General features: G+C 36.8%; 1 protein-coding gene across 19 annotated transcripts; it reads left to right on the plus strand.

The window, feature by feature from the left end:
- Window positions 1–2,092: 2,092 nt before the first annotated feature.
- Window positions 2,093–85,601, plus strand: LOC139119678 (prominin-1-A-like). Of its 19 annotated transcripts, none has more exons than XM_070683501.1 (26): window positions 2,093–2,331; window positions 2,644–3,116; window positions 25,737–25,810; window positions 37,422–37,627; window positions 39,273–39,393; window positions 40,680–40,746; window positions 41,556–41,645; window positions 44,759–44,949; window positions 45,843–45,917; window positions 46,958–47,098; window positions 47,730–47,806; window positions 49,448–49,600; window positions 50,463–50,586; window positions 50,926–51,111; window positions 51,942–52,088; window positions 53,081–53,155; window positions 54,689–54,778; window positions 55,522–55,728; window positions 56,295–56,384; window positions 56,944–57,160; window positions 70,261–70,338; window positions 71,489–71,581; window positions 72,533–72,589; window positions 75,622–75,687; window positions 78,600–79,043; window positions 81,362–85,601. In XM_070683501.1, exons 2-26 carry the CDS (start codon window positions 2,870–2,872, stop codon window positions 81,493–81,495), a joined length of 3,450 nt encoding a protein of 1,149 aa, XP_070539602.1. In that variant the 5' UTR covers window positions 2,093–2,331; window positions 2,644–2,869; the 3' UTR covers window positions 81,496–85,601. The 19 variants fall into 19 exon arrangements, with proteins under 19 accessions (XP_070539602.1, XP_070539608.1, XP_070539618.1 ...); XM_070683500.1 differs by having other exon boundaries at window positions 2,167–2,331; window positions 2,614–3,116; XM_070683502.1 differs by lacking the exon at window positions 70,261–70,338 and adding an exon at window positions 70,666–70,716 and having other exon boundaries at window positions 2,167–2,331; window positions 2,614–3,116.
- Window positions 85,602–105,937: the final 20,336 nt, after the last annotated feature.

Genomic DNA, 105,937 nt, shown 5'->3' on the forward strand with positions numbered 1-105,937 from the left:
CTGCCAGCACACTGGATATTCTGGCAAGGTAATTTATTCTTTTACTAAAATATTTATACACAAAACGAATTCTGTAAAGTTATAAAATTAAATTAAATTCATTGACCAAAACAATTTGTTGTGTGTGCGGCAGTATCACAGAATTTCTTTCGACTATTCCAAACGTTACAAAAAGGCTATACTTATTTCCATGCTTTTTGTCACATATGTCTTGTGTTTGATAATTTCAGGTGAATGCGGCAACATCTCTGTACCATCAGGGATTCGATGAGCAGCTTATCAAAGAACAAACAGGTCACAGATCAGATGACGGTTTACGCGCCTCAAATGTATGTCTACTGCACAACAAAAGCATGTGTCGAATATATTACTACCACCTCCATCTAGTGTTAAATCAGAGGAATCTGTAAGTAAACCAGTTTCTCAAGTTACGACAAAACAATGTAACAAAATAGACAAGATTGGTCCAACCCAAGAAGACGCCGAATCTAAAAATGGACATTCTTCATCAACAAATTATGTTGCTTACATTGAGCATGGTCCAAAGAAAGTTAAAATTGAATTATAAAATGTGATGCTACAACATATCAGTTGAACAAATTGTCTTCATTTTGTTTTTGAATGTGTGTGAATGCTTTAGACATCTCGACTTGACATATTGTTCTCATGCAAATTAGTAATCAGTCATACTTTTTTCATATTTAAATAAGTAATCACTACACTTTTATTGATATGATAATGATTTTCATTCATTAAAGTGTGGTGATTACTTATTTACATATGAATAAAAGTATGACTGATTACTTATTTTGCATAAGAACAATAGGTGTCAGTCGTGTTTTCAGGGATAAATGGATGGCAAGAACAATAGGTCACATGACCTGGAGTGGTATAAATATGTAAATACCCTTATGCGTTCTGCAGGAGCCGTACGAGAATGAGAGAGAGCGGCCGCTTGTGCGACGCATGCTGCAGGACCCTTCTCCATCTGAATCTTTATAATACTCAACTCACACTAACAGAGGGTGTGGTATGCTACATTCCAAAATTGGACAAAGTACAAAACTGAATCAATACTGGTGATGTTGTCGGTGAAAAAATTAACCTTGACTTTTTATGTGATTTAAAATGTTCAGAAAATTTGATATTCCGTGAGCATCGACTTTCCCCAAAGAGTTAATGTGAATGAATTAAACAAGATGTCAATAATACTCCGAAGGGACACTCCCGGGATGATAAAGATCATATATATGGTAAACCATTGCGGAATTTATGCAACCTTACCAATCCCTTTGTCCATGGAGCTCTGCCTAAAAACTTTAACCTTCTGAACATACAATTTATAGGACAGACGACATAGGTACACGTGTACACTCGGCTTGAACTTTCAGTTTATATGTGTTATATATTGGCTAATTGTAATCTGTATGGGAAATGTTTAATTAGTGAATTTCATTTGACTTGTTTAGGCCATTTGCCATTTTCATAGGGCAGTCTAGAGGGTTACCAAATTGACAACATTAACAGGTGTGATGATTAGGCCTATGTGTTGTAAAGATGAATTCCCAATGTCCAAGAATCCCGGATCTTTCAGATAATCTAGTGTGTAGATCAAAGGTTAGCTTTTCAAACATTAGGTAACCCAAAGATGCCCTTCAAATGTGTTCACAATGACAGCAATAATCGTTTCACATTTTTGGCATTCGATTTTATTGTAACTTTTTTAGTGAAGAAAATATGTAAATTCTGTGAAGAAAATCCATAAATATATGATGTAGTTGTTCTAAGCTGACCTTTTCCGATATATTTTACAGTTTATTATGTTTACTTTTTACCGCAATACGGATGAGAAAACTGGTCCGTCCGTTTGGCCGATAAGATTTGGGACACAGTTTCGGACGGAAATGAAAGAGAGAAATACAGGAAAAAAACGGTTCCTTGAGAACCCGACATCTGAGTTTCGTCTAAATATCATAAATGAAACGACATATTTCAAAATGTTTTCTGATATGAGGTAAATGTTAAAAAACTTCCTTCTGACGTAACTCAACTGGTTTTACGTCATTTCGGTTTACCCTGCCGAACGCGACTCACTGCTATGCTATGGCTGTGATGACATGCAGCGCACTGGCGGTGAGCGCCGCGTCGGTCATTGCGCAGTATGAGCTGCGCATCGTCAATATGTAGAGGAGCCAGCACAGCTCAAACAACTCCCCACTATAACGTGCAGCTCGTCACCTCAACTTGACAATTAGGTAAATTTCAACCGCTTCTGTGAGAATTTTACAATCAAAGTCGTCACTTGTCTTCTTCATTTGGCTCATAACGCAGGTAAGTAACATAAGACGTCTTTTATCTGGAAAATTTTCGTTCAACTTGACATTACTGTGAACAAATAAATGACCGACACAAGGTGCTGTGCTGTGCTGTACCACAGTCCTTCCATCGTACCGAACACTGCAACTGCAAACTTAGTGCAACGACAAAGTTTCCTAGATTTTTCCTTGCTTTACATGTAATAGCCTATTCTTGTCTTGTACCTTGAACCGTGAAAACCACTGTGCCCCCGCACATTATCACGTATCTTAGGTGTTAGATATGTGTTTCTTTCAGGTTACGGGCAACATTCTGTTTGTGTTATAGTTCCAGTACAAAATGGTGTAGATCGAGTGTGACTCAGAGACAGCTACAGCTGCAGATACGGAGTCTGTTGACCAGACGTCATCAAGTCGGATTTGGGTGCAGAGAACCCGGAAGTATCCATGAAAAAACTATAAGATCGAAAGCTTAGCCTGCGCATGCTGTCAACTTCTAATCCTTAAAAGTCATCGTAAACAATATTCCCTATACATTTCCTGAATTTCTGAACATGAGCGTATCAGTGACAACGAACTGCCGTGTCATATTGCCATGGCTCACGGTAATACTGTTCACCATTTCGTGCTGCCCGATGTCATCGCGTGCACAAGACTGCAGTGAGGGTGATTGGCTCAGCCCTTTACCCTCGCTAGGAACGTTTTACAGCACTTCCAACTACTCCGATGGTGGACTTGGCATTCTCATAGACTGGGCAAATGGATTCATTGACGTCGTACAGCCGAACGAGTTGCCGTACCGTAAGTAGTCAAAGAGATCGATTTTCTGCTTTCTATATACACAGACAATGATGGGTGTGTGCTTATCATGCAGTCACGACACGGACCTTGAAGTATGATAACGATCACACTACTAGTACTTGTAATTATCTGCTATTGTACAGCTGCTGTGGCAAAAATACGCATGACAACGAAAATTAATCGCTAAATTCTATTATATGATTATAGTAGTAACATTTTACGTTGTTCAATCAAATATACCTTCAGAAATAACAATTTCAAAGGTACAATAATGGTAATAATTCTGTACGACCAGCCTCCATCTGTACTTAAAACTGTGGGGTTCTTCCTGGCCATACAAGCAAAAAATAATTGACCTTAGTCAAAGACCTCACAAATAAATAATTTGCAAATCTACCTGAATTTCAAGAAGCCATATTGTAAAAGACAAACACAACTTTAACCTGAAAACAAGTCTCCACAAATCACGCCTTACCCATAACATGCACCAGCCACAACACTGCCGGTTTCATTTTACTTTGTAACACCAGCTACCTGTAGTTATGGGGGCTTGAAAGGAATGAAAAGAGAATATTTTCCCCAACAAATCATTACTTTGAAAGGGCAAGGCATGCTGGAACTACTCACATGCCTACATTTTCTGATAATATCCGTCCTTGTGGTATCTTTGTCTGTGTAGAAGACAAACATATTTGATCGTCTTTGACCAGGACATGCAAGGATGGTTATTTTCAATTCAAGTAGCAAAAAATCTGACAACAGTCCTGCTCAAAGAGTCAAGGGACATGACATCTTTATAGCTATGGGGGAACCATTTTTGTGAGTCTCCAAACAATGAAGTTATGATTTATAACCATGTTTAAATGGATCAAACAAGCTAACACGTAATAATCCTGAGCTATACCCAAGTCGTCATTCCTAATCCTACTCACGTCCACCCAGACTATAATGTAAGCCTGATGTTGCATCCAAGGCAAAATAAGAATTAGACTGCCTTCTGCAAAGACATACACATACAAGTATTTTGATGAAAAGTTGGAAGAAAAACTAAAATAAGAAAGTCCAAAGTGTTGGGAACGGAAAAAGAAACAGGTGTTGTTTATAAGCTGCTCTGAGCTATTTAAGCCGGAAAATTGATTGGGAGTGCACCCACATTAAGGTGGGATATTTCCTAGAAAGATTTGGTAGAAATGACGACAATAAATCCATGAAGATTTTTTGCTCTGTTCCCTTTGCAATATTACCCGTTTACAGATTGTTCAGAGAATATTCCAAAACCTTGTCTGTAACTGCCTTTAGTGACGATAGTCAACTGTTAAAACATAAAGAGATTCAACTGATACTACAGAGATTTGCTCTTTACCTAGTATGGTAAAAATGGGTACTTGCTGTATCATATTACTTTTTTCAGTGTTTTTCAACTTCAGAACAATTCTCTAAAACATTTGTGTCACCTAAATTACTGAAAGGCAGGGTGTTTCATACAGCAGTTGACCGTATACAACGTGGCAGTGTGTCGGCCCAATGTGTAAATACCATTTCAGCCAACTTTACTCAGCTTGTTTTCTCTGTACATATTCATCGCTTGGTTTCTGGTTCTCTGGGTGTAAAAGGAGTGTTTCAGTGATGCATACAAAAATGAAAATAATTGGAATAATTCCCATCTGACAGCTGCTAATATGTGCCACAATGAAGATTCTATGTTATCTCAGGAGGATATGATATATGAAGCCACTGCATATGTGTAATTTCCTGACTGCTAATATGTTGACGTCATTGATACACAAATACAGTTATGTCATACCTGTACCTACATTAGGAATAGTGCTGTTGCGTTCATTGTGCAGTCTTGGGTATTTACTGTTGAATTAACTTGGGGAATTTAAAAATGAACCCATGGGTCGTCACGTCAGCCTTTTGTTCCCAGCTAAGTGCACATTTCACAGTCCTCAGTGCCAGGTTCTCGAATTACTTCTTGTATACATGGACTAGTTGTATGATATAGCTTTTTTGCTAGTTGTAAAATTTATAATCAAGCTAGAAGTTTTGTCATGAGATTAAATGTGATGAACAGAAGAGGCCGAAAAGGTGACAGTATGAAATGATTCCATATATTTCTATGATATGCAAACCAACAAAGTTAACAAGATTCACCGGAGTTACAAGCACAACTATATGTATTCAAAATCTGTATTAATTACAACAGATCCATCCATTTATCTGTACATTGAGATTCTCCACTTACGCCATCTCTCTGTTATAATGTAAATTTTGTCGATTGTTAAGGTCCAACTGACCAAAGTTATTGTCTGGAGAAGTCACTAGTCTGGTATTTTATCTATTTTATGACAGGAAGGTCATAATTTTTATTATTCATTCTACAAATAGTGTAAGTCATTCACGAATGGGTTTTTGTACATTTTGCATAACAAAACACACACATTTAGGTTTTATACACCTCAGAAAAATAAGACTGATTCTTGTTTGTTAACCATGCAAAAAATCTTGCCTTAATTTGTAAAGAAAAACCTTTACAAGAGATTTGTAGTCATTGGTGAGGAACAGCTGTTGATAAGGCCAAATATAAACATTAAACCAATATTCAATCATGATTTGCAATTACTTTAGCCTGATAAAGAATTCAAAATTATGTGTCATGTCACGTATCGGTAGTCCACATTAATTATCATATTTGCTGTCCAGAATACTGATTATTGTTCCTTTTATTAAGAAATTTCCTATGTGATAAAAGAAGTGGGACCGTGTTAATAATTGAACAAGCATAATTTATCCGCTTGCAGAGTATCCGGGTGGAACGTTTGGAATAGTATGTGTGCCATAGTTGAAAATTATACCTCATACCACCTAGTATTACCAGTAACTATTGACACTTGAATATCAGCGGATCTCTCCTCGACTGTCAGTGATAATATAACCTACTACTGTATGAACAGACTGTAAATCAGAATTACCATAATGCACACACAAAAATGATACAATGTTGTTCAAATTTGACATTCATCAGGAACATTCAGTCAGATGTGTCATGTATTGTAGTAAGAGGTCATAACTGTTTGCTGAAAAGCGTTTGTATAAATTCACAGATGTCACGCATTTTATGTTTTATTTGAGATAAATGGATTGATGTGTACATTGCTTTTTGTCATGACAATACAGAGCCTTGTAATGGCTAATTTCTGAGTCTGCATTTTGCCCAGTATTACCATTCATTATTGCAGTTCCTTGCTGTGGGCAGTAGTGCATTGATAAAATGACAGAATGGCAGCAGTTTTTCCGTTGCGCATTCAGAAATGGTTAATGTGGTATAATGACCATTGTTCCAAAGTGTAATACCTGGATTGTTAATGTTTACCCCGCATGGCTGCAAGCAATCTCCGCACTGTAAAAGGCCGCCTTGAAAATAGGCATAGTCCCACCCTAGTATTTATTGCAAAACCTGACTTACATGTACATGTATTTGTCTCTCCCTGGGTACAAATGGATGTGTACTTATCTATAAAGATAATTTATTTATTTCAAGAAAGACCAACAGGAACAAGTCCCATTTACAGGCTCTGTAAAATATCTATGAAAATATAAATGTAAAAAGTTGAATAAAACAATAAGCAACACACATGACTATTAACTATACATGTGTGAAGCAATTAAAATTATCTACAATGACCAGGCATCTGAAACTTCCATAACATGAAGTGATATCAATAGCGGTTTGAAATGCACTGTTCATAAAGTGGCCGTACAGTTTTGAAGAGCCAAGTACTTAAAACATTAAGTTTACTAGCTGACAACGTTACATGCATTTTATACATATGCAATTGCATGCATGCAACCACAGTGCTCATAGTAAGTGTCATCAACAGAAGTACTGCATTTTTCCTTCGAAAAGGTTCATCGATTATTTCAGGTTGAAATATAATTTCAATTTGCTATGTAAATACAAACATCCATACCTGATAACCACATAAAACTTGTAGTAGAATTACTTTCAAAGGATATCATTGTCAATTTAAAGTGAAGCCATTTGTAATCCCAGTACTCAATATGAAATAGTCAAAATTATAAAGAGGTGTCCTCATTATCATTAAATAGGTGTCTGAAAGGACAGGTTTCAATGTAGTCAAAAATATACACAGATTCTTGCGATAGCAGTGTTGGTGGTAAAGTGCCTCTAATATTAATAAAACCACTTGGAGGAATGGTTAGTGTTGTAAACAAAAACAAAACCCCTGTTATGATAATGCTTTAAAAGTATACCTAGTCATTTGTGGAGATAAATACAAGTTTTGCACACTGTCTTTTACGTGCATGCAGACATTTAGAATACAGGTGACATTAGGTTTTGAGTTGATCGCAGAACAGTTTGTTTGGAAAGTGGGTTCCTAAATGCTTGTAGAGTTGCATGATTAAAAATCATGTGTTTAACCTTTTCACCACCATAGTTTGAAGCAATCCCATTGTTTTCTATGGTAAACTGGGACTTCTGGAGGGGGAGGGTTAAAGGGTTAGTGGCAAGGCTATGTCATCGAAAGTAATGCTAAATACTTTTTTGGGCTGCATACTGTTCTCTTTGCCAAATATAATGTGAATTCCAAGGCTATGTCAGTTTTTTCTTCAAAGATCATGTTGCTAGTTTGGCAATGAGGAAAGATTTATTATGGTACTTTTGAGATCATGTTCAAAGGTCATTGAAACATCAACCAATGCTATCCATGATTAACATACAAACAATTGATAATTTTCACCATGATTTTGGAAACAGAGGTTTCAATTTGTACACAGTTTTTATCATTTTCATTCCCAAAGTTGAAATGTAACCTTATTTTGAAAAGATAACTTGCGATTAGCCCTGCGTACAGGTCTGTGTGTTCCTGGCGTTATACGGCCTCCACCACAGTCCTGCAACGGTCTATGGAGATAACTGGGGTCTCTGCAACGAGATTCGAAATGGCGATCTCCATGGGTAAACAACTTGTCGAGTACGTTATATTTCCGAAAACGAGCAGTTTTGGACGTTAGGAGAAGTTAATTGCGTCATTCTGGGATCGGTGAGGAGGTAAAGGTAGGCAAGGAAAGGATTTTGCCCCGATAGAGCAGAATTTTGGCCAAAAAGACCGTTTTTTAGGTTGCGGTCCGGATCCGGACCGCAGAGACCCCAATTATCTCCATATCTAGATGGTTGCAGAGCTGTGGTGGAGGCCGTATAACGCTGGGAACACACAGACCTGTACGCAGGGCTAACTTGCAGCCTGCCCCTTATCTTTTTTAGCCTGTGTTATTTTTATACACCTGTCATGCAGCACAAACATCTCAGGGTACTTTAAGTAAATAACAGAGTTTTATTTCAATATTTATCCAATTGTGTACAGTATGTATATATCAGTTGTAGGCCTCATTTTTGTGATAAATTGACCTATTTTACTCCTTCATCTACTATAATTGATACACAATTTTGGCTTTTTAAGTCATTTTATAAATTTTTTCCCCAGGATAATCATGAAAAAAGAGGTTTCATTTACAGGAAAGAACAAATTATCAACAAAAAAAATTATTTGATTTGAAGGGGACCCTACCCAGGCATTTCCCTTGGCAGTTTACTGTGGAAGGCAAATGAATGTGTCACTGAACACAGTCAAATGCAGGCTAGTCAATGAACTTTGATCAAATTATACTCGGGTGACAACTCGCAGGCATTCATCTTATCCACAAATTCCGGAAACTTGTATTTTAAGTCTTTCTTGCAAAGGTGAATCAAAGTATAACATGCGTGATTGGTACATTGTACTGCTGTGCTCCATTATTTGTCCAGATCATTGCTGGTGCACTACAGAAGAAGATATTACTCCCAACCTCAGTGAATTGACCAGTGCACAATTGTTAGGCCACTTTGATAAGGACTGGATCAGAGGTCTGTTGATTGATTTTGAGGTTATGCACAGTCTTTTTATGCCAGAAAATGTCTCAATATTTTCTCCAAAAAAATTGTTATTGTCATTCTCAGGTGACTTATGGAAATCAATAATACTTGGTATTCCCTTGCTGATTGGGTGTTTAAAAATGTAGCCACACCCACACTGATAGATATGCCATACCCAAAGATAAAGAGATAACATCATGCGATTGATTGTGACTGGCCATGTTGGGACTAAAACGAAAGGAAAAAAAAAACACAAAATAATGAGACTTTTCTCACCTAGTTTATGGGAAATTAAATATTTTAGTTTAAGTTATGACTTGGAAATCATATCAGCAAATGTGTTATTCTAAGACTTCTAACCCGACTTTCAAGTCTGTACAAATTGAAAATCTGTTTCCATTTTGTCTCTGTTATTTGCTTTTGTATACCAAAGAAATTGCAGTGTGATGCGTCTTTGTGTTACCATACAGCTTTAATACCATCATTAAAACAATTAGACCTTTGGTCACCTGTAAGGTACAGTGTTAACTTGACTAATCAAAGAATTGCCCAGTTACTTAGTTAAAGCAGCCAACATCCTGGTTCTTGTCCTGAAATATGACTCACCCGCCTTCATTGTGAGCAAGCAGAGGTGACTCAAACTAAAGTGGCCGGTTCTACATGTAAATGCCTTTGATCTTGACTCAGAACCAGACCGTTACTTTTGGAAAAGAGAACTAGGTGTATAAAATTGCCATAAGGGATGCATGAATACTTTCCTTTATATAGGAATATGATCATGGCCTTCGGCTAAGATAACAGCATACCATGATGTTGGTAAAATGTGACGCAAGGTCAAGTGTACAATGTGTCAAGACTATGGCAGCTACTGACCAGATCCAAAAAATATGTTTAATTGCAACGTGCATTTACAGAAAGTGAGAAAGAAATGTAGATTTGCATCTTAAAACATGGATATCAATTAAATTCCCCTCAAGATATGTGTTGTAATGTAATTATACTGTAACAAAACGATAATTACAAGTACATGTATCCATCAATCATGCCAAACAAGGAGTTGCCTATTCCATTTGAAATATGTAAATTTTCATCAGTGGAGAACTATGTACATTGTACCTTCATTGTTATCAACCCAGTGATCAATAAATATGACAAAGATATTGTTATACTAAAACTTAGCTGCCTAAAACAGTTCCTGATGTACCAACTTAGATATATATATTTTACTTGTTAAAATTTTCATAAAGAGCCAAATAATTTGACAAAATATTGGTGTGATAGTGAAAAGTTCATTGAGTAACAGTAAATACCATGTGCATCTCTGTTTCGGACAATAACATAGTTTAAAACCCCATTTAGAGCCGTCAAATTTTCAATATTCATGTTCCTAGTAATTTAGTCATAGAATGGTGACATAACATGTTTGTATATTAACTGTTACTTAATTTTGAAGGAAATCAGATCACAGTCTTGAGTATTCAAAGCCTAAAATAGACACAGATGTGTCAATTAAAAAGTTTATTTTTGGATATTGATTGAAGTTCTGTTCATAAAGGCGATGAAATGATTTCAACCTATGTCATGATTAATTTGAGACTTTGGTAGGCCCCCTACATAGCGAATCAATAACTTTACTTGCATACTATAACTTTATTGATGTAATACCAGTAGGATCACTATCATTTATAACAACATTGTAGCCATAGGAAAGAGAAGGGATGAAGTGAAGCTGTTATTGAAATGTAAGTGCTTGTGAAGAATGATATGTCATAACACTTCAGTTACAAATTTAAGTGTTAATAAAACAAACGTTTCAGTTTATATGGATATATTTGATTCTGTTTGAAAAAAATCAAGTCTGGATATTTTCCTGTCTTTCTTAACATAGATTGAGCTTCTTTTCTGTTTATGTGACAAATGGATTTTGAGCATACATTCTGGTATTTCACTGAGTGTCTTTTACTCGGTAAAAACAAAAATGCAAAATGGATGAGCAAGGCTGACTGTCCTTTCCATGTATGGGAATTAAGCTTTGAAAGATTAAGGTTTAGGAAATATCCTGTATTAGAGGGATACTTTTCTCTCTTTTGTTATTTTATGATCAATTTTGTATTATTGGAGAAATCAGGAAGATTGTTCATCGCTTTGAAACACGAAAGACATAACTGAAAATACTATAGGTCCTCAAGTCTCCCCGGAGATACAAAATTTAGAAAGTGTTCAACATTTGTAAATCTACAAAAATATTTGCAGACAAATCAATAGCTGTGTTACTAAACTGCAAACTCTATTATACTTTACTCTACAACATTTATTGATAGTTTTAGATCATACTGGTTTTACTAAGTTTCTCGCACAAGAACCATATCAAAAATGGAGAAAAAAAGATTTCTCCTCTTTAATGATGTTTTATTATTATTGGCAACAGCTGCCTACATTGTATGACAAGACAGGTGTGATTCATCTTGACATGTTCAGCAGAGTTTCTGTTCAGGACTTGTATGTGGATATGTGTATGGATGAATTACAATTTGAATAGAGTATACAGTTCATGATATCTGGACAGCATGATTGGCAAAATGACAAGGAAACTGATCTTCTTTCTATGATAAATGTCAAAAAAGTTGTTAACATGTATCTTTTTTCAACCAGCATGAGGTATCAGGTTTGGCCATGCCATGTTCTAGCCATAAGCAAACACACCCACTTGTCCAGCAGGGGTAAATCTCAAATATCACTCAGTTACCAAGGATGAGAGAGAAACAGGAAGAGAAGTCAGCTATTGTGAAACAATATTACTTGCTTTGATAGTGTGGTTTTGGTATAATCATAACTGAATCTTTAGAAGGAGAAATAATGTTTATTCAAAGTCTTGTAGGCTGGTGTCAGCACAGTACAGTGTAGGCTGGTGTCAAATAGCCTTTGTAGTACCACTGAATAGGAATGCCCATTTATAGACGGATTTCACAGAAAGACTATTGTAATCCATGCCATTGTGTGGGTATCTTATGGTATGAAAGCCACAGCAAAGCAGGTTCCTAAGTGCAACCATCAGAATTATCACCTTTGGTGAAATGGAAAGTTGCTTTTAGTGTTAGGGCATGAGATGCATGTGATTTTATGGAATGCGCTGCAAGCAATCAATACATGTTATCCAGTTTTCATAATGGAGTTGAACTAAATCAGACATGTTGGTGAATAAGAAATGTCATTTATTGATGTACAACTACCAAGTATTCATTCAGTGTAGTCTGCACTGATGATAAATAGTGATAATGGACCAGTTTACATTGTATTGATTGACAATCACAAATTTAATCACAATTGTTTCTCTTTGTGCAAAATGTACAAAAATGAAGAAAACAGTGTGAGACACAGTGCTTCGACATCACTTGTCATGATCACCGACTATTTTGTTTTTCAATAGCCATTTTTAAAAAAAACATTATTTGCTAGAGAGTGGAAATTCTTAAAATATTCAGTCAAAAATTACATGTGCCTATGTTTTATCTGCAATATGCTACTAGCTGGATCCTCAAGGCTGTGAGGAATGTGTTTTTGTTTTTTGTGATATTGGTGATAATAGTTTGTCAGATTTCTTCAAAACTGCCAAAGTAGCGCAGTGGTCAAATACATGTATGAGTATGCATTGACAATTTTACAGAAAATCTGTCACCATATCATCCAGCCATAATTAGCTACACCAATATGCCAATGGGCATTGCAAGCACAAGCTCTCATCAATTTTCAAGAATAGGAGGAATTATTCAAAAATGCATTTGATAAGGGGCAACATCAAAAGTTCATATAATAAATCTAACTTAATTGCTTAAGTTTGGCCTCAGAACCCCCCCCCCCCCCCCCACTCCCCCTTCTAACTTAACTGACCTAAAATTCAAAACATTGCGGACTCATACCCTGTACTCATTCTTTCAAACGACGTACCAATGTACCATTGAATTAAATAAAAATTGAAAACCATTATAAAGTAACAAAAATACAGGTGACTGGATCGGTTTTAGCGTACAAAAATCGGCCTTGAAATCGTAAAATTTGCCATAAAGACGTTAAATCGTTTTTGACTGCACAGAAATTAATTTGGCCAAAACCCCCCACCCCCAAACTTAAGCAATTAAGTTTTTTTTCAAACATCGATCTTTTGACGTCGCCCCTAACATGGTACATGTATGGGAATATTTAATAAGCAAAGCAAAGGGTATTGTGAAAAAAAATTGTTTTTGCATTCAGTGTTATATATATAGTGACTGTAAAACAGTTAACTAATGGAATGCAGCATATACAGACCTTATAAACATATTCATTCATTGTTGCATTGAATAAGAATCCTGTATAATCTTATAGTGCATGTCAAAAAACCATATTGTTCAGTTCCTTCAAATGGATGGATTGTCTCGTATATCTCACCCGAGGTAGTGTGCTGTAGACCATTTTAGAAACCCCACCCATTAGCCTCAGGAATAATTGCCAATTTGACACATGGCGTATAATGAAATGGATTCTGCTTACTCAGCCTAAAAAATTCAAACAATAACAGACTGTTTTTCATTAGGCAGCTTTTAGACTGATTAGAGCTCAGTGAATTTCAGCAAATTTTTATGCGTTCCTTTCTACTAACACTCCTTTGTAACTGGTTCTCTTTTGAGGTCAAAACTCTAGTCTATCTTCTTTGTTCAGTCTTACATGTAAGCTGAAAAATTGTGGATTAATTAAATAAGCCAGCGTATTTATTGAGTAATTCTTGCAGATACATCCTTTTGACAACAGCTTGAATTGAAATTATTCAGTCATCAGACATATCTGTATGTGCTTTATCTGAATAAGATAACTTAATCAAAATTCTCAGGTGTAATACTCATGGCACTTTCGTGTATGAATTCTTTGAATGACTGTATGAATAGGCTTTGATATTGCATAAATAAAATGTGAACTTTCATCTTTTATACTAACAATACAATATTCATCCATGGCATTTTATACTCATGCCATGTGAAAAACACAGCCAGAAATCACTTATTCCTCTGTCAGTAGTTGTTGATGATTGATGTAAAATGAAAAAAATAAATGGATGTATTTACATTTGGCTTTGTACATTTGAAAATAATTCTTTCATATTCAATGCTGTATTAATATCATTGAAAAGCAAAGAAGCCAAGCTGCTTATCAAGTCTGACATCTTTTGTTAGGATCCATATTAGATTTTCTGCCATGTAGGAAAAACACTGCATCCATACTGATTATTTTGAGTTGACCTAAGGAAAGATTTTCTTGGATTGTAAGTGGACCCAAGGTGTCCATACTGGTACATGTAGGCTATGTCGTGCTATTGTTTCACCTGTTTTTGTACAAAATATGCTGTATATACACAACTCGTCACAAATTGAACAATAGATATAGTGGTTGAAATGTTAGAGAGCAACCTCATTTTGAGTTGATGATATTTTCGCGTCCTGTGGTGATATCAACCTGTTGAACTCTCAGCATGATAGCAGAGATTTCACTCTACTTTGTCTCGTGAAATCTCTGCCATCATACCTCAAAAATGAATATTTGTTGGTACGGTCATGATATTACCTAACTACAAATTGTAATATTCAAACATCTCTTTATTCAATTTATTCAAATGTCTATTTATGGATATTGAAAATACAATGGTTGTAACCACACAAGATTTGGCATGGTTGGACATTTCAAATTCTTCTTGGAGTTGTGTGGTTGCTTTTGGTCACAGCTTGACCATCAAGATGTCACTTACACTATTCTGTTGTTCCTGGCTCGAACGTTTGTAATTACGAACACCTTGCAACGTAAACAGTAAAGGAGCAATGTGCAAGACTAACCATTTTATCAGTCTTCAATCTCTTCTCACAATATATCTTAATTGTAGACATTATTGACATATGAAAGTTTGCCTTTGTTCCAAATGAAATATTTCACACAAAGATTTGCTTTTAGGAAATTTTTGCTCTTAGGAAATGCAAGTATCTTTCACCTTTGAAATTGACAATATTCGCAACTAGTTTGATGATCATCAGCAATAAGCACAATCCTTCTGATGGATATTGGACATTTTTATCATTGGCCCTTCATAAAAGATATCATAAAGTCCATATACTTATGAAATATTATTTAAATAAAGGAGATACTTCCCCCCCACTGAACAATGATGTCCTGTTCGTTCCATAATCGACTGTTCATCCTTTTTCCCATTTGATGGGCACAGCGAAACGTACTTTTTATATACAAGCCGGACATAAATTCTCGCTGGATTACAGTATTTGCATTTTCACTTCCTTGCGATGTACTTCATGTACGGATGCAATTGTGTGAACAAGACCTCTGGGGGAATGTTCACCTAGTTGTTTCATTTTCCACAGTAAATCTATTTGCTCAGTAGATATTGCCATAGCCTGTTCATTTTATAAAGACGGACATTTACACTGATGACACTGGATAGAATTAATGCGAGAAGAAGATAAACCATTTCAGAAATTATTTTGGATAGGAGTCACCATCTGTATAATTGGAAGGAGTGAGAGTTGGATAAATTTCTAATTTGACAAATTTCTTTTCGTCTTTAAATCCCATTGTACTGTATTGCAGATTGATTGCTATGGCAACAGATATCATAATTAATATATTCTTATAAGATTTGAAGAACAGTTTTATAATAGTTGTCTTATGAGCTGTGCGTACTGTTTTTAACTTTAAAGAATTACTGTGAATTTGCCGAGAAAAACCCAATTGATTACTTTGCTGTAATACTATAATTAAATTGAATATATTTTTTCTCTGGTTCTTGCAAAAATGACAAAGATATCAAATGATAATTTTGAAAAATGTTGTGCAAATTTGTAGCTGATATAAGCCACTTATGATAATGAGGGTAATTTAGATTAATCACCCGGATTCTCTGATAATTTAACCAGGATGTAAACTTTATCGGTGACACAGCTTGTGCAAGAATACTTATGGTATCAATGTTATCAATTCAAGTCATTATTGGTAACCGGTCTGTTCTGATAATAATTTGCTGGTTTTATTCCAAAGAATGATCTATTCGTAGTGCCTAGCTTTTTCATGATCCTCAAATGTTTCTTCCTGTTCCTGAAAGTCAAAATTTACTTGATACAAACTTCCATGTCATTCCAAAGTATATCTGTAAATATACATTTAGTCCGTGTTCCGGCAGACTTAGTCGGAATGTTCATTGAAACAAGGTGTACAGAACTCTAGTATTACCAGTAGTTATTTTGAGCAGTGCTTTGCCGAGAATGCGTTCTTGCGTCTTTTGACGCAAAATTAGCAACAATGTCCCGCAAAAATACCGGACATGGGTCACAGGGACGCACTAAAATCAGGGCTAGAATTGTAAGTCCAGCGTCCACAGACAGACTACTTTTTTTAGCTACCAAAGTACACACTTGATAGCCCATACAGTTATTGCTTCTCTATTGAGACAATGAAACATTTAAAATTTAGTCTATGTTTTTCGTCACAATGTAAACACTATTGGAAAATCAGTTAGTCTGTTACAGTCTATGATTCATGGTAATATAAGCAAAGCGATGTGCGTCCACCGGGCCCTTCAGCCTTGGGGACAAAAATCAAATGCTTGGCCACATACAATCCCGATAACCAGACAATGATTTTGGAAGCGGAAGGCTTGTAAAAAGAACAACTAACTTTTCACAAAGCAAATTTTATTGACCACCAACTTGAAATGAAACGTTTACATGTAAATATATGCTAGTACAGTGAAGTCCGGAGAATCAAATTTTCAGTCTTTACACTAGCCCGGGCACATTGCATCAAACGGAATTGAGTGCATGTGTATTTGGTGTACTGGAAGCTCATGACTTCACTTAAAACTTTTATCAACCCCACAATTTTGTTGAAAAACTCAGACTGACTATATCCCATAAAAAGAAGAGAACTTCATAGCAGTAATGAAAAAAAACCAGGTTACAATGTGCATAAACTATTGTCTTCCTAGTTCTGGAGGCATAAGTGTAATGAAACATCTTCTTTATTTCTGTTATACACATGTAATGAAGTAACTGGCAAGAATCCCCATGAAAGAAAAATGCGCATGAAATTGATTTTATCATGATGATGTCTTTTTTTACAATTCAAACTGTAAATACAACCGGTAAAATGACTTTGTCACAAACCATTATAGGAGACGTCCAGCAATCTTAATTCTAAAATGAATATATATATTCATGATATCAAATTTTTGATGGAAAACAACAGCCCCACATGTTTACAATACCTTTCTGCCTTGGTGACTTGACTTTGCTCTGCGTTCTTCGCTCACACATTGACCCCTATTGTAACTCAGTGTCCCCTACTTTAACAATCATGGACACTGTGTCCCACCTTTACAATTCCTGGCAAAACACTTTTAAGCATATCTTTATGCTTATGAATTGCACTATGTTATGTTTCTAAGGTAACAGTGGTGTTTTGGATTTGTAAGGCTGATTAGATTATTTGTTTATTTAAAGCAACAGCCGGAGATATGGCCAATCAGCTGGAGCAGTATCAGATAGTTTCACAGATAAAAAAGAGTTGGAATTTGCAAACTTTGCACTAATCAATTTGAATAACTTCCTAAAACATGTTTGTTTATACCTACTGGTTGCAGATCGCTACTGTTCAGTTTCCAGGGATACAAATCAAGTACAGCACCTGTAAAGTTTGGCTTGAATTGGTTCTTTAAATTCAATTATGTCAGTATAAATTACATGTACCTTGTCTAGATAAGCAGTGTACGATTTTACAAACTCTATCACATACAATAATCCGTCTGACTCCTGCTGAAAAGGTAAACAATATTTGTCATTCCTGTTACAAGAGCTCAAAATCTGGATAGAATAGATGGTATGTAATATCCCTTTACTTGCCAGACAGTATCACTTCCCCATCTGCAAAGTCAGTAAAAAGCGGTATTGAGCCAAAACCATATGTATTTTCTTTCATCTACTTGGCTTGGTCTGTTTTAGCAGCTTTAGTCTGTAAAAATCACGTTTACAGTGTCTCTGTCTTCAGGGACCTTCAAATCTTCAAAGTCTTTGTTAAAATGTACCATATTGGACATTTTTTGCTTCATTAGTTTTAAACAACTGGACCTGATGGTGAAATATGAACTTGGCAGGTAAAGGGATATAGCTGTATACAATGACAATCAAGAAGGCATCATCAGTTTTCTAAGGAATTCTTGTTAAAGTGATGACCAGGACGCTTTCACTTTGAAGTTAAGTCAGGGTACACATGTAGGTCCTTTGCAAAGTATATAGAGAGGGAGACGTTTCCATCTTAATTATCTTGTATAACGGCCCTGTTCCTGTGGACAGGGTTTTAGAAGACATTTGAAATGTTATTGATTTTCATATTGTAGCAACGGAACTGAAGATTCAACCATCCTCAGAGTGTACAGGTATTTCTGTCATTGCAAACAAAAATGGTCAAAAACCTTACTTGATAGTTGCCAAATCACAACATGAACATGATTAAAAGTTTTTGCTTACAATTACAATATGTACAGATGTTAAGACATTGAAACAATGGTGAAACCCTTAGTTTGCATGTATATGCAGTACTTGTACAAAAAAGATGGAATTTGAATAAAGGATGTTTTACATGTTTGACAGATCACAATCTTGCATTTTCAAAAGTCTGCATTGAATGGGAGGTTAACAGTTTGACTTTGCCCTTCAATTTTGAAAGAAAACACCACGTCCTTGTAGACGTATCAATAGATATTGCAACCCTACTGAGCATTCTCTCATGTCTTCTTTGGATGAAGTGAAATCCAATTGTGAAATTTGGTGCTTGTTTTAGTGGGTAAATTTGCTGGCACTTTCTCTATCTGAACAGACCAGCAAATATCATTAAAACCAGGTGATGAAACTGAGGTCAGGGCTACTGTACCACAGGTGCTCGTGCTGTTGCTGGGTAAGGGGTGAAGGCCAGATAATGAAACATGTACAGGTCCATTACCATTCCTATGCTGTGCTGTGTGGCCTTCACTGTCCGTGCACAGCAGGCTGCAGCCACAGGTGTTATCCTGAATCCTAGCAACTAAACTGGTCAGCCTGATTGCTGGTATCACCATGATTCTAGCACTAATGATTCAGTCCCATTTGCTTCATGTATAATCTCAGTATATATCGCTTATCACATGTAATTACATCAGAACATATGTATGGGCAGATTATCCAATTGTTCTTGAACTTTGATCACAAGTAACCTGTCGGTCAATCAGACAGTTGTGTCATGGATGTCAGGTACATACCATTGTTGGCAATCAATGTAAAATGTTAAAACTCTGACTGGTGAAGTCTACAAATTTTATTTGTTTCATACTGCGTAATATAATGGAAGTGATCTTCTACAGGTATGGACGACTTTACGGGGGTATTACCTAGATACATTAATATGTCAGATTGTCAAAGTATTCATAATTCAGCTTTTGACCAAGGTCAAGTCAATGTTTCTTTAAAATGCAAAATACAGTGTATTATTATGCATGAAATTTTCAATTTCAAGTCTGATTGTCTGATCAAAAGCGGATGAGACAATTGAATGTTAATTTACATCTTTAACATGTGTCATTCTTAATATTGCACATTCAGAATTGTTTGGAAGTTGGATTGTTACAAAAGGAAAGAGAAAATTTATATCGTGGTCTTGAGTTTATAGGTGCAGAAGGTAAAAGAGAAATACCTCTGAGGTGCTGAGATCATGTTTGCATCTGGTGGTTTAGAAAGTAATTGATCAGTGCCCAAATGTAAATGTTTACTGGTATGTTAAGTTGTACACAAGTGGGCACACTAAGTTACCTGTATAAGCCAATTTGACATGCACCAGTATAGCATGTAGTTCCTTTCATTGTCAGTAAATGTAACTGTAGTCCATAATGTAATATTGTTCCACATGGCAATGAGATGATTGAATATACATGTCTGATCAGTCCCCTAACCCTCATGTTGTAGAGACCAGATGTCACATTTACAACCCCTACATTTCAACTCTCTAAAATAGGACAGTCATTAAAATATAGAAGGGATGGGTAGCAATTATCAAAATTATAATCCCATGTATTATTGAAAATATTCCTTGCAATGCATAACATGCTTCTTGTATAGCCTTAGAAGCTGATATCCTTGAGGTCTGTCCATGAATATATTATCCTGTGATGTACATAACTTACCAGTAGTGTGTGAAAAAATGGTACCTGAAAAGCTATAACAAACCAGCCGAAGAGTAAAACTTGTCTAAACTGAACCTGACTGGGACCTAGCAAATTGTTCGGTTTAATAAGGTGTTTGGTTTATAGAGGTCCTGTTAACTTAGTTTTATTGGTATGGGACTGGAAAAAGGGTTCAGTTTAGACAGGTTTCCAGTTTAGACAGGGTTCAGTTTAGACAGGTTTCACTGTACAAGGTTTTTGTATTGAAAGGCCAGCGCATGTGGGTGGGGTATACAACTTCAATGCTTGGCACTTCCCCAGGCCTTTCATTTCCACTGGAGGAATTTCTATTTGATGGATCAGTTGCATTTTGAAATAATTTAATCAGAAACCTCTTCCTGGACATCTGCTTGTAAATATCAATCATTCAAATTGCATACACGTACACAGTCAAATATCTTTGAAAAGGAACTCTTCTTCATGCCTTCCAATAAACCTGTTGTAGCACTTTCCTGCCCTGTGATAGCCAAAGGTGCATCATACATAGGTACATGTACATAGAGTATTAGCCACTCATCTGACGGTAAAACTGCACTGGACTCATACATTGTACTCAACAATTTTACAAATCATCATAATCATAGGGTAAACTCTTGCTTCACAAGACTTTTTGAGGGTTCCAAATGAAAACATCTTTACAAAGAAGGTTTGGCTGCTAATCATAATATTCAAATGTAGAATGCATTCAGCTTTTGGTACACACCAGGACGTACAAAATGTATGCAACTATGCTGTTACATTTATTTATTTTTACCTACGTTTCAAATTAATACTGTAATAAAAATACATGTGTAAAGTATTTGCTGTAAATAAGTGTACAGACACCTGTTAACATTCCAGTCAGTTGCTCAGAGAGTCCGAGTTTGAGAAATTCTACCAAGGTTGGGTACATGTATGTGCATCATCAATCATTGCAATGATATTAAAATATAGTTCTTCACATGTTATAATAGATATTACATCAATTTGTTGGAGTTAATAAATTTCCTCTGGTTTCACAGTATTTCACTGCATGTAAAAACATGCAGATGTTGCACTTCAAATGAAAGTGTCTTTTAACATTGAATTCCAAATTTCAAATGGATTCATTGGTCCAAAAATCTTGTCTGTAAATTCAAGTGTTCAGTTCACGGATGGTTTCAGGACAAGAGAAATTTAATCTTTCCAGCAACTGTTTATCAGATTTGAAACCTATAAAACAAAAATGATAAAATTTTGATGTACAATGTGTAATGTCTTTTTATATTCCTGTAACCATAATCCAATTTATCAGCTAGAATGTTGGCACAAATTTTTTAATGGAGATTTTTAATGTCAAGCATAGCTATAACAGGAAAAGGGAAGAAAATTGCCAAATAAAGAAATATCATTCATATCTGTCAATTGAACATATTTCTTGACAACTGGTATGTTTATAACTGTATTAGTATGCATAGCTTGTCTACTTCAATATGTTTCGACAATATATCCCCATTCATCATGCAAAATTGAGTTGTTGACTTCTTCTTTCACTGACAAGTAAAAAAGGTGGATTTTTTGTGATTTTATTGGTCCCTAACAACTAGCTCATTAAAGTAATGTACAGTTGCAAACATTTACCATAAAATTCATCTTTATGATCAAGATTTAGAATCTAGACAATTATAGTCTGCAAATTCTCTCAACAGAACATGTAGTGATATGCTGTTTTCAACTCATATTGAACATTAGTCAATATTTCTGAATTTTTTATTGAAATTTTTGTTTCCGGCATTCCTATTTCTAGTATTTGAAAATAAAATATCCGCTGAGCTGGCCTTCCATTTAAATCTTCCTCATGTACATGTAATCTGAGAGTGTGAATGTGGCCTAATAGTTGTGTGTTTTTGTTGCCATTATTCAAATAAATGTACTGTGAATGACACCATTAGCAGAAAATGTGCAGAAAACATGACTCTCTTGTTTTAAGCGTACCACAGGTCAGTTTATATGCAGTCAGATGTGGTGTAAGTGGGTGTAATCAATAGACCTTAATTTCCTTTCATCAATTCAATAGCATATTTGTATGAAAATGCAAGATAATTTTAAACATGAAGTCACTGTCAATTATGCTCTTGTGATCATAAATCCATCTTGTCAAAAGCTGTGAAAAACAACTAACAGAAATACAGCAAGGATAAATTAAATCTAATAGTTCAATTCTTTAATATACATGTAGTATGTAGTTGTATGATTTGTGCCATTGTCATCAAATTGTAGTTTTCCACTCAAGAGGTGTTCTTGGATAAATTCAATGCAAGTTTTATGAAACAAAAACAGAGAAACATAATCTGCATTGAGAAGAAAGATACTGTAAGCCAAATATGAATCAGTAGTGTCACAAAATTGCGGGAAATGGTTGATAGTATTATATGTTACCTTGGTTGCCATGTTGACACTTATTTGTGTTCAGCAGAAGAAATCTTACATGTACATGTTTTTTCCATTGAAAAGCGATCATCTAAGTTTTCTCAGCATGATGCCATCAAATAGTATTGTTACCATATGCCAAGGATGTTATTTTGATATTCATTGTTACATGTACTATGCAAGGTCTAATGTTTTCATGGCAAAAAAACACAATCAAACTCTATCACTGAATAAGACTTGACTTGTCTGTGGCCTTACAAATATCAAAACATGAGTAATTCAAAGGAAAATATTTCAGTGCACTGTTGTGTTGGTGATTGCAAAATTGAGGCAATATACTTGGCAGACTTGTGTAGATGGTGGGGTGAATGTGAAAGCAAATATGAACTACTGCTTATGCTGGAGTAAAGCTAAATGACCAGTGAGCTGGCCAGTAACTATGAGATATGTACATGTATGCTGGGTTTTTTTTGGGGGGGGGACATGCTATGACATACATGTACAATGTACATGTATGCCCAAGAAAAGTCAAGCGACTAGTGGGCTAGTCAATTACTGAATCTATCATTATCCACTGAGTTCTATGAGCTATAGTTTAATAGATGATTACTTTATTGGCACGGCAGGCTATGTTGAGACTCGTCCATTGTAAACTTGCATCCTTATCTGAGAGATAAGTGCTAATACCAGGATGTAATTGACAAAATCAGCTTCACATAATCAGAAATGTACAAAGGTGTACGAAAAGACTTTTCTGAATTTTCTACCCTGGATTGATACATGTAATTCTGCTGGTGGATAGGCTTGTCACCAAAGTTATGGAAATTCCAGTTAGAGATATATTCATTGCTTTTATTAATTAAGATTGCATGCAATGTAGGATAGGAAGTATGTATATGCAAGTGCTTCATGAACTTGTCAACATGTGGAGAGGTTGCGTTCAGAAATATTGCAACAACTTACATGTAGCTTGGTTACTGAACCATGATTTTTGAGGTGGGGGTTTAGCCTAGCAGTTTTGACTGTTGGTGTCTGCACTGGGTGAATAGGCACCATATAAAGTTGTGAGTTCAAATCTGATTGAGAATTTACTGAGTTATACTGAGATGAAACAGTGCATCTGGAAAGGCTGGTGGTAACTCTCCAGGAATTATTCTGGTACAACTACAATCCATGTCTGTAAGACCATTATTTTCATCAGTGATAAAGAAACTGATACAAAGAAACCTCCTATGAAAGCAGCTGTGTGATGATGTCATTTCAAGAATATTATGGGATAGTAGAGTCCATTGTTCACAAAACATGATATTGGAGCATATTGGCCCCACTATTTAATGAAATACTTGTGTACATGTACAAAACAAATCCTTGAAGACACGGTACTTAATCCAAGTGAATACGTGCCCCATGTCACATCATAGAATATTGTCCTTAATATCTGTGTTGATTCGATGCCATCCAATCCAATGGATAATAAATACTTTGCAAAGCTGTACAAAGGGAAACAGGTGGCTGTCATCGTGGTGAGCCACATGAAAAAACTGAACAACAGAGCTGTGGAAACTTTATGAGGCATTTGTTAAAGTTACTCAGATAATTCAGTCTGGTCTTTGTGCAAAATAAAAAGTTATTGATTTCATATCATCATCATGGACTTTTCTTCACAACTACTTTGCAAGTTTTATACAAGTAGTCCTCTATTTTACCCAAGTATACCACCATTTGACCATGGCTAGGTTTAGATCTACTACAATCATACTGGTTTTGGTATGTTATCATGATTGACATCCAATATCATGTAATATTTGTGCATACATGTACCGTATTTCTGTATACATGTATTTCTTGGCATCACAATCAATATTATTTTCATCCATGACAAGTTGTTAACACCATTCTATTGATTGCCAGTCATAAATAACAGCTGTAATACCAATTGAAAACAAGAAGTGCTTTGTAAAATGATTGGTAATATCATGATGGTGGCATAACAATACGCTATTTATTTTAGATTCTATTACCACATATATACTTTGTTGTCGATTCGTAATTGTCAACTTTCACTTCCATAATTCTTCAGAAGGACTTTCAATTTACACAACATAAAGTGCAATTATATTTATAATTGTTTGTTTATGGTACAGAACAGCTGTTAATAACAAAATTCAAACAAGTGACAAGTGGTTATAATTTATCATTGCCCCTGTTTCATTCATCCATGTCCTGCTTCATTCGTCCATGTCCTGTTTTAGTCATCCATTTACAACCCTTTTCAGAATTAGAGCGCGAAGCCACTGCAGTGAACTGCAATAAAACTGCTCACACTAATTAGTTTCAGCTGTAGCCAGCTGGCAAAGTCGACAACATTGTATGTCCCATGCAGACAGTTTGTCTGGGAAGTTGAAATAAAAAAGATTTGTACATGGACCAGTGCATGGTAATGTTACATTGTATCTTAATCTTGAACATAGGGTGCCAATCGTATATTCTCTCATTTACAACTCGAGCCTCAGACAGAGCTAGTTTTGCCTTTGTACAAGCAGACTTTTTGGTCTTTATCAAGTAGCTTTGTTCAACACCAAAGTGGCCACAGATACAGCTGAAACTAATTAGTGTAAGCAGTTTTATTGCAGTTCACTGCAGTGGCTTCGCGCTCTAATTCTGAAAAGGGTTGTAAGTGCAATGCACATTGCATCTTACCTGTGAAATGGTCGATTATGTTGTTAAAACCAGGCACTTTGAGCCAGAGTTTTTTTCTAATAAAGGTCTAAGGCACATCACATGTCATAAAAACTAATCAAGACAATACAGTGTGGTGAGATGGAATACACGACCATACCTAAAAATGGCTTTCATGGCCCAAGTTCTTACCAGGCTGTCGTTTTGAGTGGTTGATATCAGTCTGTATACATTTGGAGGGAGGGAGGGAGAGGGGGAGATTTACTTCTCTTACATTAAATAGACAGTAGATTTATTTCTCTTACGTGAATTTAACCAGTTTTTGTAATGTGTTTGATTGCAGAACTCATCAGAGATGCCATAAACGGTACCTTAGAAGACAGATATGAAGAAGATAGTAAGGCTTTCATTCTTGAGGTAAGATTTATATTCGACATAAGTGTGTCACAGTCAAATGTTTAGTCAGAAAGTTTTATTTGTGTCTTTAACAAACTTTTATACACAATCTTTCCTCATGTCTTTGCCTGTCTGTATGTGCATTGTGCTCTGTCACCTAACAATACACAAACAAAACATTTGCAGGCCATGACCACAGGCTACCCAGACAGTATTAATAAGCTCATTATTGAGTTTTTCTCACTGTTTTCTCTATCAGTTCCTCTCCTTTTCTTCATCACAGTCCCCCTATGGATATAGGGACTGTGTCTTCATGCTCTGACTGATCGGAGTAAATAAAATAAACGGTTATATAATCTAACCTAGCCTCTTAACCCTTTATTCATTTTACATACATTACAAGGACGTTTATCTCTCATATACACATCTTGTAATTAATTAGTCAACACAACTAATTATGCTAATCCGTGGACTTATCAGGGATTTTACGGGTTGGTCAACATCGCGAAAGATAGGAATGGTTACTAAAACGGGAAGGTAAGAAGCTCTCCTGAAATGTTTTCAGAAATTACTAAATTGCTGCCATTCATGACCATTAATCCAAACTTTACTGCAGCCAATGTATTTCGATGGCTGAGGGGAGCCAGCTACTCTAATTTCAAACGTGTATATGGTCGCGAACAGTGCAAACCCTACCAGTGCCTTGCGTGCAGTTCATGGCATGAGGACGTCCGTAAAGCAGGAAGTCGGAAGTTGAAACCTTTGACCTTTACGTTGTTTATAAGTGGGCAAACTTGTAAACATATTTCCCAGGGACAAGTCTGATTTTGACTGGGGTCAAAGTTCGCGTGGTTAAGAGTTGTTCTCTCATTGGGTGGTGTTGCTAAGGTTTTGTCAGTCATTTAGTTTAGCTGTGCGTTCTCGATAATTTTGCTGTATTTTTTCTCGAAACATGGAAATTCGTTTAAGTTTTAAGAAACATTAATTTGTCTATGACAGGAATGTTCTAGCTTGTTGTATCCTCGAATTAAATCGGCCGATTTTCTTGGTACAGTTATTTATGTGGTTTGGAGAAATCTTTAGGGCGGCGTCAGATAACAAGTGGAATGAGACAACATTTCGTTAATGTAAAGAAATCATATAGCAAGTACTTCTTGCGCTGGTGCAAACTCTACGAAATATTATGATATCAAAGTGTTAGCAATGATACAAGGTTTCCTGTCTAAATTCGCTAAAATCATCAAGACTATCTAAAAATACTACACGTAATTATGACTACATTTTGTATGTGTAGAGGTGTTGTTTGCCGTTCACGAACGTCTATTCTACACGTACACGAAATCTGGTTATCACGTGACAAAGACACTTCCCGAACTGATGATGGAACGTAATTACGTGCAACTAAACTTCTCTATAACGATATGTTACCGGCAGACATGGAGGTAATAGCGAGTGAATAGAAATGACGGTGACTGGTTTAAAAATTCAAAGTGCTGGCAAAAATTCTCACTTGCTTCTTAACGTGGTGGCCGGCATCATCGATGATGTCAGTTTGTGTTCAGAAGTTGTGAGGTCATCGCTGACGTGACTTTAGTGACGGGCTGCCCTAAGCCTTGCCCATCGCTTGTACGCTAGAAAAAAGAACGGTCTGCAAGTAAACATGTCGGAAAAAAGCTGGAAAAACGGCGATAGTTTGGTAATTTTGAGCGGATTTCTGGTCGTGGCAGGCCCCTAATAACCAAGCTGTTGATGCGTGTTGGCAATTGCAATTTGGGTGGAAACGTTTCAAAATATCGACGAACAAAGTTGCGACAAGCGTGCTGTCGGGCAGAACATGGACGTTCCCATGGCTGTGGTGCAAAAACGTAAAAGTCAAAACAAGCCGTAAAAGGCAGAAATCCCGTCCGAAAATCGACAGCTAGCCTAACAGTACAAAAGAAGTTTTATAGCCCGTCCGCCGCTTTTTTCGGTAAGTGTACACGAACAGCATAAGGCGCCATTGAAAATCGATGAATCCCTTAGAGTAGTAGCGACCATAGAGCTGAGAACTAGCTCCATGTAGCGACCACCTCTTTTATTAGGCGAAAAAAGTAACCGGCGAGATTAACTCTTTGACGCCGTAGAGTCATTCTAGTCATGAGCTTGGTTGCTACCGTATATCAGAAAACAACCGACTTTGACGTCAAAGGCCTGTTGCTGGTACGTAGTTTGAGACAGAAAAAAACGATATGTTACCGGCAGACATGGATTTAATAGCGAGTGCAGAGAAATGACGGTGACTGGTTTAAAATTCACAGTGCTGGCAAAAATTCTCCAGTGCGTGCTGCTGCTAATGTGTCACCATTGTGCCTTGAATCACGACACGGTTTGTAAATTATACTTGGTATATACACTCCAAGAAAACGACGTTGACGACGTGAAACATACATCTATATAATTTTGTTGAAAAGCTCATAAAATGGCCACTCCGGCGATCTTTTTCTGCTTGGTCGGTCGATACTTTCTGGGTGGCATTTGTTACATGGAGCAGGGCCATGTCTGCTTGGCTATGTGTGAATTTGGCGCTTGGCAACGAAAAGCATGCGCGTTTTCAGCGTTCCTTTCGATCCAACTTCCCGTTTATTTTGAATAATGTACAGTGTTTGTTTGAGCATATCATGAATATATAAGCGTCCACTAGGTTTACGGACGTCCTCGGGACACGTTTCCCCAGTAAGGTGCGGAAATGTGTTTTATCGTTTTTAGAAAGTTTAGCTAGAAGTTTAGAAAGCTAAATTAGAATTGTCTAAATCTAAATCTAAACTTCAGCTAAATTAGAAAGTTTAGAACGCTTTTTAGATCGGGCTAAATATCATAATTATCAGATATATCGCTGGAAAAAAATTTGTACTCCTCAGAGCCGAGCTAAACTCCAGCTAAATTAGAAAGTTTAGAACGATATTTAGATCGGGCTAAATATCGTAATTATCGGATATATCGCTGGAAAAATGTTTGGACTCCTCAGAGCCGAGCTAAACTCCAGCTAAATTAGAAAGTTTAGAACGCTATTTAGATCGGGCTAAATATCGTAATTATCGGATATATCGCTGGAAAAATTGGACTCTTCAGAGCCGAGCTAAACTCCAGCTAAATTAGAAAGTTTAGAACGCTATTTAGATCGGGCTAAATATCGTAAATATCGGATATATCGCTGGAAAAAAATTTGACTCCTCAGAGCCGAGCTAAACTTCAGCTAAATTAGAAAGTTTAGAACGCTCTCTTAGATAGGCTCTAAGGAGTCCAATTTTTTTCCAGCGATATATCTGATAATTACAATATTTAGCCCGATCTAAATAGCGTTCTAAACTTTCTAATTTAGCTGGAGTTTAGCTCGGCCATGAAGAGTCCAAAATTTCTTCCAGCGATATATCCGATAATTACGATATTTAGCCCGATCTAAAAAGCGTTCTAAACTTTCTAATTTAGCTGGAGTTTAGCTCTGCTCTGAGGAGTCCAAAATTCATTCCATTGATATATCCGATAATTACGATAATTATCCGATCTAAATAGCGTTCTAAACTTTCTAATTTAGCTGGAGTTTAGCTCGGCTCTGAGAAGTACAAATTTTTTTCCAGCGATATATCCGATAATTACGATACTAGTATTTAGCTCGATCTAAACTTTGTAATTTTGCTGGAGTTTAGGAGTCCAATTTTTTTTCCAGCGATACATCCGATATTTAATGAAGATAGGAAAATGCATTTTGGTAAAATGAGGGTCTTTGATTTATTCCTCCATTTTGACTGACAGGTGTAATAACCTTCTTTGCCACAATCTTGGCTCACAGAGAAACAAAGTCTGTTGATAAGAACAATTAACACGTTTTAATCTGACGATTGTCAACTTATTAGATCACTTGGCACGGCCATACAAATATGCTCGACCACACTAAACCTGGAATTCCCTGGGATCAAGTTTGTTCTAGTCTGTAAGCGCACAATGGAATGTCATTGCCTTTTGTTTTTCATTGAAATTGTAATCTACTAATTAGATTTCCTTGCAAAACAATCTGACGCCAACCTAGGAGAAATGCATGAATTCAGTACTTGTTGACGTGACAAAGCAGTACATCACTGGGTAAACTTTAACATACTGGGTATTTTTATCTCGGTTCAACAAGTTCTTGGTATTGTAGCCGCTGCCCGTCACTTCCCTGAACCATAGACAGCCAGTCTATGCCTGAACGAACGCCAAAGAGGTGGGAACTGATCAGCGAATATGTCAGCGAGCGTGGTACAGGGGACAATTCATAGAGAGTTCAAATCGGAAACAAACCAACAACCGCTATTTTTACCGCATAACACATCAACTATCGAGCAGCGTACAAGTTAATTTGGTTGCCCTCCTAGTATTTTATATAATTTTCTGGGTTCCACAACATGTCGTCTTCGTACTTTATCATTCTCTGAAACGCACGTTACCAATATATCACATCTAAGAACAAATCGGAACAGAGAATTACCTGTGTTCTGGGGCTGTCTTCAGAAATTGGTCCCATTTTTAAATTTAAGTCAAGAATTTTTGTTTGTCCTCCTAGTATTTTATATAATTTTCTTGGTTCTACAATATGTCGTCTTCGAACCAATCCATCTTCAAGTTTGAAACATTCGTTACCAATATTTCACATCACAGAACAAGTTGGAAAAGAGAATAAGCGGTGTAATTATTCGGATACATTGCTGAAATTACTTTTTGATCCTCAGAGTCGATCTAAACTCCAGCTAAATTAGAAAGTTTAGAACACTTTCTATATCGGGATAAATATCGTAATTATCGGATATATCGCTGGAAAAAAATTGGACTCTTCAGGTCCGGGCTAAACTCCACCTAAATTTGAAAGTTTAGAACGCTTTCTACATCGGGCTTAATATCGTAATTATCGCCGGGATATATCGCTGGAAAAAAATTTGGACTCTTCAGGGCCGAGCTAAACTCCAGCTAAATTAGAAAGTTTAGAACGCTTTTTAGATCGGGCTAAATATCGTAATTATCGGATATATCGCTGGAAAAAAAATTTGGACTCTTCAGGGCCGAGCTAAACTCCAGCTAAATTAGAAAGTTTAGAACGCTTTTTAGATCGGGCTAAATATCGTAATTATCGGATATATCGCTGGAAAAAAATTTGGACTCTTCAGGGCCGAGCTAAACTCCAGCTAAATTAGAAAGTTTACAACGCTTTTTAGATCGGGCTAAATATCGTAATTATCGGATATATCGCTGGAAAAAAATTTGGACTCTTCAGGGCCGAGCTAAACTCCAGCTAAATTAGAAAGTTTAGAACGCTTTTTAGATCGGGCTAAATATCGTAATTATCGGATATATCGCTGGAAAAAAATTTGGACTCTTCAGGGCCGAGCTAAACTCCAGCTAAATTAGAAAGTTTAGAACGCATTTTAGATCGGGCTAAATATCGTAATTATCGGATATATCGCTGGAAAAAAAATTGGACTCTTCAGGGCCGAGCTAAACTCCAGCTAAATTGGAAAGTTTAGAACGCTTTGTAGATCGGGCTAAATATCGTAATTATCGGATATATCGCTGGAAAAAAAATTTGGACTCTTCAGGGCCGAGCTGACTCCAGCTAAATTAGAAAGTTAGAACGCTTTCTAGATCAGGCTAAATATCGTAATTATCGGATATATCGCTGGAAAAAAATTTGGACTCTTCAGGGCCGAGCTAAACTCCAGCTAAATTAGAAAGTTTAGAACGCATTTTAGATGGGCTAACTATCGTAATTATCGGATATATCGCTGGAAAACAAAATAGGACTCTTCAGGGCCGAGCTAAACTCCAGCTAAATTGGAAAGTTTAGAACGCTTTTGTAGATCGGGTAAAATATCGTAATTATCGGATATATCGCTGGAAAAAAAATTGGACTCTTCAGGGCCGAGCTAAACTCCAGCTAAATTAGAAAGTTTAGAACACTTTGTAGATCGGGCTAAATATCGTAATTATCGGATATATCGCTTGGGGAAAAAATTGGACTCTTCAGGGCCGAGCTAAACTCCAGCTAAATTAGAAAGTTTAGAACGCTTTTTAGATCGGGCTAAATATCGTAATTATCGGATATATCGCTGGAAAAAAATTGGACTCTCCAGGGCCGAGCTAAACTCCAGCTAAATTAGAAAGTTTAGAACTCTTTTTAGATCGGGCTAAATATCGTAATTATCGGATATATCGCTGGAAAAAAATTTGGACTCTTCAAGGCCGAGCTAAACTCCAGCTAAATTAGAAAGTTTAGAACGCTTTTTAGATCGGGCTAAATATCGTAATTATCGGATATATCACTGGAAAAAAAATTTGGACTCTTCAGGGCCGAGCTAAACTCCAGCTAAATTAGAAAGTTTAGAACGCTTTCTAGCTCGGGCTAAATATCGTAATTATCGGATATATCGCTGGAAAAAATTTGGACTCTTCAGGGCCGAGCTAAACTCCAGCTAAATTAGAAAGTTTAGAACGCTTTTTAGATCGGGCTAAATATCGTAATTATCGGATATATCGCTGGAAAAAAATTTGGACTCTTCAGGGCCGAGCTAAACTCCAGCTAAATTAGAAAGTTTAGAACGCTTTTTAGATCGGGCTAAATATCGTAATTATCGGATATATCGCTGGGAAAAAAATTGGACTCTTCAGGGCCGAGCTAAACTCCAGCTAAATTAGAAAGTTTAGAACGCTTTTTAGATCGGGCTAAATATCGTAATTATCGGATATATCGCTGGAAAAAAATTGGACTCTTCAGGGCCGAGCTAAACTCCAGCTAAATTAGAAAGTTTAGAACGCTTTCTAGATCGGGCTAAATATCGTAATTATCGGATATATCGCTGGAAAAAAAATTTGGACTCTTCAGGGCCGAGCTAAACTCCAGCTAAATTAGAAAGTTTAGAACGCTTTTTAGATCGGGTAAATATCGTAATTATCGGATATATCGCTGGAAAAAAATTGGACTCTTCAGGGCCGAGCTAAACTCCAGCTAAATTAGAAAGTTTAGAACGCTTTTTAGATCGGGCTAAATATCGTAATTATCGGATATATCGCTGGAAAAAAATTTGGACTCTTCAGGGCCGAGCTAAACTCCAGCTAAATTAGAAAGTTTAGAACGCTTTTTAGATCTGGCTAAATATCGTAATTATCGGATATATCGCTGGAAAAAAATTTGGACTCTTCAGGGCCGAGCTAAACTCCAGCTAAATTAGAAAGTTTAGAACGCTTTTTAGATCGGGCTAAATATCGTAATTATCGGATATATCGCTGGAAAAAAAATTTGGACTCTTCAGGGCCGAGCTAAACTCCAGCTAAATTAGAAAGTTTAGAACGCTTTTTAGATCGGGCTAAATATCGTAATTATCGGATATATCGCTGGAAAAAAATTTGGACTCTTCAGGGCCGAGCTAAACTCCAGCTAAATTAGAAAGTTTAGAACGCTTTTTAGATCGGGCTAAATATCGTAATTATCGGATATATCGCTGGAAAAAAAATTTGGACTCTTCAGGGCCGAGCTAAACTCCAGCTAAATTAGAAAGTTTAGAACGCTCTTTAGATCGGGCTAAATATCGTAATTATCGGATATATCGCTGGAAAAAAAATTGGACTCTTCAGGGCCGAGCTAAACTCCAGCTAAATTAGAAAGTTTAGAACGCTTTTTAGATTGGGCTAAATATCGTAATTATCGGATATATCGCTGGAAAAAAATTTGGACTCTTCAGGGCCGAGCTAAACTCCAGCTAAATTAGAAAGTTTAGAACGCTTTCTAGATCGGGCTAAATATCGTAATTATCGGATATATCGCTGGAAAAAAAAATTTGGACTCTTCAGGGCCGAGCTAAACTCCAGCTAAATTAGAAATTTAGAACGCTTTTTAGATCGGGCTAAATATCGTAATTATCGGATATATCGCTGGGAAAAAATTTGGACTCTTCAGGGCCGAGCTAAACTCCAGCTAAATTAGAAAGTTTAGAACGCTTTTTAGATCGGGCTAAATATCGTAATTATTGGATATATCGCTGGAAAAAAATTTGGACTCTTCAGGGCCGAGCTAAACTCCAGCTAAATTAGAAAGTTTAGAACGCTTTTTAGATCGGGCTAAATATCGTAATTATCGGATATATCGCTGGAAAAAAAATTTGGACTCTTCAGGGCGAGCTAAACTCCAGCTAAATTAGAAAGTTTAGAACGCTTTCTAGATCGGGCTAAATATCGTAATTATCGGATATATCGCTGGAAAAAAATTGGACTCTTCAGGGCCGAGCTAAACTCCAGCTAAATTAGAAAGTTTAGAACGCTTTTTAGATCGGGCTAAATATCGTAATTATCGGATATATCGCTGGAAAAAAATTTGGACTCTTCAGGGCCGAGCTAAACTCCAGCTAAATTAGAAAGTTTAGAACGCTTTTTAGATCGGGCTAAATATCATAATTATCGGATATATCTCTGGAAAAAAAAATTTGGACTCTTCAGGGCCGAGCTAAACTCCAGCTAAATTTGAAAGTTTAGAACGCTTTCTAGATCGGGCTAAATATCGTAATTATCGGATATATCGCTGGAAAAAAATTTGGACTCTTCAGGGCCGAGCTAAACTCCAGCTAAATTAGAAAGTTTAGAACCTTTTTAGATCGGGCTAAATATCGTAATTATCGGATATATCACTGGAAAAAAAATTTGGACTCTTCAGAGCCGAGCTAAACTCCAGCTAAATTAGAAAGTTTAGAACGCTTTTTAGATCGGGCTAAATATCGTAATTATCGGATATATCACTGGAAAAAAAATTTGGACTCTTCAGGGCCGAGCTAAACTCCAGCTAAATTAGAAAGTTTAGAACGCTTTTTAGATCGGGCTAAATATCGTAATTATCGGATATATCGCTGGAAAAAAATTGGACTCTTCAGGGCCGAGCTAAACTCCAGCTAAATTAGAAAGTTTGGAACGCTTTTTAGATCGGGCTAAATATCGTAATTATCGGATATATCGCTAGAAAAAAATTTGGACTCTTCAGGGCCGAGCTAAACTCCAGCTAAATTAGAAAGTTTAGAACGCTTTTTAGATCGGGCTAAATATCGTAATTATCGGATATATCGCTGGAAAAAAAGTTGGACTCTTCAGGGCCGAGCTAAACTCCAGCTAAATTAGAAAGTTTAGAACGCTTTTTAGATCGGGCTAAATATCGTAATTATCGGATATATCGCTGGAAAAAAATTTGGACTCTTCAGGGCCGAGCTAAACTCCAGCTAAATTAGAAAGTTTAGAACGCTTTTTAGATCGGGCTAAATATCGTAATTATCGGATATATCGCTGGAAAAAAAATTGGACTCTTCAGGGCCGAGCTAAACTCCAGCTAAATTAGAAAGTTTAGAACGCTCTTTAGATCGGGCTAAATATCGTAATTATCGGATATATCGCTGGAAAAAAAATTGGACTCTTCAGGGCCGAGCTAAACTCCAGCTAAATTAGAAAGTTTAGAACGCTTTTTAGATCGGGCTAAATATCGTAATTATCGGATATATCGCTGGAAAAATAATTTGGACTCTTCAGGGCCGAGCTAAACTCCAGCTAAATTAGAAAGTTTAGAACGCTTTGTAGATCGGGCTAAATATCGTAATTATTGGATATATCGCTGGAAAAAATTTTGGACTCTTCAGGGCCGAGCTAAACTCCAGCTAAATTAGAAAGTTTAGAACGCTTTTTAGATTGGGCTAAATATCGTAATTATCGGATATATCGCTGGGAAAAAAAATTGGACTCTTCAGGGCCGAGCTAAACTCCAGCTAAATTAGAAAGTTTAGAACTCTTTTTAGATCGGGCTAAATATCGTAATTATCGGATATATCGCTGGAAAAAAATTTGGACTCTTCAAGGCCGAGCTAAACTCCAGCTAAATTAGAAAGTTTAGAACGCTTTTTAGATCGGGCTAAATATCGTAATTATCGGATATATCGCTGGAAAAAAATTTGGACTCTTCAGGGCCGAGCTAAACTCCAGCTAAATTAGAAAGTTTAGAACGCTTTGTAGATCGGGCTAAATATCGTAATTATCGGATATATCGCTGGAAAAAAATTGGACTCTTCAGGGCCGAGCTAAACTCCAGCTAAATTAGAAAGTTTAGAACGCTTTTTAGATCGGGCTAAATATCGTAATTTAGCTGTGTTTAGCTGTGTTTTATCGTGTTTAGCTTATTTAGCTCCCATTGACAATACACAGGGTTTAGAACAGGAACACGGCGAGAGACACAATTCCGCACCTAACTCCGTTTCCCAAGATCTTCATACCTTCTCCTTTTTCATTTACATCTCTATCTTTGCAATGTTGACCAACTCTTGATAAGTCCACGGATTAGCATAATTAGTTGTGTTGACTAATTAATTACAAGATGTGTATATGAGAGATAAACGTCCTTGTAATTGGTGTAAAATGAATAAAGGGTTTATAAGAGGCTAGGTTAGATTATATAACCGTTTATTTTATTTACTCCGATCATTCAGAGCATGAAGACACAGTCCCTATATCCATAGAGGGACTGTGATGAAGAAAAGGAGAGGAACTGATAGAGAAAACAGGGAGAAAAACTCAATGACAAGCTTATTTTATTCTGTCTGCGTAGCCTGTGCCATGATTTACAGTAGAATGTAATGTAAACAGATTTTGCGACTTTTAAGTTTTTGAAATTCATTTCTTCTTGTCTGTTGCTTGTGTTGAGTTATTCTGAAGCCTGTAGAAGGAATTAAGTCTTCAATCTTTTGTGAAATCCAACGATTTGATATTAGAAGTATGAAACATGTTCATAGCCTCAGAAGTTCACTGTCAACAAAGATTTGCCTGGATGTGTAATTGTATACTTCTTTAACTGATACTCATATCAGATCCACACAGACGCCTTGTGAGATAATATTTTTTGGCATTTTTTTTACAAGCGATATAGCCACAAAGTGATGACGTCAAATCGGCGTACACAAAACACAGACGCCTTGTAATTACATGTATGGTACTGTGTATTGTGTACGCCGATTTGACGTCATCAGTTTGTGCCTTTACCACTTGTAAAATGATGCCTATTTTTTCAATGAAGTGCTTTCTTTAATCAGCCCCTGGCAGACATAAACAGTGTATTTTCTGAAAGTCTTAAAATTTGGCTGCAGTACATGTATGTACCAGGTTCATTGCTCCCATATTGATTATTTTGTCATTAATTTTGGAGAGCCCTTTGAAATAGGAATCAATATTGTTAATTTTGCGTAAATATTTCTAATTACAAAGCTTCGCTTTGTACCAAGAAAACAAGTGTGCTTCATTGTGAAGGTGGTGCATTTTCTAAATGACATGTATCATTACATTAATGAGTTGCCCTTAATCATTCCTTTCTGGAATATTAGCCCAAACTGCAGATATTATAGAACAAAGTGGCTACAGCCAAAGTTGTGATATGGAGAGAGTTGAAGACAATGGATGGTGACTTGAAAAAATATGAAATGTGCTGTTTGTCTCTGAGTCCCTAAATGCATTCTATAGTTACCATTGCAGACACTTCCTGGTTCCTGAAATTCAAATACCACACTTATCCAGCAATCATTTTACTAATCCTTTCTCTCGTTCATATTTTTTCCAGGGGTTGAATTACATGGCTGGATTTGTTGCCTGCCTTCTCATTGGGATTCTGTACATACTCATTTTGCCCATAGTATGCCTTTGTTTTTGTTGTTGCCGTTGCTGTGGCAACTGTGGTGGTAAACGAGTCCAGAAGGTGACCAAGTACAGCACATGTAAAAGGGTGTACTTTTCAATATCACTGCTAATCATCACAATCATCATGGGGTGAGTATTATTACATGCCTCGTATATCAAACATCGTGCGCTCCATATGATTCAATGGTAACTCGTCGATGACGTCGCAGGCTACATAGTCATCATTGGACTGAAAGTGAACCAGAACTATTTTCAACTTGACAACTTCAGCATTAAAAAATGATCAAATTACACCTTTTACTTAGGAAATACTTTTTTACAAAATTATGCAAAAAAAGTTTGAAAAACTAGATAACAGTGATTTAAATATATCAATGGGCCGTTCGATGATGAAAATGGTTCTATTTTTTCAACCAGTTTTTGTCTAAAATGGAAATAAAGCATATAATTATCATTTGTATGTAAACCAAAAAATTTGGAGAGAAAATTTATGTCAGGGAGTCATGTAATAAAAAAATTATAGCCTAGGAGCAGGAGACCATTTGCCCTCCTTACGTTGAGCAAATGGTCACATACCCTCGGGCACATAGTCCCATGTTCAGGCTATAATATATATATATATTGATGTAAAAAGGCCCAGGTTGTTTGTCAGTTTTGAAATCATCGCCAGGCATTGATAACAATTCAATGGGATATACAAGTATGTACAGTGTGGTACATTTAAAACACACTGGTTCTCGTAGATATCAGTGCTTGGCTGAGGGTGCCTGTAACAGTGAATAAATACAATTATTACCTGGCTCATATATCAAATGCAGTACTCGGCAGCAGTAAAACTTGTTAATGATGTAGGGCCCCCAATTGTCACATTTGACTGAATATGGCCTGGAATATTTTCAACTTGACAACTTCAGGATTTAAAAATGATCAAATTACACTTTTTAAATAAGAAACTGGTTTCTACCAAATTATGCATAAAAAATTTACAAACCACACACAGTAATCCAAATATATATTCATACACTGTTCAATGACGAAACTCAACTTATTTTAATGAAGTTCAGCTATCATAGAAATCAAGCATATGATCGTGATTTACATATCAAAGAAAAGAATATGGAAATTATTTAGGAGAGGCATGTAATAAGAAACATTAAAGCTCCAAAAAGGGACTATATATTTTCGAGGGAGGAAACCATTTACCTTCCTGACTTTGGGCAACTGCCCTGGGTAAATAATCCCTTGCTTGGACTAAAATACAAAGCATACTCACAAAGATAATGTTGAGTCATACTACAGCTTAGCATGTACCCAGCTTTGCATACAATGTGTGTAGGCAGTGTACTTAGTATCTCAGTTTTGACATTGGGAGATTAAAGCAAGGTCGCCAAAGTTCCTGTGGGTTGAAAAAATGTCAAATTAAATGGAGGAAAATCGTAACTGAACATGATAAAGCATAACCTTGGTAAGGAATGTAAACTATGTACAATACAGCAGTCAAAAGTAATGAAATTAAAACCCCATGTGTTAGCCTGAGATAAGACTATGAAAACGTTGCACAGGCCGGAAATAACAAATTAGTACCATTATTTATAATTTCATTGCATACAGGTTGACGTCCATTGATATTTACATGTATAAAGAGTATGTGTCTTTTGTTATTTTACAAATAATGGAAACTCTCACAATAAGGAAGGTGTGTTCCCAGCTGATATCATTGAGAAAAATGTAATTACTTTTATTGGTGAATATGAGCTTTCTTTTTATGTTCCAGATTTGGTGTTGCGTGTACAAGCTTATCAAATGACTGGGTATCAGAGAGTAGTGGTGAAATTTACGATTCTTACACCTATATTCTGGATGATGTTGTCACATTCCTAGATGGATCTGTCAACGTGAGTCACTGATCATATTCAACCAGAGACATTCACAAGACATTGTTCTAATCAAGATTGTAACTTGGTGCAGTATTGTACATAACACATGTGAACTTGTAGGTGTATGGATGTTTCAGAGAGGTTTTGTAACAAAAGTAATAAGACATTATAAGCAGGCACTGGCAGTACATCAACAGATTCCCATAAAAGACTCCATTTGAATTTGTTAACATTGTCCAAGTTGATGTCACTTTGTAATATAGGGTTATTCACAAAATACAGCCCTGTATGGACGAGGCCTCAGTGAGTGACGTATTGGACTCGCCGAAGGCGAGTCCAATACGTCACTCACTGAGCCCGAGTCCATACAGGGCCGTATTTTGTGTATAACCCTATTATTATACACCTCCCTCCATTAATCGTCCGTATAAACTAATTCTATGGTAAATTTTGAGGGGTGCGGCACGCGCGATATGAGTGGAACGCGCGCGATTAGTAGTACAAATCCCTTGCGTTGGCACGAAGCCAATTAATTTTCAGTGCAGTACAAGCAAACTTCGCTGAATGTTTTCAATTTAATTAGTTTTTTAAAATAAAAATCAATTGCATTTAGACTCAGTTTTGTGTTTAGCGTGTTTTAAACCTTATACTTCGAATACATTTTGGTGGAAGTTGTTATCATGTCTATAACTCACCGTAATATAGATTGTTTACATCCGATAATCGCTAGGTCAAAGGTCAAACAAGCGCGTCCAGCGTCTCCCGTATTCGGGACTCCGCGTACTATACAAAATACGGAAAGTTATTGGACGGTCAAACTCCCATAGGTTACGGCAGTAGGTGTATAATAATGGATTGTACATAATAGAGGGAACTAGTAGGGTATTGAAGGGGTGTTTCAGTCTGAAAGGTTTTGTAACAAAAGTAATAAGATATTATGAGTGGGCAGTAGATAGAGAGATTCTTTCAAAAAGACTCTATTTGAATATCTTTACATTTTGCAATTTTCTTTTATTCTGTTCCTGTAAACACAACTTACAATTCAATATCTGCATTGGCTCCTATTTTATCTGCAAACTGTGCTTTCCCAAGTCCCTGTGAACAAGTCCGTAATCGCCATGGATAACAATGGGTTTGGATCAAACATGTTGTGTAGGGGTCACTCCGCTCACTTCCAGACTATAGTACATTCCTATTGTCCTGAATATGATGGGAGTGCCTATAAACAGGGCAATGTTGGTGAAAGGGTTAGGGATATGATAAACACATTAATCCATATCATGATGATGTTTTCTGTCACACAGCAACTTGAACATATTGCCACCTGTGAACTCGGTGAAACAACAGATCGTGTATTTAGCGACTTAGATGGTAAGTGCATAAGGTTTTGAATATTATGTGTAGTTTCTTGGCAGTGATCAACAGACATTGAGTTGTATTTTAAAGGTTTTTAACTTTTGCATGTACTTTGTCTGAGAAACTTTTACTCATATTAGGAACTTTTGGTAACAAAACTCAGAAGGCAACAGAATGCCTGAAATATTCTCAAGATCAATGTCAAAACTTAATATTCATTGAAGACCACATTCAGAAAATTTCAATGGCATGAACGTCAAGGACACGTGCTCATAAGAAATTTTATCCTATTATTTCATACCTAATGCTGAAATTCTTGAAAATTTTTGTCAATTTTTGTCTCTGTTAACAACAAACACTCCACACCTCACTATTGGCATTGGAGTTTCACTAGTACCTGCATGCTATCGGGAAAACTGAAATAGCTCTGTTCAAGAAAAGCTCATGATGTTGACAAATGGAACATCTGTGTCTCATTGTTACTGTCAGGGGAATTTTTCAAAGGTGTGAAATAATTTTTTATGCATGCATACTTGTAAATGAGTTCTTTGGGAAAAGTGAAAAAAAGTTTCAAGACCATGGGCAGAAGAAGCAAGTCTGTGACTTTGCAATATTTCAGGAAGTGTTCATCTTGCTCTTTTGCCAGTCCTAAGTGACAGTGGAAATGAACATGTCGCATCGAGGGACCATAAGAAATTACCTGAATGTTTGGCTATACTGGGATTTCATTGGCCCTTTTAACTATTTTTTGTCATATAAATAGTGAGATTCAGCCAATTTGTTGGGAGCAAAATGGTTATGCAACAATTTTTTTTCTCCATCAGACAGAGGAACACGTCTAGGAGTACCAATTCAGGAATATATCAACACGACGATTGAACCAGTGTTTGAAGAGCTGGATACATTTTCTGCAAGTAAGTACAATGCTACAAGGTGCTGTTTACTCTTTTATACTTGTCATTTGTGAAAGTCAGACTTGTCTCAGCAAAAACAATGGGTATGTTCATATGTTTTGTGAATAAACCTTGGTTAAAGTTGCCATGTTTGACATTTATGATGTATATCATCTGCTGGCGCTGACAAATGTCTAGTTCTGCGAAAAATAAGAGCGTACTGATGATTCTGTAGACTTCTCTAGAACCCACTTTTGTAGTGATCACTTGTCACCAATAAGACAAACCGACCATTACCAAAGGAGTGCTACCCCTTCAGCATTGACCCACCAGATACTTTACCTACTAACCCAGGCCCCAACCATGCCTTGGTTGTAACTGCTTGGATAACCATTCTGATACCAGTGAATGAAATCAGACTGAGGCAAACTTGATTCATGCAGTCAAACTCTGCAAAGTTTAGTTTCATGAAAATTCAAACCAGAAAAACAAGTTGTGCTGTGTAGGTTCATATGAAATTATCTCAGAGATAAGTAAGTATATCTAAGTGTACTTAGATTTTATGAACTGTAAAAAGATGGTCACGCATAAGTGTGGCAGTTATCATCTTAAGACTGGTATTTTGCTGAGCTAGTCATTTCCTTGTTTGCTTTTCTTGCTGAGCAAGTCGTTTCCTTGTTTGCTGAAAGCTTTTTAGCTCCCATTTGGTTTTACCAATGTGAGTTTATCATATAGGCTGAAGTCGATGGGCGTTCTGTATGTGTGTGTATGTATGTATGTATGTACAGTATGTCCGTCAACATCAAAAACACGCAAACCACTGCACGTTTCAGCTTGGTATTTGGTGTGTGGATGCATCCTGGGCTATAGATGGGATTTTGTTCAAATTAAGTCTGCATTGCCAAAATTATGCAAATGAGCTTACAAAATGTGAAAATGGTTAAGAATTAATAACTCAAGAACCGCTTTTTTGATTGCTTTGAAAATTTGTGTGCAAGTACCTTAGCTTAACCTTATACAGTTTTATGAATATTGTGAAGATATCCTTAATTTTGTATTTTTGCTGAATTTTTTGGTGATTTTTCTCATTTTCAGTAAAAATTCTTCTTCTCTGAAACCGCTGGCCCAATCGCTCTCAAATTTGGGTTGTCTCTTTGCAAGGGTGTTACTCTTCTAATTTGTTGAAATTATGACAAAATTGGGAAAATTACTAGACAGTGTTTCCTTTTTAAAACCCCTGGACAGACAGCTTTCATATTTAGTACACAGACATACAGAGATGACAATAGTTAGATATGTGGAAATTGTCCTGAAATATAAAAAATTGTATTTTTAAGACAATATTGTCATTTTTGGTCAAGAAAACTTTATCTCAACATTACTTGTTTGATAGCTTTGTAATTTGGTATAAAGTCCCTTGTTTGATAGCTTTGTAATTTGGTATAAAGTCCCGAAAGATGTTATTAGATAAATTTTCTGCTCAAAGTGTTGGGAAACCCAAAATTTGTATATTTTAGGTACTTTTCTCAGTTTGTGACCTTAAATGACCTACACCAACCCAGGATATGTTGTGAGACAATTTTGAAGGCTGTGAACATAATTTTGTCATATTTGATATCAATTTGTAGGAAAATTTGATCCAGAAAACAAAGCTGAGGTGATTTTTTTCATTTGGACCAATTTTTGCAACTTTTCTATGTAAGACATACAAAAACTGATGAGAAATTTGGATCCAGGATAATTCCAGATGTTGTAATCGCCACCACACTATCTGTAACTAACTTAAGTGCTGTTTACATTAGAATGATAACACTCATGGCATTAATTAAAAATCTCCAAGGTTGTAAATGTACTTCCTGTCATTTGGTCTTATGTAATACCAAGGGGTGGAACATTTGATATGCAGGAGGGGGTAGGGTTTAGAAGATCAATGATGTAGCATTACTTTTTTACCAGATCCCTTGTGCATTTTTTGCCCACTCCCACCTTTTCTTTTTATCAAGCCTTCTCTGTTTTTTGTTGTTGACATTTGCTTATGTATTTAGGATCTGCTTCTCCCATTGCTATAGAAGTTGATATGCATGTTCCTAAAGATGACCTCCAGTACCTAAGTTGCAGACCTTATTTGCTTTTGTCATTCTTGTTTTTCCTGGTTTAAATATTTCTCAAATGGACCAATTCAAACCGAATGTGAGCACATAGTGTCCTTGACGGTATTTTTTCTGTTTTGCAATAGTTGTTTTTATGCAGTCTGCTTGTAAGTTTGCAATGAGAGAAAATTTGCCCTGGGATGTATCATGGAAAAGTAATGAATATTAAACGTGCAAGTTCATTTTTTTAGGGTCTATGGTTTCAATATTGAGTCATACAGTATGTAGTGAAAGCAGGTACACTGTAAGGCTGCCCTCTAGAGATGATATTGGTGATTTCCTTGACTCAAATAGAATGAGATGACATGAGAGTATGTGGTACAGGATGCAAACTTCAGCAGTGGTTTTCCTATTACATTCTAATTATTAAATATTATATTACAGCTCTGTCAATACTAGTAAATTTTTATGACATTATCCCCTAGATTATTACTGATAGTGTATCCAATTATACAGCATTGTGAACCCAAATGTTTTCTACATCTACATATTCCCTGGCATTGCCGTAACTATAAAATAATACCAGTAATGTAGGCCTCCTGGACCATAATGGACGAAAGGAAACTTTGAGTGACATAATGTACCAGGCGAAGCCAAGTACATTATGGAGCGCAACGTTTGCTAGAGTCCATTATGGTCTGGGAAGGGGTACATTATTGCATAAATAATCTTGATAATAGATAACTTTAAAGTTTTAATCATTGCTCTACATTGTCAACAGTCTCTTCTGAAAGACTGGTTATTTTTAGGAAGCCATTGTATATTTTCCTCGTGCTAGCCATGGAAATAAGTGAAAGTAAGTTTTTCTGGCCTGTATGTCAGACAGTTGAAATGACTTTCATGATTTCTCTCTTTCTCTCTCAGTTAGGTTATGTACATTGTATCTATCTCTTCTGACTGTACGCAAGTTGTTAAATGTTGTCCCATTTGTCTACAGAATAATCACTTTCTCAATTGTACCTTCTTTATTATCATATTGCCCAGCCCTTGATGAAGCTATCATTGTTATGGAAAAGATTAATGTCACTGTATTAGAGCTCCAAGAAAATGCAACTTTGCTTGCCGATGAATTAGATATGACTGCAACAAAACTACAGGAGACACTAGATGCTTGTGGAGCTTCCTGTGACGGTATTGAAACAAGCGTGCTTACGGTTGGCATGAACTTTACTGATGTAAGTATCCATCATGAAACTACCCTTTTCAAGCACATTTAAATGCAACTTTTTTCAACCTTTTAGTGTTTTAGCTATGTGTATTAACAATATTTATTAAAGTGATCCGCAGAATATGTGAAACAGCCAGTATGCAATTTCAATAAATTTTACATAATGTAAGCTGCGTTATTAATGTTGATAACCAATTCAAGTCTAGAGAGAAATTGAATAGTCAACAACAATGATGCACGTATTGCCTGTACAGCCTGTGATCACAAACCGAATACCGTGTTATTTTATTCCAATATCATAATTGACCGAGAAACTGAAATTGCCAATTGGAATAAAAACGTTGGGAAAATTTCTAAAATTTAGGCACACTGAGAACCAAAATATTTGGAAATGTTTCAGCCTTACGTATGCAAGGGGTTTCATAACTAATTAAAATCATCTGAACATCTTAGAGCATTTATTCAAAATAAAGATTTTTCTGGTGCAGTTGTTTGTTACCCAGCCAGTGAGCTGAAAGTTCAAAACATATCTGCCAAATACAAAACTATTTGTCAACTCTTTGAGTGCTGAAGTCAATATTTGTAGTCTTTATAAAATATAATGGGGACAAAGTTTTCCAGACCCAGACAATGATTTCAGATTTTTCCCAAAATTTTGATAAAAAATTGCGGCCAATGAAAAGTTATGCCCCTTCAGTCGAAAATGATCAAAATGACTACAGAAAAAATGATAAAAATAGGTAAAAGTTTGCACTGAAATTTAGGTTGGAAAAATTACAGCACTCAAAGGGTTAAAGTCAAGATCCATCATCTATCAATGACTAAGAATTAATGTTGTAAGGTTATCAGGACTTCATAGTTGTTTATGTTGATGATCTGAAGTCTCACCTTTCATTGTAGTTACCAAGTTTGGAAGATGACCTGCAAAAGTTGAAAGATTTACTCAATGAAGACTTTGCTAATCATACAGAGAAGGTAAGTCCCTAAATGTCAATGAACTTTGGCCTTCACAATGAATGCATGCAGCTATTCATCACATGTGACTACTTATAATCCTTGCTTACCTTTAACCTTGACAGATACGCACATACCATACTTCTATTCTCACCCTGGTCGGTGTCCATCCCAGTATCATCGAAAAATAATGAAATGTTAAAGTTAAGGATTGAAAGGGCTTCAGCAGTTCTTATCACCTGTAGATTTACTTATTCAGCAGTACAAGCCTTTCTCAATATTTGTGTCCCTGTGCCCTGAAAATTACCATGTCACATCGGTGTTGAAGTTTAGTATACATCCCCAATAATCAACTTTGGAAAAATGAAATTGTTACGGGCATATCTGCTCATCAGCATGCTGTTATTGACTATCATTTATCAAAAAGTAATGCACATCTCAGAAATACCAAATACGAATAGTTTTCAATCGGATTCGAACCCACAACATACGGCATCAGTCGCCTAGCTGAGAGGCCTGAGACAGAACCAGTCGGCTAAATCTCCACTCCCAAAAAAGAGTGGTTCAATAGCCGGCTAAGTTGTTACATTTTTCTGACTGAGACCTTTCAACACGTTGTAGAGTTCGTGAAGCACTCACGCACGCATGCTCACTATCATACATCGCACATACACACTTTATCGAAGCGAAGAAACGAATTTCATCGCTTTAACTGGGCGAACGATAACCTCGGGGACAATTCTGTCCACCAGCAGTGTTACCGACCCAGGATAGAAAATACGGATAGTTTTCAATCGGATTCAAACCCACAACATACGGCATCAGTCGCCTAGCTGAGAGGCCTGAGACAGAACCAGTCGGCTAAATCTCCACTCCCAAAAAAGAGTGGTTCAATAGCCGGCTAAGTTGTTACATTTTTCTGACTGAGACCTTTCAACACGTTGTAGAGTTCGTGAAGCACTCACGCACGCATGCTCACTATCATACATCGCACATACACACTTTATCAAAGCGAAGAAAACAAATTCATCACTGTAACCAAGGAATGAATTGCTTTGTAGGCAAAAGAAGCATTTGAAGGAATACCGGATACTATAGATGAACAAACTGAGAGTCAAATAGAAGATCTTAAGGAAACGGTGAATGAGCTGGAACAAACTGTGGAGGATGCCTTTGGTAATGTCACAGATAAAATTGACGAGGTAGGTGTTCCTTCAACATGAACTGTACATGAATTGCGACTCTCATGCATACAGGGCATACTTTTCAACTCGTATCAAGACATGGTCATTGAGTGGCAGGAAGTGAAGTGGGGAATTCTACGGTACATGAAGGATGAAATTCTAAATGAGAAAACACTTGGCCACACTTTGTGAACAACTGGTCAGTTTGCCCAGTGGCTGGCTAAACAGACACACACATTGGTCTATGTCACTGTGAATATCTCCAGGCTTTACTATGATATTCAGTGGGTATGCACACACAGATTTTACTGTTGAAAATCATGTGGAGTGAGCGTACACGGCTTGTATGCTAAGCCAATACCGTGGTGTAATGATTACATGTAGTTGTTGTGACTGAGTAATTAGATAACTTAAAAATCGGTACCTAAGTGGGAGACAGAACTCTTTCTAATGTTATTTTTGTAGTTTTCTGTGAAGTGTAAAACCATTTCCAAATACCGTGGATGCATAGTGGTGCAGTGGCTAAGGGGCCGGACTCTAACCATTGAGTGATGGTCGGTTTGATATCCAGGCATGTTCATTCTTATGTAGGTTGTCTTTCTCTTCAGGAATTAAGTAGTGACTATCTTGTCTCAATAATTTATTCCAGTTTTATGAAGTAATTGACGACATTAAAGGCCAATCACAGGAATATTGGGATATCATAAAGCAGTACGATGACTACAGGTAAGTTGCTCCTTGGAAATACTGATTAATGCTCAGATAGCTGTAATGTTTAATGTATGATGTTTCCAAGTACAACTGTTTTGTCTACAAAATAGTTTCTTGTTCTACTCTTCAAATCATGTCTATATGCGAGAGTTCAACTTGGTCTATACAGCCTGTGTTAATGCTAAATCAAAAGTTCTATATACAATTGAATATTACTCCAAGCACAGGTCAATTTATGAATGCCATTCTTTATCATATCGTTTCACAGAATTATAAGATTGTTATGATCATGGTTTGAGTAAATATTTCAACTTGTGACGTTTAATGCTGTGAAGGATAACTTCCTGAGAAATTACATTAATACACTTAAGGTGGTTGGAAAGGCTATTTTTGCACCAATTCTTTTCTCAGAATTAATGTCAAGTTTCAAGTGTTAGAATCAAGATATTTAGTTCAAATTTTCAGGATAAGTCTCTTTGTTATTACTTTCTCCGAAGAATATAAAAAGTGATATTTGCAGCCATGATTTTGAAATATGACACCAGTAAATATTAAAATTTAGTTTTTCATATTTTTTTTACATATTTTAATTTAATAATAATTGGATAGTATTAATATTACCAAATTAGTTATAAATATGTTGACACTATTTATTGTAAGATTTGTACGGCAGGATTTTTAAATAACATTTGTTTTTATGATTTTACATAGGTTTATATATCAAAAATTATTAAAAATTCTTTCAAATTTCAAAATGTGATTTTTCAAAAAGTACTTCAAATACAGGAAAATTGTGCCGTACAAATCTTATCTGTAACCTTGTTAATAGGCTGTAAAAATTCCATGTCCATATCTCATTTCAAAGTTGGATTAAATTGGTATACAATTATGTAGGAAAACTGTTATTCTGTCAAAAATGTTGAAAACAAGCCATATTTGCACCCCTCGTTTGAAGTCATAGAGCAGTTTTTTGGTTAATCTCACTTTTGACACCTCTTTGACACTCAAAGAATCTAAAAATGCATTTACAATAGCAGTCACTCACTCTGAATGCCAGCACCGCCTTGTCAAACTTTCCTGAAAAATAGCAAATAATGACTTTCCCTTTTCAAACATTTTATTAAAAGCTAGGGGACCTCTACCATAGTTCATACACTAAGGACTCCCAACTTCTTCTTATTTGGTCAGTTTTTCAGAAGTTTTAACAGGCTATAACTCTGCAATGCCTTTGTGCCCAAATGTCTAGTTTTTTTTATTCCACAGAGAATGTTGACTACTTTTATATTTTAATAGTTTTGTTGAAATTTATAACTGACGCTCTAGCCTTTCCAATTACATTAATACACTAAAAATGATGAGTTTAAAATGCACAAAACTTGCCATCTTTCATTCCTTGTTCTTTCATTCCCACTATCACTCAGCTTCACAACAAGGAAACATAGGACTTCAGGAACTTTGGAACTCATTTAATTATGCAATCTATAATTTACCAACTCATGTATGAAATATATAATATTATTAAATGATTAAAAAACTGAATCATAGGGCAGTTCTTTTTCAATAATGGCAAGTAAGAGAAACCACATAGAATCAATCATTTTGTCGTGTGAATACAAAAAGCATTCCTCATTTTATGTTTCTTATTTTTGACCCTAGGTACTACACTGTGATCGGACTAACTTGTTTGACCCTACTCATAGTGATATTCAACATAGCTGGTTTGTCCATGGGCCTGTGTGGGACCAAGAGGGATGCTCACCCAATGGAGAGAACTCGTCTCTCAAATGCTGGCGGCAACATTCTAATGGCGTAAGTTTTATGTAGTTTTATATCAGGTGAGAGATAGACAACTACTTTTGGAGTCACATCAATAATTTGAAAAAGACCACAAAAGCTTGACTTTCCACAAATTATATAAGAAGTAATGAATAATAGTTAATGTGATAAATGCCGCAAGTTGCTAGGTGCTGTAAATTACTGAAAGGGAACACTTTTCTTAAAACAAATTGTGTCCACAAAACAAGTAAAATAAAGTCTATCAAATTCCAAATTGCTAACAATGAAAATTGGTGTGCAGTTCTTTTTCATTGTATTGAACTATTCCGTAGAGAAAAATGCATGTTACTCGTAGTCATATTAAAGAAAGGGTTCACTTCAGATATAAAGTGGATATCCTGGTCCATTATCAAGGTTCCTTGGGTGCTAGGGCATAACTTTTGAATTACTAGTTTCACTATATGCAGAGAGTAGATTGAGTGTACATCGTCCATTCTTAAGCCATCAGGGAGTGTTGTTATGTTGCTCAATTGCGTCCACATACAATGTACATTAATGATGAATGCCCTTGAGGTTGTGTGAGTACACACATACCACAAAGTGCCTGTGTAGTGGAAAGTCCATCAAGCAGCAGCTAATCAGTGCATACACATTCATGCATGAATATAAGGTACAAGGGTTGCTGACTGTGTCCAACAAGAATTCACTGTAATATGAGAGAGTGTACAGGTATACTTGGTTCTTTTATGATAGATTATAAGTATTTATCCAGACAGAGTGTATCTAAAACTGATAGCGTTTTTATCAGAAAAAATACAAAGTAACTTGAACGTGAATTATGAAAGTGTTCTCTCTGACCCAAAGTGTTAATGTGTTCAAATAACTTTCTTTTCAGTGGTGTCGCCTTCAGCTTCTTCTTCTCTTGGCTGCTGATACTGATAGTCATGATCATGTTTTTTGTCCTGGGAAATCTGGGTCAACTTTGTGAACCACTGCACACTTTGGAAGCCTGGGAAGAGGTACGTTTTGTGGCTTTTTAGTTCTGAAGATGAGAAGCTCTGACTAGATAAAAGAACCATTTTATCATTGATGCATATTATTTTCTGATGACTTGATAAGGAAAAAAGACATCAACGTACGCAGCTAGATAACGTACTTGCAACATTCATATTTTTTTGAAAGAGATTAAACAGTCAGTGACATTTATGGAGCATTATGTAACTTTGGATACCACGTGCTATATAAAGTAGATAGGATAGATAGATATGAACAAATGAATGAAGGAACAAACAAACAAATGAACCAATGAGTAAGTTTTTGGGAATTGTGCTTATGGCTATCTATTCCTTTGATCACAGACTATTGATTACCCATACCTGATCCAGGAGGATGGTTATCTTTTGGGAGAAGCCGTTCTTGGTAATGCCTCCATCAATCTGACTGTGTCTGGATTCCTGACAGATTGTCAGAAGGACAAGTCCCTCTACAGTGCTGCAAAATTGGAATATCTGATTGATCTAACGGAATTGACAGAATACAGAGATGTAAGTGTACAGACTCTGCTGTGTGCAATGTGATTATTCAATGTCACGCACAGATGTGACAAACCAAGAATGTTTGTTTCTGAACTGTCATCTCACAATTACCATGGTTACTTGAGAAAATTTCTTTATAAAGTCAAATAACTCCAGTTTCTTGACATTGTGGATATCAAAACTGGTATTGATGTAAAATGCACAGATCATATAAGTCATCTTGACATAGATAATATAATACGATTGACACAACAGGTTTTGATCTTGCAAATTTCAGCCAGAAATATTGCAGCATTTGTACAGGAAAAACAAAACAAAACAAATTTTTAGAGGTTTCAGAGGTCAAGTTTACTGTCACATGATCTTTATGTAAACAATAATTACAAACTACAGATCATAGCATTCACCAATATCTAGGCTTTCAGAAAGTATACCCTTTAATGGGGCTAGGAGCTAACTATTTTTGCAGAGAAATTCACCGTTTTGAAGGGTCCAATGCTTGTCTTGGAACTTTAACAAGATTTGAGTGTGATTATATTAAGCTGATTTTACTGTTATGTTCTATGCAGAGATTTGTTTTTTGTTTTCCATAAACACTAGGTAACCTTTGTTCGAAACTGTTTGGTTCACATCTTAGTAAATCTAATAAGTGCCCCAACTGCAGCAATTTTGAAGCTTAGTCCTCGGTCAGTGATTAAAATAGTGAAATTAGAGGGAAGTGTTATATAAGCCCTCATTAGCCTAGCATACATAAACATTACAAATGTTATGGTTTTAGTCAGATGACGTAAATTTGCCATAGCCATAGTCTCTACAAGCTTCTGTTTCCAATATTGCAGAAACTTGACTTGGAGTCTAAAATAAAAGAACTCATAGATGACATTGACCTCAGTGAGCTCACTGTGTTTCCAGAGGAACTTGAAGACACTCTGTTAGAATTCAAGAATACCCTTCGGAATCTCTCTCTTGATGAATACAAGGATGTTGTAAGTACATATTGAGGTGTTAGTTGCCATTTATAAATATGGCAAAACAAAGAAGCTGTAGGGGTAATAGTTGACCAGTGTCTGTCTGTCTGTCTGTCTGTCTGTCTGTACATGTGAACAGACAGACAGACTGACATAATGCGTACTATGTACTATGTACATATGTATGTATGTATGTATGTATGTATGTATGTATGTATGTATGTATGTATGTATGTATGTATGTATGTATGTATGTATGTATGTATGTATGTATGTATATATGTATGTATGTATGTATGTATGATAAATACTGATAGCATGTTATGGTAGATTGTAATGTTGTGTAGTATGATACTTTAACTTTGTGACTGGTTTGGTAATATTCAAAACACATCTTCCTGTAGTTCAACATTGGAAGTAAAAGTGAAGTACCTCATTGTCAGGCCACCAAGTAAAACGAAAAACAAAAACAATTTATCTTACTCTTGCAATATAACATCAAATCGATTCCAGCAATCATTATCATTCAAGGCAAATAAATTACCAGGTCCAATAAACAGTAAAAAACAAACACACAAAGAAACATAAGATCACTGACAAAATCGGTAGTACAATCTTGAACCACTATATAAGTGGTGGTACCAGGTGTCCGGAATGGGTAAGCGTACCCTGCTAGCATGCTACACCCGTCAAGATTGAACTAGTGTGACAAAGTTATTGTACGGTAATTCAGCTATCTGCTAAATTACTGTTCTGAGTCAAAGTCGGGAATACTGTCTTTCATCATCTGAGTGACAGATTTGCCATATTTAGATATAAGATCTCCATATCTACCATAGAACTTCTTAAAAGATCTAACCAACCTACTTTGTGAAAATCCTTGTCTCACCAGCTTTAAGACTAATAAGCTGTGTCTCTCTTGCAAAACATGCATTTGTTGCCCTTAATGATTTATCCATGTAAGTTTGTGTATTCTCAGATTTCATAAAATATTTTTGCTTGTTATTCAGTTGGATGGCAACATCACAGAAGTAAATCTCCTGGAATATGCAGACGAACTTTATGAAGTATCAGCAACTTTAACTGTAAGTACATGTGTGATTGTCATTTACATAGTGTATTGTCAATGACCTGACTCCTTTGTTTTGTCATGGCTTTGATAACTCAGTCTTTTATGAAAGTTTGGCGATGTAAGTAGACTAGGTATGTCAGGAACATTTGGAAGTCTTCTCACATGATTGCATTCAGGTATGAGCGGAACTGTGTTAAAACAACGTGAAAGTTAGAGCTCTTGAACCGAGAACATTTGTCCCTTACCAAAAACACAGACAAGTTCAAAGAGAACAGCTAGACCTCAATATAGCTAGATGATCAAATTGTTTATGAAATGATTCTGTGTTTAAAAGCAGTATATTTTTATCTTTCAAATTTAAATATATCAACAATATCTCAAGCAAATTTTTGACCTGTGAAAATGAACAAAAACACAAATGTTCATGTTGTTTAATTTGCTCTTCTTTTATCAACATTTGGCTCTTTTGCTTCAAACAAGAAATTCAATTCTTGCTGAAAGTCAGACATTAGGTAAAACATGTGCCTGAAACCAGAAATTTTTAGACATTTGGTCAAAGCATGTCCTCCAGGAAACTTTAGACCTTTTGCTTTCATAATTAAGATTAAGATTCTGGAGTCACCATGCAGAGCTTGAGGTGAGAGAAACAACCTACCTACTGCACAGTATTTGCCAGTATTTAAAATTCAAAATGGCCACCATACCGTGTGCTTACTCTACAAGGAAAAACTAAATTTTTGATTCTTTATTTTCGCTCAAACAAGATGGTTAAAAATTCATTTACTTGAAAGGCTTCTAAATGAATCAATGCAAGTAGCACACCAAAAAAGAACTCTGAATATTTGAGTGTTGTAGAACTCTGCACATTTGCATGTCGTACATACTGTTGCATTCACCTTAATATAGTATCCCATTGATAATGTAGGTTGGCAAATGGTCAAACATGACCAGTATTTTGGCAAACTCATTGGTCTTGCTACCAAGTTGGTCAATCCTTTATTGATTCATTAGACAAGGTTTTGATGCTACAGAGTATTAATAGAAATGCAAGTTGTCTTGTCCAAGCAAAAGGAAAATTATTGGTACCTCAGCTCTGCTCTCTAAATTTGCATGTCATTAATATGAAACTGATTTTCAAAGTACTTCTACCACAAAGTACTAGAGATGTCCCATGGTAACAATTGATAGTCCAACTGTTACATGTGAAAATGCCAAGTGACCAGCAATTGATCAGGTTATTGTTTCGCAGAAGTTGGTTACATGTGTATACTGGTGCAATCAAACAGAACTGAGCATGAACAGCTCTGATTTTCCAACTTTGAAAGCATAGCATGTGAATTTGTTTGTATCAGGGGAGATCATATTAGGTACGATGCTTTGGAGCAGTGAATCTATGCTGTCACCCCCTGATTCTCAATTTGCAAGATCATCTCCACAATAGAAAACAATCGGATAAGACCAAACTATTTGGGTTAAAGGTGTTGTACCAGTCGTGCTCAGCTATGTTAATACTAACTTTGAAGTCTCCATTGTTTTTCATGCAAAGGATGATGCTATATCAGCGTCTTTGAATGAGAGTGCTGCTAATCTGACCAGAATACATTACCAGTATGTGGAACCAATGGAAGCAGCTGTGGTAAGCACAACTCTAATGATTTTCTGTGTTCTTCATTCTCCAACATGCGCTATACTCAATTGTACAATTTATAAGTCGCCTTTTAAACGAGAGTACATTTTCTGGACATACAATCATAAGTGGCAGTAACATTTTGTATATTCAGTGCACTGTTTAGCCAAGTATGATGAATAACACCTTGTTAGTGAAATCTCTCCATATTTATTGGACCAACACTGCTGTAGCAACACCATCGGATCAAACCAAACTGTAGGCATGCTTATATTTAACATCAAAGATAGAGAAATATCCAGATGTTCAGAAATTTTAATGTGATGAAAGGCATAGCCTAAAGAGATGCACAATATTTCCAATCATTGGTAACTCACATGTAGTTCTAAATGCTGATTGATAGAACACATTTTATGCATAGAATAAGCATTCACCAGCCTCCATTTTTAAATTTAAAAAATTACCAGGACTTACAGCACTGTCTCATGCAGTTTAAAGCTACAGTATATGGAGAGTTCATCTTCCTTTGTAAAATGATTGATTGATTTAAATTGAAATACCCTTGGTGTGCTCTTCAAACAGTATACAATATATATATATATATATATATATATATATAATATATATATATATATATATATATATATATGTGTGTGTGTGTATACATTTGTATCTGAAGTTTGTGTTGAATCATGATACTTTCATCTGAACTTAACGTGCGAACTTTTTTGCTCTGAATTTCATCCTAACAGGAGGAGTTGCTGCAAGACATTGACCGACTAGAAACACTGAGCTTAGCTCTGCAGAATTCCACTGATGATTTGATTGAGGCGTTTAAAAATGCAGATGAACAAATAACATCAAATGACACGTTAGTGGTCCTTGAAAGGGTAGTCCTGGAGTATTCAGATTTACTGCTGAGTAACACTGATGAATATGTGAACTATGCTGTGAATCAGGTCAGTGCAATATAGAAACCCTTCAGTCTGATCTGCAGCAAAGTATACAGGGAAAACAGGCAGGGTTGGAAATTAATAATGATAGTAATAAGCAACTTGAAGTATTTGCTTTTGAACACCAGTATTGCAACCTAGCTGTCAATATTGTTGAAACAACACAAAAAAAATCAAACGTTTCTTATGGTACGATAAACATCTCAAATTAAAAAATATTGAATGTAGATCAAGGTGTAGCTTTATTAAATATTGAAAACTAGCCTTATCTGGAGGAATTTTTTGCTGTTGTTCATGCCATAAAGTTCAGTGCATGATTTCTTTTTATGATTCCAGAACAAAAAATAAATGTCAGTACATATCTTTGGAGTATTATGCATGTAGTTCTGTTATGTTTTCAACAATTTGTCAAACTAATTATGCATAAATATGTATAGTGACACTGAAAAGTATTGCACTATTCATCTTTGTCATGTCTGAAATGACGTGTGTTTTTCTGTCCAATGGAGATTGATGTGCTATATTGCAGTGCCATTAACATAACCAATAATGCAGTATGATTTCACTTCCAGGTGACTGTAGAATTTGCACGCTGCAGACCTGTACGGACTGTGTATGATTCAATTGTGATAGCACTGTGCAATTATGCCATAGATTCACTGGTAAGTTTTTTGACATCTTACACAGTGACTCCAACTAGTGGTACAGTTCTCTGGATAATTTGCAAAATTTTATACTCTTCTTGATAATCAGAAGGATCATGTCTGTTCTAGGATTTGTATATCTAGTCATGCCTGTCATCTTACAACCTTCCTACAGTCATTGAACAGTCAGGATGAAAGTTTTAACCAAGTGACATGTTTAACCTAGACTCTGCTTCTTCTTGTAGTTTGTAACAAAAAATCTGAAATGCTCTAGCATGGTCTGCAGTCATCTGATATATTATGGTTGAATCATCTCAGATTTATTCTAAGTTCAATAATAAATATTATCTGTAATTCTAATTTGTTTCCAGGTAAGTCTGTATGCCACTGAACAACCAAGCTATTTTGATATTGACTGTAAAACTGCAAGCAGATGTTTTACCTCCAGTGATATGTTTATGTGTGATAGTACATTCCATCATATCAGTGTACAGACTGTATACTTTCAGTCTAACTGTTGTCCACATGGTCCAACTGTTGACTTCAATCAAATGTTGGTTTGATTTCTTGATTTCAGCATCTGATTTGGTTCACATTGGGATGGTGTATGTTCTTCTACATACCCAGCATTATCTTCGCCGTGAAGTTGGCCAAGTACTACCGCATCATGACCTCCGAACCCAAAACCAAGGCCAAAAAGAGCAAGAAGAAGAAGAAGAATAAAAATGAGGTTGAAGACCTGGCCATGAAGCAGATGGACGGCACTGCGGAAATGCCACCTTATGGAGGATTAGGTGATTCAGCTATAACAATTACATTACCTTCCACTAACCTTATAAATGATGATGAATACAGAAACGTGCCGGAGAATTCCATTTTAGTCGGTAGGAGAGGCAAAAGATACAAACTAACCTATGTACCAGAGGATGGCAAAGGAGGGAATTCATTTGTACCAGTATTCCAAGAAGCAGACTGTTGAATGGCTTTCTTCATGTTTAATAATTTTTAACCCTTTAACCACCACACTTTTGGTTCACCCCATTGTTGTCAATGATGTGGTTCGACCAATGTATTGAGAAATAGGGGTGGAAGGAGTGAGACATGTCTGCTGTGCAGGCATGATACTAAGATAGCTGATATTGAAACTCACCTGGAGTTAGAACTCATCTCAATTCCACCATACCCAGTGAATTTACATGACATAATTTTGCACTTCTGATCAGTATTTATAATCATCTTTTCACCCTTCATTTCCATCAACAAATTCCCTTCAAACATTTTATTCAGCATTTTTTTATAATAACATGAGTCTCTTTAAATTTTCAAAATTTTTTTTAAGTCATGTTCAAAGATAATGATTAACAGAATGATGTTTTGCAAATTATGAATTTTACTTGAGAATCAAAAGATTTCAAGAGATCTTACAACCGTGGCAAAGCAAGTGCATCGATAACTGATTGTAATACAAACAGAAACTATAATAGCGACAAGTACTGGAAAACCTTAAAGTATAGAAGCGGCACCTTTATTTTACTGATAAAGAGCTAATAAACCACGGGGTGCTTGGTTTAGATTTCCTTGCCAAACATAAATATAAGAAATCGACTTGGCATGGACTTCCTGAAGACAGTACCATTTATTTGGAGGGGGGTTAATATACTAAGACACCTACCGTATTTTACTAGTAACGTTATCAATACAATTCATTTACATCGTAAACTTGTAGACTTGTATTGAAATACTATACTGTGTTCATTAATGGGTTCTGTATTAAATCTGGAATATTTTCTGGATGATCCATGTAAAGAATGGGGCCCTGACCTGGCTTGTACCCCCGTGTTTAAAATACTGTGACCTTGACTCACTTTCCCTCCAACAACACGTGTCAGAGATATAACTTGTGCAGTGTTGTGTGGAGAAGGTAAACGTGATGGCGTTCGCTTTCCAAGTTCAAGTTGCTTATTGCAACAATACGAAAACGCGACAAATATATTTAGAGCGGACACTGAATTACAACGAATTCATGATACAGCTGGTGGAAAAAATCACGTCCCTGAGGTTTGCCGAATTTCAAGTGGCTTATGAAAATGACGAAGGAACATGGATTACAATGAGTGACAATGAAGTTGACATCACTGACATGTATCGATGTGCCACTGCAGTCAATAACGCTGAGTACCGGCGAATCAAAATACGAATCATGGAAGGATGTTCACCCGTCATCAGAGAGACCAGTGACTGTGACAGGCATGGTGAAGAACGATGCAACAGCAATCCGAAGAAACTGAAATTTGACCGCGATGATGTTACAACCTGTAGTCAACACTTGCAACAGCCAGTCGAGTCTGATGATGACGATCCTTACGTAACACCACTAGAACTTGATATAAAAGCAAAGAAAGAAGAACTGCGTGAGATGCAGGGGGAAATGAAAATAATTGAGCTTGATATTGCGAGAGAAAATGAGAAGTACGCATCGAACGTCGTGGAAGATTCAACGAAAAAGAGGTGTTCGAAGTGTCATCTACGCGAGGGACACAGTCGAAAAAACTGTCCTACACAGAATGTAAATCTGCGAGCGTGTGCGGTGACCTCAGCCATCCAGCGCACATCGACGAGAAGAAAGAACTAAACATCTTGGGAAAACAACGCGATGATTGAATAGGGATATAAAAAAAAAGCAAATGGAACTCAAACAGAAGACAGAACTGTGCGAAACACTAATGTCCTCCTTTGAGAAGAAAATAGAAGTAGCATTGATTAATAGTAACAGAGGACTGTATATGGTGAACACAGCAGCAGGACCGCAGCCGAAGCGATATTTGCTGAACAAACATAAAAGCATACTGCGTACACATTATGGAGGTAAAATTCCGGGCAATTTAGATGAAGCAAAGAAATCGTTTCCGAAGATTATCCATCGTTATACGAACAAAATGCACTTGGACCTACAAGTGATAGCCGTGCGAAGTCCAGAGATATCAATCGGCGTCGCTTACTTGAAACTAATCCAGTGCGACCTATAACATTTCCGTCAACCGCTTCCACCCATACCGAAGAAGTCGCTGCGATACAAAGTGGTCAAGCTGTAGACACAATTTCGGAAATGACTGGCAAACAAAATCTGATGTATCCGACAAGTCGTAAAGAAGAGGCAGAACAGATACAGCGTGCTGTAGCGCTCAGTAGTACTCAACGCAATTCGCCGTTCGAGGCATCTCATCATGTGTCCTCTCCCACAGTAACTGTCAACCGACCGTCATCACAACACCATGGCCAGACGACGGATCACCCGAACTACTACTATCAACAATGTATAGTCAACTAATGCCATACTACATTCAATCCCCTTCGCCGTATGATGCTATGTATGGAGCAGGGTCATTTCCTATGACAAGTAACTTTTCTATTCCAACAACACCGCCTGCACCGCCTCCGGCTACTTTCTCATCAATCCAACAGGACGCTACTACCGATGGAAATTCCGCTGTACCGATTACTCCATTTCCAAGCATCCATCAACCGTCAGCACCTCCGTCGGAGTAAATGCCCTTTCTCTAAAACATTGCGATACAGAACTGTACTTTCATATAACTCGGAATTATACTTGAAAACTCAGAAGAGGAGCGAACCACTTTAAATGATTTAGGCAAACCCGCTCTGTTTCTTGAACACGTTAATTATAGTAAACGACAAACGATAGTGAACTTTGAAAAGCTGGATGGATAGCTGTCAAATTCTTTAGTAAATCTGTTTAACGAGAAAGTTTTATTGTTATCTTTTCCGTTTCCGTTCTTGCATTAGATTTTCTATGGCATTTTCCATGAATCCATTTTCACCGTGGAAAATGTTGTTCTGTTATTTCGTCATTTTCTCGTGTTAAATGTGAGTATGTGTAACACGATTGACTGAATATTTCATAGTACACAAGTTGGTGTGTATGATTGCTGAGACATTCAGACATCTGCAAGCGTTTTTTCATCTCTCTTTAATCATCCTCCTACGCGGACTTTAAGTATTATCACTTCAGTCGAAAGACAATGTCGAACTAGAATGCCAACACAAAATGTATCTTTGACCTCGATCATCAACATGATGAAACCGTCATACAGTTAGCTGTTTATTCTCTTTCATTGGTTATTTTTCGATGTAATAAAGTTTTCATGTCTGTAACAGACTGCCTTTTTACGTGATGCTGTTTAATTTTTCTTGTTACGTCGGGAGTATAGATAGAAGTCCTTTTGATGATATTAAAAGGGAGTGTAATCTCGGTGCTTTCTGTTGAAAATAATATTGATTTCGAAGCCAGGAGGTCGCATCGTGAGAAATGCTAAGGTAGGTATACCAACTAACTCCGCATCGGTAAGCTCATATCCGGGGCCAGTGAAGTAGTAAAATCATGGGTTGTTGACAACATTATGTTATGTTAATCTATTTTAATCCAAATTTAAATATTGTATGTGACAAAACTACAAAAAATAAATCTAGCTCTCTATAATGTTCGACTGACTTGAAGACAAGGCGTGTCACGTGAAACGCAGGAACAAAGTATATTTAGTGTCCCACAGATTGGAGAAATCTGTAAGTACAATAATATGCATGAATTACAAAACTGTAATAAAAAGTGTCTATCTTTCGAGCTACCTGTGAACAGTTACATGTATAAAAATCAAGATGAAATGAACCTTTACATGCAATACATACTCAGACACGGGGATCAAATTGTGCAAAGGCCGGTCGGTAAATCAATTAATGTTCACACATGTAAATATCCCGTGGCCCGGTAAAAGCCCAGAGTGTCCGCCGGAGTGACCTTGTCTAGTGCTTCAAAAATCGCAACTGGCATAGCTCTGTATGTAAGTTCAGCAATATGAGCGTCATTACTGATGCAGGTTTTCACTTTGTTGAAGCAGTATTCCGCAGGATTAAACTCGGGCGAGTACTTTGGTGTGTATATGACATCGATGCCTTGCTCTTGAAGCCAGTCATTCAGCACTCTCGCCACTTCACTATGATGGGTAGGACAATTGTCTACAACTAAAATATCTCCAGTTTGGAGTGCTGGTTGCCCATATTCGGTGACCGTTTGACACATTCAGCTATGAAATCAGTATATGTCGCTGAATCAGATGCGCCTTGTATTGTGTTGGCATGCATTACTCCATCCAAACCAACAAGAAGGTTCAGCGTTGTGTTTGGAGACTGATGGTATCGTACAATGTCTACGCAACGGGTTCCTATGAGTGAAGTCCGTACAATGGATGACTCACCGTGGGTGTCTTAAACCCAGACTCGTCCATGAACTTCAAACGCCTAGGCTCAACTGTATACAAATAGTCCATGTAGTTCTGAGTGTACTCCAAATTTGCAAATGTGAATCTCTCTTGTGCGATTGCAGTGCACCGTTTCCTCGTCCATTTCCCCTCGGTGAAATAATTACGTACAGTATGTCGTATCGTTCGTTCGCTAACGTCGATTGGCGAAACTAGCGACAACCGAACTTTCATCTCCCGTGATGTCATTCCGGTGTTTCAACCTTTAAACTTTCTAAGTATGCAATCTCTACATCCAATAACTTCCTGGGAGTATTTCTTACCGTAGGATGGTATCTACTTGAAGAGGTTAAGACAAATCTTCGCCATATTTTACATACTGACTGAGTATCAACGTGAAGGCGATCGCTTACTTGTTTGAAAGTTCCTCTCGGTGTGAATCCCGTTTGCGGGTCTCCACCCAACTGCTGAACTAGTTCAACAATCAGAGATCGTACATCATTACTCAGAGGTTTTCCCCTGTGATATTCTCGCCCCATTTTGTTGGTGTACATTTCTGCGAGTTGTACTGTAGTGAATGGAGTACAACAATTACACGAGCTAGCCGAATTTTGAATGTGCCGCCAAGCTCGAAGGGGATCGAGAAACGCCACCCTGCTGGGATTTATTACTTACAGCGACAAAGTATAGATAAACAAGGCGCAGTTAGACTACATATTAATTACTATTAGTGTTTGTATTACAATCAGTTACCTATGCACTTGCTTTGCCACGGTAGTATTTGAAGTCAGCTGAGTTTGTCCGTCATGAACCATGATCATGAAAGTAACAAAAATCATCAACTTCATCTCTAACTACCAAGTCTACAAAGTATACAATATAACAGCATCATAGCTGTACGCAGTTACCCATCAATCAACTCATCAATCTATAACAACTGTCCATCCCATCACATTCAAATTGTCATGTTTGCCTACTGTCCATGTTGGTAGAGTTTACATATGGTAAACAAACAAGCTTTGGATAGGTACTAACAACAATTCATAATATTGACAAAATACACAGGATCCTTTGTATTTTGTAAAATTGTGCAATAGAAGATTTTAAAAGATCAGTTGTAATGTTGATCAGCGTTCAGTAATCTTTTTTTAATTTCATGGTTGTTGATATGACAATTTTGACAGTACTATAACATTTTATTTCAATGTGATGACCTGAACACGTCACTTTCGTCCAATCTAAATGCATTCTGGTTTCATAAAACTTGAATCACCGTCAATGTTACACCTTAAGCACTTAAAGATCTCAAAGTCTATAAGTAGAGATGTTCACAGATTACCTTTATTTGATGTTGTGTTTGTCATCTTGAAAGCACTTCGATCATCCTTTCCTCAAACTGTTTTTTAATACCTCGTTTAATTAAGTCATCATATTTGTTACACATAACCTTACTGTGAATTGCTTTGAAGCATTGGCATTAGACGAACTAGACATATTGTCTAAATCGAGGTGTTGCCAACACTGTCAGGTGCAATTAACAGCTAAGCGATTACATGAGTCGATCATAAAAAAATCAACTCTGTAAAAGTTGAAACATTGTCTAGCAGGCAGTGAGACGTAGTCTAAACAATACCACCACATATGTCTGAGCACTGTCCAAGTCTTATCACTTGCTTTCAGGTGTAGTTGTTTTGACTACATCTGACCTGCTGCAAGACAATGTTTCAACTTTGGCAGAGTTGATTTCTCTGTGGTCAACTGGAATTACTGCTCAGCTGATAATTACACCTGACAATGTTGGCAACACCTCGGTTTAGACTATGTGTCTAGTTCGTCTAATGCCAATGCTCCAAAGCAATTCACAGTATTATAGAGTTTACCATAACCTTGTTGGTATCAGAGTATATTTGTAGGATGGTAATAGCTATAAATGTATCTGATGATGTAGTTTAGAGTTGGAAAACAAAGAATCGTGCTGTCCATGCACTTTAAATCATCATGGATTCTTGTCAGCCCCTATAAATAGTGTTGATTTCTTTGCAACTTGGCAATGTAGGGATTGTGTGAATCCCTGCCCCCAGTGAGGCTATGTGACTCAACCGTCCATATTGTGTCTGTAGTGTAACAGTAACGTTTTTATTTTTGTCTGACAAAAAAGATTGGTGAGATGTGAAGTTGTTCTATGACAGGCCAGTAGAGCTGTCTGGTGTTTATTTGAATTATTTGGAGTCAATACAGGCAGAATTGTGTGTATGATTTGTGTGTATCACACTGCATTTGAATGAGGCAAAATTTATCCAAACAGTACATTTTATCTCAGTGCTAAGATGTTTTGCTGTGTGTTTTGCCCTTTTAGTCCCCACGGACACCGTCCGGGGGGACTTATAGGTTTGGTCATGTCCGTGCGTGTGTGCGTCCGTGCGTGCGTGTGTGCGTCCGTCCGTCCGTCCGTCCGTTCACGCAGATATCTCAGAGATGCAAGAAGCGATTTCATTCAAACTTGGTACAAGGATTACTTCATATGTCATACAGATGCACGTCGATTTGTTTTGTGATACGATCCAATATGGCCGCCAGGCGGCCATTTATTACGATTTTTTCATGTACAGAGCAATAACTCAGACATGATTCAACCGATTTTATTCAAAGTTGGTACAAGGAATTGACCAATGTCATAGATATGCACATCAATTTGTTTTGTGATACGATCCAATATGGCCGCCAGGCGGCCATTTTATTACAAGTTTTCATGTACAGAGCCAGATCTCAGACATGTTGCAACCGATTTTATTCAAAGTTGGTACAAGGACATTGACCAATGTCATAGATATGCACGTCATTTTGTTTTGTGATACGATCCAATATGGCCGCCAGGCGGTCATTTTATTACGATTTTTTCATGTACAGAGCCATAACTCAGACATGTTTCAACCAATTTTATTCAAAGTTGGTACAAGGACATTGACCAATGTCATAGATATGCACATCAATTTGTTTTGTGATACGATCCAATATGGCCGCCAGGCGGCCATTTTATTACAATATTTTCATATACAGTGCCATAACTCAGACATGTTTTAACCGATTTTATTCAAAGTTGGTACAAGGACATTGACCAATGTCATAGATATGCATGTCAATTTGTTTTGTGATACGATCCAATATGGCTGCTGTGTGGCCATTTTGTTACGATTTTTTCATATGCAGAGGCATAACTCAGGCATATCTCAACCGATTTTATTCAAAGTTGGTACAAGGACATTGACATTTATCAGTGTCATTTTAATTAATTTGTAATTGCATAAGTAATGAACTTTCCTAATTAGGGTGATATAGCCACAAATTAATACAACGTCAAATGTGATGAAACTTGATACAGATGTTGATCTCATAGTGTCGTAAATACTGCATCAAACTTTATGAAATATGGTACCAGTGATAATCTGTCAAGTGTTAGAATTGTATGCAAAATGTTTTGCAACATCCTGTTGATTAATTCCTAGTTGACTCATTTTATGAACTTTAGGATGGTAGCCTACATTGGTTTTATGTTTTCATCACCATGGAACTCATTCTTGGCCATTGAGCGCCATCTGTATCAAAGTATTTTTATCACAGACCTAATTAATGAAGAGGACTCTATCCTCTTAGGACATGTAATCAAAGTACCCATTAACAAGTGGGGACTGTGTCATCAACGATGACTTATTGTGTCTAATGTTGTAGAAGCATATTTTTAGAAAAATTTGATATCAATGGAGGCCATATACTTCAACTTAGTGGTATTGTGAGGTCATGATAAGTCAAAAAGGTGCTAGACTGAATTTTAATGATAGTGTGTGGTTGCCTCTGATTACAAAATAGGTGCTTTCTTTCAAGATAACTTCCATGTTAAAGTTCGCAACCAATTTTTAAGCTCAAAACTGCCAGTTTCTGTAGTGAAAATATCTGTTGTTCTTTCCGGAAACTGCCTTCTCTGAAATGGAAAGATTTTGATAAAAGATAAATATTCAGAGAGATTGGATATATAATGTTTATATCTCAAACCGCTTTTTTATCTCTTGCATAACTCTGCCATAATGATTATTATGATCTGGAAGCCATAGCATAAGCATGGAATTCTGAACAACAATCAATTTAGCCACTTGATATATCTGTTTGTGCTGTCGATAATTTTATAAAGGTATTTGTCAAGTTTGGAAAATGCAGGTCCATGTAATATCATAGATCGAATATTTCATGAGTACTATATCACAGCACATGTAGAAACTGTCATGTGTTTTAGCAGTCATAGGCTGAAACTTTACCTCATTCACAAGGTCTGTGTGTATTCAGACAAGCTGGAAGGGAGGGAGCTGTAAGTGTATCCATGTTAATAATAAGATTTTATAAAGTTTAGCTACAGCTCTCACCATTTATTTACATTTTAAAGACAATTTTTGTGTGTTTTTGCAGCATCTTGAAATCAGTAGAACATCAAATTTTCGCAAAATTTGGGAATTTTTTAGGTCTAGCGATTGTTCTAGCTATTGCAGACCGCTTTTTTCCCTTTATTTTGTCATGTGGATTGATGAGTACATTTTGAAAGGGATATCAGGGTTTTATTCCATTCTCCAGAGAATTGCTCGTATACTACTGGTCATATCAAATTGATTTTGCTTTCATTCTTACCAATTGACTTCTAACATCACACTGTTCATCTGGTGCAAAAACTGTTTTTGGTCAAATCTGTACACATCCAATCGGAGTTACAACCAGTGTCCATTCAACACATATATGTCATGCACACATACAGAACTGTTCATTCGATAGACTTTGTGCAGAAACATGTTCCTAGGGAGATTACCTTCTACGCATTGTATATCAACATTTTAGTATGCCAGAGTGAAATGTGACGTCTTTCTTCTTGGGTTTTCAAGGGTGAAAGATCTCTTTTGTTTTGACATAGAAGTTGATCAGTTCTGTTTCATATGAGAAATAAAATCCATCCAGCCGTCAAGCTGCATGGGTTGAAAATGTGTGATTGTTTGTACTCAGAGCACCTCATGTACTTATACTCTCTCACAGCCCCTTGTTGGCTGCACAGCATGGCTGTGCCCTTCAGTGTACAACGACAGTATGTGTAGTATATCACAGCCAGTTAGCTTGCATGGCAAGTGAGTGATTCCACTGTGGAATGTCAGTTAGCTTCTCTCAGTTAGACTGTTGATGGTACATCAATACAAGCCAGGGATTTGAAACTGTTCAGTGAACAAGGGGCTGTGACTGTCTTTTCATTTACACTTCCTATAACCATAAACTACACATGACATTCCACTATTCAACATGGTATTATAGCCAACAAATAGCATATTAAAGTAACTCGTAAAATGGAAAATAACTCAATTTCTGAAATTAAATATCAAAGATGTGAGAATAACATATAGAGCTTCACCTAACAATTGTAATCAAAGAACACAATCATGCTTGTATCCTCATATATGTAAGGCAGATGTTTTGCCGCTTTGTTCACATTATATCTTCATGAAGAGAGCGACAATTTGCAGTATTTGTAATGGAAATCCTACTTGTAACATTTCTTTCTCTGACTAAAAAGTTGTACATACATTTTGTACTTTTACTGTCACATAGAGTATTTTTAAGTATTGACTGTAAATATCTATTTTTTGTCCACCCTGTTGTCTGCTTATAAATAAAACATGACTAAAATATATTGTGGGTTATTTGTATTAATACTGTTTACAACAATTTTCTTTTTTTCTGTAAAATTGCTAACACTTTAACAAGTAACTATCTTTTTGCTTTGGTTTATTATGGGAAAAAGTAGGATTTCCATTTGTAATTCTGCATTTTGTTTCTAGGTTTTTTTGCTAAGATGGCTCTGTTAAGAGGTGTTTTCACTTCAAACTTGAAAATTTTAGTAATATAAAATTTATTTAAGATTTTAATACTTTGCAAGTTAGTCTTATTTCTCTCTGTTTTGCTTATGACTTTGATTTATCACTATCTATTTTTCCTGGCATGTTTGCAATCTATACTCTGCACAAACCCTGTCATTCTTACTCTGATACACAGCACATATTCTGCTTGCTCACCATGAACAATTACATCTTTCTTACAACTTAGTTGTCTGGTATCAAAACAGTCACCCCCTGAACATTGACCACTCGGACATCCCTCTCTCACAGTTGTTGCATGGGATCAGGAGGGGAGAGTGAATATTTTGTCCAGGGGGTGATTGTCCTAGAGCCAATTCTCCTTGGTGTGTCTGTCATGAGTGTGAAGATGGGCCATGTACTGGTATACTCTCTGGAAGAAGTCTCTTCATTGAAAATGTCAAACTACATTGCTTTCTGGTACATTCATTATTCATTTTGTACCAAACTATATAAGAATAGGTATTGATAAGATACAAGTACATTGTAAAAAAACAGTAAGCCATATAATTGCTCCGTACACAGTTCAATACAAATGCTACAAAATACTTTGCAAAACACCCCTGGTTCAAACAAAAATCTAATTTAATCAGTAGCACATTTTTGCCAATGAGATTGCAAAGCAAAATTCCAAACTTCAGACACAAACAAAATCCTTAACAGTTTGTTTCCAGTACTCTGTTTACAAACAAGGCTGTTATACTGATATCTCTTGAGATATGGTAGTGCCTTTTTTCATGAAAATCAGAAATGATTTTATCCAACAATTTTTATTTTTACTCTTAAAAACATATATGACAAATTAAGAAATTAGTTTTCATTCATTATAAACTTTAAAATGGAGAGATGAAATTCCAAGAGTAACATAGTAATAATCTCAAGGCTACAGTAGTCAGATTTACGATGTATACTTTTAGTTCTTGTCAGTCCTGTGTTATAATATTTCTATAACTTGAATATACCTCAGGGATAGATTTTACACAAAACAAAAAAGTTCTAAGACCCTTACGGTTTTTGCATTACTTCAACAAGTCTTCTGGTTTTGATTAAGAATGCTAGGAAAACACCTGGTCTTGTTCTCTTTAAGAATCAGCAATTTTTAATGTTTCCCAAAATCAGCACCTAGGATTGTGCCAATTTACATTTTAAAAATAATTTCCTCTTAGATGAGTTGATTCTGTTATAATTTGGATGGTGAAATCATAATGCAAAACGAGGAAAGAATTTGAACTGCCAACTGCAAGCAGGTAGGGTATTGGGTATCATTCATAACAAGAACTTTGCCAGAAAAAACAAAGTGGTACTTGTTAGGTCATCGGTTTCAGAAAGAATTTTTAACAACAAAAAGGATTACCTTAGATATGGGACAAATTTCACACTGTTTTGATCAAGAAAAGTCTTATCCATGCAAGTCTAACTTTTTGGAAATGTCTTATCCTTCTGATAATGGTAATTTTTAATGCTCAGTTCCATTGGATATGCACAATTTCATTTGATACATTAGCTTTTGGTTTGATTGTTACTCAATACTTTAACATTTAATTGTTTGGGAGAAAATGCATACTTGAAGATCTTGTTACATTGTATGATCTTGTTCAGCTAAGCCTTGATAAGGTGATGTGATTTAATCTGACAAAATCAAGTGTCTTAGAGTCATCCCATGAACTTAAGTGCTAATTTAATATTTTAAACCTCCAACAGTCTTCATAGTAGGGCACAGAATCCAAGGAAACAAATTAACCCAAGCAAGCAGTCAGATTGGATAAATATCTAGACAAGACTGAACAATGCTAGACTCATACAAAGCTGTAGTAAAATTCTACGTTATCTTAGGGGGTATGTTTGTATTCTTGCACTATGAAAGGTACCCTCAAGCAAGTCTTAATATCTACTACCCTGAGGAACTAGCCCGTGGTTCTTCAGTTTTGCCTTAATCTGAAGCAGAAGTTTACCGTACAAAACATTAAAGGTCATTAAACATCAGACAGAAGCCAATGGAGTTTAGCCCTTATGTATTTGTTACTGTAATTGGTGTTTTGTCTCAGTTTTAAGACATCTAATTAGTGTTGATAAATGTCAGGTAGATTCTTATAGAACTGAGGATTATTCTCACTTTAAAGCATAGATGCTCCCTACCCAACCATTCACCAATAAGTTACAGAGCTGAGACACTAGAATTTGCTAATTAACTTCACTGGTGACACTTTAAAGTTTGTTAAGACCCTTTCTGCATGTGCATCCTGTCTGTGTTGTGTTTTGTTGTCGTTACAATTGTTTCATTGGGTTTGTATTTATTTACCAGTATCTATTTGATTCAAAAGTTGCTCAGGCAATGTTCATCTGAAGTGCACAATAGTCACTCCCTGCAGCTTACTGACTTAATGTTATTCAGGAAATTACTCTTACTTCAAAAATGAGTTTCACTGATTCAGGCTCTATGAGCTTTATAACAATCTTTTCATGTATTTTTGATTCCTGAAGATCAGAGAAATTTTGATATCAATCGTTCTACATACGTTGAAATGTTTATGCCTACAAGATATTCATTCTCGTCACCATAATCATCCTGAGAACCATTACAATGTTGTGTCCAATATATTTGTAACAACAATACACACAAGTCACATAGTATTCACGGTCAATTTAATGATCCAATACATATGTTTTTATGTTAAATTTGTCAAGATCACGTTGCAGAGTATAATGCAGTGTCTGGCCCTCCACCAAGAACAAACCATCCACGTGCACATTATTATTATCCAGGTTTGTTATGTGCTGTTGTGTTGCTGTCCTCAACTCGTCCAGCCACCTAAATACTCCGCACATATATATTCCATGCATGATTCATCAAGCTCATCTAAATACATATCTCTCCTACAACATTCAAAATCATTTATTACCAGTAATCTTAAAATATATAAATCCTGTAAGGTTCTGTGTGATATATAATTATAAAATTTCTGAAGGGTGGATTTCAATATGGAAGTTCAGGATAATTAAGGATCATTTATATGGTGGTGAAGCCTGTCTCAATGATTAATATAGTATCTCTAAGTTAGGTATGATATTATTCTTAACAATGCTGTACAGGGGCAACATATTCTACAATATCTAGGAGATTGGATCATATTGGCCATACAGGTACCTTCTACATGTATACAATTTGCCTCACATGGTGGGGTTCATCAGATCCATCTGCTGATATAAAATGTCATAGCCTGTAATAAATCTTTGCAATACTGATTTTTTGCCATCAATTACTAGTGAATGTGGTAGAGGCGTTTAACCACAATGACGCTTGGGTGTAGAACAAATTAAATTTTACTTTGATGAATAATAAATAGCTCGCAAGAAATTTGCCAATTTATGGCCCAGCCAAGCAGTAGTGCTCATTGTGATGAAAAAAGTAGTCTTTTGATAATAAACATTGCTATTCAATCTACTTCGTAAACTCTGACACAACAAAACCTTGGTATCTCATTCATTCTTCTGTGTGTGTTTTCCCTGTAATATCTTTTTTTTTGCATGCTCCAAAACTGTCCTTCTTTATAAGTGTGAAATACGTAAACTACTTGTACTAACAATTCTCACTCATACTTTATTTCTGATCAGTTAACCTGTTCCTAACCTTTTCTCTTGTCTTTTTTTATAAAGACTATCTATTTTCTCATCTCAGCAACATCATACACATCAAGTCTTCATATGAAAAATAACTCTTTCTATTCCTGGTTGTGTAGATAGTATTCTAACTAACCCTCTCACTGTTATTTCATGGTTTTCCAGAGAAGTCCTTTCTTCAAAAGTTTGTACTTCTTATACCCTCTTTAAATGATAATGGTGTACTAGTATGTCATATGGAATCTCGTGTCCCCTCTATGTCTTTCATACATGGCTTCTGTCTTTTCTTTACTAGATACTAATCATCTGATACACAGTCAGGGTCATGGTGCCGCAGCCGCTGCTAACTACAATACTGGTCCTCAAACTAATCCACACTACATACATGGTAGGTAATCTTTCTCCTCTTCTGATTTCACCGCTGATTACTCAGTACACAATACTTTGAATGCCGTGTCTCTTCTACCAAAGACAACAACACATTTACCGTTATCGAGTATGTTTGATTATTGAATTCTGTGACATAGAAGCTTACTGATTGATATAGTCCAGGTCAAACACGGAACACTCCTTGACATAAGAAATGTCCACAGCTGTCCTGTCCACAGCTGTCCTGTCCACAGCTGTCTTATCAGTACTGGACATTGCCAAAGTTAAGTACCTATGTGAGCAAAGTCGTACAGAAACTTGAAAGATTGTTGACTTTATCAATATTCCAAGACAGATCACAGTGGCCTCGCATAGAATATTTTAGATATCTGTATGACTTGACTGCAGTTTTCTATATTTCAAAAATCATGAGTAAAATGTAGTCTCAACCAAGGTGCGGTAAATATGATGTTAGACCATTAAAGGTATACTGTTACCTATTCCAATTTTGCCACAGTTACCATGGAAAGAGAAATTTAACCAATCACAGATTTTAAGCGGGTGGCCGCTTTTTAAAAACAGCGCCCTCACATGGGCATTTTGAATACCAAGGAACGCCCCTTTGACCATATATGGGCATTCTTAGAGTACAGGTGACTGTATACCTTTAAAATAATTGATCCTTTTCACTTTCTACTTTCAAAGAATAGGTATTATACTGAAGTGAAAGTGAGAAATATATTCATGAAAGTAGAAAGAACATCTGCCAGTTTTCAGATCAGTGTAGAATATGAAATTGCTTTGTTAGGTATCACTAAGATTCAGGAGAAACATAGTGCATTACTTTAGGATCATATTGTTTGAAACACCGTAATTGAGGGGATTATTACAGAAAAAAAATTTTTTTTTAAATTTCCAGGTTAGACCTTGTAATGTAATATCTTGGATGCATTCTGTGTTGCTTTTTCAGACGAACCCATCATGGCATATGACAATCCTAGGGGAGGCCAGCCACCACCTTACAATGGTGAGACCCCATTTGTATCGCCTAACAATTACTTTTGATGAACCTTTGCCCCTGTTTGCTGTAATTATAATATTCTCTGAACGAGTGCTCCATTTTCTCAAACAGTTTATGACACCATCGTTTCTGGTTGTAAAGATTTACTTTTTTTGACATTTCAAGGTGTGTAATTTTTTTCCTATCTGATTATGATCTGAATTTCTGTATTCTGTCATGTGTTTGAAGTGTTGTAGCAGGCTGACGTTCTAGAGTGCATTGAATGTTTTATTGTTATTTTTAGGAGACATCCGTTCTTAGGGAGCTTTTAACTAAACCTTATTATTCCACAATCTATTAACACCCGGTTGATCAGATGTTATCTTTTGATCTGTGTTTAAACTGTGCTATTTCACATACTATTAGTTATAGAGTGTGCAGTAGATTTGCACAAGGTATCTGATGAAGGACCTTTTAAGGATGCTTCCTATATATCTTTTATAAATTTTTAGTCAGTTTCAGAACAAACTCTTTCAAAGGTCAACTGTTGAACAGTACTTCTCAAGTAGTTGTAGGAAAATTTAATATAATGTTACACTTCCATATTTCACCGTGAAGGGACTGTGCTGAGACTAGCAAATGATAATATTTTACAGTGGTGCGTAATTCTGTGAGTGATATCTCCAACTGTCTTTCATGAGATGCGCCGAAAATATCTTATAAGGCAAGGTGCTATATCAAAATCTTACAGATTTCTTTATCAATAATTTTTTAGACCTAGATTTGTGAATTGATTCACTTCTAACTTCTCAAGAAAGATTTTGATCTTATATAGGCATTCATGAAAACAAAATGAAACATTTTTTTTCGATTTTGGTTTGAATATTTTAGTTGAAATGAAACCAACAACATAAAAATATAAAACAAACAATTTTTGTCCTTTTAAGTCTTGCCTTTACCAATCATTTCATGCTATACTGTACTGTACACAGAACAGTAAGAGTACGGTAACTACAATATTAAATTTCATTACAAGTTTTTACTTCCCAATTATTTACATGTATTCAACCAACTCAAAACTGAGTACATTATTTTTTTTACTCGGTAGAAGTGAATTGTACGTTCCTTGATAAGTACGTCAACGCTCTTGATTGGAATAGAAGATAGATATCTCTATCGGGGAAAATGTGTAGTGGCGTAGAATGCGGTTTACTTTCTGTACCAGTGGTAGTTTCTTCAAAAGGCAATATTTCATTCTGTTTTATGTGTGCTACTTCAAGACTGTTCAGAAAAAGATGTTACAGCAAAGCATCTATCAGCGGTAGGATTTGTGACAAAATTGCCAAATTTTCAACAAGAGAAATCAAAATTTGTCCATACTTTGTCATAAGTATTTCACAAACATGTACATTCAATGGCCAGTGATTTGTGTTTTAGCTCTGCTGAAGAGAATTCCTATACATTTGCTTACATTATTTAGACATGAAATAGGAATTCCACAGCCAAAAAATGACAGGTTGACCAAAATTATCATGATCTACAGTGGTAACTATAAAACCTATCAGGTTTCAAGTCCAAGTGTCAAAAATCTATCAGGTTACAAGTCCATATGTCAAGGATTTTTCTTGAAAAATACTTGTTATCAACTAATTTATGATTGAATGCTAAGTCAGAGTACCAGAGTAAAGTTTTTATGTTTCAAAAAATGTGTATATGTTCGTATATATATCTATATTTATACATACTGTAGTACTTGAGTAATATGAGGTATTCTGATCGAAGCAGGCAGTGATGGTTAGATTAGTAACGGTTACCAGTCAGGTGACTAACAGATATAATTCTGACACTCCAAAGTCACACACTAATGATATCCAAATACTCCAGGGGGAAACTCATAAATCAACCCTAATTTTTGAGTGATGCAGTTTCACCATGAAAAGAAAGAGCGTAAAAAATAGCATTTTTCAAAATTTATACCACAGCTCAATACCTTATGTAACCAGCTTGCTAATATTGAAGTAATACCCGTGTAATGTCCTGTGTGCTAACAGCAATGGGCAAATATGTTACTTTTAAAGCCGAATGAAAATGGCTACCTTTATTCCTTTAGAGTTGCATACAGTATTCTTGAATGGATCAACAGAGGTTTATATGTGAATGCAATGTTACTTACTGACTGGACTAGAACATCTTCACAGGCACAGGTGATCTTGATCAAAAGGGATTAAAACGTCTTGAAGGAAAGAGTTTAATGGAGATTTTAATTAGTTGTGACTCCATACTTGTATCTCTATGGTCAGACTAAATTCAACACTTGTCATGTTCACTGTGTACTGGTCCAAATGTGCTACAGTCCGACCAAAATTTGTCATTCCATCAGCAAATTCAGTTTGCTGATTCACAAACCATCAACAGTGTTATTCATGTTTTTTTATGTTTTGACTAGTCTGTCACCAGTCATACTGTTTGTAGCTCGCACATACCGGTAATTCGTAAAGCATTAAATGTTTAAAGTAAGCCAAGACATGATCCGTAAACATGGTAGATTTTTTCATGTATAGGTGCCAAACCCTTCAAATTCCTACACATAGATTTGCCCTTCGGACAGCAATAGGGTGCAAATGACTGGGGACAGCCTAGTCAGACATGGTATTGACACTGGCCTTATCCTAAGTAACCCTTCAGGCTTATAGTAATATACCTCAATTTAATATCTACCGGTAGTATTCAGTACTTGCTATTGTTGCAAATTTTCAGATATAATTTGTTATCCATGAACAGAATTTAACTTTTTATTTCAATGGAATAAACTCAAATTGTTAAATAAATAATTAAAGATTTGATGTTTTGTGTTTTTGCCATATTGAAGATTGGATGTTTTTTGTTTTTGCTCTGTCCTGACATGAATTGTATCATCACATTCGTGTGTCATTTTCAAAGATTATTTACATGTACGGTATCTATTCATAGAAAGTCAGTTTTACACACATATTGCCTGTTCAGGCATAGATGTGGTATTCTCATGATAAACTAAGCATTTACTTTTCCATTTCACATAGATTCCAACATGCGTAATGGTATGCCAGCTGCCTACCAATATAGACCATTACCAGAAGCACCTCACGGTATTTAGATTACAATTTTTACTAAAGTATACTTTCTTTCCAGTCTTTTTTTTCCCTGTAGCTTTTCTTCTTAAGGACTCTCAGGTGGCTGGGGCTTTGCTTTTTCCCACAGTTTTTGTATGCATTTGAGACTTAAAGATGTTAACACCAATTACATAAGGAATGTCAAGATAGATATCAAAAATTCACATCCAACATCCAAGAATTTGCAGCTTTTTCAATCTGTAAAATGACCCATTGAAATTTCTGTTTCAACCAAATTTTAATATATTTCAATATATTTAACATAAAAGATAAAACAAGTTTTGAACTTCATCAGCATACGCTATCAGCTGAGAGAATGTCTTTTGTCAACAGCAAAATATGTTTAATACTGACAGTTTATACGGTTTATACAAACTTCAAGATGGTACAGCCTTTTTGGTCTCAATGTTACTGAATGTGGATGAAATTGCAACTAACATTTGTCTGCATTGGAAATTTTTCTTTATAGCATAATGATCTATCTTACTTTGTTTTTCTCTCCATAATAACATATGACTTTCTTCATTTCATAGGAGCTTTGCATTCACAGACATACCAAGATCAAAATTTCTGATTGTTGTTAAAGCACTGGCATAATATACATCAATTTGAAATACCTTTCATTCTTTATAACCCACTGTATGTATATAGTCTTGCTAGAATTATGCAATGATATCACTTTAAACAAGAAAATTTGCCACAAAATTTGCCTGTGCTTCTCAACTCAGAAATTGGAAATCAACAAAGAAAGTCTACAGCTAAACAGCTATCAGCTCTAGCATATTCGTATGTATGTGAGAAGAAGTAGAATTGTGTTTCTAATAGTTATTAGTCCCCACGGACATTGTGCTGCATAGTGTGATTGGTCCTCAGGGCCTGGTTCAAATGCCTTGATTTTGCCACTTCCAATTGTTTCCATTGAAAGTGGCAAGGGTACTGGACTCTATATCAGAGGATTGTGAGTTTTAGATCAAAGTTTTACCTTGCTGATGTGTCACTTACCAAGGAACTATACTTGTCATTGCCTTTCCCTTTAATATCAAGGGGGCAATGCTCACCTTGTTCTACTTGCAAATTGACAGAAAAAAGTGAAATAGCAAAATAAACACACATCTGGAGACTGTCTTTTCATTTTGCAATTCCGCAATGGTACAATAGAGACTTTACGTGAACATTTCTCATCCCCCCACACCCTATTTTGCTTTGCATAAGTTCAACTTTTTCAAAGAAGACGAAAAACATTGTACCAACCAAGGTTGTACCAACTTTTGGTTGTTAAAGGGTTGAATCTTATCACACCTGTGAATTATAGAATATAGAATTTATCACTCCATAGAAAAAAAGATTTTATCAGTAACAATTGTTGAAGAAAATCAGAGAAAGTTCTAGTCCAAGATAGTTGGTAGAAAAGTAGTTATTTGTACATTGTATTAACCATAATAGCTCATTTAGTAACACGGCAAAGGATTTTCTGTCAAAAGAAAATGATACACGATACCTGTAAGCTTGACAGACAGTATAGCTGTATTCAAATCTATGATGACGTTGAATTGACAATCAAATTAGTGTCAGTCATAAATTATGATATAGTCTAACGGTTTCACTCTGCATAGGCTTTCTTCACTAACGCAAAACATTCAAACATCGAAGCTGAAAAATTTGTCTGTTGTTAGGCACTCAGATCATCATGAAATGTGTACACACAAATGTGCATAGCACATTGTCAAGGCGAATCATTACTAACATGATGTTTAGCCCGAGCTTATGCAAACATCGATATCTCCCTGTTGCTGGACTGGACTTTCTTCTGCAACCAAATGCTAACTGTCACATGTCTATGTTGGCTCATTCCTGACAGAAATAACAATGTGTAAAGGAGTGTACAACATCATACTCTTCTGCTTCCTTGATTGAAACTTTGGTTTTCTTACATCCATCTGATGCTGACATATCTTTTCTCTTGCTACACAAACATAACTCATACATGTAACTACTTGCTTTCTCTTCATGATGCATACTGTCCCTCTCTCTCTCTGGGTTTTCAGAGTAGCAGGTATCCGGCAAGCTGTCACCAAAGCCTGTTGGCGTTTCCTTGCTGTCATAGCATCAGCATCATATCTAACAGACGCTTTTTTCTTCTCTGGTGCAGGTTTCTTTCTTTAATACAGCTCTTCAGTTTGAACACTCTCTCAACTCTAAAGCGTTTTGTTTTAGTATACAAACTGCACTCACCTCAAATACAAAACAATGTATGGGTCAGGATTTCAGTTGTATGGTGATAGCCAATATGTATACGTGTTTAATGTTATTTTATTAAGTTAGCATTGCAAAGGACTTAGTGAAATAAATAAAATTTTAAGATGCAAATCATGCAGAATAAAGGTCTTGAATGTCCCATCATTTCTCATGATGTTTGCAGTGTACCCTTAATTCAGCCACGTAAATTAATCCAGGAAGTCAATGACTAGCATTAGTCAAATAATACCTTCCTTGAGATACAGGGATTTAAACTACCCACAGCCTTAGTCCACTTCACCCAGAGGAAGTCAAAGGGACCTCACTAACACTGCCAAGAATTCACACTAAAAGTGACATCAGCATGGCTAAGACTGAAGTTGTCAGTTAATTTCCGTCCTCATGAATGGTGTAATCCACGTCATGATATGTGAGCAGTTTGCCTTGAAGTCAAACCATGGAATGAGATACTAATGCCCGCACTCATTTCACTAACCCTGCTCTCTTCTCACTCACAGTGTGTTGTCTGTTTCTCACATCATCTTTCAGATAAATCAACTCACCCACCCACAGTGCATAGCTTAGTTGTCATGTTCATAGTAGCTTCATAAGCATTTGCATGCCCATCTCCCTTTTCCATTTCCATTCCATAGCAGCCACATCAGGGGTCTCATCACAGCAGCAGAGACACAAGAAGAGGGCATCATCCTCCTCTAAGCCACAAGGACGGTCTTACCCAAGACAAGGTGATGTTGGCCAACAGGAGAGCAGTAAATACCCCAAGCAGCGTGTTGCAAGTCAGTACCCAAAGCAGCCAGTTGCTCAATACCCCAAGCAGCCAGTTGCTCAATACCCAAAGCAGACAGCTGCCTATCCTGGTAACCAGCCCAGTAGTAGCTTCTACAGTTATTATCCCGGCAACCAGATCAGCCAGCAGCCCAATAGCCTCTACGTCAACCAGCGTGGTGGCTACTATGGCAATCCACAACAGGCGTATCAACGAAGCAGCAGTTACGCATCTGGTGATGGAGACTACCTCATGCCTTACGAGCCACCTCAAAGTCATTACTATGGTGGCTTGTATAATAATGCTAATGGTAATTAACTCATTTTCAATTCTGTTACATGGCATTTGTATTTGTATATGTATGTATGCATAACTCATAATCTGCATTGTGTCACAGACAGTGCATTCCAATTCGCCTGTTTTCAGATTATTTGCATGTAGCTACCAGTAATTGTATCACTACTTGTGTGTGAACATCATGTTGTCATAAAGCATTGCAGCTTTGAAAATCATGGGATTCTTTCATCATCAAGAGCTGTTTCATATTTCTATAGATCTGTGCACATTGCATGGAAAGTAGGTGATAGCTGTCACCTGCATGGTTTAAATAATGTACCTGTATGGTTGAAATAATGACCTCTATGGTTGAAATAATGTACCTCCATGGTTGAAATAATTTACCTCCATGGTTGTAACAATATACCTTCATGATAGAAAAAATGTACCGTCATGGTTGACCTCCATGGTTGAAATAATGTACCTTCATGGTTGAAATAATGACCTCCATGGTTAAAATAATCTACCTACATGATTGAAAAAATGTACCGTCATGGTTGAAATAATGACCTCCATGGTTGAAATAATGTACCTTCATGGTTGAAATAATGACCTCCATGGTTAAAATAATCTACCTGCATGGTTTAAATAATGTACCTGTATGGTTGAAATAATGACCTCTATGGTTGAAATAATGTACCTCCATGGTTGAAATAATTTACCTCCATGGTTGTAACAATATACCTTCATGGTACCTCCATGCTTGAAATAATGTAGCTACGATGTATCACATTTACTCCCTTCAGATATTTTTTGTATGATAATGATGAAAATAAGATTTAAAACATACTAAGCTAGCAGGTGTCATACTTTACAAGAACGATTTGATGTACTGTTGAATTTATTGTATGAATATAGAAAGCAGAATTTCCACAGGTCTTGATAATGAGAATGGTAGTACGCCATGATCTGTATGTATTTTAGATGTAAATTCAAATATTGTATTGTAAGTATTCCCAAGAATTGATTGAAGTCCGCTACAAGTTTGTCCAGTTCACTCTTGAAGATGCAAAACAAAGGTTTACTTGTCTTTAATATTACTCCCAGGCACAGGATTGATTCATGGAAAATAACAACCAGAACTCCGGGCAGGAATAAACACTGACAAGTTGACTACCAAAATAAAATAAAACCTGCACTGATAATGTTTCCTGTACTGTATAAAAAGTATTTTTAATACACCTTTGATCTCAGCAAACTAAACTCTTAAAATTGTTTGCACCGTCAATTGGGAAGGTATTTGTCAAATTTCACCCTGCGCAGCCAAAAATTCACCTGCTCAAGGCAAACGGGTGGTTATGGCCAACTCTGCAAGGCAGTAATTCAATGGTCAAAACAATGTACCTTCATGGTTGAAATAATGTACCCCTGTGGTTAAAATAATGTACCTCCATTGTTGAAATAATGTACCTTCTGTGGTTGAAACAATGTACCTTCATGGTTGAAATAATGTACCCCTGTGGTTAAAATAATGTACCTCCATTGTTGAAATAGTGTACCTCCATGGTTGAAGAAGTTCATAAACTACCATGCCCCATCAAAAGTTGTCCGTCGTATGTGAAAAACTTCAGTGAGCCAAATAGAGCTATGTTATGACACAAATCATTGTGTTCTAAGGCTGAATCAAATCACTAGAGTGAACTTTAGTATAATACTCAATGTCAATGTCTACTAACATTAGCTAACATCAAGGAAAATATGATGGTGTTGTTTGACGTGAAAGAAGAATATATTGTCATCTAACCTTTTTCAAAAATATCTAAAAGTGGCTTTTGGAAGACTTTAGCAGAGGAAAACTGAGACAAAATGTTTTGAGGAGGAGAAGAGGTGACTGATGACATTTTCAGGTACATTTGTGATTGAGGGAAAGATTCAGGTAATAATACTAACTATTAACAATTCTTTGTGTATTTTATGCTCTGGTTTTCCAATCGTAATGCACTTTGTGGTGTTTGAGTTTTTTTTCAAATGTAAACTTATAAAGTAAGTGGTGTCTGCCTTTGGATTTTTTTGGTTTCTTGTGTGTTTGTTGTACTGCTGTCCTTCCTGAACTTTGACAATAATATCACCACAGCTTGTTTTCTATTGTAGGTTTGCATTCACAGAAGGGCCAGCTACGTAGCAATGTGCACTTTTTTCTTGCTTTCCTTTGGTGTTGTAATCAATCAAATGTACTTGATCACATGGAAACAGCTCTGGGAATGCATGCACTTGTACATTGATATCTTTTAACAGATTTGATTTTGCAGATCTTCAGGGCCACTCTCACCATACTATCCTGTTGCATTTCAGGCTATGCAGGCTACGGAGCACGGAACATTCCCGGGAACATTCCAGATGACAACTGGTCCTTCGGTGCAGAACCCCAACAGGGACGTCAGAAAACTGACGCCTCATTTTCACATGAAGTTAACCACCTTTACTAACCAACAACCACTCGTAGAGGTTAACCATCTGTACTAACCTATGGTAACTAACAAGAAGTCTTATTAGTTAACCAATCTATACTAACATCCAATCCTTTGAAAACTGGTCCAGATCACTATCCTTACTCTGGAAAGTGTAAAATTTTAGATGAAAAAGTGGACAAATTCAACATCTGTATTTCCTTCTTACTCTTTCAGTAAATGAAATTATTCTGCATTGTTGGCCAGTACTCATTTCAACTTGTTTACTGCCAAAATGTCCAAGTAATTCAATCAAACCATTCATAATTGATACAAAGTAATCAATTTACGTTTCCCTACAATGCAGACTAGTCTACTCCAGTAAAGAATTATCATGCAGTGAAATTTTACCATGATGGACTACTGTGAGATTGATTTCTAAGTTTTACACATGCCCCAATGTGTTTGTGTATTATATGCAGTAGGTCTTTGTGTGATGTCCAGGCCATACTTTCTTCATAAGTCTAAACTTAACCTTTGACCTCCAATCAGACCTGATAGTTGTTCCTGTTCTAGTATTGGGATATCATGTGTCTATCACAGTACAATGAAAATTGATAATAAAATTGAAGTTGGGTGCAAATTGTAAACACACCATCGTATTTTCCATGTGTTTGCCTTTTAAAGATGTTTATAAAGGGATGATGGAATATGTAGATTATTTAACTTACATAAGGACATTGACAGATAAGTACTGGGGGTATATCTGGTTTATTGGATAAACATTTACATGGTCCAAGCTCCTGCCTGTATTTTCATGATATATTTAGGCAAGCAAGGAATTCCTGTCAGTCACTGTTTTATAGGCATTGTTAATTTAAACAGATCACAATAAACAGATACTTGGATTAAACACAGGTGAATATATGATAAATTAAGCAGATTTAGATATGAGAATATTGTACAATTACACACTGTCATACAGTGTGCAGTTTCAGATGCTCTACAAATAGAACTATTTTATCAAAACTGCAGATACCAGTAAGTTTACCAGAAAAGAAAGAAATTGTAAAATACTTCTGTAGAATATCATATAGCTATTCAAGAGTAAAAAGCATCAGCGTGCTATGGAAAGAACAACTCATGAAGTGATTAAATTCAAAATCTGTATGTTAAGTTCGGCTTCAGAAAGGAAAAGATTATAGAAACATATACTACATTACAAGAGGAGATGGACACAGTAACAATTTACCTGAAGTTTATTGTTAAATTTGAAAAAGGTGCTATTTACATTTTAATTTTTACAAACATATCAATATGTACAATAAATTCTGATATTTTTGTTTTAAATTCTCAATATAAACTCTTATTTTAGCCAAGTCAGTTTTAACCTTTTCTGACATTCACATTCTTTATACAACGCATAGCCAAATAGTCTATCTCAAAATTTTATCCTTCATATTCAGTATTAAATCAACACAAAAGCTCAGTAACTTCATGCACTTTTACCTGTATAATGTAAACATATTGTTACGCAAAGGTTATTCTTTAGAGCTCCTATAAGATTGAGGATCCAATGGTTCATGAAATAGAAATTTTTTTAAAAATTGATTTATAGTTATTGCATGGATTTCAGTGACAAGACAAATGTATACAATACGATATATGATCGACAAAATTTGTATACGTGCATAGACAAAAGCAAGCTTACCATTGTTGTTCGTGCTATGATTGTGAAGGAGTTCCAGGTCCAAATTAGGCTTTTCTCGGATATAAGATGTATTATTTTGGTTATAATTATCAACCTTGGTTTGTTGATAATAGTCAGAGTCAAACGCTATATATAGCTTTGAAAATTTTTAACTGCGTGGGCATTTGTCACACCTCTGCTATAGCATTTGTAGTTCTTGCTTATAAACTCTCTGTCAGCCAATAATGAAGGTCAGACAGTAGACCTCTGTACGCCTACCATAACATACTAATATCTACTGCCATTCAACATAAAAAAATATTAAATTTTATTAAACACTGTTTTGTTATTGACATCACGGTCCCTCTATCATAGATAGAGGGACCGTGTTGACATCTTTGACTGAGTTAAAGTTTCTATTAAATGACCCAATCTAATTTGGTATAGCTGAAACTTGTGCCTGTATAACAGTAACAAAGGGCTGATTAAAAAAAAGTCATCCAAAAGTGACTGATTGATGTGATTGAACCCTGTCTCATGCCAGAAGGATTATTTAAAGACTGATTCAAAGGCTGATTCTGTGAAGGCATAATTCTTGCATGGACAAATATGTGAAATAATGCCAACAAGGATGTGCTGCCAGATCCTTATACAGTAAAGATATTCAAATCAGACTTTCAGAAACTCCTCAGAGAAATGAAATGTTATTAATTCCCAAGCATAGACAATTCCCAAGTTAATCTGTCAAATTTGTTAAATGTACAAATGCTCTACATTGTGAAGCCTCATAATGGTGCATTCCAGTATTTGTTGTGAACATCAACGTATGGTTTATATCAGCAGTAACAAAAAAACTAAACTCATAATTGTCCTTTATTAGAAGCAGTACAGATAGCTACGATGTATAGCATTCAATATGCATAGCATTCAACAATGATGTGATTTACCATCAAAATGCATAGCATTCAACAATGATGTGACTTACATGTCCCATCAACATATCAGTAGGAAGCAATAATTGGCAGTATAGACTTGCAACACACTTTGATAGCAATAGCAAGTCATAGGTCAGTAATTGACCTTTTCTGAGTCCATGAGGGCAAGATGTCCCTCATGACATCACAAGCTGAATGATATTTTGTGATGTCTTCAACTGTCAGTCCTCCAGGGACTGCTGCTATGTCAATTTAACTCCCTTCTCATCTAAATTTTTAGGTGGTGTTATGCAATTAAATTTGAAAAGATCAAAGAAAAATAAAGTAATTGTTATCCTATATGTGTATTTTGGTTAAATAATGGAAAGATTTATTGATTTGTGACCTTTCAGAAACAAAAAGGTTTTTGTTGCTAGTTTTTACACGATTTATTAACCAGCCGAAGGAGAGACAAAATTTCACAAGGATGTGTGTTTTGTAATCAGTCACGAAACAAAATTGACCTTTTGCTTTCAAGTTGATGTATTTTCCCAATGCGGTCACAATGTATCAATGCAGTGAAAGTGTGGATATTATTGGATTCTCTGTTCAGTTTACATAAGAAAGGAATTTTTTGATCACATTATTTTTTGTCACATTTCATGACATTAACAAACTATCAAAGTGATATGTCATATGAGCTACAAATCTGAATTATAGACACCCAGTTGTATTTTAATCAAGAGACAAGGCTTTTGATTGGCCGGTTGTCAGCGTAAGTGAAGATTGACTACCTGACCCTTATGTGTTGTCAGTCCATTTTAATGCAAACTGATGAGGGTAGATCTCCGTGTTTTTTATGAATCAATTTCAATAAATAAAATACCAATATTGTGCCAAATGCATGCTTGAGAGAAAATGTCCAATAGCATTAAGTTAGAGAGGACTAGAAATAATATCACAATTGTTTTATTTTCCAAATTTAAGAATATACATCTCTCTTGAGAGCAATATTTCAAACTTAATTTGAAAAGACAGAAATTAGCAAAATGAGAAATTGCCAATATAAAGACGAGAAATTTATTCAAATAATGATTCTGCAACTGGTATCACTTCTATGCAATCAAATAGTAAATGAATATTTGTTGGGAATCAGTGTGGTCATTTAAGCTCTTCTCAGAGAGCTACATATCATTTTCTTTGCTTTCTCACTTCTTCATATTCTTTTCCTTGATCAAAATAATGAAAGACTGTGCAATTGATGTCAAAATAAATCTTTTTACAAGGGTTATTAAGACTACTCTGCAGAAAGTATGCACATGATGTCATCAATTTGAACACAACCATGTAAATTTTGTAAATCTTTTGGAAAATTTATTGCAGGTGCAGATATTACTCAGTCCTTGTTTCTAAAATAGAAATTCTTTCAAGCATGTTTCTTGTATCTTCAATTGAGGTACAGTGTTACTTCTTTCTGTGTTGTTAATTAAACTGCAAAAGCATTGTTAATTTTTTGAAATAAAATTTTAATCAAGAAATAATATGTCTGATGCTATTTTCGGAATGAACCCCGGTGAACTATTTGGACTATGAATGTAAAGATGAGTTTATCCATTTTTAGTTCACATGTGTCACACAGGAGGGCTTATGGTTTAGCAATGTCTGTCTGTATGTATGTCTGTCTGTCTTTATACACGATATCTCAAGAACAGCTGGACAGATTTCAACCAAATTTTGTACATAGCTTCAGATATCAAATGCAAGAACTGATTAGATTTCGGTGGGCATGGTATGCATATTAATGAAGTTATCAAAGTTTTGATTTTTCTGATTACATGGTTGTCTATGGGACACATCATGACCATAGTGTTAGGCCAAAAAAAGAGATAAGTTTCTGGTCAGGTCTTTCTTTAAAAAATGGTGCGGCGACGCGCATTTTATTTTATTTTTATTTTTTTATTCCCCTCAAGGGAGGGAGGAGGGTCAGTTTTATAGTTATATCAAAATAGTCACATATATACTGTTCATGCAGTCACTGATCATGCCCCCTAAAGAATTTTCCTTTTCTCTTCAGCCATTTTGATTTGGTGTCAGCCACGGCCGCCGGCCACAAACAGAAAAAAAAGGTGACGCGTTGTTGTTCAAGTGACGCGCGCGCTGACCGGAAACTTTTTTTTTTTTTTGGCCTTATATACTAAGATTTACTGCACTAAATATGATGAAACTTGCCATATAACTTGTAATATGCAAGAAATGATAATATTTGGAGCATCATGCCAATTAAATGCTAATTTGAATATTGTAATTAGTGATAAAATTCTGAAATTGGTTCACCAATTTTGATAAACTTTGCAGATATTGAAGTGACAGACATTTGACGGTGCTGTGAGACACTCAGCAGAGCCATGTTAATTAACAGCTCGCAGTGTTGATGGTATAATCTGAACCAGTGAAGGAAAGGACTGCGGAGTACTGAATGCTGGATTGTTCATGCCTTTCATGCCTTTGCCTGGTGATAGCACCACCATTGTCTGGAGTGTGAATTGTTAATAAAACGATAGTTTGACCATATTGGTCGTTTGAGGGCGCTGTAAAGTACCATGTACGCATTCACAGCATTTGCATTCAAATGTTAACAATAACCATTCATTTTACACATTTATACCACTCCAGGTCATGTGACCTATTGTTCTTGCCATCCATTTATCCCTGAAAACACGACTGACACCTATTGTTCTTATGCAAAATAAGTAATCAGTCATACTTTTATTCATATGTAAATAAGTAATCACCACACTTTAATGAATGAAAATCATTATCATATCAATAAAAGTGTAGTGATTACTTATTTAAATATGAAAAAAGTATGACTGATTACTAATTTGCATGAGAACAATATGTCAAGTCGAGATGTCTAAAGCATTCACACACATTCAAAAACAAAATGAAGACAATTTGTTCAACTGATATGTTGTAGCATCACATTTTATAATTCAATTTTAACTTTCTTTGGACCATGCTCAATGTAAGCAACATAATTTGTTGATGAAGAATGTCCATTTTTAGATTCGGCGTCTTCTTGGGTTGGACCAATCTTGTCTATTTTGTTACATTGTTTTGTCGTAACTTGAGAAACTGGTTTACTTACAGATTCCTCTGATTTAACACTAGATGGAGGTGGTAGTAATATATTCGACACATGCTTTTGTTGTGCAGTAGACATACATTTGAGGCGCGTAAACCGTCATCTGATCTGTGACCTGTTTGTTCTTTGATAAGCTGCTCATCGAATCCCTGATGGTACAGAGATGTTGCCGCATTCACCTGAAATTATCAAACACAAGACATATGTGACAAAAAGCATGGAAATAAGTATAGCCTTTTTGTAACGTTTGTGGAATAGTCGAAAGAAATTCTGTGATACTGCCGCACACACAACAAATTGTTTTGGTCAATGAATTTAATTTAATTTTATAACTTTACAGAATTCGTTTTGTGTATAAATATTTTAGTAAAAGAATAAATTACCTTGCCAGAATATCCAGTGTGCTGGCAGTCTGGCCGAGCCATCTTGCACATTTGCTTTGTGTAAAGACGTATATTGTCTGGCAGGAGAACTTGATTATCCCTAGCTGCAAAATTGTAGCGCTACGGTGAGGCGGTCGGTGATTTTTGGTTTTTGCGACTTCGCTCACCAGTAGCGCTACAAGGCCGATGGCCCTGGGGAGTATCATATAAGCGCGTCGTACTCGACCAGGCGTTTTGATGTGGAATGCAACATATTTACTGCATTTGGTCGTACCGATTTATCACTACTGAAGACTAAACAGTATACTGCACTAACTTTGTCATTTATGGGGTTTGGAATTTGTTCAAACACGACGATCGCGTTCCGAAACATTTCTGGGAGCCGTCATTACCAACTTCCGGTAATGGCGGCTCCCACAAACACTGACGCCCCACGCTCAATGTTTTCAGAACGCGAATGAAGGCAAATGTACTTCGTCTAGGGATTAGGCTAGTGTTTTGTGGACATGTATTTCAAACAATTACTATATTTGGTTTTTGTTGAGTCCCTAAACACAGATGCAACCTGCTTTTTATGACCCATTATTAATATTAGTACTGTAATGAAAGAATGTAATCATGTTCCATATATTCTCTTTACATATCTGAACATTCAATTTGCCGTAATAGAATTTGCCAATTGGTTCAAAAGCTTTTAATATTTATACAAAGTTTTCAAATGTACTGCTTTTCTTCATGTATACTTTTGAACTCCACACAGTAAAGTTAATGTTATTTGTACATGTAAATGGAGGGGGACGTCCGATTTGCGCCTATGGGAATTTTTAATTTGCATACAATGAATTTCATGTACGATATCTACGATATCAAGAAAATAAACTGAAGTCGCGGTTACACACAGTTCCGTGTGTTTCGATACATAGCAGCCGCCGCGTAGTATGCATAGAAAAGTAGTTTTCTATGCATACCACGCGGCGGCCGCTATGTATCGAAACACACGGAACTATCGACCAATCGCTATTTGTTTGATTATGCAATTAAGACAGCCTCGGGTAAATCGAAGGTAGACAAAATGCAATGGGTACATCGTTGCCGGAAAACTTGGTTGTCAGGACCTCGTGCTGCAGATGAGATTCAATTGAGGAAGATTTTAATAAGGCAACTGTTAGAACCCTGAGATTTAGACCCCGTAGACAAACACGAAAATCTAGAATCTGGATTCACATTCGAAAATGTAACAACGATGGTTTCGTTTACTTTTCTACATATACGAGCGCAGAAAGCAAATTAAAATCCTGGTCGTCCATGTAAATATAATTCATTGGCGCAGGGTTACTCTGCTCAATACACTTCATTTTTATTGATACCGGGTTGAAAACCTATTTAATGTGAAATATGTACTTTGTGCATCTTTAGGCTCCAGCGGCGAAGTATAGGCTCTATATAGACGTCCTATAATGTAAACATACCATAGGTCAATTGGGCGAGAATTTTACCTACCAGCACTGATGGTGTTAAACAGCAGTCCTCCTTTCTTAAGACGCTCGTAAAGATCAACGAAAACACTTCCAGGATCCGTAAAACAGTATGCACAATGTATAGTGTGTATGATATTAAAGTTGTTCTTGTCTTTGGTTGTCTTTGTTTCTTCGAGATAGGCTTCAATGGTCTTAGCATGAAACTCAAAGTCGACTTTTCTCCAGTCTCCCTGTTCCTGCTTCGAAGCAACCATTGATTCGAATTTCTTCAGTTCATGTTGTTATGTAGGTCATTTCCCCCACACTCATCATGACCTGAGTTCAATTAGTCTAGAACATTCTCAAGGTCACTGCCCTTGATGACCTAACAACCTTGAATTCAATTAGTCATGTTTGGAATGTTCTGGAAAGTTGATTAGTTGTGTAAGGGAGATAATTTTAGAACAGTAATTAGCATGTCAATAAAAGTTCTAGATTGTCTTATATGCCTTTATAAAAGGGACGTGCTCAGCTTCCAGTCAGACTTTTGGGATCGTGTCTCTTGTGTGTTACTAAACTCCAGCAGTAGTCATTCTCAAGACTTTTCAAGACCTTCACTGTCAACGCTGGATTTATATTGTGGTCTTTGTGCAGCTTCAAGCCTGCAAGCCAAAGGACTGTTCATTCATCCAACTGACTGTTACAACTCTGAGACTGGAGCTTTGCCGTCCCAGCTGAGATAAGTAGTCTGTACACTTTTAAAGCTTGTACTCTGTCCCTAACTTAGCAATTAGTTTTGTTTTCGTAATAAATTTTGTTTAAACGGAAACTGCTGAGTTCACCCTTTTGTTCGTTTTCTCTGCACGTAACAAATTGGGGGCTCGTCCGGGAGACGAATATTTTGAGCCGTTTGACAACATTTTGACAGCCTTTTCAAAACTACTGTATACTGTGAACTCAGCGAAATTCAATCATGGCGGAATTCAAGCCAGACGAATTTATGGATGACCTTGATCAGGACGCATTTGATTCCCTCAAAAAGGACAACCTCATTGCACTGGCCAATTTCCTTAAAGTAGATGTCAAAAGATCTATGCGCAAGCGGGAAATACAGTACCACATTGCAAAACATTTAGTTAATTTAGGCCAATTTGAGGAATCCACCTTGAAAGATTATGAGCCCGAGTCTGCCTTTGAACTAAAAAAATTAGAATTAGAAATTCAGGCAGATTTGGAGCTTAAAAAATTGGCATTAGAAAAAGAAAAAATACAAATGCAATTACAAATGAAAGAAAAAGAATTGCAAATGGAAGAAAGACAGAAAGAAAAAGAAAGGCAGGAAAGATTAGAAATGGAAGAAAGACAGAAAGAGAGGGAATTGGAAATGAAAGAAAAAGAATTGCAAATGGAAGAAAGACAAAGGGAGAAAGAAAGAGAGGAAAAAGAAAAGGAAAGAGAATTAGCTGAACACCGACTGCAGTTAGAAATGAGACGTTTAGAGCTTGGAAAGTCAGGAAAATTCTTCCCTTCAGACAATTTTGACATCACTAAGCATTTCAGGTTAGTTCCCCCTTTCCAAGAAAAGGATGTTGATAAATATTTTCTCCATTTTGAGAAAATTGCTCAGAGTCTGAATTGGCCTAAGGAGTCCTGGTCTATGCTTTTGCAGAGTGCTTTGGTGGGTAAAGCCAGAGAAATTTACATTCAGTTGTCAGTAGAGCGGGCTTCAGATTACGATTCTGTGAAGGAATTAATTCTCAAGGGTTATGAGTTGGTGCCTGAAGCTTACCGTCAGAAATTTAGGGATTGTGAGAAGGTGAAAGATCAAACTTACGTTGAATTTGCTCGAACAAAAGAACAACTGTTTGATCGTTGGTGTTCTTCGGAAAAGGTCAGTCAGAATTATGACAAATTACGACAACTTGTTTTGATTGAAGAATTTAAGAGGTGCATTCGGAGTGACATCAAGACGTTTATCAATGAACAAAAGGCAGATACATTAGAGGTTGCTGCACGTTTGGCCGATGATTATTCATTGACCCACAAATCTTCATTTCTCAGCAAACCATCCAGTCCTTTTCCTACAGAAACAATGCAGGTAAATTTAACTCCTCCTTTTCATCCAAGAATTTTTCAAAGGACAGTAGAAAATCAAATGACAACAGTTCACAGAGTTCAAGTAACACTCCCACATCATCAGATCCCAAGTCTCAATCTCCTTCTGACAAACAGTTTGGTACACTTTCTTGTAATTATTGTAAGAAAGACGGCCATTTAATGTCAGAGTGTTTCAAATTGAAAGAAAACGTGAAGGTCAAAGTGGTCAAAGTGGATCTAAGCCCACCGGCTTTATTCTTCATCAACTCAATTAGAGTCTAATAATGTGTGCAACACATTTTCTGAGGTTAAACCCCTCTTATCCCCAATCAATGAGGTCAGGTCAATTCTTCTTGGGATAGCAGTATGGGTAGCTTCGAACCATTTATCATGATGGTTTAATGCCACTTTCTTGTGATATGTTTTCCGCTACCCCTGTCAAAATTTTAAGAGATACTGGGGCTTCCCAGTCTCTCTTGTTGACAGATACCCTGCCGTTTCCTGAAAAGTCATTTTCAGGTTCTAAAGTTCTTATTATGGGGGTAGATTGTAATGACTACATTCCTGTTCCTCTCCATAATGTCTATTTGTCTTCGGACTTTGTTTCTGGACCTGTGGCTTTAGGTATTAGGCCTTTTTTGCCTTTTGAAGGGATTCACCTTCTTCTTGGAAACGACCTTGCTGGGGACAAGGTCATTACTAATCCACTTGTGACTGATAATCCTAGTTTAGATCAGGATCCAGAGCCAATTGAACAAGAGATACCCGATTTATTTCCTTCATGTGCCATTACTCGAGCCATGTCAAAGAAAACTTCCGAGAATCAAAATACTCTCAAAAATAATGTCACAGATGTTGACTTAAATGACACCTTTCTCAGTCAGGTGTTTGACACGGATCATTCCGTATCCCTCGTGGATTTGAAACTTCCAGTAAAACTTCTGCTGACCAAAGTCAGACATTTTCTAGATCAAATCTCATTGCAGAACAACACAAAGACCCAGATATTTTGTCTTTGTTTGACAGGGTAGATGATGAAGGTAAAACTTCAGATAGCTCTGTTTCCTATTATACAAAGTCTGGTATTCTCATGCGTAAATGGAGACCTCCAGATGTTTTGGTTGATGACGATTGGGCTATAAAACATCAAATAGTGGTTCCAAAGCCCTACCGTGCTGAAATATTGCGCCTGGCCCATGAAACCCCCTGGGCTGGTCACTTAGGAGTCAGGAAAACTTATCATAAAATTCTCAGTCACTTTTATTGGCCTAATCTCAGGCAGGATGTAGCACATTTCTGTAAAACTTGTCACACATGTCAAATGGTAGGAAAGCCGAATCAGACCATTCCAAAGGCCCCTTTACAGCCAATTCCTGCATTTCAAGAACCATTTAGTAGGATACTAATAGACTGTGTTGGGCCCCTACCAAAAACAAGATCAGGAAATGAGTATATGTGTGACAATTATGTGTACATCAACCCGGTTCCCAGAAGCCATACCACTGAGAAACATAAAGACAAAGACTATAGTGAGAGCTTTAGTCAAATTTTTCACTTTATTTGGCCTCCCTAAATGTGTCCAGTCCGATCAAGGCTCCAACTTTATGTCTGGAATTTTTCAACAAGTAATGGATCAGCTAGGCATTAAACAGTATAGGTCATCCGCCTATCATCCAGAAAGTCAGGGTGCTCTTGAGCGATTCATCAAACTTTGAAAAACATGATTAGGACCTACTGTTTTGACACAGAGAAGCAGTGGGATGAAGGAATTCATTTTCTGCTCTTTGCTGTTAGAGAGTCAATTCAAGAGTCTCTTGGTTTTAGCCCATTTGAGCTTGTATTTGGACATACAGTCCGTGGCCCACTTAAGCTCGTTAAAGAGAAATTCCTGTCTGACGACGATGATTGTCTGAATATTTTGCAATATGTGTCAGATTTTCGTACAAAACTCTCTAAAGCAGTGAATTAGCCAGAGAAAATCTTGAGTCATCTCAGCAGTCAATGAAAACCAGATATGATAAAAGCACCTCAAAACGGAAGTTTGAACCAGGTCAAAAAGTTCTTGTTCTACTTCCAATTCCTGGCAAACCACTCCATGCTCGTTACTTTGGGCCATATCTAATCGATAAGAAATTGAGTGATTTAAATTACATCATAATAACACCTGACAGGCGAAAACAAAAAACAGCTATGTCACATAAATATGCTTAAGCCATATTTGGATAGGGATAATCCTACTATAACTCAGCCTGTCAGTGCAGTCAGTTCAAACCATTATGAAGATAGTGATACTGAAACTGACTTAAGTGAAAATACTCTAAACTCAAAGCTGGGCTCGGTCAAGCTTCAGAACTCAGAAATCCTGGAGAAGCTGGAGTCTACAAAGTTGCACACCTCCAGCCAGAACAACAACAACAGGTAAAAGAACTGCTCCACGAATATAAACACCTGTTTCAAGATGTTCCAACGAGGACAAACGTCATCTATCACGACGTTGATGTTGGGGACAGTAAGCCTGTAAAACAACATCCATACAGACTGAATCCAACAAAAGCGAAATATCTCCAGGAAGAAGTCAAATACCTGCTGGACAATGACTTTATTGAACCCAGTAAAAGTAACTGGAGTTCGCCGTGCATACTTGTTCCCAAATCAGATCACAGTTATCGTATGTGCACGGACTTTAGGAAGGTCAACACTTTAACAAAGACAGACACTTTCCCAATCCCGAGGATTGATGACTGCATCGACCGAGTGGGAAAAGCCAAGTATGTGACGAAATTTGACCTACTGAAGGGATTTTGGCAAGTCCCTCTGACGGATCGTGCTCGTGAAATATCCGCCTTTGTTACACCAGACGGATTGTTCCAGTACAAGGTGATGCCATTCGGAATGAAGAACTCTCCGGCAACGTTCCAACGGATGATCAACGACGTCATATCCGGGCTAGACGGGTGTGCAGCTTACGTTGACGACGTAGTCTTGTATAGTGACACCTGGGAGGAACACATCAAGCTCATGCGAAAGTTCTTTGAGAGACTGAGCAAAGCAATGTTGACTGTCAACCTTGCCAAATCTGAGTTTGGTTGGGCAAGGGTAACTTACCTCGGACATACTGTAGGACAGGGTGAGGTAAAACCTGTTGATGCCAAAATCAGTGCCATTTCAAGTTTTCCCATACCAAACTGCAAACGACAACTGATGCGCTTTCTCGGTATGGCTGGTTACTACAGAAAATTCTGTCCAAATTTCTCCACAATTACTGAGCCTTTGACTAACTTACTTAAAAAGAAAGTAAAGTTTGTTTGGTCAGAGCAATGCCAACAGGCATTTGATACACTTAAAGCCATACTGCAAAGTGCCCCAGTGTTGTCTGCACCAGATTTCACTTTGCCATTCAAATTAGCTGTGGATGCTAGTGATACGGCTGCTGGTGCTGTTTTATTGCAAGAGGATAGTCATGGTGTAGATCATCCTGTTTGCTATTTTCACGCAAATTTAACAAATCCCAGAGAAACTACTCTACAATTGAAAAAGAGTGTTTATCTTTGATATTAGCTTTACAGCATTTTGAAGTTTATGTTACTTCTTCAAATCAGCCAATAGTGGTTTATATTGATCACAACCCTCTTGTTTTTCTGCAGAAATTTAAAGGCAAAAATCAGAGATTGCTAAGATGGAGTTTAATGTTACAGGAGTTTAATCTTGATATTAGACATATCAAAGGCAGAGACAATTTAATTCCAGACTGTCTTTCTCGTATTTAGAGTTTATTGTTGTTCACTTTCAAGAAGTTTTACTTTAGAAAAAAAAAAAAATTCGAGTACTTAAATCTTTTAAAAGATAACATTTCCAAAAGAAAGATTTTTCTTTGAAAAATTTTCTTTTTTGAAGAGGGGGTGTGTTATGTAGGTCATTTCCCCCACACTCATCATGACCTGAGTTCAATTAGTCTAGAACATTCTCAAGGTCACTGCCCTTGATGACCTAACAACCTTGAATTCAATTAGTCATGTTTGGAATGTTCTGGAAAGTTGATTAGTTGTGTAAGGGAGATAATTTTAGAACAGTAATTAGCATGTCAATAAAGTTCTAGATTGTTCTTATATGCCTTTATAAAAGGGACGTGCTCAGCTTCCAGTCAGACTTTTGGGATCGTGTCTCTTGTGTGTTACTAAACTCCAGCAGTAGTCATTCTCAAGACTTTTCAAGACCTTCACTGTCAACGCTGGATTTATATTGTGGTCTTTGTGCAGCTTCAAGCCTGCAAGCCAAAGGACTGTTCATTCATCCAACTGACTGTTACAACTCTGAGACTGGAGCTTTGCCGTCCCAGCTGAGATAAGTAGTCTGTACACTTTTAAAGCTTGTACTCTGTCCCTAACTTAGCAATTAGTTTTGTTTTCGTAATAAATTTTGTTTAAACGGAAACTGCTGAGTTCACCCTTTTGTTCGTTTTCTCTGCACGTAACAATGTGCTGCAGGTTCCACCACAATGTACTCAGTGCGACTTTGCTTGCTGTCAAGAGCATCAATGATCGGAATGTCGACAACACCTGTGTGTACAAAAAAACAAAGAATGTGACATGAGATAAATATTTATTACATGCCTCGTATATCGAACGTCGCGCGCTCCATAGGATTCAATGGTAACTCGCCGATGACGTCGCGGGCCGCATTGTCATCACTGGACTGAAAGTGAACCGGAACTATTTTCAACTTGAAAACTTTTGGATGCAAAAGTCTTTGAAATTTCATGTTTTGCACAGAAAATCCGTTTTTTTGGAAAATTTCGCAAAAAAAATATTGATAAACCGCATAACAGTAGTTTAAATATATCAATGCGCCATTCGATGATGAAAATTGTTCTATACAACCGTTTTTCGTCTTAAATGAAAATAAAGCATTTGACAATAATTTGCCAAGAAACGTAAATATTTTTGGTGCAAACTGAGTAAGAGAGGCATGTAATAAAAACATTATAGCCCAAACATGGGACTATGTACCCTCGGGGCAGGAGACCATTTGCCCTCCTTACGTCGGACAAATGGTCACCTACCGTCGGGCACATAGTCCCATGTTTGGGCTATAATATATAAAATGGCGATTAAATAGTAGGAGGGAGTAAAATAGAAGGTTTTCAGATCCATGCAGAGAGGACTGGCCATGTAAGCTGGCCTCCTTTCTCTTTTATATACTCCTAGTATATGGCCAGCGGTGGTCGGCCGCCCATGTCATACATAACTCATACACATACAGCGATTTTATCGAGTGCTGCTCTGCAGAAAGAAAACTCGGTTAATTATGTGATAAATATTTCATAATTACGATTTATTATTTTTAATAATTACGAAGAAAATATATTTTAGACCATTAATTTCCAGTTTGCCTGTGCAGTACGCAGTGATTGCGTTAAGGGACTGGTCAGTTTCTTCGGCCTGGGGAGGGCCGGTGGATTCATGGGGGGGGGTCACCCTGTTTTTGACTTTGGTGATAGGGGGGTCACCATGTTTTTGAAATGCCCAATAGGGGGGGTCAGTGTGTTTTTGAATTTCGACACAGGCTCATCATTGCCTAAAATGCATCGTGTCAGCCACAAATTTCATCCAGTTGCATTTTTCGGCGCGCCCTTCGGGAAAAGCGAAATGAAAAGCGTAACTTTAATAATCAGACATATTTTTCAGCACGCCCAACTTTAACATATCAGGCATACATATATCAGAGATATATGTATGTTCAATATTTTTCAGCGTGCTCTTCGAGCGCATTACTTTAATATATCAGACATTTTTCAGCACACCCTTCCTGTGTGGCGAAGGGAAATTACGGCTGTGATGGGAGGACGTACAGACAAGCCGAATACGAAGTGTTGCTTTGAACACTAACTAAGAAGTCCTACTTTATTCACAAAATCTATGGGTTTATATACATTTGTGTTGTGTAAGTCACATTTACATATATTAAAATTCATAAGTCTTAAAGTCTTGGTCAGGTGTGATGTCAGGGTGGTCTTTCGACACACAATTACAAGGTCTATACGTGTATTGCATGAGGTTTGGAAGGTGTCGGTAAATAAACTAGTTGTATATCTGATAATCACTGGAAGTGTTGAAAAATAAACTAAATATATATGTCAATCAAGCATACATCTTTTCATTTCCCGACATTCTCCGGGAGGCGCAAAAGTCATAAGGACGGGCGTGATCGACTTGCATGTTAAGAGTTCCTTTTGTTCACTGTAACTAAGTCACGATATACTACACTACAATAAAATTATTCTCTTTTGTGTATCGATTTTTCTGTAATTTTAAATGTCCACGAAATTGAAAAGTATTCTTTTTCGTTTTTGATCATGCATTGTTCATAGCAGTTAGTTCTCTGCAGTGTCCTGAATTTTCAATCTCGCGATTGCAGTGGCTGTTCTCCGGGGGCGTCAGTCTTTGCGTTTGTTCAGTTTCGGTCGCAGTTTCTTCAACGATGTTGTTTTCATATTCTTGTTCAATCTCTGTCGTTGGCAGTTCCAACGGTGAAGCTTGTAGATTGAACGGTTGGTTTTCCCTGAGGAATCACAGTATTTTGACTTTACATTTTGTTCATAGTTCAGATCGACCATTGTCTCCATAATGGCTGTGTCCATTACGGATACATAGTTTGGTTTTGAGGGTCCCGATAGTAAATAGCTAAGTTTTGATGTGACTGCAGCTGGGCCATAACCTCTGATAATGTGGTCTTCTACTGTGGACCAGTAGTAATCTGCTTCAATAAACAGGTCGAGTTTGAGCGCATCGGATTGTACGTGTGACACTAGCGGTAATTGTTGTAGATATTGGTGATTATTTACGGTTGTGTTTTGTACTGGAGAGCTGATGTTCGGTACGATGAGAGATCGCATGGTAACTTCTCCCGACTTCGTCGTCAGTTTGGCCTTAGTCGCGCGTATCTTACTTTCTTCTTTTCCGAATGTGCCTATGTTGAGGTGTTCAGTTGTGCATTCTTCATCTTGGATATCTTCTGTCATGCATGTCCGTTGAGCCCCTTTGTCCAGTAGAATGTTGACGGATGGTGATTGCATCTCTGAAGACACGGTTCCCCTTGTAGTTTTCAGTAACATAGTACCAAACGTAGGTGTTAACTTCACGTGTGATATGCTTTTCTCACCTTCTGATTTGCTTCCGGGGTTGTTGGTTTCTTCTTTGGAGCAGCTTTCTTCGCCGGCTTCTTCTACTGCTCGGTACTTGGATTTCTGTATGTCTTTGAGTGTTGGGTCGTCGACAACGGTTGCCTTTAAAGTGTCGATGAACGTGGTCGACTTCATGTTGTCACCACTGAGTGCAGATAGTTGAAGTTTTGGTAGGTGGGCCTGTCGTCGATGTGTTGATGAGGTGGTTGAGCGTTTGTTTCTTTCTGTTGTCGCAGTCTTCGATCGTTCCAGGAACATCTTGTATCATGTTACGTGTTCGTTGATTTGTATGTTGTAGTCGTCTGCTTCTTCGAAGAGTTGTTCGTAGGTTTCTTGGTTTTCGATAGCTTCGAGGATGATTTCATCTAGATCTTCAAGAATCTTCATTCTTCTCTCTATGTTTGAAATGGTTGCAGTCAGCAGGTCTTGATCGCTTTTCTGTGGATCTTCTTTAATGAGGATTTCATCAGCTTTCTGTAGCTGTTTGGTCATCTGGCTTCGGTTGCTTGATCTATCTCTCTTGGCTTGCTGAACATCCTTCACAGATTGGTTTTCTTGGGTGCTCCCTGCCATCATTGGTTAGGTATTAGGTATTTGGTTTGTACTTGGTTCGGTACTTGGTTCGTGGTTCGGTTAGATCTCACAGGATCCTGGCCTTGGCACCATAAAATGTGGCGAAGGGAAATTACGGTTGTGATGGGAGGACGTACAGACAAGCCGATACGATGTGTTGCATTTGAACACTAACTAAGAAGTCCTACTTTATTCACAAAATCTATGGGTTTATATACATGTGTGTTGTGTAAGTCACATTTACATATATTAAAATTCATAAGTTTTAAAGTCTTTTGGTCAGGTGTGATTGCAGGGTGGTCTTTCGACACACAATTACAAGGTCTATACGTGTATTGCATGAGGTTTGGAAGGTGTCGGTAAATAAACTAGTGTATATCTGATAATCACTGGAAGTGTTGAAAAATAAACTAAATATATATGTCAATCAAGCATACATCTTTTCATTTCCCGACATCCTGTGCATTACTTTAATATACAAGACATATATATCAGAGATATCAGAATGTTTCACATTTTTCTCCGCGCCCTTTGGGCGCCATACTTTAATAAATCAGAGATATATGCCAGGGATATCTTGATGTTTGCTAAGTGAAAGTGTACTATTATGAAATCTGCATTTCATATGAAAAGCATGACAAATTTCTGATACTTTTCTTTTCTCTCTATGAGAATTCAGTATGAGAAAGCAACATGCACAAATATCAATGTTACAAGAAAAGGTCATCTCAGACTCTGCACACATCAGATTTGGCTAAAATGCCTCTCTATGGTTCCTCAGGAGATTTAATTGGATGGCTGGCAAGTCTTAACACCCATCAAAGTTTTTGATTTACTGCTTTTTCCTGTTTGATATTAATAATTGACATCCATTTCTGTACAACAGTTCAGGACATCTGGTTAAGCATATAAAGTGTGAAATACATTCACAGCTCATTCAAAATGTACTGTATTCAAACTTTAAGATTGACACTTTGAAATTCCTATCTTACAACTGACATGCCAACAATTTCATTAAAACACAGAATGACTTAAAATATAAATGTATGTAAAATATAACATATATATATATATATATATATATATATATATATATATATATATATATATTTACATATATATATATTACAGTATTATATTATTACATATTACAGTTGTCGCGTGGGGGGTCACCCTGTTTTCAAAATTTGGAACAGGGGGGGTCACCCTGTTTTCAAAATTTGGAATAGGGGGGGTCAGCCACTTTTTGACATCGGCAAAAATAATCCACCGCCCCCCCCCCCCCAGGCCGAAGAAACTGACCAGTCCCTAACATTCATTTCCAACTTGGAGTTATCTTCGAATTTAGATTTCGTATGTCCATGGGGTAATTTTGCATCCATAGTTTCCTGAATCAAGTATTCTAGGTCGACATTGAATGAAAAACCAAAATCATTTATTTTAGAGTCATTTTCGTACAAGCAAAAAGTCACCATGGTCAAAGGTCATGCCTGAGAAAAAAAGTCATAGACGATAAACGTCATTTCAACACTTAATACCGTCATAGAAGAACAGAGTCGGAGACTTTAAAGTTAACCCTTGCAAACAACTTTAATATTCGATGTTTCGTCATCTAATTTCTGAGCTTGCCACTGTACCGATGTGATGATCACACGACCTTGTCAGGTGACTGTTCTCATTAATATATAGTTCAAATTCTGATGAAATGTTTGCCCGTACTTGACCCCAGGCCTGACCTGACCCTATTTTCGTTAGCAGCACAGCCAGCGGTAGAAATGAGTCTGGGAACCAGACTACAGACAGACGCGTTTCCACAGCAACATAATAGCCATTTCCTCTCGAATACTTACCATCGCATGGTCCTACAGCAAGTACCCTGCATGAATTCTTCTCGATTTTAAAATTGGAAAACGTTTCTCTGAAGCTTCTCAGCTGCTCATCCTTTGGAAAGAACATTTCGCACTTCCTGAAGATATCGAATCTAGCGGAAAATTCCATTGGGTAGTTATGCAAATTTTTGAGTTCTTTCGCCATTTTGCCCTACAACAGGAATATTCATATTACATGCTTAGTCCGATTGCCATTCTCGAATTGTTTAGAAAGAACAGATATGAACCAGTATTTTAACATATTAACAAGCAAATAATGTTTTACCGTGATCCAAACTTCTTAACGTACAGTATTATTAGGTACAGCCGAGACGCAACCAATCTCCGAAGGTTTAACGTTGAATCACCAGTTGATCACAGTCGCAGTGAGCAGGGTCTTGTCATAGCTGTGGAATTCCGGAAACGCAGCTATCTGTTGGCGAGGTAGAGTGCGTCGCTATGCGGGTCACGCCCCGGATAGCTGCGGGCCAACTGTCTGAACTCTGATTATTGCTAACTCCTTTTGTGAACAAAATTTCTCGTTTGTTTACGTAATTCGGCCGATTTTCCAAGGAGTACTCAAGATTTTTACTCCATCCAGCAGTGAACTTTGACTTCTATCGATATGCTAATAAGGACGTCGCCCGTTCGAACGTTAATCAGTTCGTGTACATTCTAAAATAGGAGACATGACCTTTTGTATTGGCCAATCCAAGGATGGTGAAATGATTACTTCTCCAACTGCCATCAGTGAGTGTATTTCTAGGCTAGCGAGTGGCAAAGCTTCTGGACCCGATGGTTTAGTGGCGGAGCATCTGAAATATGTGTGACGTTTCTGGATGTGTAAACGTCTTTGTAATGGTTTCTTAAAAAGGGCCATATTTGTAACTTTTGACCATTTTTTACCTCGGAAAATTCCATGTTGGAGGCTCATATTTGTTGCAAAATTTTGTTTTACGAAGAAAGAAACATGATTAGTGATGTTATAGCCACATATTAATAAAACTGCTAAATTTTTTCAAACGTGGCGCCCTTCCGAGCTCGTTTGTTGACGTCTGGCATGCTCAGCGTGCTGGGGAGAACGCAGATATGGTGACGCCGCGATCACGCGAGATGTACAACTATTACGTTTATTGTGGATCAAAACAACATTGCATCGTGGATTGCCAGACATCTGGCTACGCAACGTGCTCGGACAATGGACTACGACGTAAGTACCGGGCATAAGTAATGAATATATATTTCGAAATGCTGTAAATGGCTCGTGCAGGTGCAGAAGAATGCCTACGTTGCAATCCGCGTGTCAACAAAGTTTGTATTTCTGTCGAAAATTTCATTTTTGAAATTTTCGTCGTAAAATCACATGTTATTTGTTGTAGGGCACGTAATGTTTCCGAATAATATGCGATTCTCTGTTATTTGACAGGCTATTCAACATGAGCTAGTGATCATTTCAATCAAAACTAACGGAAAAATCGCCAGAAGATACAGCTTATGGAACTTTAATTAGTTAAGCGTCTTTTAATCGTTGTGTTTACGTTTAATTATAGTAGCGAGTAGAGCACTGTCCTTGGTACATGCACACTCTGGTGTTGCTGCTGCTCTAGCCTTGCTAGACTGTCAGACTGTCTTACTAGTAACAGAAAGACAGTTCGTTCCAGTACTCCGTTGCTGTCGTTTAGTTCCAGTTGGCATACTTGGCATTCCAGACATTCATTCCCTGCTGAGTGGAGCTATGTACGATCCTGAGTAAAGTAAGCAGAGAGTTTAGAGAGCAGAGAGTTTAGCAGTAAAGCTGTTGCTTTAGCTCCAGTAAGCTGTTGCTGTAGTTCCTGTTGAATGCTGCATTTAACCATTTAATAAAGAATATAAGCCAAATGGCAGACAGCTGTAATACACGACTCCCAGTGTTTTATTGGCCTGGGTTGGGCCGTTAACCCCAGCAGATCTTCGCCGGCAGGTACCATTAAGTCAGAAACCCTATACGGGGCCTCTAAGCAGTGTAGTATTACTCAAGCCGGCTACCACTTTCCTGTTAAGATATACTCACTGTGTAAAGGGTAGAGTTGACTTTTCAGATCCTCAGATTCAGATCCTCAGATCCTCAGATTCAGATCCTCAGATCTCAGACCTCAGATCCTATAACTTCAGACGCAGATTCGGAATTAAAATTTCACAATTTTCAAAGTTTGATGTAATATACTGATAAATAAAATATAATTTAGATTTGAAAGGCTTTAGAGATTATTTTATTTCTATTTTGAATCTTGAACTTAAAAACTTTGATCTCAGAATCAGAACGTCATCAGTCGAAGACAGGGTGCGCAATGACTCCACTTGTTATGTCATCACGTGAACGTTCCCTCGTAGAGATAACCACAGGCGCTCCTTAGCTGGGTAGTCTGTTAAGTAGATCGATTTTCGGATCAATCTATTGATCCCGTAGTCGATATGCCCGCCACTGCAACCTAAATTCTCACGAGAGTATTTAGGTTGCAGTGGCGGGCATATCGACCACGGGATCAATAGATCGATCTGAAAATCGATCTACTTAACAGACTACCCAGCTAAAGAGCGCCTGTGAGATAAACACACCCGCGATCGAACGATCAAGACCGCGACGATCATGTAAATGCTGGCTATCGACAGTCCGTATTTTACCATCGTTCGTAATATTGATGGCGAGGGAATATCACTAATCCATGTTGGAGGCCAGTTACCCCGGGATAAATCAGAATTCAGGGGTCGGAAGAAGCAAATTAGCTAATCTGTAATTGTAGACCCGTGTTCGTTGAAACTTGTTGAGCGAAAACGTTTACGTAGACTTGTTTTTTTTTCATAACTGCTTTGTACATGTCATATTCAAATTATTAAATTTAATATTGCAATCATACTATTAATACGGGTATTGTAAAAGGCTTGTAAATTCGAATCTGCATCTGAAGTTATAGGATCTGAGATCTGAGGATCTGAATCTGAGGATCTGAGGATCTGAATCTAAAAAAGCAAAGCCTTGAATCCCTACAACGCTTTAACGCTAGTCTACCTGTAAGGCCAATGACCCTGAGTGACCCCATGTCAATCGAAAGTGCACAAAATTGTTTGTTATATTGCTTTGTTTGTGCCCTGTCTGAACTTTTTACAATATCGGTGGATCCTTTGTGGAGATGTGTTAGGTTACCGTCGTGCGCAGTACTTGGCTTATCCATAGTCCGCGAGGAAGTAGTATATGGTTTTGAGTTTTTTGACATGCAAAAATTCTTGTTTAATTTGAGATTAATATGTGAAAGAGACTTGATGAAAACCGTTTCATACTCAGTCCTACGAACGTGAAACGTGACGTGGCTAGTAAGGAAATGTTGTCTGTCTCCAGGAAGGAGAGACGAGTACTCGGCCGTGTGAGGACGTTTTTGGGTACACGCAGGAAAAAACCTCCGCCGGAGCGGACACAAAGTTCCAAAATAGCTCTCTCGAAACTCAAATAAATAAACTCGCTTTGTAGATTAAGCTTATATTCAAGCATGTAGTTGACCTTTTTTCGACATACAGCCACCTAGAAGGTCGATTTTTGGATCAAAAGCCTCCACAGGTAGGTAGGCTTTAATCCAGTAAAAAAACTAAGAGTGTTTCTAAAAGACGTTCATTATTTACGGCCTGGGGGTTGGAGGAATTGCTTTCGAACTCCAAAATTTCGAGTAACCCCCCCTGCCAACCATGACGTGTTTGAGTAACCCCCCCCCCTCTGCTACAGAAAATTTGAGTGACCCCCCCCCCCCTCCCCCCAAAAAAAAATTGGGAAAGTTAAATATCTATACAGTAAAATGGATTGCTGCTGCGACAGGCCCTGTACAGACCCTGATTAAACCCTGTGGTATAGGTCTTTGTCGGAAGGAGGTTCCAATTGCTGTGGCAGGGGCTGATGTACAGGTCTGTATCCACTGCTCTGGTGACATGCAGTTATTCTATCGGATTTTTTTTCAAGAGGGGAAGATGTGGTGCGAAAGCACCACAACAGACCGCATAAGCGGTCGCGGGGGGAGGTCAGGAGGGGGGTGTCCCCCCTCCTGCCATTGGCGCTTTTGAAAAATAGAGATTAAAATGGTGTTATTTGGTGGCACTTGGGGAGTATTTTTTTCGTATAAAAAACTCAAAGGAAAATAAATCTGAGAGAGTATTCCAAAACTTTATATATATATATATATATATATATATATATATATATATATATTTCAGTTCACTGATTTCAACTGTATTTTTTGAATCCGAAAAAATAGCGACAGACATACATTTATTCACATTTATTATTTATAATTATTTTCCTGCAATAAAAGATGGGTTTGTTGTCGAGGCATTCAACTGGTTTTAAACTTTATAGCATCAAAATTCGCTTGCTGAACACATTTTCCCCTATCGGTAACCTATACAATGTAGAATATAGAAAGCAGACGTTTCTCATTAATGATCAGGCAAGTATATCATCTTTAATAAGGAAATACTGAAAAATGTACTCAGTACTAGCCTCTAACATAAGGCTTGCCACGTCGAATAGCTGATCATTCTCGTCTGAAGATCACAATAACGTGAAACACATAGTGTAATGAGGTTTTAGTTTCTACTTGAAACCACCTGTATTATGATATATATATATTTATCACATGAACTGGCCCGTATCTCCACCTGTGTGACGTACACCAGCACAGATAAGAAATCCATATTACCGCTGTTGTACGTCATCAACCGGAACTTTTTTCCTGCAATGGTACCGTTCGTACGTGCACATCGCGACACAGACCGATTTGTCGTGATCGATGCCGTGCTCTCATGGCATTTTGACAAAAAGATGACCCGATAAATCCAGATACGGAAACATAGAAGGCATGCCCAACGAAATTTCGAGTCGCTAAAGCTTTACTATTCCCAAGAATCGAATGAGGATACCGTAGATCGTTAGGCTCAGTAACGTCACGGCTCCCAGTCGCAAGGCTCAATGAGGATATCGTCGTACCTGGCGATCGCCAAGCGACGTCGTACCTGGCGATCCCGGTTGGCGATGAACCCGAAAGATACACCTCAACGAAAGTTCAACTTAATAAATGAATACTGTATAAACTTCGGGAAAGCGACATAGAAGGCACAAATATCGACGAACAACGATAAATTTCCTTCATCACACA

This window comes from Ptychodera flava, chromosome 20 (assembly GCF_041260155.1).
Source record: "Ptychodera flava strain L36383 chromosome 20, AS_Pfla_20210202, whole genome shotgun sequence".
Classification (NCBI taxonomy): domain Eukaryota; kingdom Metazoa; phylum Hemichordata; class Enteropneusta; family Ptychoderidae; genus Ptychodera; species Ptychodera flava.

Excerpts from the sequence above, each read along its gene's own strand:
- LOC139119678 (XM_070683501.1), top strand. The coding sequence starts at position 2,870 with ATGAGCGTATCAGTGACAACGAACTGCCGTGTCATATTGCCATGGCTC. Across the intron at positions 25,811-37,421 it reads GTAAGGCTTTCATTCTTGAG|GGGTTGAATTACATGGCTGG; the intron begins GTAAGATTTATA and ends TATTTTTTCCAG. Across the intron at positions 56,385-56,943 it reads ATTATGCCATAGATTCACTG|CATCTGATTTGGTTCACATT; the intron begins GTAAGTTTTTTG and ends TCTTGATTTCAG.